Below are 125,495 nucleotides of genomic sequence, written 5' to 3'. Positions count from 1 at the left end.
AAGAGTGTCAGACAGAGTGATGATTATGAAGATGGGAACTGAAGGTGTGATAGTGAATGTTGATAATGCATATTCCCATTAAGTTGGGTGTGCAATGGATGAGAAAGAAGATTTCTGGAGTGAGTTTGATGAGGTGGTAGAGAGTGTACCCAAGGGACAGAGAGTGGTGATTGCAGCAAATTTCAATGGACAGGTTGGTGAAGGAAACATAGGAGATGAGGAGGTAATGGGTAGGCATTGTGTCAAAGAGAGGGGATGCAGATTGTCAAACAGTATTAAATTTTGTGAAAATGATGGACATAGTTATGGTAAAAATTTATTTTAAATACAGGGAGGAACACAGGGTGATATACAAGACTGGAGGAAGATGCACACAGGTAAATTAAATCCTATGCAAGAGGGTCAGTGTGAGACTGCAAAGTGATGGCGGGGGAAAGCGTAGTTAGGCAGCATGTAATGGTGGTCTGTAGGATGACGTTAGATATCAAGAACAGAAGGAGAGTGAGGACAGAGCCAAGGATTCAATGGGGGAAGTTGAAAAAGGAAGACTGTAAGGTTGAGTTCAGGGATGTGGTAAGAGAGCCACTGGGTGCCAGTGAAGAGTTACCACATAGCTGGGCAACTACAGCAGAAGTAGTAAAGGTGACAGCTACAAGGGTGCTTGGTGTGACATCTGGACAGTGGAAGGAGGATAAGGAAACCTGGTGGTGGAATGGGTTAGTACAGGAGAGTATAAAGAGGAAAAGGTTATTGAAGAAGAAATGTGATAGTCAGAGAGATACAGAAAGTAGACAGGAGTACAAGGAGATAAGGCTTAAGGTGAAGAGAGAGGTGGTGAAGGCTAAAGAAAAGGCATATGATGAGTTGTATGAGAGGTTGGACACTGAGGAAGGAGAAAAGGACCTGTACCAATTGACTAGACCGCGGAACCGAGCTGGGAAAGATGTGCAGCAGGTTAGGATGATAAAGAATAAAGATGGAAATGTACTCACGTGAGGAGATTGTGTTTAGCAGATAGAAATGGTAAAATGAAGAGAATGAGAGACAGAGAGAACGTTGGATGGCGGAGAGTTAGTGAATCAGGAAGTGCAATGGATTAGCAAGGAGTAAGTAAGGACAGCTATGAAGGGGATGAAGAATGGAAGGGCTGTTGGACCAGATAACATACCTGTGCAAGCATGGGGGTGTTTAGGGGAGATGGCAGTGGTGTTTTTAACCAGATTGTTTAATGCAATTTTGGAATGTGAAAGATAGCTTGAGGAGTGGAGAAAAAGTGTATTGGTACTGATTTTTAAGAAAAGCAGGGATGTGCAGAACTGTAGTAACTACAGAAGGATAAAATTGATGAGCCACAACATGAAGTTATGGGAAAGAGTAGTGGAAGCTAGGTTAAGAAGGGAGATGATTAGTGAGCGGCAGTATGATTTCCTACTGGGAAAGAGTACTACAGATATGATGTTTGCAGTGAGGGTGTTGATGAAGAAGTATAAAGAAGGCCAGAAGGAGTTACATTGTGTCTCTGTGGACTTAGAGAAAGCATATGACAGGGTGCCTAGAGAGGAGTTATTGTACTGTATGAAGAAGTCAGGACTGTTAGAGAAGTATGTAAGAGTGGTATAGGACATGTGTGACAGTGGTGAGGTCTTCAGTAGGTGTGACGGATGCATTCAAGGTAGAGGTGGGATTACATCAGGGATCGGCTCTGAGCCCTTTCTTATTTGCAATGGTGATGGACAGATTGACAGACTAGATTAGACAGGAGTCCCCTTGGACTATGATGTTGCTGATGACGTTATAATCTGTAGCGAGAGATGGAAGCATCCAAGGAGACCCTGGTGTGGTGGAGATATGCTCTAGAGAGGAGAGGAATGAAGGTTAGTAGGAACAATCTAGAATACACGTGTGTGAATGAGAGGGAGGTCAGAGGAATGGTGAGGATGCAGGGAGTAGAGTTGACAAAGGTGGAAGAATTTAAATACTTGGGATCAACAGTACAGAGTAAGAGAAGTGTGGAAGAGATGTGAAGAAGAGAGTGGAGGCAGGGTCAAGTGGGTGGAGAAGAGTGTCAGGAGTGATTTGTGACAGACAGGTACCAGCAAGAGTGAAAGGGAAGGTCTGTAAGACAGTAGTGAGACCAGGTATGCTGTATCGGTTGGAGATGGTGGCACTGACAAAAAAACAGGAGACAGAGCTGGAGGTGGCAGAGTTAAAGATGTTAAGATTTTGTTTGGGTGAGAAAAGGATAGATAGGTTTAAAAATGATTTCATTAGAGGGTTAGCTCAGGTTGGACAGTTGAGAGACAAAGTCAGAGATGCGAGATTGCATTGGTTTGGACATGTGCTATGGAGAGATGCAGGGTATACAGGTAAAATTCTGTTCTAACGAATATCTTTACAACGAATTTTTCAATACAACGAAGTAGTTTTATGGTCCAGACAGTTTCCCCATATGACACGAGTCAATAGAAATCTCCTTTCTATGAAGTACATTCAGCAGATACTTTCATTATAAGGAAGTGCCCAAAAGACCTTGAAATGCCTGAATGAATCATCCACAGAGCAGCTAGTTCTGTGGCCGCAGCTCAGTTGTGCACAATGATCCCCAAGCAGAAACATTGTAATTTTTTTTTCTTTCTTCAAACTTTCCTCATACTGTTTTTTTGCCCTTTTTGTTTCCTGCTGTTTTCAGTGATACCTTTTGCTTATTGCTTGTCAACATTTAAAATACATAAATTGGAATTTAACTCATTGTCACCATCCTATAGAAACAGCAGACATGAAAAAACTATAACAATTCATATTAGAAAAAAACTTTTTGCAGCTCTCGATTGTGGCAAAAAAAAAAGACATTACCAGTGAATTTTCTAGAAAAACCGAGCCAAAAAATAAAAAAAATCTCGAGTTGCAAGCGTATGTGAACTGCTACATTTTGAGACATCGAAAAAGCAGTTTTTATGTGGTTCAGAGATGCTCGTTCAAGAAACATTCCTACTAATGCGGCACTCATTCAAGAATATGTGAGGTTTGTAAACTTTCTTGGGACCTCCCCTAACTGGACGACACGCCGAAGAGCATTGCGAAGTCTGATTTCCGCGTCTATGGAAGACTGTTTATCTGTTGCCGGGGCAACAGCTGGCCCAAAGATATTCTGTGTCTCTCAGCTATGCTGCGTTTCTCCGCCAAAGCAAACAGAAAAGATATTGATGGGTGATGCAGCCTGACTGCTGTGTCCGTGTATAGCAGAGTGGCAGATCATGCTACAATAAATAAGTGTGCGTTCCTGTTTCAAGCTGAATAAAGTTGGTTTTCCTAAAGTACTGAGACTCAGCCTCGTGTTTTGGGTTGCAAGACAGGGACTTATAGCACAAACCCGATCTTTTATGTTTTGCTTCTGTGTCACTTCACTGCAGCGCTATGAGCCTGTTTTTGCCCTGCCCTGGCAATGAACAAACAATCTTCCACAGACGCTGCAATCGTGCTTTGGGAAAGTGTATTATGGCAAGGAAATGTTGAAAAAAATTCTCATCAGCATAACTTGTAGGCAGGAGTAGATTGAAATTAACACAAAAGAAGCTATTGAAATGATTGCAAATGCCTGGGCGCAAGTTAAAGAAAGCACTATAGAAACAAATACAGAATCTCATTACAATGAAATTTTCGTTATAACGAAACATTTTTTAGGTCCCTGGGAGTTTGTTGTAATGGAGTTTTACCTGTATTGGGAAAAGGATATTAATGATGGAGCTTCCAGGTAAGAAGAAAACAGGAAGGCTTAAGAGAAGGTTTTTGGATGTGGTGAGAGAGGATATGAAGGTGGCGGGTGTAACATAGCAAGATGCAGAGGAAAGGAAGGAAAAGAAAAGGATGATCTGCTGTGGCGACCTGTAACGGGAGCAGCCAAAAGAAGAAGAGAGTTGCTGAGTCTGAATTCACAACTAACCTTCCAATTTTTATTCTTTTGATCATGATAAATATGTTTGATATTATACAGCTAGTTGCATTATTTTGTTATATTAATGATGTTCCACTATAATTTGGCTTTGGGGAATTACTGGACACAATTTACAGTTTCAGCGCTAACCCACCATATATAAATTTGAATTTTCTGGAGATTTTATCAAAGAAAAGATTTGCAAAATGTTTATAAGTTCTCACAGGACAGAGGACCTAACTGCTTCCTAGCAGATCTCATTGCAACAAGGAATTTGTTATATACCTGTGATTTTTTTTCAATTGTGCAAAATAGGACTTTTTCTAACGTTTTCTTTTCTAAGATTCCCATTAGCATTAGCACATACTATGTAATAAATTCTTATTCTTGTTCCTTACTGTTTAATAAATACAGAGATGAACATGGAATTGGTTGATGAAAAATTCCACTATTTATGGTTATATTCGAGTGGCTCAGAGGTTAGTCCTGCTACCTTATGGCCCTGTAGACCTGAGTTTAGTTCCTGGCCTGGATCTCTGTCTGTGAAGTGTTTGCACATTCTCCTTGCATTTTAATGTGTTTTTCTCTGTTTCATAGTATGCAAGGGCAAATTAATTCAAGACTCTAAATTAACACAGTAGGAGTGAATGGGGGTGTGAAAAACAATGTTGGAACTTAACCTTTCCAGGGTTGGTCCCATTCTTGAACTCTGGCTCTCCATAACACTACTAATTGATCAAAATGGATATATTGAGGTTACCAAAATTGTTTCTAATGAACTTGGGTTAGAAAATGCATAGATGGATGGATGAAAGGGTGAATAGAGGTACATATACAGCTTCCAAAAACTACCACAGAATGAGTACTCCACTTTGGTTTCAGATACAGTTATCAGTTAGGAGCCAATAATACTCAGGGCCAGATTAAGACCTTTAGAGGCCCAAAACATTTAAAAGATTTTGGTGCCCCAAATATATCTAATTCAAAATATAAACAATGATAACCCATAAAATAAAAATGTATTTTTCAAAATAAAACAAAACAATAACATAGAAAATAATTTTTATTTTTGTCTATTCCACTCTATATTTGAAAAGTTTTCTCTTACTTTTTCTAATTGCAAAATTTTTGATCAGATCCTGAAAATGAATCTTACACAACACATCTGCTTCTGTTCTTAGTAGAGATAAGGCATCCAGTCTGCCTCTATTATTACTATTTATTATTGTATATATACCGTATGTATGTAAAATTTTTATTTAATGTGGGAGCCCCTTTTTGTGGAACCTGGTTTAGCTGCACCATTTACAGTTTTCCACCATATGGTCCATGATAAATCCAGCAATGGAAATTTTTTGTGGTGCAATTGATGACCTAATCTTGTGCTTAGTTTGCTTAATGGTTAATCCAGCCCTGACACTATACACATTATTCTATTTATTTTTCACTCACTCAGTGTTGTCTGTCTTTATTGACTTGAAAACCACAGTAAGCTGTCATGGTTCGTTTGCTATTGTTAAGTAAGTCTGTAGTAGAAAAACTGAACAAGGGTCAGTTCAGGATCAAAACATAAGTATAACTTATGAAGAGAGCAAAAGTTAGATTATTAATAGAAGAAAAACAATATGTCTTACTGGCATGTGTTTAGAATTTAGAAATGTGTAAAGAGGTGCATGGTGTACATAAATTCAAAGATAGCAAATGTCTGTCAGTGGTGGCTAGTGAAAAAATGTGGGTGGCACACAGTTTTTGGGTGGACAAAATGAAGCAGTACTTAGCTGTTATATAGTGCTTTTCATATCTATCTATGTTGTCATTGCACATGCTCTCATGGTCCTCATCATTGTGTCAATGTACATCTTGGCATGTCCAGTACCAGACCCATAGGACAAATCCAGGCTAAAAGGTATGATACACTTATCACCATGCTGCCCAATCTGATGCCAGCTTTCACATTTCTACTGCACTCCAAAACTTCAGTCTGTGACACCCATAGTCCTCTTATTCTTGCCATAACTTGCATATCTTTCTGTCCTATAACACATCCATAGCATAGGTCCAATCCAAATCTTATTCTGCCTCTGTTAATAGAGTGCCAAGTCCTTGGCCATTTCCACTATATTCCATAAATACACATCATACAATCACTATTACTCTGATTTTTCTGGTCTTGCTTCCCAGTTTATCATTTCCGACAGTTACGGAGTCATTCCCATGCTAATGTTATTGTACACTTGCTGCCAGTCTGAACAGTCCTATGCAAGTTTGCCAGGCTTACCTCACCTAGGCATAAATTCACATTATAATATCCACATCCACATCCACATCTTAAAACATAACTCTCCCTCCCAACCTGTCTTGTAGTACATCCACAGGACAAGTCCAACTAAATCTTAATCTGCCCTTACGATCAGTATACTTATATTTTCTTTGCACAAAAATTTTGCCCTACTTTCTGTCAGGCCTGAACATTTCCTAATTACTTTCTGATTAAATTGAGTCATTTAACAAACCTGCCAAAACAATTTAGCCTCATGCTATTTAGTACATCTGTATTTCCCAACCTTTTTTCTTTATTTGCACACTTTTTGTAACCAAAAACATCCCAAGGCACACCACTATTTTACTAACCACAAGCACATCATATCTCATACATGTGCTCAAATGTCTGAAGAGGTGGGACTACCAGAGTAGCCATTAAAAAAGTAGCTCCATGATCAACGTTTGAAGACACGGCACTTAGTGACCACTTTGCTGGCATCTCCCAGCTCCCCACTCTTCCTCAGAGGCAACTTGTATGCCCACTATCCACTGGTCCTGAGAAACTTGCAGGCAAACACGCACCCAGGGCAGAGGAACTCTAGCAGCATGGAGAAGTGTCTGCAACAAAACAATCATGGAGCTGTTATTAACCTAGCTTCTCCAGATAGTCCTGTCCTCCTCAGACAGGTCTTGACCACCTGTGGAGCCTGTCCCAGTCAGGTTCAGACAACTCACCAAAATCACTAACATGACAAAAAGAGTTGTCATTTTCACCAAGTTTTTGGACCTTATCCACAAAACGTATACTGCATTTCAGTGTAAGGTGCCAGAATCTTTTTTTTTTAAATGCTTAATTTGTAAGATGTCTGTGTAGAAGCTGCATTTGAAGAATATGTTGAATGTGGCTACTAAGTGATGGCAGGAATGGGATTGATTGTTTCAAATATCACCAAACAGATGAGAAACTCCTCTTCACATTTCTAAAAAGTAAGGAGTTTATATTAAACCTAAATACATAAACCTTTGGAAGACTTTTTCACTTATGCAACTGGTGCTGGAAATGATACATATCTTGTAACCTTTGCTCTAAATTATTGAAATGAGTGTGTCATCATGGTAAGACCATAAACAAAGCTGTGCAATCTGATTATTAGTTGAACCTTTGCTCAATTATGACCTGATAAGGAGTATAATAGGCTATTGCTACAACACATGAAATGAACATTGAGCTGAAACAGCATGCTGGATGACCGCTCTTGTGCTTTACCCCTATTTCTGAAATGGCTCTGTTTCAAAACAAAATGTCAAGATAAAAATTTTGCTTTATTATAAGCGGCATAGAAGAGATAAAATGATCACCTTAGATGCACAAATTTCCTTGAATCTATCTGTTGCTGCTGCCTTTCCCAGCAATATAAATTGTCAATGTGGAATCTGTGACACCAACCACAAACGTACAATCTGACCTTCTCATTCTATAAAGTAACTGTATCTTGATTTGCAGTGTCCATTGGGAGGGTATGACCTGTCAGGAGATATATTCTTAATATATGATATGTGCTGATCAGAAGAATTATTATTTGGAGTTATTCATTTAATTAATCTTGTAATACCTGAATTTCCTTTTCCCCAAAATAACAAACTAAGAACTACTGTCCTATAACTCATAGGTTCATGACTGAATCCTGGCTGAAATACATACAGTGCAGCCGGAAAGTATTCACAGCGCATCACTTTTTTCACATCTTGTTATGTTAAAGCCTTATTCCAAAATAAATTAAATTCATTTTTTCCTCAGAATTCTACACACAACACCCCATAATGACAACGTGAAGAGAGTTTACTCGAGATTTTTGCAAATTTATTAAAAATAAAAAAACTGAGAAAGCACATGTACATAATAAGTATTCACAGCCTTTGCCATGAAGCTCAAAATTGAGCTCTGGTGCATCCTGTTTCCCCTGATCATCCTTGAGATGTTTCTGTAGCTTAATTGGAGTCCACCTGTGGTAAATTCAGTTGATTGGACATGACTTGGAAAGGCACACACCTGTCTATATAAGGTTCCAGCTATAAGAATATAGCTTTCAATTATTTAAAGTTTCAATCGATTCCTGTACTATCATTGTAATACTAAAGAACAGAGAGCACACACTGCACCTTCGACAACATATCATTCATGTTTACCATTTGTCACTTTGATGCTGTTGAATGCCAGTGCATAATCTCTTGCTACAGAAAGGTTTTTCCCTTGCAACAGGTTATGTTTATTTTTAACATGTGCAACATGCTTTCTGTACATGCAGCACACATTTATATGTTTAACAGGGATTTTTTAGTAGACTTGGAAAGGCACACACCTGTCTATATAAGGTTCCACAGTTGGCAGTTCATGTCAGAGCACAAACCAAGCATGAAGTCAAAGGAATTGTCTGTAGACCTCCAAGACAGGATTGTCTCGAGGCACCAATCCTGGGATGGTTGCAGAAAACTTTCTGCTGCTTTGAAGGTCCCAATGAGCACAGTGGCCTCCATCATCCGTAAGTGGAAGAAGTTCGAATCCACCAGGACTCTTCCTAGAGTTGGCCGGGCATCTAAACTGAGCGATCGGGGGAGAAGGGCCTTAGTCAGGGAGGTGACCGAGAACCCGATGGTCACTCTGTCAGAGCTCCAGAGGTCCTCTGTGGAGAGAGGAGACCCTTCCAGAAGGACAACCATCTCTGCAGCAATCCACCAATCAGGCCTGTATGGTAGAGTTGCCAGACGGAAGCCACTCCTTAGTAAAAGGCACATGGCAGCCCGCCTGGAGTTTGCCAAAAGGCACCTGAAGGACTCTCAGACCATGAGAAACAAAATTCTCTGGTTTGATGAGACAAAGATTGAACTCTTTGGTGTGAATGCTAGGCGTCACGTTTGGAGGAAACCAGGTACCGCTCATCACCAGGCTAATACCATTCCTACTGTGAAGCATTGTGGTGGCAGCATCATGCTGTAGAGATGTTTTTCAGCGGCAGGGTCTGGGAGACTAGTCAGGATAAAGGGAAAGATGACTGAAGCAAAGTACAGAGACATCCTGGATGAAAACCTGCTCCAGAGGGCTCTTGACCTGAGACTGGGGCGACGGTTCATCTTTCAGCAGGAAAACCACCCTAAGCACACAGCCAAGATAGCAAAGGAGTGGCTTCAGGACAACTCTGTGAAAGTTCTTGAGTGGCCCAGCCAGAGCCCAGACTTGAATCTGAATGAACATCTCTGGAGAGATCTTAAAATGGCTGTGCACCGACGCTTTAAATCCAACCTGATGGAGCTTGAGAGGTGCTGCATAGAGGAATGGACGAAACTGGCCAAGGATAGGTGTGCCAAACTTGTGGCATCATATTCAAAAAGACTTGAGGCTGTAATTGCTGCCAAAGGTGCATCAATAAAGTATTGAGCAAAGGCTGTGAATACTTATGTACATGTGATTTCTCATTTTTTCCATTTTGGAATAAGGCTGTAACATAACAAAATGTGGAAAAAGTGATGCGCTGTGAATACTTTCCGGATGCACTGTATATTCTGTGTGGAGTTTTCTCCTTCCTAAGCATTGGAATGTGTCTTATCTAATATCTGCACTCTTGTCCTAAAGACGAGACATACAGTCACCTTAAATGCTCTAGGCTAGTCTTACGGGGAGAAGCTCCCAGCTTCTCCAGTCTGTGCATTTTACAATCGCCGTGGTTTCAGGAAGAGTGCTAAAGATACTGAACAAAAGTCTTCATGCTGACAAAAAATAAAAAGCTAAAATTGCTGTTATCCATTCAGGAACTCAGTAAGACAAAGTAACTGAAGTTTAATAATTAATTTGCACTGTGTAATGAGCACTGAGACAGTGGAGACAGACAAACAGTCACACACAGTCCACCAATTCCACTGGGTTCCACATGTATGAGAATTGCATTTGGCTGCTATGATGTCTGTCTGTCATTTTAACTATTGCATTACTTTATGACTTAACAACAGCAAACAGAGTTTTAGATAAGTATTGTGGTCTATAGATATACTGTGTGTTAAAATGCTGTGGATATTTTGCCATGGCAAGACTGCATTTCCAATTAGACAGTAATGTTAAAATTATTTATTTACTAGGGGTATCCACCCCCTGCTCGCTTTGCTCACCAACCCCCGGGTTTGGTTCTGTGGAAATACAATTTAAAATGTTTTTTTTTTTCATGGGAATTGTTACATATGCATTATGTTCACTTTTCATTTTAAAACTTCAGTTAAAACAATGTTTAGAATTAACTTTTCTTCAAGATCGCAATGATTTTGATTCCTTGTTTGGTCTTACAGCATGATAATGCAATGTATAACTGGCCGTGAGTGAATATTGTTTCTTTGTCTCTTATAAATATACTGACTTTTTCAAATGTTTGTCCTTGTGATTTGTTAGTTGTTATTGCAAAAGCTATTCTCATGGGAAACTGTAAACGGTTTAATACTAATGGCATATCAAGATTTCCTTTTTGCCCAAACACTGTTTCGAGTTCATTCAATAAAAATAAGAATTTCTGAAAAAACAATCTATTTAGGAAAGTGGGAATATCCAGAGCCAGTGGCATTGTTCTCAAGAAACTGTGTATTTCTGGCCATTGTGGATTGCACATCATTGTAAGAAATAAATCTGGCCAACCGATAGTTCTGGATATTGCCATTGCATCATGATATAACTATTGCAGTGCTCTTGGACTACGTTGCTATGATGATGGTAATATTACTGCTTTACCTATTTTGAATTTGTCTGAACTATTGATATTTGAATTTTGAACATGATCAATGAGACCTTGCATATATTCCGTTCTAAGTTTAGCTTGATTCGATTTAATAAAGAAGCATTAATAATGTAATGTTGTGATAGACGTTGAGATGATAGAAATGGGTTAAATACATGGTAATGTTTCTCTAATTTTGACCCGAAATATTGTGTGGGTGTTATTCGTTTTTCTGAATGTGTTTGTTTCATATTGTACGACCATCCTGTTTCACCATCTGGGAAAAGCAAAAGGAAAGAGTACAGGGTTGGCATGTTGCGATATATTAGACATAAATGACGAATCATGCTTTGCCTTTGGATATACACGAATATCTACTCTGTCTTTGATATCTCCGTCTCTGTGATCTTTTGGATTCATATAGAAATCCAAGATAATGTGTTTTGCTGACAAATTTCATGTAAAGTGTGATACTTTTGGATGTATGGATTTGTATCCATTATTGGCTGTATAATTTGTATTACGTCGGATCATTTAACTATTTTGATTCTATGTTGCATCGCTTCTCAATGATCATAAAGATACACCTGATCAAATTGTGTTTTTTTCTAATTTAAACTTGTTACAGTATAGCTGTAATTGTTGCAGGAACACAGACTCTCATAGCTTATGGTCCATTATTGTGTAAATCAATGTTTAATGCATTGAATGATGCTAACATGAAAAGATTATTGTAGATGCGTATATTTTACCTTTAGTGTTTGTGGATTTCACTTTCATCAAACAACAAATCTTTCAATTCTTGTGGAAACGTCTCTTTCCCCGATGGCAAAACGAATTAGATGATATACAAGTCTCTAACTTAAACTTTAAAGCCTTACAATATCTACTGTACATACTTCAGACATATCACCTACGTCCATGTATTCAATCTCTTTTTGCTGTTCTGTTATTTCACTTAGTAATAATTTCCATTTGCTTGCGCAAATACGATCTGTAGTCTCTTTTGTTTGACACTTTTAAATTTTAGTACTGTCATATTTCTGAACTTGCTTTGCATGTGTATGGCCCCAACGTTTTTGAACGTCTGTATGAAGTTCTACTGTGTCTTTAACTCTTTTTCTTTTATTTCTGACCCCATTTTGGACCTGCAAGGTTTTCAGTTCCACTTGTTCCGGGCTGATTATTACTTTCCTTGCCTAGGTCACCGTCTCACGGGAACATGCTTCCAATGGGTGTCAGTATGGCGTGACTTGACTGCCTCGCGGGAAGTGAAAGTGTCTCTGCCTCTCTGTCTTTCTTCAGAGGATCACGTCTTGTTGCAAGATTCTTTTTTTATAATAGAGAGATTTTTTTAGAACGCAGTGAGAAGGTGGATGTTGTACAACCCCATAAGTGCATCTACTCTTATTGTTAGGCAAATTTGTTGATTCGGGCATTTTGAGTAATGAAATTTGCATCTCTTCATTATCAGCTCTCTTAACTACGGTCCTTTTGAAGGAGTATCACACAGTTTACTTTAGATGCATATTTTGCAGTGCATATTTTCAAAAATATAGCTTCCAATTATTTAAAGTTTCAATTGATTCCTGTACTATCATTGTAATACTAAAGAACAGAGAGCACACACTGCACCTTCGACAACATATCATTCATGTTTACCATTTGTCACTTTGATGCTGTTGAATGCCAGTGCATAATCTCTTGCTACAGAAAGGTTTTTCCCTTGCAACAGGTTATGTTTATTTTTAACATGTGCAACATGCTTTCTGTACATGCAGCACACATTTATATGTTTAACAGGGATTTTTTAGTAGACTTTTTGACTGCGAACAGTTGTCTGTAATCAGAAACTAGCTCTCTGTTTGACCAGATTAATGAGTGCATGAATGCTAGGAAATTTGCAAATGATTTGTTCTTTTTGAACAACCCTTTTGAGGGAAACATATTTACTGATTTGAGAGCATGAATGAATCAATTCAGTGGAGCTCAGCTGGAGTGGTCAACAACATGGGTGTCCTTCCTACATGATGACATCAGCATGTTTTGTTTTGTTGATAGATGTTTTAAGTGTATGCACAAGACTCTCATGACACTCATTGGATTTGTGAATGAGTGATTCTTAATCAATTGTTTTGTGAACAAGTCACAGTCTGAGGTTATGTTTATTTTCAATACTCACAATGTGCAATGTGTTTTTTAGGAGACTTTCCAGCTGTTCATCATAATCAGAAGCTTGCTGTCTGTCAGACCAGGTTAACAAAAGCACCTCTGGCCATAAGGCAAAAGATTGAGCCCTACTCTGCAGGATGACCGTGACACCTGCAAGTACAAGGAGATTATGGGACACTTCTGGGTGCTCTATAAAAGGAGCTGCCTCACTCCATTCAGGAGGTGTCCTGAGTCAGGAGGAAGAGGATGAAACTTGAGGGAGGAGTGGAGGTGAAAGAGAGAGAAAGAGACAGAGAAGTGATGTGTGCTTATTTGACTGTGTTTATTGCTGTGCTGTCCTGTGCATTGGTGGTCATTTTCCAACCTGCTATATCCCAACACAGGGTTCTGCTGGACCCAACCCCAGCCAACACAGGGTGCAAGGCAGGAATAAACAGCAGGACACACACACACACACACACACACACACACACACACACACACACACACACACACTAGGGACAATTTAGGATCGCCAATGCACCTAACCTGCATGTCTTTGGACTGTGGGAGGAAACCGGAGCACCTGGAGGAAACCCACGCAGACACAAGTAGAACATGCAAACTTCACGCAGGGAGGACCTGGGAAGCGAACCCAGGTCTCCTTACTGCGAGGCAGCAGCGCTACCACTGCGCAACCATGCCACCTCTGGTGGGAACAGGTGAAGAACATTTCCCACTTGGATATAAAAATGTGTGTGTTGCTGCACTTGTTCCCAGTTTCTGTTGTGTTGGGTGTTTTGGGAGCTGTGTTCCCCCTGTTGGTCACTATATATTATATGTCAGGTTTCATCAAGATTAGATTTCAGCTGTCCTGTAACTGGACTGGACTGATACCACATTCTTCTCTAATTTCTAATTACATCCAAGGCTACTAGGTTAGGCTTTGGCATTCAAAAGCTTTAGTGTTTAATTGTTGATTTCAAAAGAATGAGACAATAATTTAGAAAGAGACTGAGAGAAAAAGACCCTCCACAATGTCAATAGTTGAAGCTTGGAAGGGAGGCTGTGAAGAAAAATTACTTATGTTGTGTGTCATGCCTTTGTTCAATACAAACACCGATTTTGACAAGATCTTGGTGATTATAGCATTGCTTTATATTTATTGAGATGTATGAAATCACTGTTCTTTTACATGTTTAATGTTTGTTTAGTTACACATGGATACTCATGAAAAGCTCCTCATAGTTCATTACATGCTTCAAGTTTATGTATTTGAGAAATAGTTTTATAACCTAAAAAAACACTTTGTTCTCCAAAATCTACTCCTCATGTTTCTTTGGCCTAACTTTATGTATGTTCAGTAGTACATACCAATTTAGCAAGATATCTTCTTCAAAAAAGATTTCCTTTGCTAGTTTTCTGATCACAACTATTTAACATTTTTACATTTGTTAACCTGATTTTTTTCAAACACTGATCACAATCTTTAACATTTCACATTTTACTATCAGGTCCTGGTATCAGATCACTAGTGCTAAGAAGTAACAGAAAAATTCCAATTAATACAATAAATGTTTTTCTGGTAAACAAAAAAACTTTATTAGGATTATACTATGTGTTACAGTGTTTTATATTGCTCATACAGTAGCAATTAGTCATTATTATTGTTCAATTTTGTGAACACTCTGTGTCAATATAGCATTAAGCAGCCAAGCACCTTTAAAGCTGAACCTTGTGAGTAGGTGTCTGGTCACTCTAGGAGAGTACAAGATCCAGACAAATGACAAGAAAGTAAAGCCAAGACAAAAAACATTAAAGGCAACAGTTTCTTCTGGCATGGCACATGGCCCCAAAAGAGAATCAGTAATGTATTCTTTTTAGCTTTCCAAATAGTGGTTTAAACTGACCTGCATTGTGTGATGTAATACTTATCTAACTTAATGACAGTCAGTGTTAAATAAGCCCATAGCATGTTTCACGGGACTAGCTCTTTTACTAGCAGCACCTGAGAAACCACTATTCTAACTACCAAATTTCAAACAAGGCATATTCTTCTTGGATAATTTAATAATTAAACTACATAACATCCGCAATATGGTAAATCTAATTCTGTGTACTAGAAAGACAAAGAATATATTTAGGAAGTGCTAGGCATTAAGTAAGAATCTGACCTGGACAGAGTGACAGTCTGTGAACAGGGCTCATTCATGCACACACACAACTGGGCAGAAAACTAGAGTACAACCCACACAGGCAGAAGGTGCAGACTCCACATGGACAACAATGAGGTTCAGTGTTCAGGTCCTCAGAATCTGGACATATGGGAATGCAATGCTCCGCCACAGCAATTAATGTCTTTGGCTAAAAATTTAGGGGACAATTTTTTTTTTTTGCTAGCTACTCATGCTTTTTTTAAAAGCAGATAGAAACTTCACACAGGGACAATAAATCCAAAATATGACTAAATTGTGAATAGAAAAATGTAACCAATACATAACCAACACTTGCAAATATCTAGCCTTTATACTTTTTTTTATAAATGTAAAGACAATTACTTTAAAACTTCAAAAAATATGCAGAAACACAGGTCTTAAATCTGGAATTTATATAGCTATGTCATTAAATTATATTTTGTTGATGATGTCATGCTGGATTCCCATTTCTGAAAATGAGGAGATTGGAGTTTAGCTGATACCAAATGGCGCTCATACTGTTCTATTCATGAAAATGTATACACTCTCATAGATTTCATTTCATATTGCCATTGCAATTCAACAATATCAAATTGAATCACCATGTTTGTTAGACTAATTTTTCTTATCATAGCATAATTATTTTCTTTTTCTACTAAACTCTCTTGAGACTCTCCTTTTGCCAACTCCTAGCTACCAGAGTTGCTAAAATCATGTACAGTTATGTAATCATGTACATGATATACCTCAAAACATGGCAAACATTTTACCTAAAAAATACTTTATTAGGAGAATAACTGAATAGCATAATATTTAAAAAGAATTAAAAGAAAATACAGTAATTATCAAAAATGTTAATATGCCAAAGTAAGCAATTTGTTGCACATGATTTTTATCATTTATTTGGTCTGTTCAAATTGACCTGTTAGTTGTTTGAATTTATATTATTTATAAATTGTTCCACGTGTAAAAGTAACCATTCATTGAAATACAATGGGGAAGAGAATGATTAACAGTTGCTAAGTCTTTGAAAGAGGGTGTTCCCTACCAGTTAAACATTTCCAGGTCATTTCTATATCTTCACCTCATCCTTTTCTAATTCGCCATCTTGTTCTCAGCAAAAGGTTTTAAACTGGGAGGGGTAAGCTCGTCCTCTCCCCTCCAGATTAATGCCAAGCCTAGTGTACAACTCATACAAATTCCAAGGATTTTGCATAATAAAAACTGCCTGTTATGAGACCACTGGAGGTGGGGGGAGCATGGTCCTCAATGTTTTGTTGTTGTTTTATAGACACCCATGTGGGATCTTTCCCCTTAGCAGTTTTTAGCACATATGTGATCTCTTCATGTGGGTTGGGCTTCGGATGAACACCATCCTGTCTCCTTACTGACTCTACCACTGAGCTGCAATCATGGTTTTTAATAAATACTGGAAGAAATGAGGTGATTCAAGTACTCATCTCATCACAGTTCAAGTAATTTCTCTGATTCGTATGTAGAAAATGCTTTACATTTGCTTGGACTCAGACTGGTGAGACTGTTTTAATTTTGTTTTGGTTCATTCACTTATGTATAGCACTATTTTTTGCACTTTTCCTCATGGATTTAGACGGGCACATATTGGTGCAACTTGAACTATTGATGTGTGTTCATATTCACTTTTTTTTTTTTAACAATATACTCAGGGCAATAACCTTGGCTGACACATGAAAGATGTGGCTTTAGCTCCTTGGAATATCGGCAACTGTCTTCAAAAATCCAGTAACCACAAAAGGGTACTACCAAGGCTGAAACCACAGACAATATTATCCAACACAATTCTGTTTTCAAATAAAAGGTTTTTTATTTGCCACCAACACTTTTCAAATAATCACTAGCCAAAATACTTCAAAACAAACAGATTATATTCCTCCTCCCACCTCCAGTTGAGTGTCACCCTCTGCATCCCGACTCTGAATCCCTTGGTTGAGGCTATGGGCTTCTTTTAAACTGGAACTGCCACTGCTTCCAGTATCCCAGGATAATGCATGTGGAGCATTTCGAGGTAGTCCTCCCTTGTGCCACTCAAACACCCTGACAGGGTTCTTCTGGACTCCAAGTCCCATGCCACCTTGAGAGTGTCTGAATTGGGATTAGCCTAGAAGAATGCTTCCACCTGCCATGTGGGAGAATGAACTTCTCCCAGCACTCACATTTTCTGAGTCCACTTATCCCAAGCTGGGATGAAGAATGTAAGGCATTCCGGCTGGGTCAAGTTTCGACTTCCACTGCCTTTCCACTATGGCCTCCCATCTGAGCAAGAAATCATTCTCCATCCCAGCTGGGATGCCTGTCTTTCCTCTCAAGCACTTATGATCCCTCTATGTACTAAATCCCTCTCACTGTGGTAATGTGGGCTTCAAATTGCTTCCGTGAGACAGTTGCAGATTTCATTTGTCCTCTGCATGGAGTTCCAACAAACCTAAATTCTCCATACACAAAGTGCCACAGTTTATGCATTTAGGTGAAGGTGTTACTTACTAATCACCATGTAATTGATTGTGGTGGCCTAGATGCACCTGGCCTTATCTTCCTAATTCACATGAAACAGTAAAGGTGTCACATTGTCATACATGGTTTCTTCATGTTTCTTAATTTTAGTACTTGGTAAGGACTAGATGATTATCATTTATATACTGAAATGTAAAATGATAGAACAGTAAGGTGGTGGACTTATCTTTTTATCAATATTGATGTGCTGGTGTAGTTGCTGGTAGTGGGTTGTCAGAAGTAAAAGAAGTACTGGGAAAGGGCAGGGTCTATACTTTAACACTAGAATTGCCAAAACCTATGAAAAAACTCATAATCCCGGCCTACCTTAAATCCCTTTGTCCCTCTCCTAATCAGCATCATTTGTGCTCTAAATGTGTCGATCAGCAAAACCAGCAAGCAGCCAGCTATCCAATCCCCCCCACCAACGTGCAAGTTGCCTGGAATTGTATAGGGTAAATAATATACATGGAATATGGAATAAATACATTTCATGTGTATTCTGTGTCTACAACAATCTATGTAAAGACATCGTTAAAACAAATATTTGTTATGTTTTAGTAATAATTGACAAAATGTAGACATGAAGTGTATAATGTGTGAAGGCTTGAAGTCCAAAAATTAAATAAACACTTTCACAAAAGGTACAAATATAACAAAACAAGTTAACTTTTATTCAAGAATATAACTGCAGAAAGAGAACTCATGGTAGGGTGTGATATTGACACGCCCTTAATACGACCACTTTGGTGGTGTAGCATTTAGAACTGCTGACTGAGTAGTGAGCTGCTCTGGTTCTTACTATTATAGAATAAAAACATACATTTGATTTGAGTGTGTAACAGTCAGTGTAAATTTATGGTACTTCTAAAGGTCAGCTTTTTTTTTTAATTCAGCTTAATTCTAAAGCCACGTTCATGCTCGCCCCGATCTGACACTGCTGTTTTCAAATAAAAACGTGTTACAGCAGAGGTGAACTCAGGTGAGAACGAGGTTCTACATATGAGAAAGAGAACAGAAGCCCTCTCTCCAAGAAATGTCCACTCACATATAAGAACAATGCAGCTGCACCAGGCAAAAAGGCGAAAGATGGCACCTTTTGGATGCATCAACAGGTCGGGCATCATCCTGCCAGTCAGTTTGCCTCCGACCTGTCCTTCAAAGAAAAAGCATGGCTTACAAAGCTTGCCAAGGTATTATACAAAGTCCTGTTTGTGATTATGTAGCCTATACGTAGAACAATCTCATTTGTTGTATCAGATGTAGTATATGATCCTGATGGGAGATATGTGATCATTATGGGTAATTTATTTAACTGTAAAGTGATTTTGATAAATATCTATGCACTCAATCTGAATGATAGGGACTTCATCCAAAACGTCAGGCACAGCAGGCATGATGTACTGAAGCTTGGCTGTGATATTCCTGATCTGTCAGACAGTTCCCTGAGAAGTGACAACAGATAGCTGACATAAACTGATGAATAACCAAAAAAGTTATTTGGTACAAATATGCAGCATTGTCAATCCTAAGAAGGAACGAAAATAGCCTGTACATCATATGCATCACTTCTTAAATGTGATATGTTTGTTACGTTAATGCACATTTTAATAACAACTCAGCGACATGAATTATTATATACTGTATGTGAGCTGTTATTTAAATGGTTTAGTAGCATTTCCCTACTTGATCAAAGTTATCATCATTTTCCAGTTTATCCAAAAATGTTTCATACAGATGGGTCAAAGTTGCCATAATATACACACATTCTTCTCTTTTATAAATCCTGATGTTTGCATGGAAAGCTGTGTATGCACATTTGGCACCTATTTTTGTGTGTTGTCAAATGAATAGACAAGAGGCAGAAAAAGGTTTGGGACAGCCTCCTGTATACTTAAAGCCAGGCTGAAAATTTGAAAATTGATTGCACAATAGTACAGATTAGAGTAAAAGAACAGAACTGCCTTGGCTGAAGCAAAGATGATGGTTTTAAAGGAAGGCAGAGGAAGTGACGTCGTCGGGCCTGAGACCGGAATTGAAGTCATCAGGGCCAGGCGGAATTTCACGTAGCTAGTCTGCAGTGGAAAGACAGAAAGGTTAGCACACTCCGCTAACCCCTGGTCCGGTTTGGAATTACCCTCATTTAAGCTCTTTAGCTGCCTCCCATGCGCACGTGGGTGACAGCATACACTAATTTTATAAATCTGACCCCTGGTGTTTTTTTCCCCCTAACCCCAAGTGTGACAAAATGCACTTTGCTAATAAAAAAGATAATCATAGTGAACAAATCTAAATAACTATTATATGATTTGCAAATGCAGAAATGAGTGACAAAAATATTATACTCATTGAGTTGATGATCTATTTTCATTAGCTACAATTTACAGAAAGATTTACACTCTATTAAAATTGAATTTAATATAGAGGTAGAGTATACTTACTTAATGAAAATTGTATAGAATAAAAGATTAATTACGCCGCAGAAAAAATAAAGAACAGCATCCCACTTTGAACAGCTCCTGAACTTGAAAAATATTACTCAAAATGTATACACAGGTGCATAGGTTGACTCAGCAACTGAAAAAAAGATATATGCAGTAACAATTAGTGATAACTAACTAACAAATCTTGGGAATACCAGAAGATATTTGTCAGATAATGTGAGTTTACACCAATATATGTAGACAGGCTGTTAGTCCTTATGACCCTCCTACTGCAGGAAAAATGCAAGAAACAGAATTTTATATTATTATATTTTTGTGTTTCAATATTCCAATGCAATGCAAAAGAGGACATTTTAATGTTTGCAGATTTTCTGAGGGACGGGTACATTACAGCTACTTCTTAAGAGTAGGCAAAATGTAATAAAGGGTACAACATAACAAAATGGTTTAGAGAATTTAAAAAAACAAAAAAAACTGGACAGCACTGCTATGTTGCAACACTACGCAAATGTATATTGTGGGCAAAAAGGAGGGTAATACAACCACATATACAATTGCCAGGCTGCACTAGGTTTAATCATATTTTCAGTTTATTACCAAATAAAATGAGTTAATTATTATGGTTTAACCAGATAAAGAGCACGGTAATAAAAGAAACAGATTGAGGGTATGCCAAAATTGGAAAGCCACGAGAAACTCTGAATTCCTGCCAGCACAGACAAAAGGCATCTACCAGGGAACAATAAACCTGAACTGACAGACTGACCCGACAGCTTTTGCTGGATCCTGAATAAAAAGATCAGAATATGCTGTTAAGGAAAAAACACCTGAAGAGGAGAGATCTATTGTAATTCCACGAAATAGGGCACTTTGCCCTGTCTGCTGACAGAGTTCCTAAATGCATCTCTAAGCTATAAAATCTGGCTTACAACTTATCTCTTATCTGATGCCCTAACTAGTAATGCTAGCTGATCACATTACCAGAGTGATGACGTGTTTAATGCTGCTTATACAAATAAGAATTTAAAATAGATGCTACTTTATTCTCCCAAGAAGAACTTTAGCTTTCATAGAATTGCTAGAAATCCACCTTAACCAAAGGATAAGTACTATATCTGTGTGTCTATTCAGTTGCTATGAATTTTCATTCCAAACATGGTGCATCACAAACATTTTAGCAATAACATGCATTGTATTTGTCATTCCAATAGATGGTGCATCACAAACATTAACACTGATTTTACGAATTCCACTCCAAATACTCTATAACAGAGACATATGCATTGCATGGTGCTCAGCAAATATTACTGCTGAGGTTTATGTTGATTACTTAAATTTAAACCAATCTCAGACAGGCAGTAACAAACAATAACAATCCCCCTCAAACATGCACAAGAATTACAAACAAAAATGTAATTTGAAATACTGTGTGTGGAAGCTGGCCCGGACACAGACAGGTGGACACCGATGGTTCATCAACCAACACATGTTTAATCATATTTTACAATATTTACAGTGCACGCAACCCAGTACCCCGTACCAATCACCCTTAAAGTCCAGTCCAGCTTCCCCAATGGCATTCCAGATGGGACCCTCTGCCTGGTTCAAGGCAAGGACCTGTCTACAAAAATAATTTTGTGGATGGCCGGGCACAGCAGGTGAGCCCACACACACGCCGCGGGAGCGGCATGCACACAACTCCGCGAAAACGAATCACCCAACAGACCACCACCGGTTTGCAGAAGGGCCATTCCCACCTGGTGTGGTAGGAAAACAATTGGCGTAGTCGGAGTGCAGCGGGCTCCTACAAGCACGCCGTTGCTGAGAACGGCTGGAAGAGCATCGCATCTACTCAGGCCATGCCGGGGAAGTCGTCTCAGACAGACAGGACCCGGGATGTAAGTTCCCTGCTCACCGGCAGCCGGCCCTAGGGGGCTGGGCATGTTTTGTGTGTTGCAGGCAGGGACTGCCTGGATCCGTGTTGGGGGCAGAGACGTGCCGATTCGCAGGGCTTCGGCAACGCGGCGGCAGCAGGACGAGCTGCTGAGGAAGAGTCCCTGCAGCTCAAAAAGCTGCGGCAGCTGCGGAGCTGGCCGGCGGCTCGTCACTGCACCAGGAGTATGGGAAGCAAGATGGCCGCAGACCGGACGTTCCTCCCCGAGACAGGCAAGGGATTGGATGGTGTGTGTTGCGTGCCCACCGATGATTGGATGGAAGTGGGACCAACGAATGCCCATCCTGAGCTGGGGAAGGACCCGATTGGGCCGAAGAGATGGCCCCTTGGAAGGCAGCCGGTGAGTGTGACTGATTGACAGGTAAGTCCACCATCGGCTGACTGTCTGTGCTTGCCAGAGGCTATGTGTGAGCTGGGGGAGTGCCTTCAGCCCACAGAGTTGCTGTTACAGGTGATACGTGCCCTCTGAGAGGAATTGAAGAAGCTGGAGGGTAAAGCAGTTGCGTCCGTGATGACGCTACAACAGTGGACAGATCGGTGCTACGCTGGAATCTCCGGCAGGAGCGGCACGGCAGGGTAGGTAAGTGGAACCGACCCCGTAAAGGATGAGGGAGGCCCCACCGAAAAGAATTGTGATGTACGTGTTTGGATTCAAATATGGGGGGCTCCGATATTGGATGTGGTGGTGAGAGACGATCGCAAGGTGAGGGGAGAAAGAGCGCAAGAGGGCAGGCAGGATGCCGGCTGATGAGTGCTGCAGGTCCTAGCTCCTTATGCCCTAAGCCAGTGACGGTCTCACGTCGCTCCACAGGGTCTATGCAGAGTCTATACCTTTTCCATTGGGAGACCCAAACCGTCACGCCATCCCAGAGAAAGAGGAGGAATTGAGAGAAGAGGGCGGCCCTTCTCTGGATGTGAGCAGCCTGTCTCTGCTGTGCAGGGCTGGGCCACAAAATTATTTAAAGGGCTCTTGCCAACAGACGGCCATGAGTCCCATCTGGGATGCCATTGTGGAAGCTGGCCCGGACATCGATGGTTCCACAGCCAACACACATTTAATCATATTTTACAATATTTACAGTGCACACAACCCAGAACCCCGTACCAATCACCCTTAAAGTCCAGTCTCAATAATGCCTTTCACTTTTCTGGCCGCCTCAACTCCTCTCCTCCAAGCTCCGTTCTCTTCCACCCGACTCCAGCCCTCGAATGAAGGGAGGTGGTCCCTTTAATAATCACCCGGATGTGCTCCAGATTCCTCCCAATAAGCGACTGGTAGCACTCCCTGGTGTGGCTGAAGTGCCGGCTGTGCAACCGGAAGCACTCTGAGTGTCCCTGGTCTTCTTCCCCCAACACTTCCGGGTGTGGCAGACGTGCTGAGGGCTAGGGCTGTTCAGGCATCCAGATGCCCCCTGGTGGTGACCATGGGCCCCTATAGGGTTGAACTTCCAAGCTCTGTTCCCATGGTCCCCATGCCAGCCAGGGCAGCTGCCCTCTCGTGGTCCGAAGAAGGCGTAGACCCTCTTCCAGTCCTCCTGGGCGTCCTGGCTGGGTACCACCCCCAGCCACTTGCCACATGTGATAATTTCAGTGTCAGCACAAAGTGTCAAAAAGCTTATAATAATATATATTACACTTTTTACCAGGATGGACTTGGATCAAAAATTGGCTTTAGAGTTTTGCTCAGACTGGCCCACCACACTCAATCGGACACCAACCACCTTTATAGACCCCCACCTCCTCTCCACTTGGTTATTTATTTATATTGGTTCAGAAATCACAAACTGGTTATGCTAAAGGTTTTTTATTCAATAAAGCAAGGATATATGTATGTTTGGTAAGAATTCATTTTTTTATGTTCTGATTATTTCAGTCCATAATTAATTAATAAGTACACAAGTGGGAATAATATTGAAATATTTGGTTTCCTTGACTCTCAGTGTTATTTGCACTGGTATCTGACCTGTTCATCATTGGGGAAAAAATGCACAGAAAAAGTAAACTTACAAGAAAATGATATAGATACAAATTTTAAAATATTATAAATATTTATTACTTTCTTATAAATGTAAATGTGAAATTAATACATTGTTTAGAATGCAAAATAAGAAAAGCAAAAAAGGTCAGCTAATTAAACAATTAGTTCAATTAAAAGTAAAAATTACTGATTATGAAATTGATGTGTATCGATGGGAGTCCCCAAGGGCCACTGGTAGAGCATATAGACTGACACAAAAGCACTCGTTGTAAAGATGCTGCACTGCCTCCCAAACTCTCCCTGACAATGGTCTCCTTCTGCAAATACTGTATCTTCTGACTCACTCAGACTCCTCCAGCTTCTCTGTTCTCCTGCCTCTCACCAACTACCCCGTGCTACCCTGGAGATGCTTTACTAGGATTAACCCTGACAAAAAAAGAATGAGTGTGGGTCTGACACATGGAAAAAATTATGCTTTACTCATCACTAAACGTTTCCTTACTGTTAACAAGGTTATTGTAATCCCATGACACATGTGTGTGAATGTTGGCATGCTTATAAATAAAATGTGAAACAGTTTAGATCATTAGTTATAACTGAGGAAATAATATCAAAGAGACGTCCAATAATGATGACATCATGTTGTTTAATAGTGGACTTCTACTCCTTTGACTAAACTTTCAACTCACACCTTGCTTTGGTAATTGCCCCTTAATAAAAATTTCTTTTTGAGTACAGTCATGAATGGTCTTGGGTTGGGTGGCATCATTAGAATTCAGAGTAAACAGGGTACTGAACTGACCCTTTCTACACTCTATGCACTATTACAGTTCTTTTCTCTGAGGAGTTCCTGCTAAAATGATGATTTTGATACACTTTCTTGCCTCTTATTGGATTAGAGTAATTTTTTTTCCAGTCCACCATTCTGGTTTTTAAATATATTTTATCTGCCTCTCCTTTCATCTGTGGCTTGTGCTGCCCTGTTATTTGCTTTGCTGCCTAGACCCTTAGGATAAGGCAGTGAAAAACAGATTGAAAAGATGCATTAAGAATGAAGTGAGGACCACTTATGTCACGGCTTTGTCTGTCATTTTATCATTTGCTTATTTGCTTATTCTGTCTCACAACTTGTAGCCTGACATCATGGTCCATGCAATGAAAAAAATTAACAAACAGGGTTGTTCACTTTATTTATGTAATGTAAGTTAATATGTTTTTTAATATTGCATTACTTTTTCTAGTTACACTGACATAATTAGATGTCACATTAACACAATAGAATAATATTGAACAAATAGTTGAATTAATTTGATTTAACTTAAAATAAACAAGTTTACGTAAGTGATGATTCTATATTTGCATACAGATTCACCCCTTTTTGTTACATTGTGGTCCAAAGGATCTCCACATACAGTGCATCCAGAAAGTACTAGCCCAGAGCATTTAAGCTGACTGTATGTCTAGTCTTTAGGACAAGAGTGCAGATATTAGATAAGACACATTTCAATGCTTAGGAAGGAGAAAGCTCCTCACAGAATATACAGTGCATCTGGAAAGTATTCACAGCGCACCACTTTTTCCACATTTTGTTATGTTACAGCCTTATTCCAAAATGGATTAAATTCATTTTTTTCCTCAGAATTCTACACACAACACCCCATAATGACAACATGAAAAAAGTTTACTTGAGGTTTTTGCAAATTTATTAATAAAAAAACCTGAGAAATCACATGTACATAAGTATTCACAGCCTTTGCTCAATACTTTTTTGATGCACCTTTGGCAGCAATTACAGCCTCAAGTCTTTTTGAATATGATGCCACAAGCTTGGCACACCTATCCTTGGCCAGTGGCTTCCATCTGGCCACTCTACCATACAGGCCTGATTGGTGGATTGCTGCAGAGATGGTTATCCTTCTGGAAAGTTCTCCTCTCTCCACAGAGGACCTCTGGAGCTCTGACAGAGTGACCATTGGATTCTTGGTCACCTCCCTGACTAAGGCCCTTTTCCCCCGATCGCTCAGTTCAGATGGCCGGCCAGCTCTCTTGGTTTCAAACTTCTTCCACTTATGGACTATGGAGGCCACTGTGCTCATTGGGACCTTCAAAGAAGCAGAAATTTTTCTGTAACCTTCCCCAGATTTGTACCTCAAGACAATCCTGTCTCGGAGGTCTACAGACAATTCCTTTGAGTTCATGCTTGGTTTGTGCTCTGACATGAACTGTTAACTGTGGGACCTTATATAGACAGGTGTGTGCCTTTCCAAATCATGTCCAATCAACTGAATTTACCACAGGTGGACTCCAATTAAGCTGCAGAAACATCTCAAGGATGATCAGGGGAAACAGGATGCACCTGAGCTCAATTTTGAGCTTCATGGCAAAGGCTGTGAATACTTATGTACATGTGCTTTCTCAATTTTTTTATTTTTAATAAATTTGCAAAAATCTCAAGCAAACACTTTTCACATTGTCATTATGAGGTGTTGTGTGTAGAATTCTGAGGAAAAAAATGAATTTAATCCATTTTGGAATAAGGCTGTAACATAACAAAATGTGGAAAAAGTGATACGCTGTGAATACTTTCCGGATGCACTGTATTTGTACAGTTGGAAAAAATGTTAAAGACTATCAGTAAATCCATTTTTTCTGAATGTTGCGGGTTTTGTATGGTTGTGGAAGCTGATTTATGACAGTTTTTTTTTTGTTGATTAATTGGCATATTTTTTTATTTTGCCCACCATACATTAGAAAAGCAGACTAGAACAGAATTACTAACATTAATTTTATACAGAAAGTGCATCCACCTAGTATAAATAAATTAAGCCTCTTACATTCTTAGGTACTTGGGCTGATATATTGATAATGTATCAATACTATAGTTGATATAGTTTTATTTGAATACTGATTAAATCCATTATACCTGCATTGTCTTCATTTGATGATGTCCATCAGGAAAACTTAAGGAAAGTGATTGATGGTGGTGAATTGTTTGCTCTGATATCCCACAATTCAATGTACCCATGCTATGATGCTAGCCAGTCACTGTCATAGGTTTTCTCCAACATTCCAAAAATGTTCACATCATGTTAAATGCCCAAACCTGGGAAAACCCAAGCACAAAACAAGGTAAGCAACTAAATATGCTCATCAACACATTGTTGATATAATGAATGTTATACAAGTTTTCGTGGAGTTTGTCTGATCACTTGCTGATATATCATCTTGAAGCAATGCTAGTGCAAAATCCCTAGGAAGCAATGATAACTAATACATTTTTTATTACAAAATTATTACGAGAGGAAAATGGCTATAAAAGGGTGCTTATGCTTAACTTAGCAGCATTTTCACAAGCATGAGTATAGAATAGTATTCCTGAAGCTCTACAAAGATAGACTAAGAAAAATCCATGTGTTCCATTACTGCTAACAGAGGAAGTTACTGCTTTAAATACATTTTAGAGAATCACATATTGCCTTTATTATAGCACAACTAATAATTGCCCTATTCTAGATCATCTTCATTTGACATAGAGTACCATTTGACAACCAGTACATGGCAACATTCCTGTTGCAATACCCTCATGGTGTCCCTGCCATATTTATCAATTATGGAAGCAGACCCATATGTAACTGCAAAAAGCCTAACCTATACTGTATATGGTTATTAAGCTTAGAAGGTGTAACCAAAATTCACAGACTCGTGCATTTTCAGAACCAACAGTCATACATAGTACAATACCATGGAGTCTTGCATCGGTAATGGGCATTGAGCGGGAAACTGATATAAAATTTACTCTGGAAATTAATGTGATCATTGAGAAGAAGTCAAAACAAATATCACATTATTTATACCAAGTAGCAACTTGGACATTCCTATATCCTTTCACAGCAGGACAGGAACTAAATTACATTTGAATTGGATTACAATGGCATTCTAATGTTCAGTGACAGTTTTAAAAATGCATTCCAACAAATTTCTGCCTATATTTTTTGGGAGAAACAACCTAGGAACAGCTGGATCGATTCAAGAATGACATTTGGATAGAACAACAGTACTTGACAGTGCAGACTCTTTAATACACTTGAACTCTGTCAGATCATGCCAATTTAAAGATTTAAAAGGTCATTATTGTCTCATGTACAGAGTACAGTGAAATTTGTGAATGCAATATATTGCCAATCTCAGGTACTATGGTTAGTGAGTAAAACTTAAATTAAAATGTCTGTTTTCCTTACCTTAAAAATCTCAGAGCATATATGTCATAAATGCATACTACATAAACTATAGGTAAATTATGAGACACAGAAGAAATACTGGTAGTGCTGATTTATGTGTGTCAGTAGCAGCGGGGTATTTAATACAGTTTGTCCCCTAAAATGGGAAGAGCACAGTAGCCATAGCAGGAGAACCAAATAACTAATGGCATGCCTTCTCTGCTTTAACTGATGGTGTCAGTAATATGGTCTGCTTTCTATAGTAAATGGATAGACACAGAACCATCAATTAACCTAATAGCTATTAGGTGGCAGTGTGAAACCTCTGCACCACTATGCCTTCATGCAAAACACTTTCATTAAAATGATTAATGGCATGGTTTTTTATGTCACTCAAAAGTCAAATCCATTCATATTTCATTGGCAGCAGCATTTTTCTTGTCTCTATGTGTACACAATAGGAGTTACACAATCTAAACTTGTACAAGGACACTCTGAAGTCAGCCTTATACCTAGTGTTGTTTTATTGCACCTACTGTGATGAACTTTATACCTACTACATGTCTAGTTGTTGTCCTCTACATCTCGTATTTGTACAAACAATTGACAAGAAAAATAGCACAACAACAAGAAGTATCAGGCTGTCCTGGTTCCTTTTTGACAGAGAAAATAAGAACATGGCTTGATATTATTCTTAGTGGACACAAAAATACTATAGCACAGTGTAGTGCTTTCCAGTGATGATCCAATGAATTCTTGTTCCTTTTATCTCTCTTTTAGGTACAGTTGTTCACTATTGTTAGGAGGATGGCTCACTTAGCCAAACGAGAATGGAGATCATGTGACAATGGCAGGATTGTCCTTTCTGTAGGCACCCCTACAGCGAGCACTGAAACTACTCATTTGAATGATGGAATGCCAGAACATGCTGTTTTGGCTCATTGGTGATGGCATTCCCCAGACTGACTGGTACAACTTCTCAATGCTACAAAATGAAGGATTAAGGATACCCTACTGTTTTCCACTAATTTTGGCAGCTGTAGATGACGGCTTTGACATGAAGAACAATTAGGTTTATAAAAGGGCACATAAAACATACTGTTAAGGGTACACCCCCTTATTTGTACTTATTTGGACATACTCCTGTTGCATATACATGTTTAATTTCTGAACAAATGTCAAAGGGTCATCACCCTCATCCACCCTGAAAAAAAGTTGTATTATTTATGAAATGAAGCATAATACAAAATGTTGGCATTATTAAAAAAAATCATATTACCATTATTATGTCATTGCTCTCAATACTGAATTTGATGTTCAAATTGTACAAAGGTTTTTTTTTTAGAATTTAGAGAGAGAAGTTGGGAGCATGCGCTGATTACAGTGCGTTACCACACCCACCACACAACGAGCCACCTGGATTGGGACCCAAGTGTAGCTGTGCAACGGGGTGACACCTCAGCACCACACTGGAACAGTGCAAGTTTTTTTTACAGTGCCTGGAGGGCCAATCCTGCCACTAACCAAGTTTTCCCTGTAAGTTGGAGGACCTGATTGCAGGGCTGGATGCAGATTAACGTCATACCCAAGATGAAGCAATTGCGGGTTAAGGACCTTGCTCAAGGGCCCAACGGAGTAGAGTCATCTATGGCGTTTACAGGATTTCAACCAGCAACCTTCTGATTGCCAGTGCAGATCCCTAGCCTCAGAGCCACCACTCCACCTGAAAGCTAAAATTTAGCTTTAATAATAATAATAATAATAATAATATTAACAACCGCATTTGTATTGTATTCTTCTTGCTATTCAAAATGCTTTTTTTATAGTGAGTGGGGAGCGACTTCAACCACCACTAATGTGTAGCACCCATCTAGATTATGTAAAAGTATCCATTATTGCACCATACATTAGCTGCTAGGTGGTGAAGTGGTGAGATAGTTAGCCAGTCTGAAACAAGAGGTGATTAGGGGGGCAGAATGACTAGGCCATAGAAGGTAATTTAGTCATGACATTTGGATATACCCTACTCTTCACAAAGGATGCCCAGGGATCTTTTATGACCATAGCAAGTCAGGACCTCGGTTTTACTCCTCATTCGAAGGACAAGTCCATTTTGCAGCACAGTATTCCCGTCACTTCACTGGGGCATTGGGATCTACATTTAGACCATAGGGTACCTCACCAATACCTCTTTCAGCAACAACAAAAGCTTTTCCTAGATGGTCTCCCATCCAAGTACTGGCCGGGCCCAAACATGTTTAACCTCTGGTGGAGGACCTCTACTGAACTGCAAGTAATATGTCTACTACCAAAATTAACCCACTACAAGATCATGAAGTGTCTACTCCTAACTTGATAATGTAAGGAAACAAATTAGATATAAACCCTCAAAATGGCACCAGAATAGGAGTGGGTACACACATGCATGCATGTGTAGTAAGTGTGATTGTGTGTGAATTATGTAGGAAATGAAGTCATGTTTATTTTATTATGATTTTCTTTTGTAGAGCTTCTATAAGAAATGCATTAATTTGCAAGACAGAACTACTTTAAGATCACTTAAATAGTTATTACAGCAAAGCTCACAAGATTACAAGAGGAACACAAAACACTCTTTTGTTTAAAGAGTTGCAACAGTGCCCTCATATGTATGATTTTTGCAATGCATTTCTGATTTTTAGGGGATGTGTTAAATAATACTTTTGAAGATGATACATGATGAAAGATCTTTTTTAATAAATTCCGAAGCTACTGCAAAGGAATGTAAATTTCCAAAGAATGCATTTTAACTGTAGCTTCAAGAAAGTGATCAGAATCACTATGAACTGTGCATTACAAATGTACTGAGTGTCCTCTAATAATGATTCATATTTATAGTGTTATAAACCTTTTACTAAATACCCCTGGTCATATCACATAATTGTGTGAGAACTTCACACATTGAACTTAAAGCTAGTAGGTATGTAGACAGCTATGCAAGCAAGGGAAATGGATTTGTGTGTAAATCAGACTGGAAATGAGCATAGACTAAAGGTTATACTGAAGTATATCTTGAACGTGTAATTGTGGTGGGTATAGTTGAGGGTTAAAGCAAGGATCAATATGCCTTGTCATTTGTTTTAGAACTATTGACTAATAAAAGGAGTTGCTTGACATCTTTTTAAATGGCTTAGACAGGCACTATTATTTTACAGGCCGTGGATTTTGTTTTTAATGTGGCCTGCTTGCTTTTCACTTGCCTTGTTCTCTATGAACCAAGGACACAGTGTATTTTAGGGTACTGAGTTAACAAACTTTTGTTTTGGGATATGGCAGCTCTGTTGGGCCTTCTGGCTGACTAAAGGCCAAACAAGTTTCTGCAAACACTTAAGGCACGGAAACTTAAAGAAAACCAAGTAAACTTGCATGCTAGCGCATAGACACTTTAAAAATATGAACATTTTTTTTAAATGGCATTTCATTTTATATTTTAAGGCTTATGAATTTTAGATGATCAAGTTGAAAACAAGCTGCATTGTGTAGGCTAAGATTGAGCTATACAGGAGTTTAAGACTTTGATTATCAAAACAGCCATTTGCATTCAGCTTCAGCAGCTTAGCCCTTATCAGTGACTGCCTATGATCTTAGTCTTACAGGATACTGGTGCAACAAGCAATTATTACTTGAACAGTTCAGTTTCTCACATGTGGGTCACCCTGGTTTCAACTTAATGATGAGGACTGATCAATTAAAAGGCCTCCAATTTTTAATACATCAAGATTAGGAATGTGAAAATGGGAGAAATGTAAAAAATGATCAGATGATGGTCATCTTTGGGCCCTGCGGCAAGCACGACCTTCGAATCCTAATGATTGTTATGAAAAGATTGCTGACTATTAGGGGAAATTAGTTTACAAGGTGAGGTAATTGTTATGAAAACAAATACAGCATGAGGTCATTATTACGAAGGTAATATTATAGTGGATGATGAGGAATATGTATGAAATGGGGATGTTTTGTGATTAGCACTGAAATGAAAACAAACCACACCCAAACCACCGGACTCATTTCATGAACTGAGACAGCTTTATGTGCTCTGCAGTTGTTTCCTATGCTATGCAATAAAGTCTAAATTCTGACTGCCTTTCTAAAGACGCTACTCGTTTTTTACTGAAGATTTCTCCACAACAATACCAGATGCTCTTGCAGGTGTGTAACAGGAAAAGCAACTTCTAGGAGGTATTTATACATACTGTAAGAGCTTCACATGTGTAGTGCAAATGGGCAAACACCTAAGAAGCACTTAGACAACGGCATGTCAATTGTTAGAAATAAACTGCTATCAAAGGGGACTGATTAAGTTTGATCTGATGGCTTTCTCTATAGTGTGCTGTTTGCTGCCACATCTGAATTTCTTTACCAATAATTAGCAGTTTAATCATTTGGGAATGGACTTCTCTCAGCATGATAATAGGCCAAGCCAGGTTGGGAAAGTCCTTAAATGCTTCCAGTAACAGTGAATGTTTAGCTTTAGCTGTCAGATCACTATCCATATGAATATCTGTGGGATTTCAAAAAATATTGTCTATTCTGGTTAATGTAACCTGGGGCCTCATTCATAACGGCGTGCGTAGAATTCACACTATAACATGACGTAAGCACAAAAGCCGAAATGTGCTTATGCATAGAAAAATCCAAATGCACGAATCTGTGCGTACTCCAACTTCCGTGTTCTTCCACTCTATAAATTCCGGTCAGCGTGAAAAGTAACCCTCGTGCACGCGCGTGCTGTCCTGCCCCAATTCCTCCCAGAATTATGCCTCTTTGAATATGCAAATCAATATAAATAGCCCTTAAGCTCAGCGTTCTGTGAAAAGACAATGGGAAAAGCACAGGGGGAAAATATAAGAACTTCAGCGAATACCAAGTGGAGTTGATCAAGTGACATAGCGTGTCGGAGAAACTTGAAAGCTCAAGTTCACAAAGTCACACAGTGCCAAAATAAAAAAAGAAGTCACATATCAAAGTCGCCGTGAAAAGGTGAGTTGTAGCCCACCGTCTGAGCTTATTAGGGTACAGACAAAAAAAGCACAAAATGTCAACTTTAATCTCAAAATTTCCACTTTAATCACGTAGTTTATTTTGTCATTAAAGCAGAACATCATAAACTCCATCTTAAAATCATTTAATTTACTAGTTTCTCAAATCCCAGCGTAACTAAAGTAGCACATTAAATGCTTTGTTTTGTATTTGATCTTCAATGTGCTCTATGTGTGTTAATCACTGCGTGCTTCCGTTCTTTCTCTTTCTCTGACAGGACACAAAATCCATTAAATTCGTGATATTACAGCTCTCTGAATAATTAAAATACCGAGATGTATATGTGATATCGTTTTCATGATGATTAGAATGAAAGCATGTTATTAAACGATGGCGCAGTGATTGTTCATGTCTCACACAAGATACTGCTGTGCCATGCGTGACCTTCGATTATTGTAGCAGTACTGTCTCTTTCAAACGTACTAACCTGCAATTCTTGTCCTTACTTTTCTTTTTCCAAAGACCCAATCTCCACAAAATCTGCTCTGTAATAGACGTTACACCATCTGTAAGCTTACAACCACTATTCTTCAAAACTTTTAAGGAACATTGAAATATCTTCATAGTACGTGTTTAATTATTCTATCCATCTATCCTTCCAGTGTTGCGCCAGCCTCAGCAAATATACAGCGAAAGGCAGGAACAATACGTGAACTTCCTAGCGCTGCGGCACCGTGTCCTCACATGTTTAATTATTAACAATACATATTATTTAAATGAATTTAAAGTTTTACCTGTATAATAAAATCAACATATTTTGCTGCATTTCATCCTAAAAATGATATCGTCATCATATGTAAATACGCGCTTTATAAAGTGCCGCAGGTAGTGCAATATTATAACTGTAGTGCAAGTTTACAGTGGGGTAATTGTACTTATAAGTACAAACAGTTCTACAAGGAACAATTGATTAAGTGCGTTTATAGTTCTTGGGATGAAACTGTTTCTGAACCATGAAGTCCGTACTGGAAAGGCTTTGAAACATTTTGCCGTGGCTTTGGCAGCGTGTGCTTGATGCTGTATCCCGATAATTCTCTTTCTGATCAGCTGCTGCTGTGATTCCCCACTCAGATACAGCGATATAAATACTCCGAGTGGTGCAGTGAAAGTAATATGGAAAAAGATGATCCACTGTGGCAACCTTTAAAGGGAGCAGCTGAAAGAAGAAAAAGAAGAAAATGGTGCAGTGGGAGTAACAACGCTAAAGCCGTTATGGTATTTGGAATACTATGGCTACTCCCTGGGCCATTGCATTATTACAGGTAATCTACAATCAGATGCATTACACTAATAAGCAATATGCAGTTAGTTTCAGTGTATTTATAAAGCCACGTGAAAAATGTGGTTCTAAGAAATAAAGGGTAACCACACAGGAACAGTAGCACTGCTTTGACGCTGGGTGCCGCCAGTCTGCAAAACCGAGCGAAGAACTTGCGTACGACAGGGGATGAGGTACCGTGGAAAAGTGCATGGCTTTATGCCAAGTATAGGTTTTATACATCGCGATTTGAATGTGGAAACATTCTTACACAACATTTCTGTGCGGACGCACCATTTATGCATGAGGCCCCTGGTGTTGGGCAGTGCCAATCCTGGCAGCCCTGTTTGCTAAGCAGGAAACTGCTGTGGACATGGGGACAAGCAACTGGAAGGCCCCGCCAACACACAAAGGGGAAAATTTGGGATTCAATCTGAAGGTTTTTTGGAGGATGTTTGATGAAAACCAATGAAGACAGGGTGAGGACACACTATCTCCACATAAGCAACATCCCCATGTAGGATTCTGACCCAACATGCTGGATCCATGCAGTGGCAGCGTTTCCCACTGTGACATTCATCTCTTGGACTAAATGGAATTACAGTATACATTATAGAGTTCCCAGCCTTTTTTCTTATCACCTCTTGCAATTTAAATTTTTTGAAGTGTCACTGTTATTTGGCCTTAAACTGTTAAGTGCTGAATTCTAGACTAAACTAATGGTGATATTTCTTTTTACTGTTCACATATTTCTGCTACATATGTTAATAAAATCAAAAATTGCACCAACAAAGAAAAAAAAAGGGCAGTGACAGAAAATGCAGCATATAAAAAAATTCCCTCAATGACAATAAAAGTCGAAATGCTGCAAATGCGATGAATATTTTTATAATTGTGTTTGAGATACAGATACGATGAAAAAGTAAAGAAAACGTGAACATCCTACAAGTAAATTACAAGAAAATTAAACAAATATTGCACAAAACAGTAAATAAATATATATATCATTTTGTCATCAAACAGAAAAGAGTAAATTCATAATGAATAGTATTGCATTTAACCGACAAAAAACTTTAAACTCTAAAAATATTAAACTGTGTATACAGGTTTATGTATTTCATTATCGAAAATATTCAACAGAGTGAAGCTGCAGACTGCAATACATCTGAAATTAGACACGGAACGCCCATAGCGGTAGTCACGGAACGCCCTTGACAGCGTGTTCCATGTAATGACGCGATTATCATAACGCCCTTTCCCAGCGTCACTCGCATCATGCATTCTGCGAGACAGTATTGACACTCTCGTTGCACAGTATGCTGCACGTACAAATTACAACAGTTTCTATTTGGACAAACAAAGGACTTCCAGTCTCACACTTAGGCTATCCAACTATTCTAAGCACTTTGTTTTTTACTGTTTTGAACGGTTGTTCATTACGTTTTCTCCGGAAACCGTTACATTATAGGACTGTAAAAGTAAATCTTACTACCATTTAGTGTTTCAAACAGAATGTAACTCATGAAACTCATACCTAGAGATTTTCATTCTATAAATGTATTTTATATTTCCACTAGCAAATTATAAACATGTGAAACAATATTAAGCTTAATTAATTTTTAAAGGGTTTGCAAAAGCAGTGCTACATATAAAATTGGTTTTAAAATTTTCAGGGAAACATTTTAGGAAACAGTCAGTCATTTAATTATTGATTTGATCCATCAAAGTTTTCATTACTAAAAGCTGTTTGTGTGAAATACTGTATGTCATTTCCATATCATTTGAACGGTGTGTGACAGCCAAGAAATTTTACATTTTTAAAGAACTTTTCAGTTTGAGACAATCATGATTGTTCTTAAACCTTTGTTGTGCAACATTTAAGTAGATGACAAAGACCCAACTTAGATCAACATAAAAACAAACTTTCTTTGAGTTGTCGTCTTTTTTATCTTTGATAAATATTAAATAATATTAACACTACTACTACTACTACTAATAATAATAAATGGTTGGTTGCAGTGTGCATTCAGCAGGGAATCATCCCAAGGTGATCTCATCATTAAACATACAGTATTTATTGTCTTGTGCATACAGTACAATTATATTGTTACTTGCATGTCCCTCCAGAACAGTGATAACATAATAAAACACAAAAATATTGTTTGTGTTGAATGTTAAGTTGTAGCCTATAGACATACCTTTGTAAGAGCAGTTTTTACATTATTCAAGTGTGCCAAGATGATATGGAGTACAAGACTTAACTGCTATACCAGTATGCATCATGGAGATGATAAAGGGGAGCAAAATTATGTACTAAGTTAAAGTCGGAGTGAGTGTAGTTAGTTATACAATTAGTTATCACATACAACACACAGACTGTTATGGACATGAAAAGGATGAATAAACAGATAAGCACATTTTAAAAACATTACAAGAGATGTAAATCATGAAACACACATGTATTCCATCTCTCACATATATACCTACATACATACATACACATACACCCAAACACATATAGTATACATATTAATAATCCTGATTTGTAACATGGCATTGTTTGATACAGTGGTTCTCATATTCACTCCCAGGAGCTGCAGATTTTTGTCGCAACTAATTTTTGCTTTTAATTAGACTCCCATCTTGAATTTGTAAGCCAACAGTCTAGGTCTTGAAAGTTAAAGTGATGTATCAAAACACAAAGCTCACTGTTATAACTACCACATAGGGGAGTGTAACCTGTGGGGGGAATTTTAGCAGCCAAACCCTTGACACAACCATACACATACAAGTTCCAGTTTCAAATATGAATATATTTTAAAGAAATAAAGCACACAATCCCAGTCAGAGCACCCATCTGTGTCCTCCATCCACTATATGGGTCTTTTGAGTAGACAAGGAACTACTGAACCAGGTCAGAGAGCCAGTCCATCCTCACCTTTCTTTACAGTGGAAATTTTGAAGGTTGACAAAATTAAAACAAAACATAACATCCTAATTGTTAGAACAGCAGCAATTGATGGGAACTTTTTTTTTACCCTGTATTTCATCAAAATATGAGAGCATATCCTTCATGCAGTCAAAAGTAAATAACAAGGAGGACATGACTTCTTCAATATCTTCATCGTCTCCACTTTCGTCTAATTTTCCAGTTGTGTGTGTTACTTCATCCTTGTCCATATCCAGAATTCTTGGCCTGAATTCTGTCCCAACAAGTCGGTCACAAGCAGTCAGGATGTTTTTGATGAATGAGACTTTTTTTGTGAAAAAGAAAACAATACAGAGTGTGAAGTATTGTATTAGGAATACCAACACATTATCTCCACGTTCACTCAAACTACAGTCAAATTGGCTTATGAACACACCAATATGACCACAGCATGTCATATAAATGCTTAGCTCTATTGATTTCTCTTGCTTTTTGCCTCTGCTGCACTCCCTGTATTCATGAGGTGGAGTAAAAAAGAAAAAATAAACTCCAGTTTACAACCAAAGCAGTTCATCTTCAATGGAACGTCATGTCTAGTTAGAAATCATTCAGAAAGTGCACAAATAATTCAAAATGACTAAGTGCTCTGAAGTGAAAAAAGCATACATTTTTATTTACTAATACATTGCTGCAAGACCCATTTCAATTCAATCTGTACGTCTACAGGTATTTTACTTAAGTGAGTACCTGAAAGACACAAATAGTCCAATTACCACAATATAGTCAGTTGTGAAGGCCAAATTCATCATTTCAAATAATATGTAGTTTAATTGTTCCCAATTTAGTAAGCATACTTTAAAAACTACTAAAACATTCACCTAAACACACTGCAATAGAAATGCTACATGTAAAAGGTTATACATAATTTAAAGTGTTTACCTGAAGTAAGCAGTCACTCAATTCTAGACTAATTGATGACTGAATGATATCGAAAAGGAAAAAGAGAATCCTTACCTTTAAGGCATTTGTTGTGTTTGAGCTCGTAAGAATCATTTCACTACATACAGTACCTGACAGGGCTGTGCCTTTGTGAGAACCACATTTTCCATGCTACAAGGCACAGCAATACAGATTATTAAATATTATATATTTCTGCAAATCAATTATGTAGCATTGAATTCATTATGTAGCATGAAAAAGAAAGTGCAGGTAGGGTGGAATGGATTGAGTGTCAGGAGTAATTTGTGACAGACGGGTATCAGCAAGAGAGAAAGGAAAGGTCTACAGGACGGTAGTGAGACCAGCTATGTTATATGGCACAGGAGACCGAGCTGGAGGTGGCCAAGTTAAAGATGTTAAGATTTGCATTAGGTATGATGAGGATGGATAGGATTAGAAATGAGGACATTAGACAGTCAGCTCAAGTTGGACGATTGGGAGACAAAGTCAGAGAGGTGAGATTGCGTTGGTTTTTTACATGTGCAGAGCAGAGATGCTGAGTATATTGGGAGAAGGATGCTAAGGATAGAGATGCCAGGGAAGAGGAAGGCCTAAGAGAAGGTTTATGGATGTGGCGAGAGAGGACATGCAGGCGACAAGGTGTAACAGAACAAGAGGCAGAGGACAGAAAGATATGGAAGATGATCCGTTGTGGCAACCCCTAACAGGAGCAGCTAAAAGAAGAAGAAGAAAAAGAAGAAGATGACAATTTGCTACCAACTACACATAACCATAAATATGCTGACCTGCAAGTTCAGTTAATACTACCTAATGCCACAGATGAAACTGATCTTTGAAGAACAAGGAAAAAAGTTAAAAAGTTACACTCCACAAAAGGAAGCATATGAAGCCATCCATTTCCTAAATTGTAAGAACAGTAAACTAAATTTGATACAATTCATTGTACTGGCAGAAATAATTCAATCAACATTTTCAGAAATACATGCATTTTATATAAAAGTTTGGGTATTTATAGGTGAAAACACTTGACTTTCTACTGTATTCCAGTTCAATAGTCTCATACTACATTATACTTTCACAAAATATATTTTACATTATTACATATTGGTTAAGGATATACAATATCAAGCCCTTGAGAAATGTGTGAGTGAGTGAGAAAAGGAGAAAAAGACAGCATATGCTTCACTATTGGAAAAGGAGCAGAGAGAGAAAGGTCCTTGCTGTTCCTTATCTTGTCTGGAATTACTGGAAGCAGAAACAATTGCCATTTAATAAATCAGCTAGAGCTCATAACCCCAGCCCCCATTTTTAAGACCACTATTCTCTGCCCCCATAATGCCACTGACACAACTCAGTGAAGGCCTCACTGGAGGCCTGGTTTGTGACCTGTTGGTCAATGATTTTTTGTGAAGCTCTAATATATAAAATGAGCGTCAGAGAACTTTTAAACTAATAATTAGGAAGCACTACCTTTGGTACACAGAATGTCCTTCTTCCCGTGTGCAAACTGAAGACGGCTGTCTTAGTTGAAACAAAAATAAATAAACAAATCAGAAATACTGTAAACTGACATATTCTGATAACTGTTCTTCCCTTAAAAAAAGCTTGAAAAGTTAAACACCTTTAATGCTGGCTTTCCAAAGTAAGAGAGGACACCACCATCTTCTAATTTATGGCACGTCTTCCTAAGAAATGTAAATCAGGAAATTGCAATAAATTCCATGAATAAAAAATAGCAAGCTATTTCTTTTAATCAGAATAAACATTAAAAGAAAAGATACAGCCAATGACGCTTTTAAATATTTATGAAAATATATGTTGCCTGTCAATTGTAGGTAATGTAACTCCATGCTTACGTTCTTAAAAATTAAAGTATTCGTACTATGATCTTTGTCATATTCTACTAAATATTTTAAAATAGAAAATTGTGTTAATAAACAGTCATGAATGAATTAATCTAAAGTTAATCAAAGCAAGCTTTTCAAAAGGTGGAAAAGTACACAGTATATTTGCTGTCAAATAAAATTTTGTTGTTAATTTGGAGATCTAGCTGCATTCAAATATATTAAAATTGTCAATTAATCAAAGTTTACAAGTTATGAGAGCTGCACATCCCTAAATGGACCACCACTGTCCTTTTCTGGCTTTGTAAGTGGCTGATGAGGTCTGTAAAATCTGATCTTTAATAGCAAAGTAGACAAGCAAACTCCTGAGCACCAAACTCAACTATAGGTTACTCTGTGGATTTGAATATACTTATGTGTCTCTGGTGAATATAAAATTGATATATAGTTCTTAAAACTGACAAATATGCACAAGAACAAATGTTTCACTTTATTTCAATTGAAAAAAAAAAATCTTCAAAAGCAGTATTTTTGAAGAATGCAGGAGAGGTCAGCATGAAACGCTGAATATTGTTTTAAGGGTTTAAACAAACTATACTATCATTGAAAGAACTTTACAAAATAAAATAACTGGTTGTTCTTCTCCCCATTGTCTCTAGAGTCTAATTTGAACTTTCTTGAACAGGAGGTAATTGAATATTGCTTTAACACTTGACCTTTGTAGCTACTTGGTAAAATTTTCTGTTATGTACTGCAAATATATATACAGAACTATGAAAAAGGTCATCTAAAGTGACCTACGTGTATTCAAACTTTTGACTAGTAACACTACTATACGAGAAAAAATAGTATATCCACTGTTAACCGTGCTTGTCTTAGAAACTTGTGCTCTTTTTCCACTTTTCAGTGGAAAATTACTTTATATTGGCTCAATCTCTCTTCACTGTCTTTCTGAAATATATTTTGGTATCTAAAATACCAGGTTACTGTTAGGTTTTGCTTCTTATTAACAAGCATATACGTGATATATAGGACAATTATAGGGCAGGCCAATTATAAGTTCTTAATCACGGTCACTGATAATTTGATTACATTCCGTTACACTTAGCTATGGTCAGTTATACTCAACAACGGACAATTACATATAATATTAGTTATTATAAAAAATTATCGACAGCTGAATCTGTCGAATTAGTATTCCAAATTGAGTTTTATGAACAGCACTGTAACAATACGCTACACAAACGGACCTTCTTGCTGTTTAATACTTTCTAAGAGCACTTAGTATTGCACGGCACCTGAAAATCGATTCAACTAACATCTTTAATGCACTCTGGTATAACGTACCCTACCAGTAAAATATGATGTTATCTAATATTAATAAAACTTGCAACAAACTCACTGTCATCTTGATTTCCAACTCACTCTGTCTTGTTCTTTTTTCCACAAAAAGCTTTCATAAAGATTTATTTAACGTCCACCAGTCCTTCGAGCGCCGACAAAAACAATGATGGATATATCGAAACTGACATTAGAGGGCGTTCCGTGACTGATATTAGGGGCATTCCGTGATATGAAGGGCGTTCCGTGTCTGAACCATAGGTATTGCGAGCAGCAGCTAAACCCTTCGCAAAATATGTCTGAAGCCGAAAACGAAAGGGAACGGCACCAACCGGATATAAATAGGCGTACGCCACTGTCCAATCAGAAACCGATGGAGGCGCAGGATTATTTGATGGGTGGAGAAACGTGACGGGCCAGCTAGCTGTCCGGAGTGAGGAGGTGAGTCAGCCACGGCAAACGGCGAATAGTACGTTCGTTTATTTGAAAGATGACAATCTACACAGAGGGTAGACCTCGATCGGCTGTCTCCTCTCTGAATTTGTCAAGATCGAAACGTATACAAAGGCACACAACTTAGTTCCACTAATTATAATTGTGCTTATATTATATGATCAAAACAGCTGTCTTTTTTTACCACGCTGCAGCATTTGCTAGTTTGAAGGCTGATTGGATTTTGTTCCACGTGGATGTCTGTTTTATTTATCTGAAACCCAGTTTACGGTTTGTGTTTACTATGTTGTATATGTGTTAAATAAATATTTAATTATTCTTAACTTTTCAGTCGGAGGTCATTGAATATAGCTCTACAACAGAAAAACGTTTCAGAAAATTTAGACAAGAATGACTCGCCCACCGTTTCTCCCGATTTGATCATGAAATCCTTACTCTGAGTTATGTTCAGGATCCGTCAATCATACCAACGGGGTCATTGAGGCAGAGTCGGCAGTGGGAGTGCCGCTGCTGAAAGTCGACTTTGTACTTTTTGAGAACTCATTAAACGCTGTTGTTTAATAAATGCCAAAGTAAGCAGAAAACGTGACAAAATAAAAAAAAATCTTAAAGCATAAATATACAATAAATCATGTTCGCAAATGCACTGTTCTGGATCAATGCAACGTACGTGTCCCAAGTCATATGAGGAATATTTAAAATGAAAGGCAAACATTTCATATAACTTTTTATTTCTGATGACAGCTGAACTAATCATTTTGCCAATAAAACTGATACTACTTGAAGTGTCTAACTACATTAAATCAATGTATGATTAAAATTTATTTGTCAATAAAATCAGAAAATCGTTTAATAGTTGGAAATTCTGGAAAATAACATGACCAACAATTAATCCAAAAAAACTTTACACAGATGTAAATCCAATTGAAATTTCAGAGCTGTCGTGACACCAGTGTATCCATTAGTCCTCAGATTTCTTAAAGTTTTAATTAGAAATTTTGCAAAACTGATGTGATCTCTAAATGTGCAGACTATAAATATATGGAACATACTGCAATGACCCGAGGGGTGCGAGAGCTAGAGGAATGGATTCAGCCATCTTACCCCAGACTGCTGTGTTGGCCCTAAAAAGGGCCATTGGCTTCTTCAGCACCCACTCCATCATGCCACCAGGTCTTCTGTGATGCCACACACTCTGAACAGCTTCTTTCTTTTGGCCTACTCTCCCAGGGTCAGAGGCAAAAGGCCAAGGTCCATGACCGAGGCTCACAGAGGGCAATAGTAGTCTGTAGTAGGAAGACGTGGAATAAAGTGCTTCTTTCAGTGCCATGTTTACACGTTTGCCTGAGCACCACCTTTTTTGTTTCTGAATTTTATATGTTTTGCTATGTTGTGTCTTTGGTCACAGTGATGCATGTGAAAAATTAATCATGACATCAGGGTGGGCATGTTGTATATTAAGATAGGCTGCCTGCCTTAATTATAGCTGTTAAAGGGAAGGATCTCATGAGAGTCCTACAAAAACTAGTTCTTGTGTAACAACCTAAAAAAGGCTTGCCAAACAAATTTTCTCTGATTGGCCACATAAGACATGCTGTTTCATGAAACAATGTCTAGCAGCCTTCAGATATTTAAGGTATAAGTAGAATGTACACAAGAAACTGGCATAAGCATCACTAAACATAAGGCTGTAACAGGTGCTACAGTTTAAAAGAGAAAAAAGTGTAAATATATGGAAATGATACCTTGTTTCGATAAATAGTGGTTTCTGTTTTTATTCTACAATTATTAGAGGTGGACAGTTCCAGGCAAAATTGTCAGAACCTGTCAGAAATAATCCATATCATGTGTGAACATTTTGTCATTGGTTTGTTTCATGACAATCCAGTATAAACGTTTAACGTTTATTGTAGGTTTAAAAATTTGTAATAGTTTTTTTTTTTTTTTTGCTGTGAAACCATACATTTTAGGTAATGCTCAGTTGGTGGAGATTAGGCCCATTGTTTTCTTGGTGTCTTCCTTGACTTGGCTGTGAGAAACCATGCACTACTGTAGCACACGGGGGAGTGTGAAAGGATGGAACTTTGAGCAAGTCCTGTTTTCAGGCTTTGCTCCAGATGGAGGCCTGTTTATGCCTGAGAAGATCCCAGAGCTTAACTTAACTACCCTTCAACGCTGGAGCAAATTCAATTATGTGGAACTGGTTAAAGAAATTTGTTCAGTCTTTATCTCTTCTGAAGATATCCCCCATAGCGATCAATCAGGTAAGGTGTTTTACTTTAATTAAAATTGCTTTAAAAATAAGAAGTGTCTCAAAATTTACTGGCAATCTTTACACTCCAATAGCAGTTTCCTTCAGTATCCATTCTGTTTTATATACTGTATATCTACGATTCATTTTCAATGGTATCAATAATTTTGTCCTGCATACAATCTTTTTTTTGGCTTCTTTTGTAACTGCTCTGTTCTGGGGCTTTTGGGGGCCTCTAAGTCAAATATGAGGGCCGCCTAGCAAACATTAAACAGTAGGCATCCTCATTTGGCTTTATTGTTTCTTTCACCACTGCTGTCTGACAAAGGGTCCTAGTGTTGATACCATGACACGCAGTGGCAACTTTTTGGTCACATTTTTTTGCAGCTGCCTCCACTATAGAGTTTTTTTTTTTTTTTTTACTAGTTTATAGAGTTATTTCATATATAGAGTACAATGAATTTCTTACTTGTTGGTTCTAATCAACATGCAACACATCAACACTATCTGTTGCTTTAAAGGATAAGTTTGCATTTTCCAAGTCAGTTATTTTTTCAATATCATGGTACATAATTTGCCACAGTGAAGCATACAGTATTTTTATCAACTTAAAATATGCCATTTGCCTTTCCTTGGCATGCTTGAGACAACAAATGTAAATGGGAACTAATACATCTTATCACAGAAACTTTGTACTGTTTGCTGAAGGTTTCTCTGTATTCTCTTATATGTTTCTGGCTCACTTGTCTGCTTGCAGCAGGCATTGCAAGTGGAGTTATGACACACATACCTCTCTGTCAAGATTTATTCTGCTTATTCTCCTAGTATAATTTTATAATTCTGTGTCTTCAGCAGTTAGGTTCTGTAATGGCTTGTAATAGCAGATGGATACACCTCAAATCATATAATTATTTTTCCTAAACAGCGCTTACTTTTTGCCAGTTGCATTCTGTGCTATTTAACATAGCCTACAGAGTGAGATTCATATTGAGTGACAGCATAGTGAAAAGTGCAGATATGAGTTTGATTGCAACTTGTACATGTAACAATAAATCTAACGTGAATTGATTACACTGCATTGTAGTTTTAATAAAAGCCTTATATTTTTGAAAGGGCCAAGCTTCTGCATGTTGCACTTTTTGTGGTGTATCATTCACACAAATGATAATAATAAAAAAAAAAACTCAGAGAATGAAAATGGCAGACTGACTGTACGATAGAGCACAACCAAGAGGAAACAGATGGAAAGTACATAAACTGATTATCGAATTTTGTAACACATGATAAGATAAGGTAATAAAAGAACCTAAGAAAACCTTTTTGAGTTTTAACTCACTGACATTCATTGATATCAATCTGTTTGTAAATACATGATGAGAATTTGCAAGCTCCATGAAGAACTTGGTGATCTGAGGCAGGAATGACAGTTTTGCGCTACCACTCAGCATATACTAAAACCGCTACACTAAACTTGAACCTGATTAAAAACAAATTTGCACCTGCACATCACCATTTAGCAATGTCAATAACAGCTCTTGGCAATGACTTTCCAAGGTGAATCCACTAACAGTAAAAACCTATCTTTCTTTCTTTTCTTCACAGACCTTATTGACAAAGCCTTTTGTCACTTTCAGTTGAAAGAAGTTGTCCACCTATCAAAATTAAAAGATGGACTTAATGTTCTAGAACTATGGCATGGTCCTACGATGGCATTTAAAGACCTTGGCATGTTGTGTCTAGGTCAGTTCCTCAGATATTTTCTAAAAAAGAATGGATTGCAGGCCACTATTATTGTAGGTAAGGCAACATTGATTACAATGTAGTTCTTATATCTCTTAACCAAAGCTGCTGAATGCTTTTAATGAATTAAAAAATAAAATGATAAAAAAAAAGTTAAAAGCAAAGGTCATGGATTGTTCTTGCCACTGCACATCTAAATTAAAACACTGTTATTATATAATGCTTTAAAATTGTTTTTTAATACCAGACCTGTCAGAAAGTGACCCTTGCAGACGTATTGTAAGACAATATTTTATCTTGAATAGGAATTAATTCTATCATTTGGTAATATCCTTCCATCCATTTTTCAAAGGGCAGCTGGCTCTGCAGTCATTGGGCACCAGGCAGGAAGGAAACCTGGACAGGGTACTAATCCATTTAAGGACAAACACACACACACACACACACACACACACACTCACTATGGCTAATTTAGGAACACCAATTCACATAAACACTCACATGTCTTTGGACTGTGGGAGGAAATCCTGAGCACAGAAAACACCCACGTGGACATGGGGAGAACATGCAAATTCCACACTGGGCATCTGGGGCATAAACACCGGTCTCCTTGTTGTGGTGCAGCAGTGCTACCACTGTGCCACCATGCCACCCTTATTTGGTAATATGGAATATTAAATATGTAACTATGATGCAATACTATTTATCTATTGTGGAAGCTAAAATGGAAATAATATATAAAATAAATTAAATATATAAATTAACTAACTTACAATATACTGTATATTGAGTTAAAACAAGGTTAAAAGTGCAGAAATTAAAGGTTACTAGTAGGTGTGGATCACAGGTTGACATGGTTTAATGGGCACTCTCCATTATAATATTATTATTGACTTCTTAGTTGTTGTCATACAGCATACTTTTTTTCAGTGTTTTTATATTAAGCCTGCTGTAAAGGCATCTAATCCAGTTTAATCAAATGAACATTCTGCTGTATTACCAAAGTGACAACATAGTGCCTAATGGCACTTAAAAGTCACAATTTGGCTTTTATGTATATTTTCAAAGTAAGATCATTTTATGTTGGTTTCATAACACTATCACATCCAATACAATTCCTCCTCAGTTGTCACATCAATTTATAAGATGCTTAAGCCATTTGTGGAGTTTTTGTTAAGAGTTTAACCACACGAAATTGGTCAGCTAATGGTGCCATGTCAACACATACTGTATGCTTAGAAGATTCCCAAAAACTACTGTAATAGTGTGGCCTCAATGGTGGCTTTGCATTGTTGTATCATAAGCACACATTTACAGTAAACATTTTATTGTACATATTACAAATAGCCCCTATAAGGCTCAGCAAGGGGATGCAGTTGTTAGCACTGTTATCTCAGCACTTTTAGAGACTTTGTGTAATCCCATTCCAGGAACTGTTTATGTGCAGTTTGCATATTTCAGCTTTTATATTCATTTATTTATTTTTGGTCATATTCTGATTTCCTTCCATATGTCAAAAATGTGCAATCTAGATTAGCTGGTAACTCTAAGCTACTTCAGTATACATGATTGTTACCATGCTGTGGGCTATCTTCCCAACAATGGTTGCTTCTTACCTTAGATTAAATGCTTAAGAGATAGACGTACACTTCCTGCATCCCTGCAATGGAGTAAGTAGGCTCAAAAATGGAGAACTGAGCAGTGACTGACCAGACTAAGCAAGCTCCAGGAGAGTCCTGGGGATATGTTTTAAGGATAAGAGCGGACTTTGTTATGTCATGCCGTAATTACTAAAGGACATTCTAAATTGGCCCTAGTGTGTGCTTGGTGTGTGGGTGTGTTTGTGGGTTGGCACCCTGCCCAGGATTGGTTCCTGCCTTGTGCCCTGTGTTGGCTGGGATTGACTCCAGCAGACCTCCGTGACCCTGTGTTCGGATTCAGCGGGTTGGAAAATGGATGGATGGATGAATGTTTTGCAGAAATATGCAAAATAGGCATCATCTGCCTAACTATTTATGCTGTTTTAATTATTTCAATTTGCTGCAGTTTTAAATTACCATTAAATGATTTTAATGTTTTATATAAAATTATGCACTTCATGTTCTATGTTTTCTAGTGGGGCACTGCAGCACCCTCCACTATCTCATTCCTGCACCTCAGAGCTACAGTATGAAAATGGATGAAATCTAATGAAATAATACCAGAAGAAAATATTTTACTTTGCATGTTGTAATAGTTTGGAAAATGTATTTGCATGAAAATGAATGTGACATGAAAAGTAAAATTAAAGGGCTACCTTTGAAAATGAAAGCAGAGATATAACTATGAATCATCAGTGGTGTGAAAGCTAACCTGTTGACACAGGAAGCAAAATAGGGCTCAAATATGCTCAGCTTAGAGATGTGTTAGGTTGGTGAATGTCTAATTAAACTATTATATTGTTCTGTGTTTTCAAGTAGCACAGTCTATCATTCTACAGTACTGTAACAAATTGTATGTGTACAGTGCCATAGTAATTCTTTAATATTAGCCCAGCTGAGGTTAAACTTAGATGCTTAAAGCAATGATCAAGCATTAGAGGCACATGTGGAATAGAATTCATCAGTTAAGCAATCTTCTAAATGGAAAATTTTAAATTGCTATTCTGTTTTATTTGAATCCAGGAACATCTGGGGACACTGGCAGTGCTGCTATAGAGAGTGTCCGTGGTATGAATGGTGTTGACATCATTGTTATCTATCCAAAAGGTCGTTGTACTAAAGTGCAAGAGCTACAAATGACCACTGTTACTGAGAACAATGTGCACGTGTTTGAAGGTAAGTGCTTGGGCTAACTCCAGTTCATCCCCTTGCAGTCTACTGAAGAAAGAAATTAAGCTCTTTTTCACATTCCTATAGTTTGAAAAAAATGTAATGGCTAAAATGCCAGGCCTTGCACTTATCACATTGCTAAATATACGTAAATTATTGATGGAACAAGAAATTTTACACTTGATTTTTAAAATTAATCCTACTATCCAGTAAACTAAACTTTTACTACTTTATTGAAAAACTAATTTACAATAGTGGCCCAAACTACACAAGATATGCTTAACACATCTTTGGTAAACAGCGTTTTCCTTCATTTCTTCAAATCAGACATTCTTAGACTATGAGAAATCATATATGATCTCTGGAATTATAGTCTAACCTGTAAAATACCCATGAAAAATAATGTGCAAAAACATAATGAAATAAAACTTACATTTCTTGTGTTTTTAATAACCAACTAGCAATTGCTTGTGTTCATGCTACAGCAGTTTCAGTAGTTGTCTTAGACCCTTCCAGGTAACATTTAACCCTTTGTTCCTGTTAAAGTCAATTTGCAAACCATTTTTTAAAACTGTTGATATGAAAAGGAGAGAGGGAGTAGAATTTTGTTTTTATTTTCACTACCTCTTCTGTTACTATATGGTATTTTTTTGGTGTCAGTATTCTTAATTTGAACCTTTTCCAGTTATTGTCTTCATAAAAATTCTTAATTTTGTATTTCAGTAACCTCTCCGTTGTTGAAATATTAAATGTCCATAATTTTGGGAAAAGCACCCACAGATATAACATTCTACATTTTACATTCATTATACATTTTAGAGAAAATTTGCAACTCTGGAAAATTTAATTGGTACTTAAGATGTATGTGTGTGTGCTTTTGAACACAAGTATGTATATTTGTCTTTTTTTTTTGGCTTGGGTGTCTCAATATTATGTTTTGTGTTAATTTCATATTGTATTGATGGGTGTAACAGAGCAAGATGCAGATCCAACGGTTGTCCGCTTTTCACAAGAGAACTACTTAGTGGATTTAGATTTTGTTTTTTTTCTATAATTTGTTTGAACTTTCCAGTTGATTTTGTGACTTCTCTCATCGTGCAAAGCATTATAGTTCGGTTGCAGCACTGATTTATTTGCGCGAATACGAGAGACATGCTGCAGGCCAAGGGGAGAGAGGGATGGGACCTCAGGAGTAGGGAGCCAGGCGGGGGCATCCTCGCTCACACGCCAACCTACGTTTTGAGTCGCTGTATCTCTTGCCATGTGTTGGAGCGTATATTGACCCCACGTAGCTAGCGATAGCTGTCATTATCATTATCATCTAGAGATTGTTAAAAAGTAACGTTTGATGTTTTTGAGAGAGAAAGATCACAGCTACATGTGTTTTAGAGGGTACCTGCTCATTGGCAGAGATATCTCGACCACAGGCAGGATAACTTTTAAAAATGTATTGTTCTGCACGAACGTTATGGTTTGCATTAATGGAAATCACTTCTTGAGGTACTAAAATATAAATATACTAGCAAAATACCCACGCTTCGCAGCGGCAAAGTACTGCCTTAAAATTTTTATTAAGAAGAAAAGTAAACCTTTTTAAACTGAGGGAAAATATACCAATATTTATTTGTTAAGGATCTCTTTGCATGCCACGTTGTCAGTTCGGCCCTCCGGTTGTAATATAACCAAGTTGCGCGCTGAGCTTACTCTTGAGTATGCAATGTACAGTTGGCCATGTGAAAAGAGATCTTGCCTCAAATCTCACAGCTTGGATTGCTGCTGTCGTAATCGGTTTGAGTTTCATGGTTTGTTTCAATTACGTTAGTTAAAGTGACATTCAGCATCTGTCAAGTGTTGTGAGGTGACAACCAGTTTCATCGATAACTTCGCATCCAGCTTTTGAGAGTTTAAACATTCATAAACATCAAAGTGTCCACTACTGAAATCGTCACCTGTGAATCTAAGATGTTTAAGAGGCATTGGCGGTTGTCCAAAGGTGTAAAATATTTGGCCATTTCGGTACGCTTGAAAGCAACAACCAAACAATTCAGCGGCAGCCATCAACTCACATACAGAACCATAGGTGAAGGGCTTAAGCATTTCACTCTTCTAGTGCTCCTGTGTAGTATAATTATCTCATGTACCGTCATCAGTCCACACCTTGAACCTGTCCCAATCATTCAATACATAAGACACAATGTTCCTCTGGATATCAAGAGTTAGCCTGATATGGCTGTGCAATATGTAACACAGAGAATGGAAAAGGCAGGCGCCATCTCCATGCTTGGAAACCACTCGGTAAGTGACAGTTCTTTGATCGATGGTAATCACCTCGATAGACATGTTAATGGGGGTATGGTTGGAACAATAAAGGAAATGGGTACCTGAACAATGTAAACTAAGCCTAAAATACCTACACAATAACTATAATCGTAATAAACGAACAATAAAACAGCGGAGAAGCCGTGAATTAAATAAAAAGGCTGCAGTTATCAGCAGGGAGACGTGAATACTGTGGTGAAGCAAGGAAGGGAATGAAGAGACAGTAACAATGGACTGCCTTATATAGCCAACAATGTAGAAGGCATGGGAATGGGGGACCCAACGCCACCTCACACGGCAACCGAGCTGCAGGCTATGGACGTATATATGTACGTAAGTAGGATTCAGTTAGCGTCGGGAACCCGCGTACCAGATTTCTTGAAGATGGGCCCATAGGTAACAAAGACCGTTGCAAAGTTCAATATGGCGGCCGACAGTGGCGTCATACCACTGAAATAAGTATGTACATCAGTTTCGGTTAGCGCATGGAAGCCGCCTACCAAATTTCATGAAGATGGGGCCATAAATAAGAAAGTTTAACATGGCGGACGTTGTCAACCGTTATGACAGTTACGCGTAGAATTTCTAAAAGAAAACTGCTCAGCTTTTGTAAGTAAGCTGTAAGGAATGAGCCTGCCAAATTTCAGCCTTCTACCCATACGGGAAGTTGGAGAATTAGTGATGAGTGAGTGAGTCAGTCAGTTAGTCAGTGAGTAAGTGAGGGCTTTGCCTTTTACTAGTATAGATAAACAATGTTTTGAACACAGTCTTTAGTTTGCATTCATACTTAAACGCTAACTAACTTTAAAAACAACTTTAGCTTTCTCTCCACTCTCACAGTATCAAAGGCCATCAAATAAGTATTTAGTATGGCAGGATATTTTTTCATCTTTAAATTCCACTGTTATTAACAGCTATCGGCTAGTATTACTGAGTATTAAAGAATCACACCACAACTACTTTTTAGTCCAGCACTCTCTCTTTTCTCTCCCCCACTCTTGTAATCGATATTCTCCGCTTACCTTACTTTCTTCTGCTTGATATTTCTTCCCCACTTATTTAATCTTCTCCAACAGAAATTATTCTTTCTTGGCTCACTTGCTGCTAAATCCATTTTAATAATCTGTTTTAAGTTTATAGGAAGTCTGTAAGCTACTGCATTATAAAATTTATTTATACACAGTTAATCTGTATTTTCTTCTTTTACTTTTTTAATAAACATCTTTTATCACAGAACAAAACGCATGCTTTAAAATGAACCGTTACAATTAACCATAGTTTTGGTTTCATGCCTTGGAGAGTGAGTACAGCTGGTGTCTACTCTAAACCACAAGACACAAAGCAGGAACTTTTTTTTTTTTTTTTACAAAATTGTGTTCATTATATACACCCTTTGTGTAATTTATTGTTTGTTTTAATTATATATTAATATGTGTAATTCATTGGCACAGAGGTGCAGTGCTGTCTCACAGTGAAGAGACCAGAATTTCCATCCCTGTGAGGTGTTCTGAGTTTCCTCCCACAGTCCAAAGACATGCCAGTTAGGTGAATTTGCGATGCTAATTCACCCGTGAGTGTTTGTGTGTGTCTGTTCACCCTGTGATGGACTAGCTCCCTGTCCAGGAGGTTGTTACTGCCTTTTGCACCAAGCTTACTGGGACTTGCTCCAGCACCCTGTGACCCTGCTCAGGATTAGTCCGGCTTAGAAGTGGTATGATATATATATATATATATATATATATATATATATATATATATATATATATATATATATATACTGTATATATATATATATATATATATACTGTATATATATACTGTATATATATATATACTATATATATACTGTATATATATCTCCATTTAGTGTTTTCACATTCAACAAAATCAGGTAAAGTACTAGGATATTTTGAGCAATAAAAAAAATTATCAAATTATATGGCCCTATATTAATCCCTTTAAATAAACTAATTTTGTAAATTCTAGTAATAAACTGCCAATGGGTATCTTTATGTCGCTCCACTTCTGAAATTAAATGCAGTGAAAAAATGCTACTGGCTCACCATGTTTGAACCCTGGGTTGATTCATGACTCTAAGATAAATCCCATGTTGAGTTTAGCTGTTTTCCACAATTTACACAGTGAACTTTGATTGAAGAAAGAACATGACTGTTTAGGGAAAAGGCTTCATCAAAGAAAAAGCAAATATAGTAGGAAATATGAATGAGTTTATATAGCCAAAGAAGTGAACATGTACTTAGAAAGCACTACTCTAATAAGGAAAGATTATAATCAGGCTCATTGCAGGCCTATGTGCAACAATTGCAGACAAGTAATTTTAAATTAATATGACTATTTTGCTCAGAAAAATCTCTTTAAACCCTAGAGCTTTGCTGTGTATGGTTTATTTTCAAATATACTATACCTCATAAGACTAAAAACATGTTTTAATGAAATATAGATGCAATAAATGATAGATAAGGAATAAAGCAGTCCTGTGTTATCTCTGTTTCTGGTCAATATCCTTGAGTGGTTATGAGGGGAAAATATTATGCCAAAACCACAGGTAAAAAAAACTATAGTAGTTTAAGAACACAATACCTGTAGTACTCTGAAATAAGTAAAACAGATTGCTTTAAAAAATACATTTGATCAGCTGTATAATTTTTTTTCCGATGACACTGAAAGTGGATATCGAAAATGGAAAACTGAATGGAGATATGCAAAAGCAGTTGGTAAATTGTAATGCCTCTTTTTTTTTTTTTTTTCCCTAGCTGATGGTACCTCGGACGACATTGATGTAATTCTTAGGAAACTGTTTGCTGACCTGGCTTTTGTAAAGGAACACATTCTGATGAGCTCAAACTCTATTAACTGGTTCCGGATCTTGGTACAAATGGCACACTTTTTTTATGGCTATTTCCAGTGTGTACCACTTCAGGAACTATCCTCTCTGCCACTTTTGGAAGTGGTGGTGCCCACTGGAGGAGCAGGAAACATCACAGGTACTAATTCCATTAACTTTTGGCTCAGTTTTTAGTATATTAAAAAAAAAATACAAAACAACATAAATGCACCATGCTGAACACAAAAACACCATACAATATACATATAAAAGCCTATATATATAATATGGGGGTGTGTGTGTATTATATTATTTATAATATACCATTTTTACTCGTGTACCACGTGCCCTTGTGTAAGACGTGCACCCTAATTTTGCCCCGTGTATGACGCACGTTGTGAATGTATAGGAAGCATTTAGAGAGAAAGAGAGAGAGAGCGTGAGCGAGTGAGGGAGAACGCGAGCCCAAGCGGAAGAAGTAAAAATTACAGAATTAATTTCCTCATGTATGACACGCACCTGATTTTCTAATGCTAATTTTCAGGAAAACATGTGCGCGTGGTACACGCATAAATACGGTAATATACGTATATGCATATATATAAAATTAAATATTCAGGTAAGCTGACAAAATAAATGAGAAAACAAATCAGCAGCAGTTGTCAACTGGAAAATTTACCTCCTGTCATGACAGGTCCCTCATATGTAATAACACATCTATTCTAACATCTTATTGCAGTGTCAAAAGGTACAACCTGATCAAAAAGACAGCGACTCCAAGAGCCACCAAAGGGTAACAAAGACACAAGACCAAGGAAAAGCTTCAATAACATACAATCACAAATATTACTACAATTATTGAAAAGAAACGTAAACAGCCTCACCAAATACCTGAATAAAAATGGTATGCTAAAAAAAAAAAAACACTACAAAGGCAAAACAACATAATTTAGTATAATTTAGCTTGGTTTTGAGAGCAAAATTATCAGCACTGTATGCTTTGTATTTAAGAATTTAGATTACTAGAACTATGGTAATATTTCTTTTCAATGATTTTTTAGAATGATGGTATATTATTATATATTATATATTTTGCTTATATTTAATCTTCAGAAGCTGTGCTCTTTGACAACCTGAATGAACATATAAAAATATCTGTAAATGCAATGTACAGTATTTATTTTAAGATAACTTTAAATTATATTATAAATATTGGATAATGCATCTATTTCAAAATAACCTTACATGACTTCCTTATTATTTTACCATATCCTAGATGAAGTTTGCTTTTATTAAACTGATACTTTGCTCACATTTGGACAACTGACATGCATTTTGAATTTTTCATATGCATTTTACTTATCTAGAGCAGAGTCACTGTGTAGCTTGAGCCTATCTCAGAAATCATCAGGACTAAGGCAGTAACAACATCTGGACAGGGCCCATCACAGATTCTGAGATATCTGAAATTCAACTCAATATAGCTGATAGTAGGGCTGCAACTAATGATTATTTTGGTAGTAGACTTATCATACAATGTTTTTTCGATTAGTCGATTAATCACTATTTTTATCTTTGAGACAGCTTGATAAGAACAGCAGTGGTATAATTTTGTAATTTATGGGGTAAATGAGCTAAAGACAGCTCACCTCAGATATGACAGGAACTTAAGATTGTGACTATAGTTCAGCATGTACAGCGTTATAACGCTTGAAGCTTATAGAACATTTTTTGTTCTTGCAGCTGGCTGCATTGCAGTTAAAATGGGCCTCCCTCTACGTATTGTTTCAACAGTAAATGAGAATGACATCATCTTCCGTACAATAAAGCATGGAGACTTCTCCCTTGCCAGTTCAGTGAAGCACACATTGGCTCCTGCTATCGACATCCAAGTATGTGCATCTTGTGTTTTACGGACATGTCTGTATGCTTAGTGTATATAGAAACGATAGTTTTGCTGCAATGTGACAGGTAGTTTCACTAAATGTCACATAATGAGATCATCTTATTTAAGATGGTGATGTAATGTGCTTGTTTTCCTAGTATTTTGCATATAATTTTGTAAATAATTTTTAATATGACCAATTTTTCTAGTTTTCATTTTTGATCATTGCAACATTTTTATCAGCCACAACTTGTCAACAGATTGTTTAGCCTTCCCACATGTATTGACTCTTGCATGTTTTAATGACTCTGATGCTATCCGGTCTTTTTGCCCTCTTCATTTTTGGTCACAATATTCAAAGGTAAACTTTTCTCCTTTAGAAAATTCACAATAGTTGCTAACTAAACTAACTAATATTTTGGTAAGTGTGAGGAAGAAAACACAACACCTGGAGGAAAACTCACTGAGATATAGTGAAAACTATGCACACCCCCCAAGTAGAAATTTAGACCCAGGATTCAGTGTGATGTCTTGTTTTAACCATTTTAAAACAATACATTTTCACTTATTTAAAAGAAAAAAATGATTGGAATATTATGTTTACTTGCGGATTATTCACTTTAGCAGTTGTGGAGGATGGCCGGTCGTTCATCCTGGCTAATACCCCCAAGCCGCCAGGTGGAGCCCTCCTTGCAGCATGGAGGTCCCCAGAAGACCAGCAGGGCATCTTGGACAATGGAGTTATTATGCACAGCCCTGCTGGATGCCATGGGGGCCTCTAGGGGACGCTGTAAGGAGGAGTAATGGATATTTTCCCTACGCCCCGGAAGCACACATGGACAAGAGGAATGAAGTGCTTCTGGGGTGAAGAAAAGAAGTTATACTTGACCCCGAAGTGATTGAGAGTCAGTTGGACTGGGGATGGAGAACACTTCCAGGTCGGGAGATATAAAAGGACTGTGGGAGCTCCCAGACGGCGAGCTGAGCTGGGTGGAAGGGTGGCAACGCGTCTGGGAGCTGGAGGATTGTATTTGTGATTTAGTATTGTGTGTTTATGAGTATTGTGGAGGGGAGTGTGCTTTGTGCACTGTTGAGATTGAATAAAGTCAGTATTTGGACTTTTACCTGGTGTTTGGAGTCGTGGACTGGGGTTCAAGGGAGCGAGAGCGCCCCCAATCTACCACAGTGGCATAGCCGGCAGGATACTCCAGCATCTATAGCGGAGGACCTGAATCGAAAATCTCTGTGGTTAGTGAACCCCGAGAAGACTACGGAGACAGGAATCACCACAGCATCGCCAAAACCCGAATATTCCGAGCCCAAAATGGGGAAGAGGAAGGGCAAACCGAGCGGCGGCGCCAGCGCTCCCGGCCCGGCCTTAGGTGCAATGGCCGATGCTCGGGAGGAGTCAAGGAGTGGCCTTAAGTCCGGAGTAACCTCCAGGATTCAACGAGCGCTCTGAGGTACGTAACGGGAACGTTAATAACAATCCATTTATTATTACTCACTTTGTCCCATGCATGTACCTCGGAGATGATCACCTGGAGGCTCCGAGGGAAAAAGGAGACTGCCCTGAAGACAACGGCCTAGGAGTCGACTTCCGCATGACAGTAGCCGAGGCGGGACACGGCAACAAACCCGCTGCTTTCTGGGAAGGAGGAGGTCCGCGTCCCGCTGTTTGCGCCTTCGAGCCCGAAGGAACGGACTCAGACATTCCAAAGTGGAAGGGGGAGGCGAGCGAGGCACCGCTCACCCCACGAGAAGGTAAGGAGGGTCGGGAAATGGCTGATCGGGATGTCACAAAAATATTAAAGACAGACCGCAGTTCTTTGACGAAGGCAACCCGACCCTCAGAGAACTCCAAATCCCAGAAGCCTCTGCGAGACCCGTCAGAGCATGTGCCAGAAGCGGACATGCTCATTGGCTCCCGGTCGGCAGATAAGATGAATAAGGAAGCAAGTCTCCTGCCGACCGAAGTAAATAATATTTACGTACAGGAGCTCGAAAAGCTGATCGAGCCTGTAGTTAGTTTCTTACAGGTCCTGACGAGTATCGAGAAGATCGTCGGGGAATTGGGAGCTGCAGCCAAAGCGCCATTAGAGAAGGTGAGGTACTACATGCGTGCGGTTTGGTGGAGAGCCTCCCGTATTTCTTGATGTGGCGGTACAGGTATGTGAAACCTGTACCCTATATAAAAAAAGAGGGACGCAGTGTAATCCAACCCCGCTTTTAATAAATAGCGGGTGCCAGTACACTACGTGCCCTACAAAAGAGGCTGGTATGTTAACCGAGTGGTCGGCGGAAGGGCTAATTGATCCGGGGCAGCTAGACAGTGCTGACTCCCGGAGTGAGGCGGCCCTAAAGACGCCGCCACCGGTAATTTATAAAGCAAAAGGGGTGCAGACAGTAAAGGGGCTCTCTTCTTCCAATAGAGAGACCAAGATTGTGGACAAGCCCCAGATGAAAAAGGAGACTTCTAAAATAAAACGTGGGTCTCCTGACAGGGAAGCAAAAAGAGAGAAAGCACCGTTAGAGGCGGCAGGGGTTTCTCTCCCAGCAAGAGAAGGGGCGGACTTAACGTTTCCTAATTGTTTTCAGTACCGCAGGGGGAGAATACCAGGAGGACAGAGGCAGTGTTATGGGTGCAGAAGTCTGGGTCATATTTGGCGAAACTGTCCTTGGAGAAAGGGGGACAAGCTGTCAATGTGGACTAATATTCCCCCTAGGTTCTCCAGGGACCAAGATGTTCGAATTAATCAAGGCTCAACCAGGATGTCCTCTTGGAGGAAGACTTCCCTCTCGGGGCAGGCTGCTCCGAATGATAATTCATCACTGGGAGGGGAATACTGTGGAGGATGGCCGGCCGTTTATCCCGGCCAATACCCCCAAGCCGCCAGGTGGAGCCCTCCTTGCAGCATGGAGGTCCCCAGAAGACCAGCAGGGCATCATGGACAATGGAGTTTTTATGCACAGCCCTGCTGGATGCCATGGGGGCCACTAGGGGACGCTGTAGGGAGGAGTAATGGATATTTTCCCTACGCCCCAGAAGCACACGTGGACAAGAGGAATGACGTGCTTCCGGGGTGAAGAAAAGAACTTGTACCTGACCCGGAAGTGATTGAGAGTCGCATGGACTGGGGATGGAGAACACTTCCGGGTCAGGAGATATAAAAGGACTGTGGGAGCTCCCAGACGGAGAGCTGAGCTGAGTTTAAGGGTGGCAACGCGTCTGGGAGCTGGAGGATTGTATTTGTGATTTAGTATTGTGTTTATGAGTATTGTGGAGGAGAGTGTGCTTTGTGCACTGTGGAGATTGAATAAAGTCAGTATTTGGACTTTTACCTGGTGTTTGGAGTCGTGGACAGGGGTTCAAGGGAGCGAGAGCGCCCCATATCTACCACACAGTGTTTATACATGCATTTTAACAGTTTCTGTTTTCATCTTCCTCTTTTTCATATATTGCTGTTTAAATTAACAATAAACAGTTAAGTATGAAAAATTGTCTCTGTTGACACAGTGATTCTTAACAGTGAAGGCTGTGACAGAAAAACAATGAATTTGTAACAGATTTTGAATATCTGTCTGCATAGTTTTATTTAGAGTAACTTGGCTTTAGCTGCTTAATGTAGGTAGCTATAGCTATATGTTAGCTGCTATACGTAAGTAAAATGGTGCTACTCAAACAAGTAGGCAGAAATGATCGTAAAACTTATCACAAACTTCTCTACCGTTTTTGACATATAAATCATTGTAATACTTAGCATTGCTTGTGGCAATACCCAGGGCATATTTTGAATGAGTTACAATATGTGGTATATTACTGATTTGTAGTTTTTTCCAGAATGCTAGTCTTTGAAGTGACTTAAAATCCTATCAAAATATTGTGTTTATTAAGAAATAAGTTTGGTATTATTTCAAGTTTAAGTAATTTCTTTACCAATATGGTTTATTTGTAACATGGAATTGTGTTCTGAGATGAAGTTGTGTTTTTTTTTTTTCTTCTTTTTTTCAATAAATTAAAAAAAAAATACTAGACCCGCTCAGGTGACTAAAATAGTTTTCAAGAGGCATAAGCCCAAATGTGAAAACAAATGCCCTAAAACTTACTGAACACAGTACATATAAGTATTAAACTGTATCTTGAGACTGCCTGCACATATTGTAAAACAGTGTATCCATGTAATTTTTCTTGTGAAATTCTGCAGTTTATAAAGAGGATTGGCTATGTTAATCTCAGTGCTTGTTACCCTACCTGGCAAGCTTTTAAGTCCCAGGGGCATGGTTTCCTCTAGCATATTTATTTTCCCCTCAAATACTCTTCTGCTTCTTTTATTAAAATGATTGAATGTTTCCGCAAAGATGTGAGTTGCTATCTATAGATAATTAGACAATGATCACCAAAAAAAGGTCACACTTGCAATCAATTACACTTTCACAGTTTCACATGAAGATGATCATAGACAAATCTGAAAAACTTTCATTACCCCATTTATTTCAGTCACGGATAACAGAAATTATCTGCAGCAGAGGGGCAGTTGTGCATACGTAGCTATAGTTGCAGGATTCAGTAGTACATGACGTAGAATTAGCAGAGGTATTCATTAATGTTATAAAAATTAATAAAGGCATTCAGAGTTGATTTAAGTTTGTCATGAACCACGAGTCAGAACTATGTCATTGCCTTATGGGCTTGAGTAATTATCTACCAACAAGAAACAATTTAAATTACTAATTACTCTTAGGCCTGGTTTATACTTCACATGATGCGACACGTGGTCCAGTGAACACTACTGTTTTGCAAGCAGTATACTGTTTATACTTGTGCATGTACTTTATGTAAATCTGGAAGATTCTACCAGGTGGCAATGCAAGATATCATCACGGTGAAAAAAACATTCGGCTTCCTTGTGTTGTGAATTGCCTGAAATATTTATTATGTTTAATGATTACATCCATCAATCCAGGGATGCACCCATTCCAGCAATCATCAGGCACAAGGCAAAAACAATCCCTGGACGGGGCATCAGCTCATCGCAAGGTGAACACAAGCGAGCACACACACACACTGGCATCATTTTAGTATCCCCAAATCCCCAAACCTTCATGTCTTTGGAAGGAAACTGTAGCACACAGTGGAAATCCACTATGAAAATATGTAAACTCCAGGCAGGGAACACCAGGGATGTGACTCCCTGCAAGTAAGCAGGGCTACCACTCTGCAACCGTGCTGCCCCCACATGTTTAATTATTAACAGTATTTATTGTTTAAGTGAAGTTAATGACTTATCTGTAAAATGTAATATACATGCTTGTACACATTTCATCATCAAAGTGATATTAAGTATAAATCTAAGGAACTTAAATATGCAGAGAGCTGGAATATCAAAAATGTAATGTATTCTTTGTGGCGATTGCTGCTTGCCACTGTTAGTTGAGGAAGAAGCCCCAGAAGCACGTAGAGATTTACAATTGGGTCAGTTTTAAGATGACATTTACGACGGTCTAATTTAATGATAAAATAAACTACAAGATTAATGTGAAAATTTCCACTGTAATCACAAAATACACCTTTTCACTGTGTCCCTATTTTTTGTCTCTGTGGGTCAAATACACTACCATACATTCTGATGTTGTAGAAAAAAAAAAGACCTGTGAGACCTTCCAATTTCTAATAGTATATAACATCACTTACCCACTGACGTAAAAGAGGTGGGCTAGGATCCTTCCAATTGAGCAATATAAGTCTACATGCTAATAGTGAAGTAAGGGCAGTTACAATTTGTCCATTACGTTGGGGAATATGCGACACTCCATCCATTTTCCAACCTGCTGAATCCGAACACAGGGTCACGGGGGTCTGCTGGAGCCAATCCCAGCCAACACCGGGCACAAGGCAGGAACCAATCCCGGGCAGGGTGCCAACCCACCGCAGGACACACACAAACAAACACTAGGGCCAATTTAGAATCGCCAATCCACCTAGCCTGCATGTCTTTGGACTGTGGGAGGAAACCGGAGCGCCCGGAGGAAACCCACGCAGACACGGGGAGAACATGCACACTCCATTCAGGGAGGACCCGGGAAGTTAACCTGGGTCTCCTAACTGTGAGGCAGCAGCGCTACCACTGCGACACTTGAATATAAAAACACGCTGTCACTTGATGTGAATCTCTCTCCTTAGGCTATGTGAAATATGACAACACATAATGTAAAAGGAGAAACACCCCTTGACACAACCAAACTTCCAAACTTTGCAGGTTCTGGTTAATGGTTTTGGTTAGATAAAAATCATATAAAAAGTCACTGGGAATGGCATTTCAATGTTGTGTGTGTGCGTGGGTGTGTGTGTGTGTGTATGTTGTGTGTGTGTTTTTTTTTTTTTGAACAAGTAGAGTAATTAGCATACAGCTTGCATCAGTTTTCACTATGGAAAAAAGGACAAGATGCCACGGACTAGACAGAGCAAAGTACAGGTGAAGATTAAAAAATGCTGGATGGTGGCTCACCCACAGAGACAACACACTCAACAATGCTTAAAAACAGGACAATAAATAGTTGTTTCTCTTTTGTTTGATGCTAACATACATTCAAAATTCCACTGTCACTGCAACTGGCAAAAATGACGTGGAACTATGAACTATTTGAGAGGGTGGAAAAAGGTGGTTATCATGTAGAGATGCCACAGATAAAATATTCTCTAACTTGAAGTGCTTCCTACATTGGTTCTAGGGCTGCAATGATTAGTCGATGTACAAAAAATCGTCAACGCAGATTTTTTATTGTCCATGCATCATAAACAGAACCTTCAATAGAGGCTCCAGTCACAAAGAACCACATTGGTTTTTGTAACTGCAATGCACTACATGAATGTCTGGGGGCAGTATCGTTTGTTATTGTTTGTCAAGACGCACACAGTCCTACCAATGCAAACATCCTGGAGCTGTGATGCCGCCATTTCTCTCGAGAGGTAAGTTTTAGCGAGTAAAGTTAGTGTCATGTGTTAACGTTGATGTTTGTACTATAATGTATATATCAAGGTTTCGACAATGATAGTTAACCCTTAAACCGACACATACTTGGGGGTTAATGCACCCCTGGATGCCAAATACTTTTTAGCTGCACTTTTTAAGTAAACGTAACAATTCACAAAGAAAATGTGAAATTTTAATGCAATACATATTTTTTTTCATGCAAAGAGCATCACAATTACTGCAACACTGATCATTTTACACACTGCAAATGAACTGTAAAAACTATAAAAAAAACTACTGCAACAATCTATTACATGTTCAAGGTGCAACTGAAGTCATTGATGAAATTCAGTATATCACTGAGCCAACTGTGCTTGAACTGGCTGCACGCAAACACACGGGGTAAACACTGATGATTGCAGGCTCATCTAGTGCAGCGACTGAATCCCAGAGACAGTAGTGCTGCAGTTCTGCCGGGGCCTGCAGTGGTTGTGAGCTGGCTGCTCAACGAATATATGGCACTGACTGATCACCCCCGGCATGCTGAAAAATTGCTCTATGAAGCAAATATAGCCGGTTGTGTGGTTCAATGAGTGTATGTCTATACTCGACCCCTGCATGCTGGCAAATTGCACTGAGACAGGTCTATAGCCGGTTGCAGCATTCAATGAATATACATCGCTGAATATATTTGGCTCCGGCATGCTGGCAAATTGCACTGAGAAACAACTTTAGCCGGTTGTGTAGTTCAATGAATGTACGTTGCTGCATATACTCGGCTTTGGCGTGCTTCCAAATTGCACTGGAAACTGACTCTACCCTGTTGCAGCGTTCAACGAATGTACTTTTCCGAATATACCTGGTTCCACCATGCTGGCAGTAATTAGCCTGTTACATATTTAAGTCTGTTATTTTTTTTTTTTTTGGCATAATATAGTACATGATGTGATCAACTACAACACATTTCCTTCAGAATATGATGATTAAAACATCTGTCTTTGTCTGCAAAATCATTCTTGTGTATTCCTGCTACCTCTACTCCCTCTGAGCATCTCTTCTCAACAGCTGGGAGCATTGTCTCAAAGAAGAGAGCCAGCCTCATACCAGAACATGTCGAAATGCTCACGTTCCTGCACTGCAATCAGGAATATATGAACTGAATCTTTTATAAACTGTACATAATTGTTTTATGCACTTTTTAAGTTAAATGCACTTTTTTGTTTAAAGACTATGTGCACTTTAGTTTGTATTGTGTAATGTATTTATTTTTAATTGTGATGGTCACAGTAATATAAAACATCTGATTATTTTCAAATTCATACGTTTTACTGGTTGTGATTTTAATTTGATTGTTATTAATTTTAATCGTGTTAATGCAGAGACATCAGGGTGACATTCACAGGTGGACAGACGTGAGCAGATGAGGTAAGACATGCACTGGAGCCCAGAACAGGATGTGCAACCACATTTTGCAGGCGTCAAAATAGTCGGGCATGAAATAATCCTGACTAATCGAAAAAAAATATCGAACGATTATTCGAGTATTTCGATATTTCGATTCAAAATAATCATTAGTTGCAGCACTAATTGGTTCCATATTCTGAATGAATAAGAGACAATTGGGTTGTTAGTATATTGATGATACCTTGCATTTATTGGTGTACAAAACAAGGATTATAATAATATATATCTATTTGTGTGAATGTCCGTGTTTTTATAACTTGTATATCTTCCACCCAGTAATGAAACTGAACATTAGGTAGAGCCATGCCACCTTCTGATTTCGGTCATTGTAGGGCTGCCCCTTGGATGCATGGATATTTCGAATTCCAAATAAATGAATTTATGATTGAATCTAATTTCTTAAAAAATGATCTGTTAATGTATATGGGGATGTTTTGAAATAGAAACAGAAGTTTACACAGGATATTCATCTTGATAATTTTAATTCTCCATGCTAAATTAAGATGGAGGGTAGACCATTTGTGCATGTCTTGTTTAAGTTTTTCCAAGCAGACAGCAAAGTTTTGTTGAAAAAGAGCTTTATATTTACTTGTGATGTTTACCCCTAGGTATTTATACTGTTCTGCAATGATAAAAGTGAAGGTGTTGAATCGTATGTTTGTTAGAGAATTCATTAGAAAAAGCACACTTTTGTTCAAATGAATTTTGAGTCCAGATATCTTTTGAAATTCTGCTAGTGCAGTTAGGGCCTCAGGCCCACAATTTTGTGGGTCTGATATATACAGTATCATATCATCTGCATATCTCTGATGCATTTCGAGAGTGAACAGCCAATGGCTCAATGGTGATTGCAAATAGTAATGGTGACAACGGGCACCTCTTGAAAAAGTCAAAACCCTACCCATGATGGCCACTATGAATAGATAAGAGAACAAGAAAAGTATCCTTATTTCTAAAAAAAATACTACTGTGACAAAATTTATGAACTCTAGTTTCCTTTTGTTGTCATAAACAGAAATATGGAATTAAAACCTTTTCCACTTCAAAGTAGAAGTATTTGGTAAGCTTTAGTTTTCATGCTTGGACTTGTGCCCCTTGAAACCCATTTAAACTGCAAGAACGGACATAGTATTTTTTAATTTATAAAAAATGCTTCAGTTTAGTACACAATTTCACATGCCAAATTGATATACAGTACCTATAAAGTATTCAACCCTTTGTCATATTTTACATTTTATTTCTATAAAATATTGAATCACAGTGAATTTAATTAGTTCTGGAAGGTATAACTTGTGACAAGTTGATATTGTGGCCTAACCTATACAATAAAGACAAAAGCACACTCTAAGGTCCTCTGTGAAAAGGTTATTGAAAAGCGAAATTTGGAAGAGTCTAGTAGGACTGTGTTACAGTACTGTTGTACTGTGTTAGCCTTTATGAATGCAGTGAGAAGTTAAGTAAAATGATACCTTTTATTGGCTAACTAAAAAAGATTGTAATATGCAAGATTTCGTGGCAACACAGGCCCCTTCTTCAGTCAAGATGTAATAGAGTCTAGAATAGAGAATATAGTCTAGATATATCCAGGTCACAGAATATCCAGTTGAATTGGTCATTAAGAAATGGAAACAGTATGGTTCAGCTGTAAATCTTGAGTGGTGGCTGGCAGGTTTTTTGTACTTGGAATCCCTGCAGATTTCGTTATTTTGTTCAGCATCTTCACCCTGGAGTGTTTTTTCTTTTCTATTCTCCGTGGACAGATGATGATATCATCAAACTTATCTTTAGAGACTTTAGAGAAAACAATTTTATATATAATGTTATGTACGTGTGCTTTGATTTTTTTTTTTTACTTTTAATTTTTTATATTTTAAAATCCTTTTTAATTTGGTTTTCTTTACTTGTAAATTTTTCTTTGACATATTGTAAATCACTTTGAGTTATACCCTGTTCATGAAAATGTTATATGAAATAAATGTTATTGTTGTTGTTAAATCTGCCTAGAGTAGGCAGTCTGCAAAGACTGAGTGATCGTGCAAGAAGACAACTAGTGAGGGAGGCTATCAAGAGACCTATGATAACTCTAAAGGAGTTACAGGCTACAGATGGTGAGACTAGAGAGGCAGTACATACAACTGTTGTCTGGGTGCTTCACCAGTTGCAGATTCATGGGAGACTGGCAAAGGGAAATCCACTGTTAATGAAAGAAAAAAAAATGACATCTTGGCTAGAGTTTGCCGGAAGGAAAGTCTCAAGTCAGCATCAGACTAAACACCCATGTTTGGCATATGCCAATCAATGCACATTATCAAAAACACACCATTCCCACTGTGAAGCATGCTATGAAGATGCCTTTCTTCAGCAGGTCTTGTAAGGCTTGTCAGGGTGGAGGGTAAAATGTAATGCAGAAAAACATAAGGATATCCTGGAGGGAAACTTGAAGCAATCCACAGGAAACCAGTACTTGTGAGAAGATTTCTGTATTAGCAAGATAACTATTCCAAGTATAAAACCAATGGTACACAGGAGTGGCTCAAAACAACAATGTTAATGTCCTGGAAAGGCTGAGTCAGAGTCTAGTTCCCAATCCAATTGAGAATTTGTAGTTTGACTTGAAAATGACTGTTCACTTATGATTCCCATCCAATATTACAGAGTTTGTGCAGTTTTGTAAAGAAGACTGGGGAAACATTTCAGTGTCCAAAGTAAGTGCATAGCATTTTGTGCGCAGGGCTGGCTGTACCATTAAACCAAACTAGGCAATAAAAGCTGGAAGGGGGTGGAGGGGAGAGTGCATAATTTTATATAATGCTTACTTACTGACACTCTGACTAAATACAACTGTCTGACTACTGTTAACTCCATTATATTGTTTTCACATACTAGCGATGTCTGACGTGATGTTTGCATGAGCCTTTTACTGGTGATCTTCAAAATTCCAGGATGCACCGAACTCAGCTTTACAAAGGTGCTCTTTATACTGGCTGCACTTGCTGCTTTATTTTCTTCACGATTTTACTTTTTTTTTTTTTTTAAGTATTGTTTCCCTTTTGGCCAGTTTCTTGCTTATTTTATTTCCAATCTTTTATATTGACATCCGCTTGATGCAGATTTTAGATATATAACTGTGGGGAAGGTTGCATGGTCACACTACATTAGTACTGTCATCAATAATTTGTGAAAATTGTAGTCATTTTTGTGATTTTAGTGTTTGTGTTTTATATATATATATATATATATATATATATATATATATATAGCATTGCTTCAAAATAATATTACTCAAGTAGAAGTAAAAAGTAGTCATCCAAAAAATTACTCAAGTAAGAGTAAAAAAGTATTTGGTGAAAAGACTACTCAAGTTCTGAGTAACTGTTTGATCATAATAAATGATTTATGTTTTAGAAATATTGTAATAAGACAGACAAAAATATAAAATAATGTGCAAATTCTGCTATTTCCAAATAATAAAATAAAAAATGAGTAAAAATAAATAACATCTTTACAAAATAAAGATGCACAAATAACACAAAGTTCCAAGTCTCAGTTTTTCACAACAAAGCTTTTGAAGCCAATACCTACAGTAGGTAACATGTATATTTGAACAGTGAAAACTACTTACAGTAACAAGATATGCTGTACACTGACAGTATAATACTGCATATTCACTTGCCCTCCAAATAGCACAGCTAATAGAAAATAACATTAGAACAAGGCAGCTTGTGCACATATAAGAAGTCTCACTTTACCTTGACTGTCTGTGTGCATGTTTGGTTAAAATGTGCTTGTTCTTCACTCAGTGAAGTGATGGTTAAGCTTCAGCAGGAGTTGGCTCTCATTTTTCATGTACAGTGGAACCTTGGATTGCGAGTAATTTGGTTTGCAAGTATTTTGCAAGACAAGCTAAAATTTTTAATAAATTTTGATTTGATAAACGAGTGAGGTCAGAATACAAATAGTCCGTATACGCTTTGTCTGCTGAGTGTCACGTCATCACAACTGAGCTGATGGTTCTTCTCTCTCTCCCTGCGGGATTGTGAGCAATCGTCAGTCGGAGTGCCTCACTCATATAGTCAACATCCGTATGAGCGTATACTGTTTACTACAGCATTGTGACCATGTGTGTGTGCTGTGACGTGTGAGTCCCCATCTTGCACCCCAAAACACAAAGCTGAGTTTCAATACTTTAGCGACACCATCTTTATTCAGCTTGAAACAGGAACAGCATGGTTATGTATTGTAGCGGGATCTACCACTCTACTATACACAGACACATCAGTCAGGCAGCGTCATGGCCAGGTTAGTGGCCAAGTAATACTGTGCCCTGCACATTTATAATGTTCTTTGTATCACCCATCAATGGCAGGTGCTTATAGCATGACCGCAATCTTTTCGGATTCGCTTTTACGGTGAACTGCTACAGCACTGGGTGTCTGCAGTTGCTTCGGGGCGCTCTTCCGCGTGTCGTCCCGTTGGATGAAATCCCACAAGAGTTTAGAAACTCACTCACACCAGCCATGATTCTTTTCAGTCAAAGGTAAAGTGTGTTAATTTGTTTTATGTATTTTTACTTTATATTTGCCATTAATAATTTTTATATGAATAGTTTTGGGTTGTGGAACGAATCACCTGAGTTTCCATTATTTCTTATGGGGAAATTCGCTTTGATATACGAGTGCTTTGGATCGCGAGCACGTTTTCAGAACAAATTATGCTCGCAAACCGAGGTATTCTTTCTTTCCCTGTCCGCCATCTGTGAGGAGTTTGTGCTTCTATGCCACCACAGTTTGTGTGTGGTCATGTGACTGCATAGCTATGTCTGATTTGTGAAACGGAGCTATGTGATTCTTGTTGCTACAGTGCATCCAGAAAGTATTCACAGCGCATCACTTTTTCCACATTTTGTTATGTTACAGCCTTATTCCAAAATGGATTAAATTCATTTTTTTCCTCAGAATTCTACACACAACATCCCATAATGACAACGTGAAAAAATTTTACTTGAAGTTTTTGCAAATTTATTAAAAATAAAAAAAATGAGAAATCACCTGTACATAAGTATTCACAGCCTTTGCTCAATACTTTGCCGATGCAGCTTTGGCAGCAATTACAGCCTCAAGTCTTTTTGAATATGATGCCACAAGCTCGGCACACCTATCCTTGGCCAGTTTCGCCCATTCCTCTTTGCAGCACCTCTGAAGCTCCATGAGGTTGGATGGGAAGCGTCGGTGCACAACCATTTTAAGATCTCTCCAGAGATGTTCAATCGGATTCAAGTCTGGGCCACTCAAGGACATTCCCAGAGTTGTCCTGAAGTCACTCCTTTGATATCTTGGCTGTGTGCTTAGGGTCGTTGTCCTACTGAAAGATGAACTGTCGCCCCAGTCTGAGGTCAAGAGCGCTCTGGAGCAGGTTTTCATTCTGGATGTCTCTGTACATTGCTGCAGTCATCTTTCCCTTTATCCTGACTAGTCTCCCAGTTCCTGCCACTGAAAAACCTCCCCACAGCATGATGCTGCCACCACCATGCTTCACTGTAGGGATGGTATTGGCCTGGTGATGAGCAGTGCCTGGTTTCCTCCAAACATGACGCCTGGCATTCACACCAAAGAGTTCAATCTTTGTCTCATCAGACCAGAGAATTTTGTTTCTCATGGTCTGAGAGTCCTTCAGGTGCCTTTTGGCAAACTCCAGGTGGGCTGCCATGTGCCTTTTACTAAGGAATGGCTTCCGTCTGGCCACTTTACCTTACAGGCCTGATTGGTGGATTGCTGCAGAGATGGTTGTCCTTCTGGAAGGTTCTCCTCTCTCCACAGAGGACCTCTGGAGCTCTGACAGAGTGACCATCGAGTTCCTGGTCACCTTCCTGACTAAGGCCCTTCTCCCCTGATCGCTCAGTTTAGATGGCCGACCAGCTCAAGGAAGAGTCCTGGTTGTTTCAAACTGCTTCCACTTACAGATGATGGAGGCTACTGTGCTCATTGGGACCTTCAAAGCAGCAGAAATTTTTCTGTAACCTTCCTCAGATTTGTGCCTCAAGACAATTCTGTTTTGGAGGTCCACAGACAATTCCTTTGACTTCTTGCTTGGTTTGTGCTCTGACATGATCTGTCATCTGTGGGACCTTATATAGACAGGTGTGTGCCTTTCCAAATCATGTCCAATCAACTGAATTTACCACAGGTGGACTCCAATTAAGCTGCAGAAACATCTCAAGGATGATCAGGGGAAACAGGATGCACCTGAGCTCAATTTGGAGCTTCATGGCAAAGGCTGTGAATACTCATGTACATGTGCTTTCTCAGTTTTTTTATTTTTAATAAATTTTCAAAAATCTCAAGTAAACTTTTTTCACATTGTCATTATGGAGTGTTGTGTGTAGAATTCTGAGCAAAAATATGATTTTAATCCATTTTGGAATAAGGCTGTAACATAACAAAATGTGTAAAAAGTGATGCGCTGTAAATACTTTCCGGATGCACTGTACGTCTGATTGGTGAAACAGAGTCTTGTGATTATTGTTGCTACGTCTGATTGGTAAAATGGAGTCTTGTGATTATTATTGCTACGTCTGATTGGTGAAACAGTCATGCAGTAGATCCACTGGTGGCTTCTCTCTGGCAAAAATATATCTAATGTGTGAATGAAAAAAAAGTAACGACTCGAGTGTTGCCCAATGTAGCGCAGTAAGAGTAGCATTACTTCTTCACAAATATACTCAAGTATGGTTCAGTAAAACTACTCATAGAAGTACAATTTTTTTTAAATAGTTACTCAAGTAAATGTAACGGAGTAAATGTAACTCGATACTACCCACCTCTGTGTGTGTGTGTAATGTATGTATGTTTGTATGTATGTATGTATATGTTGTGATGGACGGCCAGCGGTTCAGTCCAGCTGGGACGTCTCTGAAAAAGAAGAATGGAGGAAGGCAGCCTTTTCAGGGCACTGCCTCCCCGGGATGCTAGGTGGCAGCTGCCCTGGATGGCAGCGGTTCCCCGGATTCCCTCAGGGCATCCTGGGACATGGAGTCCATTTCCACAGCCCTGTTGGGTGCCGTGGGTGCCGCCAGGGGGAGCTCACAAAGAACCCGTGGACTCCTATTGTTACTACAACCCGGAAGTACAGTACTTCGGAGTCATGAGGACGGAAGCCCGCAGTACTTCCGGGCAAATTGAGGACGGATGATGTGGCGTTTGACTCGGAAAAAGGAAGGAACACTTCCGGGTCATGGTCTATTTAAAGGACTGTGTATATATGTATGTATGTATATTTCATATATATATATATATATATATATATATATATATATATATATATATATATAAACTGCTCAAAAAAATTAAAGGAACACTTTGAAAACACATCAGATCTCAATGGGAAAAAGAAATCCCCCTGGATATCTATACTGATATAGACTGAGTAATGTGTTAGGAACGAAAGGATGCCACATCGTTTGATGGAAATGAAAATGATCAACCTACAGAGCCCTGAATTCAAAGACGCCCCAAAAATCAGAGTGAAAAAATTATGTGGCAGGCTAGTCCATTTTGCCAAAATTTAATTGCAGCAACTCAAAATTACGCAGCACTTTGTATGGCCCCTGTGTTCTTGTATACATGCCTGACAACATCGGTGCATGCTTCTAATGAGATGACAGATGGTGTTGTGGGGGATCTCCTCCCAGATCTGGACCAGGGCATCACTGAGCTCCTGGACAGTCTGAGGTGCAACCTGGTGGCATTGGATGGACCAAAACATAATATCCGAGAGGTGTTTTATTGGATTTAGGTCAGGAAAGTGTGGTGGCCAGTCAATGGTATCAATTCCTTCATCCTCCAGGAACTTCCTGCATACTCTCACCACATGAGGCCAGGAATTGTTGTGCACCAGGAGCCACTGTACCAGGATAGGGTCTGACAATGGGTCCAAGGATTTCATCCTGATACCTAATGGCAGCCAAGGTGCCTTTGTCAAGCCTGTAGCGGTCTGTGTGACCCTCCATGGATATGCCTCCCCAGACAATCATTAACCCACCACCAAACTGCTCATGCTGAATGATGTTACAGGCAGCATAATGTTCTCCATGGCTTCTCCAGACCCTTTCACTTCTGTCACGTGCTCAGGGTGAACCTGCTCTCATCTGTAAAAGCACAGGGCACCAGTGGTGCATCTGCCAATTCTGGTATTCTATGGCGAATGCCAATCGAGCTGCATGCTGCTGGGCAGTGAGCTCAGGGCCCATTAGAGGACATGGGGCCCTTGGGTCACCCTCATGAAGTCTTTCTGGTTGTTTGGTCAGAGACATTCACACCAGTGGCCTGCTGGAGGTCATTTTGTAGAGCTCTGGCAGTGCTCATCCTGTTCCTCCTTGCCAAAAGGAGCAGATACTGGTCCTGCTGATGGGTTATGGACCTTCTATGGCCCTCTCCAGCTCTCCTAGAGAAACTGCTTGTCTCCTAGAATCTCCTCTGTGCCCTTGAGACTGTGCAGGGAGACACAGCAAACCTTCTGGCAATGACATGTATTGATGTGCCATCCTGGAGAAGTTGGACTACCTGTGCAACCTCTGTAGGGTCCAGGTATCGCCTCATGCTACCAGTAGTGACACTGACTGTAGCCAAATGCAAAACTAGTGAAGAAACAGTCAGAAAAGATGAGGAGGGAAAAATGTCAGTGGCCTCCACCTGTTAAACCGTTCCTGTTTTGGGGTCATCTCATTGTTGCCCCTCTAGTGCATCTATTGTTAATTTCATTAACACCACAGCAGCTGAAACTGATTAACAACCCCCTCTGCTACTTAACTGACCAGATTAATATCCCATAAGTTTCACTGACTTTATGCTATACTCTGATTAAAAAGTGTTCCTTTAATTCTTTTGAGCAGTATATATATATATATATTATATATTTTAAAATTTTCCATTACATCCAGCTCATTATTATTTAAACAGAAAGGAGGGAAAGAAGAGAGAGAGTAGAGAGAAGGAGATTCTACTAACTGCTACTAATTATCAATTTCTGCTTTCATCCACATCACGTTAATTTTCCAGTTTGTTTCTCACTCTGCTGGATTACAGTAATCCCTCCTCGATCGCGGGGGTTGCGTTCCAGACCCAGGTGAAAATCCGTGAAGTAGAAACCATATGTTTGTATGGTTATTTTTGTATATTTTAAGCCCTTATAAACTCTCCGACACTGTTTATAAATATTCCCTGCACAGTTATACAGCATAATTCCTTTGTATTCTCTTAGATATTAGGTAAGATTCATTGAAATTATGTATGTAAACACACTGTTTATATACAGTAAAACCTAAATATTATTTTAAAGATATCGAGTGTCTCCGATATCACATATGTTACAGCCATTACGATAGACAGGCCACCAGCAATAAATACGTACAATGCAAGAAAAATTGTATACAGTAAATGTGTGTCAAGTGACACTAAACGTACGTACATGTAATAAGTACTGTAAGTAGAAAATTAATTATGGTTACTCACCAACAATGACACGATGACTTGTCCGATAACAATGAGTTTAGTTTTACTACACAACAAAGGAGAGTGTTACAGCCCTTCTAAAGGAGCCTCTTCAGACGATTGTGTAGCACTGCTGTTGTTCTTCTCCTGGCAGTCTTCAATCCAAATCCCTAAAGCAGATTCCATCCAGACTACTGCCTTATTACATCCACTTACAACTCATTTTGCACCCTGGTTGAAAGGACACTGCGACCGTAGATCTTATATTCCTTTCCTACTTTTTAAATAAAAAGAATCATAGCCTCATTGATGCTGTAATGGTGTCCTATAGCGGTGTAGCTTTTCCATTCCTTCAACAAATCCAAAACGTTTACATTTTCGGCAATCGTTAACCTCTTCCGTTGACGCTTGGGCACGGCCCCTGAAGCAGTAGCAGATCATTTTGGAGCTATAATGAAAGGCTTGACTATGTACAAAGATAAACACAAAACAGCACAAAAGTTAACTCTTTACACAGCGAAACACATTGATTCTGAATGAGCGAGACGAGACTTCCTTGTTAACACCGCATTCAACACACAGGAACTTCTCAGTCATCCGCCAATAGCGTCCCTTGTATGAAATCAACTGGGCAAACCAACTGAGGAAGCATGTACAGGAAGTAAAAAGATCCATTGTCCGCAGAACCTGTGAAACAGCGAAAAATCTGCGTTATATATTTAGTTATGCTTACATATAAAATCCGCGATAGAGTGAAGCCGCGAAAGTCGAAGCGCGATATAGTGAGGGATTACTGTATTGCAATGGATTCATCTCCAGAACCCTGAGGTTGGACATTATTTTCCACCATCGCCGAGGAATCACGGTGAGCTTGTTCCGGTATTTAATTCTGGAGAATCAAACACAATCATTTTGGGACAGTTATCAGTAATTTGGACAGTTATTTACCCGGACTCATTTCATGTTCATTATCATCCCATTCATTCGTTGTCATTATGTGTGTTGTGTGTTTGTTATTCGTGTGCAGGGACAAGGGAGGATTTATTATTGTATATACATTGCTTTTCACATTGCTGGTATGGTGGAGGGTATTGTGCCAGGGATTTATAACACTGTGTTTGTGATTTTGCTGCATCCAATATATTACTGCACCTGATTTACATTTGGATATTGTGTTGCTTGTGTTTATCTGTCGATCGGGGAAAAATATTATTTGTCAGAGGTATGGTTTGGTTGATTAAAGTTTTCCTCAGTAATTTATCCAGGCCACCGGTCCTGGTAGTGTGGCTGCTGGCCGGATAAGGGTATCGGCCATTACAATATAACCTTTATGACAAAGTTCTCATATTTTGCAAATTTGCACAATAACCACAAGATCAAAATTGGTTTTGAATACAGCAGCGTTGCTAAGTGTAAACAATAGTAAATTTGTCCTCTATCTAACCAGTGTCCTTGTTATTGTTTTACTTTTGGTGATTCTCCAATAGCATATTTATGAGAATATCAATTCTGATCAAAGCATCTTTTTAATTGTTTGTCTAATTATAAATTAGTGTAAAACACATTTGAAAAATGGTTAGGAATGAATCAAATTAACCAGACAGTCATGTTTCTTTGCCTTATAGGATCCCTATAACATGGAGCGTGTTTTTTGGTTGTTTTCTGGAATGGACAATAAGTTGATTAAAGAGATGATGGAGGAATTCCACTCAACTGGGAAGATTAAACTACAAGACAGTCTGCACTCCAAGGTACAAATACAAAAAATAACATAAGAGAGTGCTGAACAAAAACACAGTGCCTTTCTTTGATACAATAACAGATTTGTTCCCCTGTCTAACCAGAGTGGAGGCTTATCCTCTAGCCCACATTTCCAAATATTACTCTTTTTCCTGTTTTCTCTCTTGCACTCACAGGTGTGGCCTCATACTTCTGTCTGCTTCTTAAGTGTTTTTCCTAACTTATTGTTATGGTTTACCTGGGGTTTCTTCCCTGGCTTCAGTTTCCCAAGCATTTCTTCATTTATTTTGCTGTATTTTGTTATTTATTTTGATATATTTGTTAGTGTTCCATTCATCCATTTTTAAATCTGCCTATCCAAAGAGAGATGTAGGGAAGCTGGAGCCTACCCCAACATTTAGCATGTCCAATCTTCTTAACCTTCTTCTTCTTGGGCTGTGGGAATAAACCCATGTGGACTTGGGGAGATGTTTTTGTTAATTTTACTTTTTTTTTTTAATTTGTTTTCAGTGAAGTATTTCTAACTATTTTGTATGAATATTCTGCCTTTTAGTCCTATCTGTTATTTCTTCTTTTCTTTGTATAGTGAATCTAAATTGGTAATTTAAAGGCCAAGGATGCTTTTTGCCTGTGCTGAAGCATTAGCCCTTGTTTTTGTTGTTGTCTTCATTTTTTGGATCTTTCGTTTGTATTATTATAATTTTTTTGCCTTTGTTTCTGTTTGATTTTTTTGCCAATATAAAGTGTTCACTCCTTTTGTGGATATTCTGCAATGTTTACAGTATGTTCTTTGCTCATATTGTTGTAATCCTAGATTCTTTTTTATGTTAAACAAACTTTAAATTGACCCTAAAGATTATGTTTTTCTTCTTTGGGCCAGTGCTTTCAAATAATTACACTAAATTGAACTATTTAAGCCTAAAGCATTTTTGAGAGTGCTGGCTCAAAACCAATGATGCTTTTCAGACCTGAGACTATTTGAAGTTTTTAAATATTTAGTCGTTTCTTGAGTTTTTCTTGAAGCTGTGGACACCAGGAATGTGACACCACTCAACATAAAGGTGGTTTATGCTTTAACTGAGGCCTACTTCCTGGGCAATACCCAGGACTACTTACAGGGTCAGAAATGTTCTCAGTAAGCCTTGTTACCTTCTTCACAGAGCTTCCTCTGTCCGTCCCACATATATAGTATTCCTGCACCTCTGAACCCTAAAATCCATTTAAACAGGCAGGAATAATAAGTGATGTGGAAGAGCCAGCTGCATTTGTTCCTCCGTACACAGAGTTGCAGTCATACCACATGGGCACCTGTGTTTGAGGGGATTCTCCCAGGCTTCTACTTCACTAGCTTCTCTCTTCAATAGCCTCTTTTTTTCAGAAAACATGGTATCTCTGACAGCTGCAGGTTTGTCTGTGCATTAATATCCCAGGAAACATTGCATGCTTCCAACTAGGGCAAAACCATTTTATTTATTTAGTTAGGTGTGTATTTCTAATGTTATACAGTTCCCATTGACCTTTTGCACTTGGTGAAGCTTTCCCTTTTCCAGTGTGTGTTGTTGGACAAGTTGAGTTTTTTCAGGCTTGTTATCTATAATACCAGTTCCCTGTAACCCTTTTATTTCAGGCATTTACTTTCTCACCCAACAGCCTCTTGCAGTATATTTAGAGAAGTAATGTAGCAGTGTAGTGGTTAGTGCTGCTGTCTCACAGATCCAGTGTCCTGAATTGGAATCTGACCCAGTGTTTGTCTTTGTGAAGTTTGCATATTCTCCCAAAGCTGTGTTATGCTCATTACAATTTTAAATTGTAATATCATTGTTTAACACTAGAGTCCCCGAAACCTATGAAAAAATTTGTAATTCCGGGCCATCTTACATTCCCTTGCACCTCCTCATCAGCATATTATGTTTTGCAAATGTGTCGATCAGCACTGGCAGCAGGCAGCCTGCTATCCCATCCCCCAGTGATGCAGCTTTAGTCATATACAAAGTTCTCCCAGCTCAAGTCTGTTTCTCTGTGTGTGAGGTGCCTTGAATAGTATAGGGTAAACAATATATCATCATTTGGAACACATATTTCATGTGTGTTCTGTATCTACAACGATCTTGGTAAACATAGGATGACAGGAAATGTGAGGCAAGAAATGTTGAACACATAACTAGAACAGACACTTTTTTCATGTACTACTAATAATTGGCAAAATGCTAACATGAAGTGTATAATGTGTGAAGACTGAAGTCCAAATATCAAATAAACACTTTCACACAAAACACAGATATAACAAAACAAATGCGCTTTTTTTGTATAATTTAACCAAAGTAAAATAAATTGGGATAGGGTACGACAGACACACACAAACAAAGATACATCTGCTTGGCTGGTGCGGAGGTAAGAACTGCTGTCTCCAAGTCGAGATTTTGCAGGTTTGACCCCTGGTCCTTCATGCATTAACTGTTTTGAGTATTGAGCAGTTATTTAATTACTATTATAGAATAAAAACATACATTTGTTTTATTTGAGTCTGTAACAGCTGGAGTAAATTCGTGGTAAAAGTTAGCGTTTTGTTTTAATATTCACTTTTATTCTCTCAGTCACGTTCACGCTCCCCCCGATCTGAAACTTTTAGTTTTCAAATAAAGACGTGATATAACAGAGGTGAACTCAAATGAGGATGAGGGTTCTACATCAGAGAAAGAGAACAGAAGCTGTCCTTGCAAGAAACGTCCACTCACACAAAAGAACAATGCATCTGCACCAGGTGTAAAGGCGAAAGATGGCACAGTCATCCTGCCAGTGAATCTGCCAAACGCAATTCGCCCAAAAAGAAGAAGAATGTCTGCATTCTCAGTTCCATTTCTTTGCTTGCATACTGAAGTGACTTTAGCTGCAGGTGGAAGCTCCTTTTTTAGTTTATGCTACTACTGTTACAGTTCTGCCTTTGTCCAGAAATGGCTCCATAAACATTATGACCTTAGTCTTGGAAAGTCTTTCTCCCGTGGGACAACTGGGATCTTTTCTAAAATAAGGATTGGCATTGCACATGCATTTTGTCAGCATTCCCGGGTCGATCAAACACAGGAAGCTCTGCAGTCTACTTGTGACTTTACACTGTATGAAGATAAGTAAATAAATCAAGGTAAGTAACATTTTATCTGGCTTTTATATAAGTAACTTATAAATGTTTTTATATAAAGTCCCATCACAAAACATAATCACAAACAGGACTTTGCATGATACCTTGGAGCTCTGTATGCCCCGCTATTTTGTTGAAGGACATGCCTGTGGCAGATTCACTGGTAGAGGATGACGCCCAACCTTTTGCTGCATCCAAACAGTGCCATCTTTTAATTTTTCACCTAGTGCAGCTTCATTGTTCCTATGTGTAAGTGGACATTTCTTGCAGGGAGGCCTTCTGTTCTCTTTCTGAGATGTAGAACCCTCATCATTATTCGATTTCATTTATTTATTTCATTTATTTGAAAACTATAACAGTGTCTTTTACAAGTACCATAAATTTACACCAGCTGTTACAGACTCAAATAAATCAAATGTATGTTTTTATTTTATAATAGCAATAATAACAGCTACTCACTACTCAAAACAATTAATGCATGTAGGACCTGGGATCCAACCTGCAACATCTCGACTGCAAGAAGTAATAGAAATTGCTATTTGACTTTCGGTCAGTGATAAAATAATTGTTTCATTAGTTGAAAAAAGGGGTGTACAGCACCTGTGCTTAAAGCTTTTCGTTAACTCATGGGAGGGACAGAGGAAGTGAATGAGGCAACCAGCACAAGCAGGGTGGATCAGGTTGGAGCGGGATGAGGAAGTGGGGATCTGTGTGGGGGATTTAAATCATGAAAGTAAAGGAAATTTGGCAGGCCATTTTAACATTTAATCCATTTTCCTTAATATCAGCAGTTATAACGCTGATATAATTGGTTTTAAATATGATAAAGAGTCAGGTTTTTGATACCAACTTTTAAAAATTTGATAAACACTTGGAAATTTAACATCATGTTTTTGAAATTTGACATCATTCATTTAAAATATAATATTGGATTTTCAAAATTTTATAATAGTGTTTTGAAACTTGATATCAAAAAAGAGAGCTTAAATGCTCATATATATATATGAGCATGTATATATATATATGTTGATTTTAAACTCTCATATCATATTTTGTCATTTTGATATTACATTTATAAAGGTGGTTATCAGGCTTATAAAATTTGGTATCATGCTTTTAAAATTTGATATCACGGTTTTGAAATTTGATATCAACATCCTCAAACTTATCAGATCAGATCAGAAGTGCGATATCAATGATGAAGATCATCACTGGCTACAGCTCGAAGTGGGGTGCCACCATTAAGAGAGACGTGGAGAGAGCAAACCAAATGAACAACTTCTTTAACAGGTTTGACCACCCTAACCCACTCTCACCTCGGAGTACTACATCCTCCAACCATCCTTCCGCTGATACCAGCATAGGAGAGACATCCCCACCCACAATTATAGCAGCGCAGGTGAGCAGAGAGCTGAGGAGACTTCGTGCCAGCAAAGCAGCGGGTCCAGATTGAGTATCGCCACGACTGCTGAAGGCCTGTGTTCTGGAACTAGGGAGTCTTCTACAGTGCATCTTCAACCTGAGCCTGGAACAGGGGTGAGTCCAAACGCTTTGGAAAACATCTTGTATCACCCCAGTCCCAAAGATATCACATCCTAGTGAGCTGAATGCCTTTCGGCCTGTTGCTCTGACGTCACATGTGATGAAGACCATGAAGTGGCTGCTGCTTCACCACCTAAGGCGCTTCTCTAGCGCCTTCAACACCATACAACCTCTACTCCTTAGGGACAAGCTGACAGAGATGGGAGTAGATTCACACCTGGTGGCATGGATCGTGGACTATCTTACAGACAGACCTCAGTATGAGCATCTCGGGAACTGCAGGTGTGACATTGTGGTCAGCAATGTCACAGGAGCGCTGCAGGGGACTGCACTTTCTCCGGTCCTGTTCTGCCTATATACATCAGATTTCCAATATGATTCGGAGTCCTGCCACGTGCAAAAGTTCGCTGATGACACTGCTATTGTAGGCTGCATCAGGAGTGGGCAGGAGGAGGAGTATAGGAAGCTAATCAAATACTTTATTAAATGGCGCGACTAAAACAACTTACATCTGAACACCAGCAAGACCAAGGAACTGGTGGTGGATTTTAGGAGGCCCAGGCCCCTGATGGGCCCCGTGATCATCAGAGGAGACAGGTACCGACCTATAAATACCTGGGAGTGCAGCTGGATGATAAATTGGACTGGACTGCCAATAATGATGCTCTGTGTAAGAAAGGTCATAGCCGACTATACTTCCTTAGAAGGTTGGCGTCCCTTAACATCTCCAATAAGATGCTGCAGATGTTCTACCAGATGGTTGTGACAAGTGCCCTCTTCTACGCGGTGGTGTGCTGGGGAGGCAGCATAAAGAAGAAGGATGCCTCACACCTGGACAAACTTGTGAGGAAGGCAGGCTCTATTGTAGGAATGAAGCCGGACAGTTTAACATCTGTGGCAGAGTGACGGGCACTGAGCAAGCTCCTGTCAATCATGGAGAATCCACTCCATCCACTGAACAGTATCATCTCTAGGCAGAGGAGCAGCTTCAGCGACAGACTGCTGTCACTGTCCTGCTCCACTGACAGACTGAGGAGATCGTTCCTCCCCCACACTATGCAACTCTTCAATTCCACCCCTTAAACCCTAACATTATTCAAAGTTATTGTCTGTTTTTAAATGCATTTTTATTACTCTTTAATTTAACATTGTTTTTTGTATCAGTATGCTGCTGCTGGATTATGTGAATTTCCCCTTGGGATTAATAAAGTATCTATCTATCTATCAACTTTCAAAAGCACAATGTCAAATTTCACAAACCTAATATCAAATTTCATTACGTGATATTCAATTTCAAAAATTTGATATTAAAGTTTTGCCTCATAAAAAGAGTGTTCTTCTCATTGTGGTTTGTTTTAATATACCTGCAACTTTAGAATGCAGATTTCATGACATCGTTGTGTATCATAACACAGCAGGGAGACGGCTGCACAATCATGTATGTCTACTGACAGACAGAACAGCATTTTTCACGGAGCATGCATTAAGTCAAAAGAGAAGTGGCGCACAAAGATGTACAAACACAAGATCCATGACAATCATACCTTAGTGCACCTGCACCAAATCAGAAGGGACACTGAATTCCACAGGGGCTCAGATATCTTCATAACACTCCCAACCCAACTCTCAAGATGGCTTGTGAAATAAAATGCACCCAACAGGCATTTGCTTCTTGTTTGCTTCTTGTTTAAAGTATATACAATAATGATAACAATGGTGAAGCAATGATAAAGCAGAACAGAGATGTTAAACTTAGGTGGTCACGCTGTGGAAATCTATAAATCACAACCGTTCTATTCAAACTGATGTATATACAGGCAATCCCCGGGTTACGTACGAAATAAGTACTGTAGATTTGTACTTAAGTTGAGTTTGTATGTAAGTCAGAACAGGTACATTATTTTAATAAAAGCTATTGTTGACCAACTGTAATCAAGTGCTCTGCCAATGAATGATGGAGTTTCACCACTCTCTGACCTTTTTATTATTTCTACTTTATTTTCAATGGTGATGGTTTTTCTCTTCTTTACTGTATCACCAGCACTTGCATTAGATTTGTGTTTCTGAGACATTCTTGAAGGATGAAGACAAAAGGTTAAGATGACCTCTTCTGCACAACACTGTACTTGCTATCACCACGAGAAGGCACCCATCGTCAACATGTCTGATGTACTGGCAAGAGACAACTTCCTGCTATGTGCGTAACAGTACAAGCAGGCTTGCTATTGAAAATGAATGGGGACAGTGAGGGGCGATTCACCATTAGCCAACCTCACAGTCACCTCCACTTCAGTATGCTGCCTGCAGCATCCGCCCACTGAGAATGAATGCGGTATGGCCACAGGCGGGTAGTGAATCGCCCACCACCGCCCCCGTTCAACAGGCAGCCAACCGAGGTACACTTCAATGCTACCCTCCGCCGATCTGTTCACCTTCAATGGCCTCCGTTCAGCCACAACCAGGTCACCGATTGTAGTGAAACTCCCCCTTCCTCTCCATCTATCCTGCATCCAGTCAGGAGCAGTAGCTGTGGTAGCGTAGTGGCCGGGCAGTGAACTGCCCCATCAAGCCTCCGTCCTGCACACGAGCGATAGTGGTAGCCCCAGTGACTATGGACCATGGGTCACTGCCTGCCACCGGGAGCTGCCTGAGGGACACTGCACTGTGCGAGCAGCGAAATCACCCTCTCCAGCCACCACTTGCAGCGTCGCCAGGCTGAAGATGACGGAGCGGCAGTTGCTGAGGCGCATGCATCACAGCTTGCGGCTCCGTTCGTAAGTCATAGGCCGGATGTCCATAACCTTGGGACTACCTGTATCTGAATTAAGCTATATATCCAAATTGATGTATCTCAACCAATATATACACATCTGAATGGATGTTTATGAACTGATGTATATATCTGATCCAATCTATTTAAACCAATGTATATCAACTAATATATAATCTGAACGGATATATTTAAACCAAGGTATATATCCAAGCCAGTATAACTGGACCAATGTATATGCAGTATATCAGAACAGACATATAAATACCAATGTATATGTATCTCAACCAACCTATCTGAACCAATGTATATATCTGAACAGATGTATTCAAACCAATATATCTGAACCAATTTACATATTTACAAACCAACCTTTTTTTTCTGAATGGCCCCTCATTGTACCTAACGTAATCTAGCTGTCTAATGGGATATACAACTGGGAGCATGCCTTGTTGAGTCTATGCTTAAGCAGGGTGAAGAATACTTTGGAGCTGTTTTTTGAGCACAGACTTTTAACTTCATCCTGTGCTTTCTTGCATGGGTTCCATTCTACTGTTTCTGTTTTATGTGCTGCCTCCTATAACTGCTTTCATCTTTTCTTTGCATTCTTTGCATTTGCAAACTTTGCATTCTAATATTTCTTTCTTATTTGAATCAATTCCAAGCAACCAATTTAACATTATTGCCTTTCCTTGGAAAAAGCACATTCTTAAGAGAAGGATTTTCTTTACATTATCTATTGTAATGTCCCTTCCTGGGCACGAGAAACAAAACCACAATGACAGTACACTGTGCAGAAGTCAAACAGGTTTACTTCTTCCAGCAAAAACTTTATGAAACAATATTGGAATCAGTAACTATTAATAACCTTTCCATTGTTATGGCTATGGAAGACACCATCACTTGTCCTTTCCCTTTGTTTTCTGTATTTTCAGTCTCCTGTGTCAAAGTCATGGCAGTCTGCAGAAACTTTACGTGTCACGTAGGCCAATTTGGAAGAGCAGGTGTGGGACTGGACTAGAAGAGGTCAAAATGGAAACTTCATAAGTGTTCCTTTTTCATTGCTAAATTTGTTTTAACAATGATTTATATTTTTTAGGGGGTTATAACAATAAGTTTTCTTATTTCCAATTGTATACTAGCCTTTCGCTTGACTTCCTTTCATTAAATTAATTTCCTGCCCTGGGGATCCCATCTCTGTCTCTGTATTTCAGTTCCCACAATTTAAAGAACAGAACACTGGCTCCCCACAATCCAGCAATGGAGTAAGATGGTGTATAAGTGACAGGTGAACAACAGAACTTATGGATTGCTTAACTAGTTTCCTTCTTCACATTCTACCTGGCCTAATTTAATTGTACTTTTTTAAAGCTTATTAGATGTATTTTTTAACCACTTTATTTCATTTGTTTGTTAACAAATCTTTTTTTCCACACGTTCAATCTAGAACCAAGTGAAAGTTGTTACCACATGTTCTAAATTAACAACCAGATTGAAAAATATATACTTTTTTTTAAGATTTCTAAGATCATATCTTCTTGCTCAGTGACGGATGATGGAATTATGCAGACAATGAAAAGATGCTGGAAAGAAAATCATTACTTGCTGTGCCCACATACTGCTGTTGCTGTGTCTTACCATTACAAAAATCCACCAAGTCATCAAAGGAGGTTAGTGACCAGTATATGCAAAGCAAAGTACAGCTTAAGTTATAATAATGATATCTCCAGGGCAAAATTATGTTTAAGCAGTGACCCAATAGTTATTTAATACAGAAGTATCAAATAGTTTAAAATAGCAAATGTTTTTCCATTAGTTTACAGTAATGCAAACATAATATTACAGAATAAACTACTGGCAAATTATATTATTATACTCAGCATTCATTTGGCAAAGTGTTACTTTTTAAGCATGACAACATAATGTCATTGTTAAAATTACTAATGCATGGACTAAATTCAAATAAACCTTCCAATCTTTAAGCAGTGATCAAGACACTTTTAAACAATTCATTACATTTAAACTTTCAATACACAAACTTTTAGGCATAAAGATATGCACAACTGGTTTAAAACTAATCCGCAAGCACACAGGTCTGACACGGAAGCTTCTTAAAGAAAAGTAACAGTATAGTAGACTTAATATATTAAATTGTAATAGAAAACTTTGAATTGCTTTAGTGTGTAATAGTCTTCTCTATTAAAACATCAAAAAGAAGTTTCTACATAATTTTTGCACCTCATCAATTATTTATAATAGCCTTATAAACTATACTGTATGTTTCTTTACATCATAGTTGGTGCTCTATTGCTTAACCAACTGTTGTTTAAAAAATGAAATCTTTTTTATATATATATGCTATATATATATATATACTAGCAAAATACCCGCGCTTCGCAGCGGAGAAGTAGTGTGTTAAAGAAGCAATGAAAAGAAAAGGAAACATTTTGAAAATAACGTAACATGATTGCCAATGTAATTGTTTTGTCACTGTTGTGAGTGATGAGTGTTGTTGTCATATATATATATATATATATATATATATATATATTACACACACACACATAAACATATATATATATACATATCTATACATATACACATATATATACACATACATACATACATATATATATATCTACATATATACACATACATATACATACACACACACATATATAAACATATATATACATATACATACATATCTACATATATACACACACAGCTATTTCGTATCAGTGCAATACGCTGCTTGTTAAAACGGATGACTCCCGCTCTTACGTGCAAGTCTGCGTGGATATTATGAACTATCGTATTTGTTCAAGTTCTATTTAAATTTTAAATAGAAGGAATTTTTATTTAGTCGACAGAAATATCTTTGGTAGGAATGGTAAAACAGACAGGAATATTATTCTGAATAAATCAACTCAAACCTTAAACAACTTATAATATTTTGCTCTCCATAAAAATATATCCTGTCTAAATTATACAAGTTAGAAATAAAGTAAACGTTAAAAGAACAAACATTCAAATTTCTTTACTCTTATGTAATTTTATATAAAAAATAAACTTAGATTTTAAATATCCCAAAAGATTTTGCACTCCATAAAAATATATCCTGTCAAAATTATACAAATTCAAATATGAACATGCTGCATAACAAAACCTGGAAATATAAATAAAATGTGTTCCTTTCAGCAATAACAAATCAAATCATTCAGTTGTCTTTGCTCATATGTCATTTTAGAGCTGGACGCCTGGCATCTTTTTTGGCAACAAGTTCGTTTATGTTTGGTGTGAGGTTCTGTGTTGTGGAGATTCTCAGGATGGATTGCAGGTGCTCATCAGTGAGGCGACTCCTGTGTGCTGTTTTGTTAGTCTTTATCACTGAGAAGAGCTTCTCACACAGATATGTGCTACCAAACATGCACAAGGTTCGAGCCGCATGTAGACGGACTTTTTTTGTTCTTCAAAGTCACCAAAGCGCCGTGCAAACTCAGTGTGCTCAGTTTATCAGCAAAGTGCGATTTGGGAACACCGTAGTGACGACTTGGTTTAACATTACTTGGCAACAGGGAAAGTGGGGCAAGGTGCACTGGTGCATTTGTGTCTCCCATAAAAGCAGCTTCACTTGAAATCACTTTGTGATTGTGCACGGGTAAAACGTCCGCTGAAGTGTCAGATTCTTATTTAATTATTCTGCTTTCTGTATCTTCTGCATTGCATTCAGGTTACCCTGATGTTTTGTCTCATAGTGCCGTCTTAGATTAAATTCTGTAATTACAGCCACATTAGCTCCACAAATGAGACACACGGGTTCAGTAAACATATACTCAGCCTCCCACCGGTTTTTAAAGGCTCTATTTTCAGAATCAACTTTTCTCTCAGCATCGTGTGAGCTAGCTTCGCAATAACTTGCAGCATCATAAGCTAGACTTGATTAACGCGGTAAGAGTTCGGCAAGGCAGCTGAAGCGCTGCATTATGGGATCTGTAGTTTATTGTGTTACCAGCGCTTCATATACCCGGCCATTAATAACAATAATACAGTATATAAAATGATCTCGCGGGCGGATATAATTACACGGGCGGATGTGGCCCGTGGCCCTTGAGTTTGACACATATGGACTAAATAGAACTTGAAAAGATATATTTTTCAAATGTGATCGCGCAATTCAGATAGAGTTGACGCGCACTACAGCCTGCATGCCTCAATAAGTCATCCTCCCCTCGCTCTTACTTTTTTACCGTTCATCTAATGAATACACTGAGTATGGCTTTACCAAAACAATCATTGATGGCGAATAAAGTATCCATTATTCGAGTATGTAGATCGGGATATATATATACATATATATATACCCGCGTATCATAGCGAGAAGTAGTGTGTTAAAAAGCTAGAAAAGAAAAGGGAACATTTTAAAAATAACGTAACATGACTGTCAATATACAGTATTTGTTTTGTGAGTGTTACTGAGTGTTGCTGTCATCAAGGATTTGATTATCATTATTTCTTTCAATCAGGTTCGTATTTGTAGGATGTGTTGTGTTCAAGTTACATTCCGTGTTTGTCAATCGTTGTAAAGATGACAGGTTTCTTACTGCATCAATAAACAGCTCGTCTTCTTCTTTATCTGAGACCTGACACACTGCATGCACGGGTTTTTTTACACTGTCTTCCTTTAGCGGTACATTGACTTTTTCCACCGTGTGCTTTGTTTCCGCAGTAGCTGGATTTATGAATATGCTTATCAGACGCTTCATATTTTTGCTGCCTTTTCAATTGTGTAATTCGGTTTTGTTCAGCTCTTTGGAACTGTTGCTTTTATCTGTGCACGCGTCAGTTCACGTGAGCCGCTCGGTGTACATGCATCGAAGGTTCCCAGCTGTGCTGGTGCCATCTCGTGCTATGTCCATGGCTGTATTTAATGTTACCTTAGTCCTGGCACTTAAAACTTTCTCTCGCAGTTTCACTGAGTTTGTGTCAAACACCACCCTGACCATCTCATCTTCCTCTCCATAAGCACAGTCCTTCACCCGTGAATATTTAGTGGGAGTTTGCTATTGGATTGCCGCTGACGGACGGCCTTATATGGGCAGGCACTAAATTACAAACGCCAGCGGCAGCCTGTCTATGAACTTAATTTAAAGTGTAGGTTTACATCGTGCTTTGTTTCCGAAGTAGCAGAACTCATGAATATGGTTGTATATGTCACTCGCTCGCTTCTTATTGTTTCGCTGCCTTCTCAATTATATAATGCATGTTTTCTTCAGCGCTTTTTGGAGGTCTTCCTGGTTTTCTATGTACTGCGTGATTACGTGGGAGGCGTGATGATGTCACACGAAACTCCGCCCCCACGGCGTTCAAGCTCATCTCCATTACAGTAAATGGAAAAACAGCTTCCAGTTATGACCATTACGCGTAGAATTTCGATATAAAACCTGCCCAACTTTTGTAAGGAAGCTGTAAGGAATGAACCTGCCAAATTTCAGCCTTCCACCCACACAGGAAGTTGGAGAATTAGTGATGAGTCAGTGAGTGAGTGAGTGAGTGAGTGAGTGAGTGAGTGAGTGAGTGAGTGAGGGCTTTGCCTTTTATTAGTATAGATATATAGATATGACCCGGAAGGAATAAGAAACTGTGGACTGCTGGGACAGGAACACCTCTGGGTCAGGGGCTATAAAAGGACGATGCCTCAGTCCAGACACTGAGCTGAGCTGGGAGGTAGAGGAGCAAGTGTGTGGGCGAGGAGGAGAGTTTATTTAAAAGAGTTTATTATATGAGTAGTGTGGAAGGTGCTTGGTGCACTGTAAAAAATAATAAAGAGTCTTGGACTTTTGCCTGGTGTCTGGAGTTTTACCTGAGGGTTCAAGTGAGCACTAGCGCCCCCTATATATATATATACATACATACATACAGTGGTGTGAAAAACTATTTGCCCCCTTCCTGATTTCTTATTCTTTTGCATGTTTGTCACACAAAATGTTTCTGTAGGCTTGGATTTTTTTTTCTCCCTAAATAATAAAAACCATCATTTAAAAACTGCATTTTGTGTTTACTTGTGTTAAATTTGACTAATAGTTAAATGTGTTTGATGATCAGAAACATTTTGTGTGACAAACATGCAAAAGAATAAGAAATCAGGAAGGGTGCAAATAGTTTTTATATATATATCTATACTAATAAAAAGCAAAGCCCTCACTCACTCACTCACTCACTCACTCACTCACTCACTCATCACTAATTCTCCAACTTCCCGTGTAGGTAGAAGGCTGAAATTTGGCAGGCTCATTCCTTACAGCTTCCTTACAAAAGTTGGGCAGGTTTCATTTCGAAATTCTACGCGTAATGGTCATAACTAGAAGCTATTTTTCTCCATTTACTGTAATGGAGTTGAGCGCGAAAGTCGTTGGAGGCGGAGTTTCGTGTGACATCATTTAACCTCCCACGTAATCACGCAGTACGTAGAAAACCAGGAAGAGCTCCAAAAACCGCTGAAGAAAACATAAATTATATAATTAAGAAGGCAGCGAAACAATTAGAAGCGAGCGAGTGACATATAAAACCATATTCAGCGGCTCACGTGAACTGACGCAGTGCATAGACAAAAAGCAACAGTTCCAAAGAGTGCTGAACAAAAACTGAATTACACTGCTACGCTCAAATAGACAAACCACACGCCGTGGCGCAATAGTAGAGCCTTCGCCTCTAGCGCCTGCTTCCGAGGTTCGATTTCCGAGAGGGGATGCACTAAGTATGTACGCGCGCTTCCCGATACATTTTAGCCTCGCATCCCCTTGGTTTGAGATGTATGAAAAATATGCGTTAACGCAGAAAGACAGATCACCAATTGAAGCTTTATGAATAATGGATACTTTATTCGTGATCAATGATTGTTTTGGTAAAGCCATACTCAGTGTATTCATTAGATGAATGGTAAAAAGTAAGAGCGAGGGAGGGTAACTTATTGAGGCACGCAGGCAAAACCACAATAGCACGCTGGCTCGATGTACTGTAGTGTGCGCCAACTCGATCTGAATTGCGATCACATTTGAAAAATATATCTTTTCAAGTTCTATTTAGTCCATATGTGTCAAACTCAAGGCCCAGGCCACATCCGCCCGGTGTGTAATTATATCCGCCCGAGATCATTTTATATACTGTATTATTGTTATTAATGGCCCAGGGATATGAAGCGCTGGTAACACAATAAACTACAGATCCCATAATGCAGCGCTTCAGCTGCCTTGCCAAACACTTACCGCGTTAATCAAGTCTAGCTTATGATGCTGCAAGTTATTGCAAAGCTAGCCCACACGATGCCGAAGAGAAAAGGTGATTCTGAACATAGAGCCTTTAAAAACCGATGGGAGGCTGAGTATATGTTTACTGACATTGCCGGTAAACCCGTGTGTCTCATTTGTGGAGCTAATGTGGCTGTAATTACAGAATTTAATCTAAGACGGCACTATGAGACAAAACATCAAGATAACCTGAAAGACCTGAATGCAATGCACAAGATACAGAAAGCAGAAGAGTTAAAGAAGAATCTGACACTTCAGCAGACGTTTTACCGTGCAAAATCACAAAGTGATTTCAAGTGAAGCTACTTTTATGGGAGACACAAATGCACCAGTGCAACTTGCCCCACTTTCCCTGTTGCCAAGTAATGTTGAACCAAGTCGGCACAACGGTGTTCCCAAATACGCACTTTGTTGATAAACTGAGCGCACTGCACACTGAGTTCGCACGGCGCTTTGGTGACTTTGAAGAACAAAAAAAGAATTTTGAGTTGTTTCGCAACCCATTTGCTGTCGATGTGGAAACTGCACCTGTGCAGATTCAGATGGAGGTGATTGAGCTGCAGTGTAATGGCACACTGAAGGCAAAGTACGATACTGCACGGCCCGCACAGTTTATTCACTCCATTCCCGCACAAATGCTCCAGCTCCGTCTACATGCGGCTCGAACCTTGTGCATGTTTGGTAGCACATATCTGTGTGAGAAGCTCTTCTCAGTCATGAAGACTAACAAAACAGCACACAGGAGTCACCTCACTGATGAGCACCTGCAGTCCATCCTGAGAATCTCCACAACACAGAACCTCACACCAAACATAAACGAACTTGTTGCCAAAAAAAGATGCCAGGCGTCCAGCTCTGATAAAATGACATAAGAGCAAAGACAACTGAATGATTTGATTTGTTATTGCTGAAAAGAACAAATTTTATTTATATTTCCAGGTTTTGTTATGCACCATGTTCATATTTGAATTTGTATAATTTTGACAGGATATATTTTTATGGAGAGCAAAATCTTTTGGGATATTTAAAATTTAAGTTTATTTTTTATATAAAATTACATAAGAGTAAAGAAATTTGAATGTTTGTTCTTTTAACATTTACTTTATTTCTAACTTGTATAATTTAGACAGGATATATTTTTATGGAGAGCAAAATATTATAAGTTATTTATTTAAGTTGATTTATTCCGGAATAATATTCTGTCGACTAAATAAAAATTCCTTCTATTTAAAATTTAAATAAAACTTCAACATATACGATAGTTGTGTGTGTGTGTGTGTGTGTGTGTATGTATATATGTAGATATGTACAGTATGTATATATATGTTTATATATGTGTGTGTATGTATATATATATGTATTTGTGTGTATATATGTGTGTGTGTATATGTATATGTACTGTATGTGTGTATATGTAGATATATATATATGTATATATATATATATATATATATATATATATATATATATATATATATATATATATATATATGACAGCAACACTCATCACTCATAACAGTGACAAAACAATTACATTGACAATCATGTTACGTTATTTTCAAAATGTTTCCTTTTCTTTTCATTGCTTCTTTAACACACTACTTCTCCGCTGCAAAAGCGCAGGTATTTTGCTATATATATATATATATATATGTATGTGTGTATATATATATATATATATATGTATATATATGTGTATATGTATATATATATATATATGTGTTTGTCTGTGTGTGTATATATATATATATATATATATATATATATATATATATATATATATATATATATATGCCAGCAACACTCATGACAATGACAAAACAATTACATTGTCAATCATGTTACGTTATTATTAAAATGTTTCCTTTTCTTTTTACTTCAGCTGCTGGTATTTTGCTATATATATATATATATATATATATATATATATTTATATATATATATATATATACAGTGGAACCTCCTCGTATATCAAAGTGAATTTCCCCATAAGAAATAATGGAAACTCAGATGATTCGTTCCACAACCCAAAACTATTCATATAAAAATGATTAATACAAAATATAAAGTAAAATACATAATACAAATTAACCTGCACTTTACCTTTAAAAAGAATCATGGCTGGTGTGAGTTTCTAAACTCATGTGAGATTCCACCCAACGGGACGACACATGGAAGAGCGTCCTAAAGCAATCGCAGTCTCCCAGCGCTGTAGCAGTTCGCCGTATAAGCATATCCAAAAAGATTGCAGACATGCTATAAGCGTCTGCCGTCAATGGGTCATACAAGGAACATTATAAAGATCCCACTACAATAAATAACAGCGCTGTTGCTGTTTCAAGCTGAATAAAGCTGGTGTTAAAGTACTGAGACTCAGCTTCGTGTTTTGGGGAGCAAGATGGGGACTCGCACTTCACAGCACACACACACACAGTCACAATGCTGTAGTAAACAGTATACGCTCGTACGGATGTTGACTATATGAGTGAGGCACACAGACTCAGATGGAGAATAGGAGACGATTGCCGGAGAGAGAGAGAGAGATGGGTGAGCGAGATAAGGAGAGAGAGAGAGAGAGAGAGAGATGCGCTGGGCAAGCGAGCGAGTGAGATAAGGAGAGAGCGAGAGAGACACGCTGGGCGAGCGAGATAAGGAGAGAGAGAGAGACGCACTGGGCTAGTGAGCGAGATAAGGAGAGAGAGAGAGACGCGCTGGGTGAGCGAGCGAGCGAGATAAGGAGAGAGAGAGAGAGACACGCTGGGCGAGCGAGATAAGGAGAGAGAGAGAACAACCATCAGCTCAGTTGTGATCACATGACACTCAGCAGACAAAGTGTATCCATACTACTCGTATTGCAAGACATCGCTCGTTTATCAAGTCAAAATTTATTAAAAATTTTTCCTTGTCTTGCAAAACACTCGTAAACCAAGTTACTCGTAAACCGAGGTTCCAATGTATATATATATATATATATATATATATATATATATATATATATATATATATACTGTGGACGCTGGCCCGGACACACACAGACGGACATCGTTATTCACCCAACACACGTTTATTTATATCCAATTTTAACAAAGTCTTACTTTAGTGCACTTCCGGTGCCTCCTGCACCGTTCCCCCAAATGTCCAGGCCTCACAGTCCTTGTGCCTTTCTCCTGGCCACCTCCAATCCTCTCTCCAGCTCTGTCCACTTCCACCCAACATCCACCAATGACTGGAGGGAGGCGGCCCCTTTAATAGGAACCCGGATGGGCTCCAGCTGCTTCCCGGCACTCCTCAGAAGACACCACCCAGTGTGGTGGAAATGGCGGCTGCGCACCCGGAAGCCCTCCAGGTGTCCCCTGTCTTCTTTCCCCCAGCACTTCCTGGTGTGGCGGAAGTGCTAGGCTCCAGACTTCTACAGGCACCGGGGCGCCGCCTGGCGGTGGCCACGGGTCCCTACAGGGCTGGGCTTCCAAGCCCTTTACCCAAGGCCCCCAATTTAACCAGGGCGGACGCCCTCTCGTGGTCTGGAGGAGGCACAAGCCCTCCTCAGGTCCTCCTGGGTGTCCCAGCCGGGCTCCAGCCCCGGCCGTATGTCACAATACATACACACACATTATACAGTAGACACCCGGGAAGTCGCGGTTCAGGGTTTAAAACTCAGTCATTCATGGATTTTTTGTTGGAATCTAACTATTAATTGTTAGCGGAAAGCGCAAATATCCTCCACAGTTTTTTATGGCTTTTTTGTGGCAATACTTTGCTGTAGAGAGAACAGGAAGCAACCACTGAGGGAAACACAGTTTGGGATGGTGAAAGTAGCCAACTCCGAGAGCGTTATTCATTTCTCCTTGCTGCTGACTGATTGCTGCCCTGTGATGCGTCTCCAGGTGAGTGGGTTTACCACCGCTGAGGGAAACACGGTTTAGGATGGTGAAAGTAGCCAATCCAAGAGCTTTATTCATTTCTCCTTGCTGCTGATTGATTGCTGCCCTGTGACGCAACTCCAGCTGAGCGTCCTTGTGTTTTCCATTTTGTTATTGTATTCATTTTGTTATTCTTAAACGCACAAGATGTTGTCGAATCGCCCTGCACCTTCTAAGGCTTCTGGAGCCTAAGCGTCAGAAGAAGTTTAAAACACTCCAGGAGAAGGTTGAACTACTGGATTTGCTCAGGGAACTAAAAAGTTATGCTGCAGTAGCTCGCCACTATGCCATTAATGAAAGCACCGCACGCTACATAAAGAAGAACGATATGGAGTACCGTATCTGTAAGTTTCTGTGATAGTGCCAAAAAGGTAACGACCGTAAGGAATAAAAATAAGCACGGAAATTGTACCAGCAGTTTCCTACAGGAGACAATGTAGCAACTTCCCATCATGAAACCCCACCAGAAGAAGACCTGTCCAAAGATACAACTTTTCCTGAAGCGCCTGAAGAAGAGGCGCCACCCGAGGAGTTTTAAAACCTCTGTATCATACTGCACAGCTGCTTCATCATCATCATCAATATCATTCATCATTGCTGAGTACCCGTACATTTTACTGTATTTTAATTAAATGAAATTATTATGTGTTTATAACAAAGAATACCATTCTAGCACTGCGGGAGACATAGCAGTACAGTACTGTACAATAGACGGGTTTATCTTTACATTCTGTTTTTAGGTAATGTATTAAAGTAATTTTTTAGGTAATGTATTAATGTATTAACTCTTTTAAGGCTATTTTTTTTTGTTTCTTATCTCCCAGGGCTGAATATTTTCCCAAAAACTAACATTTTTTAAAAAAGAACACAAAGCAATTGTTTAACATATCAAATCAACAAAAAATATTTACTTTTGACAAATGTTACTGTCTTGCATGTTGTATGAGCCTGCATACTCTATGATTTCACATACATATCACATACATTTTACACAGCAAAGTCCTGCAAAGTCTGATCTCGCTCAAAGCAGCCAATTTCAGTCATTGCCACATTGCACTGCTTGCAGTACGTGTTGTTTTGGTGCCTACTTTTCAATTGTCTGTTGCTGTACTTTCACACATATATTGTTAGTGTGTACTGTAGAGAGACAAGTCACCCTTTTGCAATTGTGCCATTCCACTGCCACCATGTTTTCTGCCCGCATGAAAACCGTATTGTCACCTCTTTTCATCTTCTGAAACTTTATGAACTTGATGCATGGCATTATAGCCTGGCTCACCCCATGGGATTTGCTTCTGTTTATTACAGAAGTGAATAAAACTTTGCAGCAGCACGTACCTATCACCATGCTGCATAACCAGTCCAAAGCCACCAGGGGACAAAGCACGCTTGGACCAATGCTCCCTGAAGTTATATCACCAGTTCTGTCCCATCTCTATTTGTAATACCACAGCACGCTTCATCTTGTCTTTTGTTGTGGGTTTAAACTTTGAAAAACGAGAATGCAATGCAAACGCAGCCCGCAATTCAAAAAATTTCACTGCCTACCTGTTTGTCTCATCTGACGGTAGATGAAAAGCAGCATCAGGAGAGAGCAGCCTGAAGTACAGTGATCTGTCATGTCCAACAGCAAGCCATGCCGTCTTGTGAAGTCCAGTAGCCAGATCGGCTCTCAACAGATCAATGTCTGTGTATTTATCCCACGCGAACCTTGCTGTAGATGCATCGGCTGCGTGAAGGGCACTCAACTGGCAGCAGATCCGTTGGCGCGGCATCGGCTGGTGTTTGATCAGCTGATGCCGGCTTCTCACTCTCTTGCTCGATCTCCTGATCACTGTCAATAAAATCCGATTCTGAAAAATCAGAGTCCGACTCCATGATAATGCGCAAAATATTGTCTGCTGAGTGTTTTCTTTTCTGCACTCGCTTCGCTCCCTTGTCACATGTCGATGCCATCTTGCCATTGTTTACATTTCGCAACTCACACACACGCAAGGATTAGTTGCCAAGTCAACGAGTCTAGCATTTCCTCAACCCCTCCTGTCGACAAAAGTCGACGTCCGCCCTAAAAGAGTTAAGCTGAGTTTGCAACAAAATTAAAGTGATTTGGGGGAATACTGTATTTAGGGTTTAAACTATAAAAATAGGCATTTAAAAGGCATTTTTTAACCACATCCAAAAGTTGAGTTTTTTTTACAATTTGCGGGTGCTCTAGGAGCGTAACCCCCACAAATTTTTGGGGTGTACTGTATATGTATGTATGTGTTTATATATAATGTATATTAGTGGCGAGCGGACGCCTGGAAGGACCGCAAGAGGGACTACGCCTCCTCCAGACCACGAGAGGGTAGCTGCCCTGGTTGGTATGGGTACCACGGGAAAAGAGCATGGAAGCTCAACCATATAGGGGCCTGTGGTCACTGCCAGGGGGCACTCGGATGCCCGAAGAGCCCTGGACGTCAGCACTTCCGCCACACCCAGAGGCACCTGGAGCATGGCCTGGTGAAGATAAAAGGGGCCGCCTCCCTCCATTCATTAGCTGGAGTCGGGTGGAAGAGGATGAAGCCTGGAGGAGAGGAGTGGAGGACGTAAAGAGAGATATTGTAAGAGGCCTGGACTTAAGGGTGCTTGGTGCAGGGGCACTGGGTTGTGCATGATATTGTAAAGAGTTGGAGTTATGTATAATAAATGTGTGTGCGGTTTGAAACCATCGGTGTCTGCATGTCTGTGTCCGGGCTGCTCTCCACTATATATATATATATATATATATATATATATATATATATATATATATATATACATATATATATATATATATATATATATATATATATATATATATATATATATATATATATATATATATATATATATATATATATATATATATATATATATATATATATATATATATATGTGTATATAGTCACACACGTGCGCATGGGAGGCAGGTAAAGGGCTTGAGTATGGGCAATTTCGAATCAGACCAAGATGTGGCAGAGTGCACTGACTCTTTTTCTCCCTTTCCTGCAGACTATTAACGGGAGATCCCACCTAGCCCTCTTGACGTCACTTTCAGGTCCGAGCCTATGGAAAAAGACCTTGCCGGCTCTGGCCCCTGTGATGTCACTTTTGGGCTCAAGCCTATGGTTATATATATATTGTGATGAACGGCCAGCGTTTCAGTCTGGCCGGGACATCTCTCAACTCAAAGAAAGAGGAAAAATAGCCTTTTCATGGCACTACATCCCCCAGGATGCTAGATGGCAGCTCCCCTGGACGGAAATGTTTCCCGGATTCCCGCAGGGCAGCATGGGACTTGGAGTCCATTTCTTCAGCCCTGTTGGGTGCCGTAGGTGGCGCTAGGAGGAGCTCACCAAGAACCTGGGGATTGTTACGGTTATGCCAGCCCGGAAGTACTTCAGAGTTACGAGGACAGAAGCCTGCAGTACTTCCAGGACACTTGAGAAAGGACTATGTGAAGTTTGACCTGGAGAAGGAGTACTTCCGGGTCATGGACTTTAAAAGGACTATGGAAAACCATGCAGATTGAGCTGGAGTTGGGAGGAAGGGTGACAGAGCTGCTGGGTGGAGAGGAAGATTAATTGTATTGATTATTGGTGATTTATTGTGTATTGTGGCGGTGGAGGTGCTTTGTGCACATTATTAGAGAAATTAAATTCATTTCTTATATTTTACCTGGTGTCTGGACATATTGTCTGCGGGTTTGGAAGAGTGACAGTGGCGTAGCCGGCAGGATTCTGGCTGTCTGTTTGGTCAGAAAACCTTGGAATTTAACAAAGAACAGAGCCCCCAGACAGGGACACACGAAACACCACACACCACACCAGACCCGCTTCGATCATTCGTCACGGGAAAGAAGAAAACGAAACCGACTGACTGTGCTGAGGGAAGTTGGGTGCACGACATCCATGAGGAGCAACGGAGCGACACCGCCTTACAGGAAAACATTTTTCCGGGTGCCGATAATCAAGACGAGGTATGCGCCGGGGGAGGGATAGAAAACAAATTTAAAATAACCCACTTTGTCCCCTGCTCATACCTCGTAGACGGCGCGTACCCAGAGGTCGTAATAAAGATGGCAAGTTGTCCCGAAGACAGTTGTGCACTCTCCAAGGGGAATAAGAGCCCGAAAAACTTCTGCATGAGGTCGGACAGCCACGGACACATGACCATTCTGTTGAAAATGTTAATGTGCTTTCTTATTTTTCCAAATTATCTTGTCTTATTGTCTTGTCTTTTTTACTGTGAGGCATGGTCTACAGCCAATAAAGAATCATCATAAGGACAATTGATTAGTTTTCTGAGCCATGTTACATACGCATATGAATAAAATATCATGACTCATCAAGAATGAGAAAAGTTAGCCTGAATTTAGATGTACTTGCAGAGCTGTGATGAAAGCTAGTGGTTCACAGTGACCTCTCAGATTGGGTCTCTGTGTAAGGGCTAATTTGGCCATTCCCCTGTCACTACTTTCTTAAGCTTCTATGTCCACTTAAGAAAAAAAAAGGAACAAATCACTACTGTAAACTAGAATATCACAGGAATCTCACTCACCTCTTGCTGAGAATATGACAACTTGACAGTTTTCTTGTATGGTGTGCAAGATTAAAAAAAAAAAAAGTAAATGTGATGGCAGCTGTTTGGAGTTTGGAGTCAATCGTCGATTTTTATTTACATCAACGATGGACGATATCATCGACTCTCGCCTCAGACCTAGTGTGTTCACTCAGGTTCCCCTTCTCTAATACTACATTTTGTTTAAAGGTCTGAAACCATTTATTGTATAAAATATGCAAGAACAGAGGATATTAGGAAGGGGAAAATATTTTTTCATAACTCTTTGTCAATATTCTGGTGCTGTTGAAGTCACACAACTTTCCCAAACAATTTTGTTTTGCTTAAGCTTTATATCATTGAGTGCTATGTTGAATAGCTAACGACTAGTTTGTTTTCTAGTTATAGAACTAACTACGGCATTAAGTTTGTACTTTAACTTGGTATTTTCAATTGCCTTTTAGCTTTATCTACTAGTGTCTTGCCAAGCAGGCAAATATAATTTATTCCCTTTGATTTTTTAGTAAGTGTGCTTAGGTAAAGGCATATCCCAAATACAGCATAATAATAAAAGAGGAAAACTGTATGGCAGACATATGGATAAAATATGTCAGAGTACTGTGACTAATTTCACCAAAGCAGACAAAGGGGCACGTCTTCTGCTTTTAGTCAAGCCACAATTCAGAGATGATCTTTTTAATTGAAGTTTAGAAAATGATGCACTGTAAATGATTTAGGAGTGCCAGAACACACCACTGTTCACATTATTTGGATGTCACAGGTTCAGTGGTGGCTTGTACATTTTATGTGTCTGCATTTTCTGGCTGTTTCCACACATTTAGATTGCCTCATGCACATCGGAAGTATGTTCTTCAACAACAACATTTATTTCTATAGCACATTTTCCTACAAAGGATATGCTCAAAATGTTTTACAACATATCAAAGAGGTAAAACGGAAAAACAAATTTAGTTAAGAATAAAAATTAATAAATTAGGTGGTTTCTTGAATAAATTCAAGTAACCAACTCATTTCAAGGATATGTTACAGTATGTTCTATTTGGAAGAGCGGTAATAAGAGATATTTTTTCATAGAGAAATGTGAAAATTTCACTTAGAAGTCATACCACTAGAATGGCTAATATTTTATTTTTGTTAATTTTTTTTAACCATATGTTACAAAATCTCTTTAACTTAATGTACAGTTACTCTTTTCTATATATGTTCTTTACAGTGCGCATATCTTCACAAGGTTCTTTAAAAACCAGTCAAGAGTATCGTTCATAGTAACAAGCTAAAATGATTCTATTTAAGATAAATTAATGAACTTAAAAAGCATATGCAAGTAAACAAACATAAACCATGAAGAGACTGTCATTGTGAGCTGACAATGCAGTAGAAACAGGATCGGTGCAGGCAGCACAAAAGAGTCAGATGATGATAGTCGAGCAAGATGCAATAGAAAAAGGCGTGTGTTAAAAGTGTTTTTTAGTACAAATACAGCTAAATGGACAATATTAGCTTAGCATATCCAAGTCAGAAGGTAGTATAAAGCTAAACCAAAAATCAGTATAAGGGGTTTGTGAAATAGAGAAATGTCAAGTAAGTGTCTGGCAGGTTTGTATACTGTAAGCAAAGATGAAACAGTAGTAGAGTTTTCAGATAAATTGAAAACAAGGTTTTCTACTCCTTTTACTAGTAGAAACATATTGTTTATACGAAAGATAATAAATCCTGTTGCAGTGAAATCTGAATAAGACCTTCAGCACACTGTATTGTATATTGGCACTGCATTAATATGAAATACTACAGAATTAATTTCTCAGCGTGTTGTCTGATCTCTTTGTTTCCTTTCTTACAAAGCACATTTTCAAATGGTTGTTTCAGCTCATCTCCTTCTGACACAAATGTCATTGACCTCCTTTAGCTCATTTATATGTTAGGGTTTCTAGATACAATGCTTTTAAAGGGACAGACAGCACCCTGCTGCTTTAACATTTTTGGTTGTCCAGTCCGATGAACATATCTGGCCTGCAAACATAAAACCCCTGACTGTGTTAGGCAACTAGGAATCTTTTCCCTATTATATAAACCATAACATTCTTCATCTCTAACAGTAACTGGTCTAAGAATTGTGTTTGGGAAGGATATTTAGGCTTACCAGAGGGTACATCTTTATATCCTTAGTTTACTCATATTTCAACATTATATGGTATACTTATTTTTCAAAAATAAATCTTTTTGTATTGTTTGCTGAGGAAAAACGAAACAATGAATTTACTACTTGATTATCATTCTGCAGTATTCTTTATGAATGTAGCAGGAATTGTTACTCATGTGTTATAGTTCATATTGTTCCAGTATTATTCAGAATGTTTCTATCAGTCCATCAATGAGAAATTGTTTTTTGTTCACTTTCTGTAGGTGCTTTTTGGCAACTGCATCTGCTGCAAAATTCCAGGAAGTGCTGAAACAGGCAGATCTGCCTCTAGAAATCCCAGCAAAAATCGCTGCTTTGGAAAGTAAGCAAACACGGAAAATAAGCATGGAAAAAAGTGCCAACTGGGAAAGCATCCTGCGAGAGAAGATTAAATTAATACAAATGAGAAGGCAGTAATTAGCAACCCTAAAGTGCAAAGAATTGCAGGGGTTTCACTGAAGAGAAAGGATACCTAATCATTGTTTTCTAATTATGCCTGTTATACTATTGAAATCTTTTGCATTAAGAATGTATTCCTCCATCTGTATAGTATTAATTCTTGAATGTTTAATTGTATTCCTGTCATACCAGGACTACTTGATATAAAGTAATTCATCTTCAGAAATGAATATTTCATTTTACTATCAAAATTGAGGAAGGCAAAAGTGTTCTTGAAATTAAATTGTGTTTTTTTAACAATAAAAACAAAATAGATTTATTAGTCTTCATAAGCAATACTTTACATACTTTAAGTCAACAAGTTGAAAGCTTCAGCGACCTACGGCAAGTTCAATTCCAGGCAGTGCATATTCTGTTGCACTTGTGATTGCTTGGGCTTTTTCTGAATGCTACACTTGTTCCCACGCAAGTTAAATTATTAACTCTAAATTGGCCGTTTGTGAGTATGTGAGTTGATGTGCCTTGGTGATGGACTGGTATCTCATCCAGGGATGAATTTCACCATGAAACTGGTGCTACTTGGATGAGCTCCAAGTCTTCCTAACCTTATTGTGTAGTGAAAGAATTTAAAATATATGTATATACTAGGGGGCAGCTTGCTTCGCTTGCCAACCCCTGTGTTTGGTTTTCCGGATACACACTTTTAAGATTTTTTTTTTCTTTGAATTGTTGCTATTTCATTAGTTTCACTTTTATTTCAGAACTTCGTTAAACACAATATTTGAGTCCCAACATGCTGAATCTTTTAAATGAGGTCTGTGAGACATGTGTTTAATGACTTTGTACCATAATTCAGGATAGGTTTCTCTGTTTGGAATTTCAGCACAGACAAAACGATCTACATCATCAGCAGTTAATAATTTTTTTTGCAAAGTAACCAATAAATGCATGTGAGGTAAACCCCGTTTTTGAAATCTTGGACTTAAAGTTCAAAGCCTTACAATATTTACGTACTTCTGACATATGACCTCTGTCCATATATTCGATCTCTTATCGCCTTTTTGTTATTTCTCTGAGTAATAATATCTCTTTGTTTGTACTAATGCAATCTTTACTTTCTTTTTTGATACTTTCTAATTTTCCTGCTTTCATATTCATTAACTTTCTCTGAATTTGTATCGCGCCAATATTTTTGAGCGTTTCGAATTCCATTGCTTTCATAATCTCTAACTTGCTCTGCATGTGTATAGCGCCAACGTTTTTGAACATCTTTATGAAGTTCTACTTTGGCTTTTACCCTTTGTCTTTTAATTCTGAGCCCGATTGGACATGCTTTTTTTTTCAATTCCACTTGTTATGGCCTTTTTCTTTTTTGCATTTTTTTTTCCTCTCCAACGCTTTTGAGTCTCTTTTCTTCACACTGCTCTTTCTTCTTCACTTAGACATTGATGTTTCATGTATAACATATTGTCCTTATACGCTTTATATGCGCTGAGAGCCCTGGATATGTGTGTGCTCAAAGCCTTTACACGACTGAGTGTTTTGCTGCCCGTGGTCTTATTTGATGTTGGTTGTAAGTAGGGCGTGTCTTGCAAGAATCTCATGTTCTACGTCCCCACAGGACGGTCCTGGGTCAATCTCTTGGCACAAAGTCTCATGTTTAAGGTCCCCATGAGACGCTCCGTGGCCAATCTCTTTCGTCTTGCGGGTCTTCTAAGTGTCTTCTGTGATCTTCACATGAAGATCACGTCTCATCTCCATAGTCTTTCTCTCCCCGGATTTTTTTTATAATAGAGAGATAAGTTTATTAGCTTGCATTTGTGAATTAATAGAATAGCTCAATAGTAGGCCTTTTACTTTATTGTTCCATGGATCAGGATTTGATTTTCAGCATGGTCAGTGTCTTTTAGTTTGAACCTTTGTCCCTTTTTCTGTGGTTACCTTGGGTACTGTTCCTACTTCCTGCATCCTAAAGATGTGGTTGGTACATAATTTAGCAAATCTAAATTACTCCTGAGGAGTTACTGTGTGCCTTGACATACTGTCATCTAGTCCCATTAGTTTCCACCTTGCACCTACTGTTGCCTGTTGCTTCCTCAAAGCTATGTAATAAAATACATTCTAAAGCTGATGTGACAGTTGCACTCCAGTAGTAGCTGATCATTAATTTACCCCAGTATCATTCACGGTGAGAAGTTGCACTGAAAATACACAAAGTACTACTACATTAATTTAGTAGTGTACCTATGTTGGCAAATAATAAATATGTATGATTATATAACCCAAATTTTAGCAAGCTTCTAACATTACAAGATTAGAGTTTTGCAAAATTTGATTGCTACAAGGATCTAAATGTCCACATTCAATGAGCTGTTTTTTTTTATTTTAATAATTTAAATGGTGTGTGATGGACAGCACACATGGTTGGGCCTTCCATCCAGGAGGGCAGTATGATGCAAGGACAGGTGAAGACAACATTTCAGGACAGCCTGCACCCCTGATATGCTAGATGGCAGTCTGACCATTTTTTTGCTTCCAATGGGCTATGCCCTAGGACCAGAAATACTCATAGGTTCAACTTAAAAGAAACTGCTTGACCTCATCCAGGTGAACCGGAGTTGCGTGGAATAGGACAGAGCACTCCTGGAGGAGTGGAAGGAGAAAGAAAAGAAGAGTAGAGAAGAATAATATTGTGTTTATGGTAGTTTTGCCTTTTTCAAGATAATTGTGCTAATAAATCTTTTATTTAAACCAGGATTTGTGTTGGTGAGGTTGTGTTTGGGGTAAAGGGTGCTGCAATACCCTCTAGTGGTCATGGGTGATAATTTTCCTATTTGTTTTACTAATTAGTAAGAAAAGGCTTATATAAGCAGAACCTTAAAAAAATAAAAAAAAAAATCTCAAAAAGCAGAATAAAAATGAATCGCCTCCAGTGTTTATATCCACACAAATGCTTGCTACATTCCAAAAAAAAAGTATAGCAAACTAATTTTATAATTTCTAGATTTACACTAAAAAGACAGAATCTGGAAAATAACTTGCTTAACGAAGGCTGGAGTCCATCTGAAAACAGAAGTTGGTAGAGATGAAGATATAACAAATTAGCACACAAGGGATCACAAGACTGAAATATCTGCTTTCTTTAGTATTTTGTGTCATCAGTAGTCAGAAAATACTTACTAATTTATTTATTGACTTAAAAATGCAAGGCATACACTTGTTGAAAAAAGTAGCATCTCTCTTCTTTAGCATTTCGTGTCCTTTGCCACTGTGTGTTTATTCCTTATCGATAATTTTCTATATATGAATGCATTTAAGGGAACAAATGCAATAGGAAAAAAGGAACATTTAAAAGAAAATGATAAAATACAGGTAAACTTTTAAGGTTATGGAAAAATTCTAGAGCACTTGTATAAATGCAAAACAAATGAAGGGCAAGTTAATTAAACAATTAGTTCAATTAGATATAAGATTAACTTATTAATTGTGAAATTGTCTAGACGAAAAACCTGCAGCCACAGTGTGACCTTAGGACTGAATCTGGTAACTCTTCTTCTTCCTCTTCCTTTTTATATTTACGTACTTATACACGGGGTTGATGTGCTTGATCGGCCTTCTTCAAACAGCTCAGTCCTGCACCTCCTTGCCAGTCAAAACCTTTTCTTTCAGATCTTCTTTTATTGTATCAGACCACCTCTGCTTTGGTCTTCTTTGCTTTCTTTTCCCCTGTACTTCTCCTCCTCATCACATGTCCATATTACTTCAACCTACCTTCCTGTACTTCCTTAGATAGTTCTCCCACTTTTGTTGTACCTCTGATTGTCTCATTTCTTATTGTCCTTTTTTTGTAACTCCACACATCCATATAAACAGTTTCATTTCTGCCTCATCTAACTTCTTCTCCTAAGCTCCTTTTACTGCCAATGCCTCAGCTCCATGTAGGATTGCTGGTCTTACCACTGTGTTAAACACCTTGCCTTTATCTTTTGCCTTAATTCTTTAACCACACAGTATTCCTGATTACTTCTTCCAGTTTTTTCATCCACACTGTACTCTATGGGTTATCTCTGCCTTTACTTTTCTATCTCAGGCTACAACTAATCCAAGATATTTACATGTATCCACATTAAAATATACCATCTATTTAATTAGTAGTATAAAAGGGTCAATAAATGTCATAAACTTCTTCAAGCATATCAGGAAACCAGATAATGGTCAAGTGAACAAAAGAACAAGAAGGGCCTGTGTGATGGTTCATGAAGTTGGCTGAGTATCATGTACCCAGTACCTAGCTTTTTTAGGGCACCTCTCCCAAGACACTAGATGGCAGCTTCCCAGCTTTATAATATTGCCCCAGATCCCCAAAGGGCACCATGGGACTTGTAGTTTGGTATCTCAGCCCTGTTGGGTGTCGTGGGTGCTGCCAGGGGGTGCTGTAAATGAACTGGGCGGCATGAGCTCTCTGCCTGAACCAGAAGTGCTGTCAGGCAATGTGGGCGGAAGAGCAGAAGCACTTCCAAATTGGACAACATATAAAGGACCACCTTAAGCACAGTCTGCGAGCCAGAGTCGGCTGGAAGGTGGGCAAAGCTTGCTGGGAGGTGTAGAGGAGAGGAGAGGAGAAAAGAAAAGACAGAAAAAAAGAGTAATTATGGGCAGTGTACATTTACCTGTGGCTGTGGTGCTGGAGAGCACTGTGAAGAATTTAAAAAGAATAAAAAGTCATGCTGCTATCCTCAATGTCTGTCTGTTGGGCTTGAGGAGCAACAGTGCCCTCTAGTATTCACACTGCTTACTTTGGTTGTTAAATATTTTGTTATAATGCTGTATCTTGGAAAACAAAATATAAAGTAAAGATGAAATTGAGAATAGTGCAGCAGCAGCAAATGTCCAAAAATAAAAGGTTAGATGGAACCACACACAGTTTCTATTAAGTTATAGTGGCTGGACAACAATTTTGAGTTGCTTCGAAAGCTTGCATAATTGTAATCTTTTTAGATAGCCAATAAAATGTGTACATTCATAATGGCTAACGCGGTACAACACCGTAGTACAGGAGATATGTTGGGAAAGCAAAGATAGGTGCTGAACATTTTAATTAAGATTCACACTATAATTATGTACTATATACTATTCCCTGGAAAACGTTAGAGAGTCAAGATTGTGTTGGTTTGGACATGTGCAGAGGAGAGATGCTGAGTATATTGGGAGAAGGATGCTAATGATGGAGCTGCCATGTAAGAGAAAAATAGGAAGGCCTAAGAGAAGGTTTATGGATGTGGTGAGAGAGGACATGCAGGTGATGGGTGTAACAGAACAAGATGTAGAGAACAGGAAGATATGGGAGAGGGTAATCTGCTGTGGTAACCCCTAATGAAAGCAGCTGAAAGAAGATGATGATACTATTCCCTGGAAAAATATTATTTAAAATTATAGTTTTTTATTTTACTTAATTGCAAATGATACTTACACCATTGATCCAATTTAGATTTTTATTGTAAAAAGAAAAAATTATTTTAAGTCCCTGTATCCAGTTTTGAAACCGCCCTACTGATTTCAGAAAGATTCATAAGGTATAAAACTATATAAGTATATATCACACATTAGCATTTGCTTGACTCTACCCACTTCACATACTTGCAGAAAGTGTTTCTTATCCATTTCTCTTAAAAATTTCTAAGAGGTCTTTACATGTGTACAAGGCAGCATGTAGTATAGGATGCCTGCAGTATGTTAAAGTGTTCAGCATTTTCGAAAAACATTCCACACACAGACTGAATGAATAGCCAATAGTCTAGAATGACAAACAAAAATTCCTACTTTCCATCACTTCACCAAGGTGTGGGATTTCCCTCATTTAGTAATCTGTTTGTGGCTAAATAAACTGGAAAGTTCCAAAAGTCCCGATTAGAGCTGTCAAACAGATGGCAGAAATACAATATGAAGAAACATTATTTAATAAATAACATGCCACAAAAAAGATAAAAAATAAATTACAAATCTTGATGTTGCATTACACATTTCCATGCACCATTCTTCACTTTAGAATAACAAGTAATCTTCAAAACATCTAGATTATTTTAACAGACCCATTGTGAAAAATCAGACTTACATTCTGTAATATTTCAGTAAGTGAAAAGAGTATAAGATACTAAATTTGGAAAGTATCTCTCCAATGATGGTGTCCATCTTTCTATTCAACCAAGCACAATTTTCTGAACATACATACCCACTAACCTGCTCTGGATAAACATATTTGGAAGACTGATGGATGGATTAACATACATATTCCAGTTCATGATCACCGGAAGCCGGAACCGATCCCAAGAGCTCCCTTCAACATGGTGCGGGTCCATCAGCTAAGCTGAGAACCACATATATTTTTCAAAGAATAATTGGAGTATACAGTATGCTGCTCAGTTGTACAGTTATGTAAATAGTAGAGGGTTTGTTAATGAATTTTAATAGCATTTTGGCTCCTTCTTCTACTTTCAGTACAGAACTATCATTCTCATAGTCAGAGTTGCAGGAACTCTGTGCCTATCTTGGCACCAATAAACACAAAGCAAGATTCATGGTTCAATCACAACTTCATGAGCTTTTTAAAATTAAGAGTGGCCAATCTGTATAACTGCTGTAGTGAAGTAGAACACTTGGAGGAGACTAGTGGGAGAGCATGTAAAACTGAACTTTGAAACCTGCCTGGATTACTGAATGTTAAGTAAAACATATGGATTTACTGTAGTTCTGCAGGTTAGAGTTTGCCATTCTTCTACTTCTTCATCTTTCCCACTTCAATGTGGGGTTGATATACTTGATCAACCTTTTCCATACAGTTCAGTCTTGCACCTCCTCCCCAGTCAGACCCTTTTCCTTCAGATTTTCACTCATTTCCCACAGGAGTCAGACAAGGCCCCTGTGTGTTGAACAGGGGGTACACCATCAGTATTTTCTGAAGCTGTTTGACATGAGTCCATTATTAAGATTTTGGCTTATTAAGTTTTACAGCTGGAGTCCCTTCCTGAAACCAACCCTCTCTGTTTATCTGGGCTTGGGACTGGCACCAAGTTGCACTGGGTTTTAGGGTTTGCCATTCTGACAACTCAAAAACCTGCAGTTTGAGAAGTCTTTATATTTTTATTCTTTATCTTTTGAGGATAAAGAAATCACAATTTTACACTGTGCGTCTGTGTAGTTCTTTTGTCTTTTCTTATTATTTTTTACACTTATGTTATTTGGTCTGAACAGCTAAGGGGAGCAGGATATTATACCTGTTTCTCTGCCAAAGCACATGTAGAGACCACAGGCATACGCCCCTCGCTTTGGTTTCTCTAGACAGGCTCCAGCTGTTCATGTGGTAACAGCTGTAAAATAGGCCAAGAGATCTGTATCATCTACTACATGTAACCTACCAGAGATAATTGAAGATGTACTTTCAATACCTATGGTTTTACCTCTGCCATTACAGTAGCCTGTTTTAAATGAGAAGAACAAATAAAAACACAACTGCATTGATTAGGTGTTTTCTTTCACAGAAAAGAAGATTAAAAGACATGGTGCAAAATTTTGCTTCAAACCAATTCCTTTCATGCTGCTACAGGCATCAAAGGACATCACTACTGCTGCCCAAATCGAGCAGTACTAACTTTCAGTTACTGCAGGCTTGTCTGGTATGCTTATGTATACTGCCACAGAGAAATTAATTTCAAACCTAAAATTAAATTTCAGGTATATTCCCATAAAAGTGATCTACAGAATCTACTAGGATCTGTACTGCATTAAAGACTATTGGCTGGAACACTTAACTATAGTACAGTCAGTTTCTTCACCATTAACAGGCAATGTTTCAAATGAACTTTGCTGCAGGTGAAGTTCAAACATTTTAATAAATTAACTGCATGTTGATGAGCAGCATGGTGGCATAGTGATTCATGTTACTGCATCACGGATCCAGTGTCCTTGGTCCAAAACCTGCACCTATTAACTGTCTGTGTGTTGTTTGTACATTCTCACAGTATTTGTGTGGCTTTACTTCGTTTATCCCCCAAGACATACAGGATATTTTATTATTATTAATTTATTTTCAAATTGGCCTCAGTGCACCAGTGAGCCTTGTGTTTACTGCCTTATGCATGTCTTTCTGTATATGCTGTAGTGCTGCTGTGAACCTGAACTGAACTAAGTGGCTTTGAGAATGTTAAAAATATTTGCTTTCTGAAAAATAGTTAACTCTTAATCACACAGTTTGAGTAATTTAAAATTTGATAAACTATACATGGACACCTTATATTAATATTTTGTCATTACTTATTTTTACTAGGTAACCCAGCCATAGGGGATGCAGTGTGTTTCTTCGTGCTGGTCCCAAGCCCGAATAAATGGGGAGGGTTACGTCAGGAAGGGCATACGGTGTAAAATTTTGCCAGATCAACATGTGAACAACAATCCAGATTTCCATACCGTATCAGTCGAGTCCCAGGTTAACAACGACCACCACCAATACTGTTAGCCAAAAAGGTGCTGATGGAAATTGGGCTACTGCTGGCCGAAGAAGGAGTAGAACGGGGGGAGACGTGTCCGGAGGAAAGAGGAAAGAAGAAAGGTAAAGAGAGTGGAACTGAGGGTAAGAACTTTGAATGTTGGCAGTATGACTGGTAAGGGGAAAGAGAGTTAGATGATATGATGGAGAGAAGGAAGTTTGATATATTGTGTGTGCAAGAGACTAAATGAAAGGGAAGTAAGGCCAGGTGGTTAGGAGGTGGACTTAAATTCTTCTATCATGGTGTGGATGGTGGGAGAAATGGGGTAGGGTTGATTCCGAAGGAACAGTATATCAAGAGTGTTTTGGAAGTGAAAAGAGTGTCAGACAAAATAATGATTATGGCGCTGGAAATTGGAGGCGTTATGATGACTGTTGTTAGTGCATATGTCCCACAAGTTGGGTATGCGATGAATGAGAAAGAAGATTTCTGGAATGAGTTAGATGAAGTGATGGACAGTATACCCAGGGACAGAGAGTGGTTATTGGATCAGATTTCAATGGACATGTTCGTGAAGGGAACAGAGAAGACAAGGAGGTGATGGGTAGGTATGGTGTCAAGGAGAGGAATGAAGAAGGTCAAATGATAGTGGATTTTGCAAAAAGGATGGGCATGGCTGTAGTTAATACGTATTATAAGAAGAGGGAGGAACATAGGGTGACATACAAAAGTGGAGAAACATGCACAAAGGTAGATTATATCCTATGCAGAAGAGTCAATCTGAAGGAGATTGAAGACTGCAAAGTGGTAGTAGGGGAAATTGTAGGTAGACAGCATAGGATGGTCGTCTGTAGGATGACGTTGGAGATCAAGAAGAGGAGGAGAGTGAGGGCAGAGCCAATAATCAAATGGTAGAAGCTGAAAAAGGAAGACTGCAAGGTTGAGTTTAGGGTGGAGGTAAGACAGACACTGGGTGGTAATGAAGAATTACCAGACAGCTGGGCAATTACAGCAGAGGTAGTAAGGGTGACAACAAGAAGGGTGCTTGGCGTGAAATCTGGACAGAGGAAGAAGGAAAAGGAAACCTGCTGGTGGAATGGTGAAATACAGGAGAGTATGCAGAAGAATAGGATGGCGAAGAAGAAGTGGGATAATCAGAAATATGCAGATAGTAGACAAGAGTACAAAGAGATAAGGGGCAAGGTGAAGAGAGAGGTGGCGAAAGCTAAAGAAATGGCGTATGATGAGTTGTATGAGATGCTGGACACCAGGAAGGAAAAAAGGACCTGTACCGATTGGCTAGACAGAGGGACCAAGAAGGGAAAAACGTGCAGCAGGTTAGGGTGATAAAGGATAAAGATGGAAACATACTCACAAGCGAGAAGGGTGTGTTGAGAAGATGGAAAGAGTACTTCGAGCAGCTGATGAGTAAAGAGAATGAGAGAGAGAGAGAGAGAAGGCTGGATGATGTGGAGATAGTGAATCAGGAAGTGCAATAGATTAGCAGGGAGGTAAGGAACAGCTATGAAGAGGATGAAGAATGAAAAGGCATTATAACATACCTGTGGAAGCATGGAGGTCTTTAGGAGAGATGGCAGTGGAGTTTTTAATCAGATTGTTTAATGGAATTTCGGAAAGTGAGAGGATGCCTGAGGAGTGGAGAAGAAGTGTACTGGTAGATATTTTTAAGAATAAGGGGGGTGTGCAAATCTGTAGTAACTTCAGGGGGATAACATTGATGAGCCACAGCATGAAGTTATGGGAAAGAGTAGTGGAAGCTAGGTTAAGAAGGGAATTGATGATTAGTGAGCAGCAGTATGGTTTCATGCCAAGAAAGAGCATCACAGATGCAATGTTTGCTCTGAGGGTATTGATGGAAAAGTATAGAGAAGGCCAGAAGGAGTTGCATTGTGTCTTTGTGGACCTGGAGAAAGCATATCATAGGGTGCCTTGAGATGAGTTGTGGTATTGTATGAGGAGTCAGAAGTAGCAGAGAAGTATGTAAGAGTTGTACAGGATATGTACAAGGGAAGTGTGACAGTGGTGAGGTCTGAGGCAGGATTGACGGATGCAACGTGGAGGTGGGATTACATCAGGGATCGGCTCTGAGCCCTTTCTTATTTGCAATGGTGATGGACAGGTTGACAGATGAGATTAGACAGGAGTCCCCTTGGACTATGATGTTTGCTGATGACACTGTGATCTGTAGTGAGAGTAGAGAGCAGGTTGAGGAGATCCCAGAGTGGTGGAGATATGTTCTAGAGAGGAGAGGAATGAAGGTCAGTAGGAATAAGACAATGCATGTGTATGAATGAGAGGAAGGTCAGTGGAATGGTGAGGATGCAGGGAGTAGAGCTGGCGAAGGTGGATAAATTTAAATACTTGGGATCAACAGTTCAGAGTAACAAGGATTGTTGAAGAGAAGTGAAAAAGAGAGTGCAGACAGGGTGGAATGGGTGGAGAAGAGTGTCAAGAGTGATTTGTGACAGATGGATATCAACAAGAATGATAGGGAAGATCTACAGGACGATAGTGAGACCAGCTTTGTTATATGAGTTGAAGATGGTGGTACTGACCAGAAAGCAGGAGACAGAGTTGGAGGTGGCAGAGTTAAAGATTTGCTAAGATTTGCGTTGGGTGTGATGAGGATGGACAGAATTAGAAATGAGTACATTAGAAGGTCGGCTGAGGTTGGACGTTTGGGAGACAAAGTCAGAGAGGCAAGACTGTGTTTGTTTGGACATATGCAGAGGAGAGATGCTGAGTATATTGGGAAAAAGATGTTAAAGATAGAGCTGCCAGGCAAGAGGAAAAGTGGAAGGCCTAAGAGAAGGTTTATGGATGTGGTGAGAGGGGACATGCAGGTGATGGGTGTGACAGAGCAAGATGTAGAGGACAGGAAGGTATGGAACAAGATGATCCGTTGTGGAAACCCCTAATGGGAGTAGCTGAAAGAAGAAGAAGACTTTTTTTACTAGGTGGTTGCTTTGAATGTTTTACAGATAATAAGAAGAATAAGACTGCAGTTCTGAGCTGAAGAAGATGAGTACCTGCTTTAATACTAGTTTAATTATCTTGTCATTTCTTTCTAAAGTTTTCATTGTCAGATATTTAAAAAACAGTTACAAGAAACTAAGTATTCTGATGTGTATTATTACATATTTCTAGTTGTGCAATACCATCTATAATCTGTAGATGGCACAGTACATACAGACTACAGTTGTGCTTAAAAGTTTGTGAACCCTTTAGAATTTTCTAAATTTCTGCATAAATATAATCTAACTCATCATCAGATTTTCACTCAAGTCCTAAAAATAGATAAAGAGAAACCAGTTAAACAAATGAGACAAAAATATTATACTTGGTCATTTATTTATTAAGGAAAATGATCGAATATTACATATTTGTGAGTGGCAAAAGTATGTGAACCTTTGCTTTCAGTATCTGGTGTGACCCCCCTTTGCAGCAATAACTGCAACTAAATGTTTCTGGTAAGTTTTGATCATTCCTGCACACCGGCTTGGAGGAATTTTAGCCCATTCCTCCATACAGAACAGCTTCAACTCTGGGATGGTGGGTTTCCTCACATTAACTGCTCGCTTCAGGTCCTTCTACAACATTTCGATTGGATTAAGGTCAGGACTTTGACTTGGCCATTCCAAAGCATTAACTTTATTCTTCTTTAACCTTTCTTTGGTAGAACGACTTGTGTGCTTAGGTTCATTGTCTTGCTGCATGACCCACCTTCTCTTGAGATTCAGTTCATGGACAGATGTCCTGACATTTTTCTTTAGAATTCTCTGATATACTGTAATTCACAATTCATTGTTCCATCAATGAAGGCAAGCCGTCCTGGCCCAGAGGCAGCAAAACAGGCCCAAACCACAATACTACCACCACCATGTTTCACAGATAGGATAAGGTTCTTATGCTGGAATGCAGTGTTTTCCTTTTCCAAACATAACGCTTTTCATTTAAACCAAAAAGATCTGTTTTGGTCTCATCCGTCCACAAAACATTCTTCCAATAGCCTTCTGGTTTGTCCATGTGATCTTTAGCAAACTGCAGACGAGCAGCCATGTTTTTTTTGGAGAGCAGTGGCTTTCTCCTTGCAACCCTGTCATGCACACCATTGTTGTTCAGTGCTCTCCTGATGGTGGACTCATGAACATGAACATTAGTCAATGTGATAGAGGCCTTTAGTTGCTTAGAAGTTACCCTGGAGTCCTTTGTGACCTTGCCGACTATTACACGCCTTGCTCTTGGAGTGATCTTTGTTGGTCGACCAAAATGGTCTTGAATTTCCTCTGTTTGTACACAATCTGTCTGACTGTGGATTGGTGGAGTCCAAACTCTTTAGAGATGGCTTTGTAACCTTTTCCAGTCTGATGAGCATCAACAAGTCTTTCTCTAAGGTCCTCAGACATCTCCTTTGTTCATATCATGATACACTTCCACAAACGTGTGTTGTGAAGAGCAGACTTTAATAGATCCCTGTACTTTAAATAACACAGGGTGCCCACTCACACCTGACTGTCATCCCATTGATTGAAAACACCTGAGTCTAATTTCACCTTCAAACTAACTGCTAATCCTAGAGGTTCACATACTTTTGACACTCACAAATATGTAATATTTGATAATTTTCCTGAATAAACAAATGACCAAGTATAATATTTTTGTCTCATTTGTTTAACTGGTTTCTCTTTATCTACTTTTAGGACTTGAGTGAAAATCTGATGATATTTTAGGTCATATTTATGCAGAAATATAGTAAATTCTAAAGGGTTCACAAACTTTCAAGCACAACCGTATATACATATAATAATAATAATAATAATAATAATAATAATTCTTTGCATTTATATAGCACTTATATATACATACATATATATATACATATATATACTGTGTATATATATATATATATATATATAGACACACACACATACTGTAAGCATTTGCGTGTGATGAGACAATGCTAAATTTCTTGTGAACTCCCACTACAGTGGCTGCCCACAATGGGACAATACCATGATCACTGTTACCCAAATTAGAGTTGTGATCCGACACTGACCTCCCACTTTGTCATTATATAAAATAATCCATTGTACTAAAAGAATTTTAACATGTCTGCTCATTCGTAATCACCAATTAATAATATAATTTCCAGATTTTCCATTCACTCTATCAGACCTGCTTGATTAGTCCAATTAATTCATCAACAGATTTTGTTGGAGACAGTTTTAATCGTGTGATTTCAGTTTCTTCCACAATATGATGAAAGCCTGCATGGAGACATACTTCTCAGTTTGAGTCTTCAATGTACTACCCACCTTACTTTACTATAGTGATTCATCAGCATGTAATTTACTCTGTATTTAAGAGAATATTGTAGTGGTCAGCATACTGCATTTAGAAAGCAGGGCTCTCATTTCTAAAAGTTTGTGTGGACTTGAGTGTGAAAGCATGCATATACCAAAAAACAGAAAATCCTTATGGGAAAAGAAACATTATAAATACTGGCATACACAGATTTGTACCTAGCTTTTACCCTTTATAAATCGGAATTATCTAGCAAATGTGTATGTTAACATGCTTAACTTTCACCCTAGGCAGGTGCCACCCTGAAACAATCACATATAGACTATGATAATCAACCTTATACATATACAATCATGATGCTGCAGACTTTCATTGGCTGGTAAAGCAGCCTCCCACCTTACACACTGAGGGTTCGCTACCTGCATTTTTGGAGTCCTATGGCAAGCTCCCTAAATCAGTGCAGGAGCATGTGCTGCATAAGAGTGTTTTTCCGCAGCCCCGCATGGGATCAGGAAAATCTGTAAGTGATCTTTCCTTTGCTACAAAATAAATGAATTATTGGTTGACCCAGGCCACTGAGCCACAACATTTGCGGCTAAGGATCAGCATCTGAAAGGTTGCCGGTTCGAATCCCTGTTACTACCAAAAGGGATCCTATTCTTCTGGGTCCTAAAACAAGGCCCTTACCCTGCAATTGTTCCATGGGGCACTTTACAATGACTGAACCTGCACTCTGACCCCAAGATGTATGTGAAAACTAACAAATTCCTAATACAGGAAATTGTATAAGGTGAAACAAAGAATATAAACAAAAAAGAAACGACACATATACCATCCATCCACCCATTTTCTATCCCGCTGAAATTCGAACACAGGGTCACGGGGGTCTGCTGGAGCCAATCCCAGCCAACACAGGGCACAAGGCAGGAACCAATCCTGGGCAGGGTGCCAACCCACCGCAGGAGACACATATACCTTGTGTGTTAATACAATGTTACACTTATGGTTAACAAAGGTACCTTTTGTGAAAGTGCTTACTTGATATTTGGACTTCAGTCTTCACACATTATAGACTTCATGTCAAACTTTTGTTGTTAGTACTAAAACATGAAAAACATTTGTCTTTTAGGTATGTGTTCAACATTTCTTGCATTTCCTGTCATCCTACACTTATATAGATCTTTGTAGACACGGAACACACATGAAATGCATGTGTTCCAAATAACGATATATTATTTACCCTATACAGCTCCAGGTACCTCACTCCTAGAAAAACAAGGACTAAGGTGAGAGAGCTTTTTGCCCTTCCTGCAGCGGTGGGGTATGGGATAGCAGGCTGCTTGCTGCTTGTGCTTATCAACATATTTACAAAGCAAAATACACTGATGGAGAGGTGCGAAGGGATTTAAGATGAGACGGGATTACAAGTTTTTTCGTAGGCTTCAGGAATTCTAGAGTTAAGCACTTATGGTATAATTCAGATTTATTGTCATTGAAAACAGCTGGCCGATGCCTTGAGAGAATGTCACGTAAGGCTGGCCTCACCATGCACAACCAGGCTTTCTCTTACTATCAAAGGGCTTACAGGGATGCACTAACTGCAGCCAAGAACACACATTATGGCATAATAATAGAATGTATCCATGATAACCCAAGGGTTTTGTTCTCTGTAGTTAATAAACTACTTCAACCTGCATCTGGTCCAATTACCTCCTCTACCGAAGTCTGTGAAAAATTCCTCCACTTTTTCACCAATAAAATTAAAGATCTAAATAATTCAACTAAAATAAATCCATCCATTTATATTTTTCTCACAGGCAGCCATCAACCACTGAACAAATACACTGGTACTATGAGCACTGTGCAGATTGGAGGCAGAACCTCTGTGTTTTGACTGGGTACTGGGCAGGGTCATGGGGAATCTGTTAGTGAAGAAAGATTCACTTATCTTGACTTTGCCGATGATGCTGTGATCTTCATTGAGTCAATGGATGCTCTGATCAGGGCTCTCGAGTGACTGAATGAGGAGTCTGAGTGATTAGGCTTGTGAGTGTCTTGGATAAAAATTAAGATCCTGGCCTTTAATGACCTCTTGGTCACAGCCACCAGCAGTATGCCTGTCTACAGAGACAATGTCTCCCTGGTTGAGAGGTTTACTTGCCTCAGCAGTGACATTCATGTCTCTGGTGACTCTTTCTATGAAGTCAGTAGATAGATTGGGAGAACATTGAAGGGGCCATGAGGTCTGTAGAAAGGGGTGTGTGGTGTTCCTGATATCTCTGCAAAAGAACAAAGGGCCAAATCATCCAAATCCCAAAACTCTGTTTTGCTATATGGTTGTTAGACATAGATACTATCCAGTGACCTGAGATGAAGACTGGCCTCCTTTGATACTGTGTATCTCTTCAAAGAATCCATGGATACTGCTGGTTTGACTTTGTGTTGAACAAGCAGATACTCATGAAATCCCGCATTAGGCACATTACCTGCATTATGAGGGTGCGTCAGTTACATCATTACGGCCATGTGGCATGAATCCCCAAGGGTGATCCAGCTCGCAGGACCCTCATTGTTGAGGACTCTAGAAGCTGGATCAGACCAAGGGAATGCTCACATAACACCTGGCTACAGCAGATAGATGGTAATTTCAGGAGGCTGGGACTGGACCATATGTCTGCTTGGGTGGTTGCCAACTGAGATCCCAAGCTCTTTCGTCATGTGGTGGGTGTGGCAACATGCTGTACCAGTCCATGCTCCCCCACTTGACCTGACCTGTTCTCTAGAACAAAGCCTTGCACCTCATGTTATTTTACTTTAAGGACTTAAGTACTTTTGAAAGCAGATACTTTTTACTTAACTCAAGTATTTTTTTTAACTGAATTAAATTTCACAAAATGCTTCAACTTTCACTCAAGTATCATTTCTAAGTCCTTTTTACAACTCTGCCAGCACTATGCTATTCTACCAAGAAGACATAGAGAACAAACAAAATATGAATTGAGCCTCTAAATGACATCCCGTTTAAGGATAACTTAGTGAAATCAATAACAATGCTTTTTAATTAGAAATACATCACAACTGATGTTCCTTTAAGTCCTGTACTCTGTAAAGGACTTTGATAATGGAGCAGTTCCATCCTGGTCTGAAGTCAGGCCACAAGTAAATGCCAGTTTCCTGTTAGAAAATAGAGGATGTTAAATGGAGGAGGAAACAGGTGGTCATGGAGCTAGCACTATGGTGACAGGAACTGATGTTCGGCATCTTCCAAAGAGTTCTCCCTTACTCTAAAGAAAAGAAAAACTGCTTTAGTAGCATTGCCGCATTAAAAATTTTCCCTGCACCTTTGAATGAACACAGGACCGAGAGACACTCCTGATGTTTGGGTGTGTGGGAGTGAAGTGTAACATCACGATTTCTTTTAATAACACATAGTAAGCGTTTGGACACTGAAGATACAATTTGTTTCAATTTAACAAATTGAATTCCGCCCCATTTATCCATCATGCAGGTTCTTTTCTGCTGTATTTTGCACTTCATAATGCTGCACACATTCATAATGGGAGAAAAATCAGGTTTGCATGCAGGACAATCTATTAACCTGCACTCTCTGTTATGCAGCCATTCATTTATAATCCAGGCAGAATGTTGTTTGGCATTGCCTTGTTGGAAGAATGCAGGGATGTTCCTAGAAAAGATGGTGTCTGGATAGCAGCACATGTCCATTTTTTTCTGCACTAATGGTGCCCTCGCAAATGTGCAAGACCCTCCATGTCATGTGCAATGAAACATTCCCATCAGATGAGAGATGCTGGGTTTTAAAGCTGAAGACTCCTTAAACACTATAATACATTTGCTTCACCTGTTGAACATTAACTAGTTATTTCAATCTTTCTCATTTTTATTAGTCCTAAACTATCCCATCTCAACTTTTTAAAATTGTGTTTCAGTATAAGCATATGTATAAAAAACAATGCAGTTGATTAGGTAAAAAAATCTTTTTATACTGTTTATTTGAATAAAACTCAAAGTAAATTTCCAAATCACTTATTTTTGTTTATTAGCATTTTTCATATTGTCCAAACTTGAAATTTCCTTTTGCATACATTGACATAAACGCGGACACTAACTCTTTATTTACACCTCACATTAATGCCCTTCTGAACCTCTCTTGTAACAACCAATCAAAAGCCTTTCCAGATCTATAAATGTAAAATGTGACTTCTTATCCTTCACCTGGGGCCTCATGTATAAACGGTGCATATGCACAGAAATGTTGTGTAAGAACGTTTCCACGTTCAAATTGCGATGTATAAAACCTAAACTTGGCGTAAAGCCACGCACATTTCCATGGTACCTCATACCCTGTCATACGCAAGTTCTGCTCTTGGTTTTGCAGACTGGCCGCACCCAGCGTCAAAGCAATGCTACTGTTCCTGTGTGATTTATGTTTCTTTCCTAAATCAACATCCCTGACGTGGCTTTATAAATACACTGAAATTAACCACATATTGTTCATTAGTTTAATGCATCTGTTTGTAATTAACCTGTAACAATATAATGGTCAATGGAATGGTCGAACTATTCCAAATACCATAACTGCTTTAGCGTTGTTACTCCCACTTCTTCTTCTTTTTCTTCTTTCAGCTGCTCCCGTTAAGAGTTGCCACAGCGGATCATCTTTTTCCATATTACTCCCACTGCACCACTCAGAGTATTTATATCACTATATCTGAGTGGGGAATCATTGCAGCAGCTGATCGTAAAGAGAATTATCTGTATACAGCATCAAGCACACGCTGCCTCAGCCATGGCAAAACGTTTCAAAGCCTTTCCTTTACGGACCTCACGGTTCAGAAACAGTTTCATCCCAAGAACTATAAACGCACTCAGTCAATTGGTTCACCGACAAAAGCGCGATAGATATATGCTCCCCAACAAAACCGCAACGGACAAATGAGCGCCGACAAATCCGCAAAATGGTTTTCCACAAATGCGCGCCGACAAAATTGCCACGACAAAATCACGAGAGAGGCCAAGAGAGTGGGACACCCTTGCTGCAATTCTTCCTACATATGCAGGGTGTGATCTTAAGGACTATCTGCGTGCCGTGCTGATGGCATGCCGCGTCTCATAATATTGGCTTCTAAAATAAACATTATTATATATGCTTTAAACTAGTAATTCATATTTAATGAAACTTTCGCGATTTTGTTGGGCCGATTTTGTCAGCGCGATTTTGATGGCACGTTTTAATAGGCGCTATTTTGTAGGCGTGCATATGTCTATCGCACAAATGTCGGGTCACAAATCAATTGCTCCTTGTAGGACTGTTTGTACTTATAAGTACAATTACCACACTGTAAACTTACACTACAGTTATAATATTGCACAACCTGCGCCACTTTATAAAGCGCGTATTTACATATGATGACGATATTATTTTTAAGATGAAATGCAGAAAAATATGTTGATTATATTATACAGATAAAACGTTAACTTCATTTAAATAATCTGCATCGTTAATAATTAAACATGTGAGGACACGGTGCCACAGCGCTAGCAAGTTCACGTATTGTTCCTGCCTTGCGCTGTATATTTACTGAAGCTGGCGCAACACTGAAAGGATAGATGGATAGAATAATTTAAAATTTACTATGAAGATATTTCAGTGTTCCTTAAAAGTTTTAAAGAATTGTCGTAAGCTTACAGATGGCTTAACGTCTATTACAGAGCTGATTGTGTGGCGATTGGGTATTTGGGGAAAGAAAAGTAAGGACAGGAATTGGAGGTTAGTACGTTTGAAAGAGACAGTACTGCTACAATAAATTATTTCATCGAAGGTCGCGCATGGGCAGCAGCATCTTGTGTGAGACATGAACAATCACTGCGCCATTGTGTTCCCATGTTTAATAACATGCTTTCATTCCAATCATCATGAAAATGATATCACGTATACATCAGTATTTTAATTATTCAGAGAGCTGTAATATCACGAATGTAATGGATTCTGTGTCCTGTCGGAGAAAGAGAAAGAATGGAAGCATGTAGTGATTCACACATAGAACATCAAATACAAAACAAAGCATTTAACGTGCTACTTTAGTTACGATAGGATTTGAGAAACTAGTAAATTAAATGATTTTAAGATGAAGTTTATGATGTTCTACTTTAATGACAAAGTAAACTACGTGATTAAAGTGGAAATTTCGAGATTAAAGTTGACATTTTGTGCTTTTTCCCCCCTGTGTGCCTATTTTTTTGTCTGTACCCTAATAAGCTTTCATATGACACTCAGATGGTGAGCTACAACTCGCCTTTTCACAGTGACTTTGATATCCATCCATCCATTTTCCAAACCACTGAATCCGAACACAGGGTCATGGGGGTCTTCTGGAGCCAATCCCCGCCAACACAGGGCACAAGGCAGGAGCCAACCCACCGCAGGACTTTGATATGTGACTTCTTTTTTTATTTTGGCACTGTGCGACTTTGTGAACTTGATCTTTTGAGTTTCTCCGACACGTTATGTCACTCGATCAGTTTCCTTTTGTTGATTATACCACTGTTTAAATCAACAAATAGTATGTTTTTCCTTTGCCTCCACTTGGTATTCGCTGAAATTCTTATATTTTCCCCCTGTGATTTTCCCATTGTCTTTTCACAGAACATGCTTACGTCATGTTATAGTGCGAATTCTACACACGGCGTTATGCATGAGGGCCCTGATGATTTTCCTATATTTTCCATAGAATAAACTCTCTATCTGTTTCCAGGGAAAAAAAACTTGACTGCATTTTATAGACTGTCACTTCAACCCGAATCTTTTTCTTTTTTATGGTCATCTTTGCTACCTGTTCCATAAGCTTAATTTGACTCACACTCTAGTGATTCAGGCCTTCCATTGTGTAATGGAAAACGTACTTGTCTTTTCCAATCTTCAGGACTTCATCATCATCAATCATAATCCTTCTTTCAGCATTTACAACATTCACACCTACTGCATCCTGTCTTTCTGCTGTGCCATCTGCTTCATAATACTGAAGACATTTCCGTTTTCTTCCTCATTATACAGATCACTTGCAAACTTTCTAACATTTCACTTTGGTTTCTTATAGATCACCTTCTGCCTTTATTCTTACCACTCCTAACAGTGTCTCCTCTTTTCCTCAATTGCTTTCCTTTCCTCAGCATTCTAACACCATGTTTCCCTGAGTCTCAGTGTTCCCTTTGTCCAACTGCCGACTTACTTGGTTTTCAGCCATACATTTTTCATCACTTGTCTGTTACACTTGATGCTCCTGAAATCTCTTTTAGTCTTGCTTTCAATATTTCCATCAAGTTTACTTCCTACACTCGGTCAATAACATGAATACTTTCCACTATTCCCATTATACATTCTTGGACTTGTAACTTTCTATCTCTCCTCCTGTACACATCATATATCTATATTTCTGTTCATCACTTCACCCAATTTTCTCATTGTACTTCCAGTATTTCATGTTATAATCCATATACTCTTCTTCTTCACACCTCTTACTCTCTGCTTTTCCTTTATCTCTGTTGTCACCAAACCAGTTTATCTATAGTGCATAAGGTCTAGGACCATCATAAATTTGGTTCTCCTTGTCTGTGTTTTCATCAGGTTCTTTATTTGACATTGGAAGGTGGGAGAGAAGATGGCATACTATGGGCTGTACTCTGCCCATGCTTGTTAATTCTAAGCTTTGAATTGCATTATTAAGGGCATATTGGAAGAGAAACATTTAAGGCTCAGGTCCTGTCCTGATGCCAAGCTCCTTAATACTCCTTTTACAAAAAACAAGAAAAACAGTAATTTTATTGTAACCCTGGATCTGATGGGTGAATCAATAACAAAGTCACATGCACACTCTGCTAAAAAATTTTGCAGGGATTCAAACTAGCAATTAGGTTGCAATGCCAACCACTGCAGCACCATTCTTTTCCCTGATTAAATTACATATAAACAGCTTAATTGTGTGCACCCAAACTAAGATCTCATTAGATCTTAGGAAAGAACACAGAGATAGTTACCCAGTTTGTGGGCCACTGGTCAAGTCTATCGAATACAACAAAAATGAACAATGCAAAGCTACATCAGATACTTGTTTTCTAGCACCCCAACCAGCAACTTCCCCCACTAGTTAATATTTTCTTTTTAAATAATTAACCATCAATGTAGTGTACAGAGACTTTTATAAACATATACACGCACAACAGGTTAACTGTGTAGCTGTCATTTGTATTCTTAGTTGCATATCCTCCTTCATGGGCAGAGCCTTGAACACTATCAGGTTAACCATTCCCAAAATGTGGTGAATAAAAGACTTTGTATAAAAGTTGTGAAAAGACTATACCATCATATTTGGTCATGACTAATACAAAATTTGCAGGTACATAAAAGTGGTGTGTTTCTGAAAATTTCCTAACATTGAAAAGAAATAATGTGAAAGATAAGAAAATATGAAGCTGTATAGAACCAGTGACATGTATTTCACTATACCTACGCAAAAAGATGTAAAAATGCTAATTTGTAATTAACATTAGCCCATTATACAGGTGCTGGTCATAAAATTAGAATATCATGACAAAGTTGATTTATTTCAGTAATTCCATTCAAAAAGTGAAACCTGTATATTAGATTCATTCATTACACACAGACTGATGTATTTCAAATGTTTATTTCTTTTAATTTTGATGATTATAACTGATAACTAATGAAAGTCCCAAATTCAGTATCTCTGAAAATTAGAATATCAATTAAGACCAATGCAAAAAAAAGGATTTTTAGAAATGTTGGCCAACTGAAAGGTATGAACATGAAAATTATGAGCATGTACAGCACTCAATATTTAGTTGGGGCTACTTTGGCCAGAATTACTGCAGCAATGCGGCGTGGCATGGAGTCGATCAGTCTGTGGCACTGCTCAGGTGTTAAGAGAGCCCATGTTGCTCTGATAGTGGCCTTCAGCTCTTCTGAATTGTTGGGTCTGGCGTATTGCATCTTCCTCTTCACAATACCCCATAGATTTTCTATGGGGTTAAAGTCAGGCGAGTTTGCTGGCCAATCAAGAACAGGGATACCACGGTCCTTAAACTAGGTACTGATAGTTTTGGCACTGTGCAGGTGCCAGGTCCTGTTGGAAAAGTTCGTCAGCAGTAGGAAGCATGAAATGCTCTAAAACTTTCTGGTAGACGGCTGCGTTGACCTTGGACCTCATAAAATACAATGGACCAACACCAGCAGATGACATGGCACCCCAAACTATCACTGACTGTGGAAACTTTACACTGGACCTCAAGCAACATGGATTCTGTGCCTCTCCTCTCTTCCTCCAGACTCTGGGAGCCTTGATTTCCAAAGGAAATGCAAAATTTACTTTCATCAGAGAACATAACTTTGGACCACTCAGCAGCAGTCCAGTCCTTTTTGTCTTTAGCCCAGGCGAGACGCTTCTGACGCTGTCTCTTGTTCAAGAGTGGCTTGACACAAGGAATGCGAGAGCTGAAACCCATGTCTTGCATACGTCTATGCGTGGTGGTTCTTGAAGCACTGACTCCAGCTGCAGTCCACTCTTTGTGAATCTCCCCCACAGTTTTGAATGGGTTTTGTTTCACAATCCTCTCAAGGGTGCGGTTATCCCTATTGCTTGTACACTTTTTTCTACCACATCTTGTCCTTCCCTTTGCCTCTCTATTAATGTGCTTGGACACAGAGCTCTGTGAACAGCCAGCCTCTTTAGCAATGACCTTTTGTGTCTTGCCCTCCTTGTGCAAGGTGTCAATGGTTGTCTTTTGGACAACTGTCAAGTCAGCAGTCTTCCCCATGATTGTGTAGCCTACAGAACTAGACTGAGAGACCATTTAAAGGCTTCTGCAGGTGTTTTGAATTAATTAGCTGATTAGAGTGTGGCATCAGGTGTCTTCAATATTGAACCTTTTCACAATATTCTAATTTTCTGAGATACTGAATTTGGGTCTTTCATTAGTTGTCAGTTATAATCATCAAAATTAAAAGAAATAAACATTTG

At 38.8% G+C, this 125,495-nt stretch overlaps 1 protein-coding gene and 2 long non-coding RNA genes across 4 annotated transcripts; 1 reads left to right on the top strand and 2 right to left on the bottom strand.

Moving 5' to 3' along the window:
- Nucleotides 1–20,264: 20,264 nt before the first annotated feature.
- Nucleotides 20,265–38,933, bottom strand: LOC120532753. Its single transcript, XR_005634357.1, has 3 exons — nt 37,788–38,933; nt 27,119–27,298; nt 20,265–20,396 (listed from the first exon to the last, which is right to left on the bottom strand). It is a non-coding gene; the product is annotated as an uncharacterized LOC120532753 (long non-coding RNA).
- A 387-nt stretch (nt 38,934–39,320) lies between these two features.
- Nucleotides 39,321–42,113, bottom strand: LOC120532752. The gene is made up of 4 exons (XR_005634356.1): nt 41,885–42,113; nt 40,260–40,323; nt 40,109–40,159; nt 39,321–39,351 (listed from the first exon to the last, which is right to left on the bottom strand). It is a non-coding gene; the product is annotated as an uncharacterized LOC120532752 (long non-coding RNA).
- Nucleotides 42,114–42,190: 77 nt separating this feature from the next.
- thnsl2 (threonine synthase-like 2) lies at nt 42,191–102,327 on the top strand. 2 transcript variants are annotated; one of them, XM_039759096.1, is made up of 9 exons: nt 42,191–42,264; nt 44,247–44,540; nt 46,130–46,324; nt 48,931–49,083; nt 54,171–54,401; nt 55,985–56,133; nt 75,672–75,797; nt 84,753–84,904; nt 101,467–102,327. In XM_039759096.1, the coding sequence occupies exons 2-9, from the start codon at nt 44,318–44,320 to the stop codon at nt 101,657–101,659; spliced, it is 1,422 nt and encodes a 473-aa protein (XP_039615030.1). In that variant the 5' UTR covers nt 42,191–42,264; nt 44,247–44,317; the 3' UTR covers nt 101,660–102,327. The 2 variants fall into 2 exon arrangements, with proteins under 2 accessions (XP_039615030.1, XP_039615031.1); XM_039759097.1 differs by lacking the exon at nt 42,191–42,264 and adding an exon at nt 42,274–42,292.
- Nucleotides 102,328–125,495: the final 23,168 nt, after the last annotated feature.

This window comes from Polypterus senegalus, chromosome 7, assembly GCF_016835505.1.
Source record: "Polypterus senegalus isolate Bchr_013 chromosome 7, ASM1683550v1, whole genome shotgun sequence".
NCBI lineage: Eukaryota > Metazoa > Chordata > Cladistia > Polypteriformes > Polypteridae > Polypterus > Polypterus senegalus.
The sequence above is the reverse complement of the archived record's forward strand: the minus strand, read 5'-3'. Positions and strand labels throughout refer to the sequence as shown.

Coding starts and splice junctions, on each gene's coding strand:
- thnsl2 (XM_039759096.1), top strand. CDS start 44,318: ATGCACTACTGTAGCACACGGGGGAGTGTGAAAGGATGGAACTTTGAG. Junction 44,541..46,129: donor CCCCCATAGCGATCAATCAG/GTAAGGTGTTTT, acceptor TTTTCTTCACAG/ACCTTATTGACAAAGCCTTT. Junction 84,905..101,466: donor CCACCAAGTCATCAAAGGAG/GTTAGTGACCAG, acceptor CACTTTCTGTAG/GTGCTTTTTGGCAACTGCAT.